Source organism: Prunus persica, chromosome G4 (genome assembly GCF_000346465.2).
Source record: "Prunus persica cultivar Lovell chromosome G4, Prunus_persica_NCBIv2, whole genome shotgun sequence".
NCBI lineage: Eukaryota > Viridiplantae > Streptophyta > Magnoliopsida > Rosales > Rosaceae > Prunus > Prunus persica.
The window spans coordinates 2,376,664-2,514,140 of NC_034012.1; the positions used below are offsets into that span (position 1 = coordinate 2,376,664).

Here is a 137,477-nt window from a genome sequence, read left to right on the forward strand (position 1 = left end):
CCTTTTTTATTTGTATATTATATATCATATATTATATTAGTTTTAGGATAATTACCTTAAAATAAATTAATATATTGGGTTCGTTTTGTCTACAAATAAACCATAAAATTTATTGATCTCCCTTCTACTCATCTCCCTTAAATCTTCTAGGTTAGTTTATGATGTTTGCAATATAAACTCCTAAAATTTTAACTTTTTTTTCTCTTCCTCTTTTATTTAAAGCTTTGTGAATTTTTTATTTTTCTAATTTTTATTTATTTATGAGTTGAGTACCTTAATATTGCGCTTTATGAACTCTTTTTTGTTTTTCATTTCTTTTCTCTGTTAGAATATAAATGATTAATTTTTAAGTCTTTAATAGTGTAGATGATGAAATTAGTATTTAACCAATTTAAAATATATGAAATTTATGATAATTAATTTATGAAGAAAATACAAATTTTATGAAGGGTCTCCTCTAATGTGAAATCTCGACTCTACCACTGATAATAAATTAGGATTACGATAGGTACATGTTTCAATTCCTACCCATGTAAGAAACTGAATAAAATCAAATTAGAGAAATAACCATTTATAAAGAATGATTTATCTTATACTAGCCTCTCTGCACGCGCTTCCGCGCTTGCGAGAGGTTTTTTTAAAAAAATAAGTAAATTTATTTTAGAATTAAAAAAGATAATGGGTAGTTGTGTTCCATAAAAATAGGATCCATTATCTGCTTTTCCTTTTTCTTTTAATTTTTTTAAATATGAAAAAGTGTGAATTTACCATATTATCCTCATTTAATTAATAATTTGAATTCTTAATGTTTACATTAACCAATGGCATTTTCTAGTATTTTGAATGTTTCATCATTCTCTGCCTTTTGCTTTATATATATAGATAAAAACCCCATGAAGAGTAAAGTGGAAAACACAAATCTTGAGTGGGGATCTATTTTTCCCAATTAAATCATATAGGGATTAGAATATGATGAAATTGTAAATTGACATATATTTAACGCAACCCAATATAATCATATCGTTAATCTACGAAGTTATCCAATTTAATCCAATACTAGATACTAAAAATGACCTAAAAGAATTTTCCAAAGCAAATCTTTTAGTCTTTCTTTATTTCATCAGTGGTGGTGTTTATCAAAATATTTTTGAAGAAACAAATAAATGGGCTTCAAAAATAACTTGAGCTAGCGTTACAAACATAGCCCATAACACAAAGGACCTTACCATTTCGGGCTGTCCAAGATTTGATCTGGCCCATATTAAGATTTTATCATCGGACTACTTAAGAAAGAAGATGTTACATGTGTAACTACCTCAGCTCCCCACTAATTGACTATCACACGTGTCGAACAGCACGGCTGCCACCTTTGTCTGGCCAAACTCGTTATAACATGCAACTCCAGAGAGCGGTGAGATATGATCAGCAACCAACGTTGACACAGAAGAAGAGAAAAGGGAAAGTGAAACAGAGCAACCAAACATGGCAGTGATTTCCCTAGCAAGAAATGTCGTCTTCAACCTCTCGAGGTCTTTTCCTCAAGCCTCTTCCTCAATCTCTCTCAGATATTCTTCTCGGAAAGTCTCCCGGGTCTGCTTCACCTCTGCCTCCAAATTCTCCGAGGTAATTAATTAATTAACTAACGCTAACACTGTGTTCCTTCATCTCATGTGTATAGGCATGTTTAATTTCAATGGAACTTATATTTTGAATTTCAGGGTCGAAATGCGGCGGAAGAGAACAGGGGAGATTCAAGGGTTGACAGCAGGGGCTCTGCCGACAAGAAATGGAAGAACAAGGAACGAGAGTACGGGTCTGTTGACGTGAGTAGGAAGGCAAAAGAACCCATGGAAGAAGGCCTGGAAAAAAGCAAACAAAAAGCAGAGGAAGTGAAAGACACAACCAAGGAGTATGCACAGGAAGCGAAAGAGAAGACAAAGGGCGCAGTGGAGATGGTGGCAGAGAAGGCAAAACAGGGAACAAACAGAGCAGCCGAGACAGCAGAGAGCGCCAAGGAGAAAGCCAAAGACTACTCGTACAAGTCAGAAAAGAAGACCAAAGATATGGCGGGGACTCTAGCGGATAAGGCAAAAGAAGGGACTTACAAGGCCGCAGAGACGGCGGAGACTGCAAAGAAGAAGGCGAAAGAGGGCGCGTGGGGGGTGAAGGAGAAAACAGAGGATGTAGCCGCGACGGCGGAGGAGAAGGTGAAGGAGGGGACGAGCAAGGCGGCGAAGACGGCGAAGGATAAAGTGAAGGGGGCGTGGGGTGCGGTGAAGGAGACAGGGGAGAAGATTAAGGAGACGGTGGTTGGGGCGCCAGGTGAGGAGGTGGGGGTTGGGTTTTTGGATGAGGACACTAGAGACAGTGAAGATGAAATTCATGTTGATGTTGATGGTGATGGTGTGGCGGAAGGGAAGGTGGTGGGTGCGGATGTTGTGGAACGCAGGCGGCGTGCTGCCAATCCTGATGGGAAGAAACATTGATGTTCTGATCTGTGAATCTGGTTATTGATGGTGGATTTAGGTTCAAACAATCCAGTTTTGACTTCTCCATATCATCAGCGAGTTTATCTTTTTGTAAAATCAGAAAGAACTGATAATACTCCATTGAATCAGTTTCTTGATCACAGTGACATGTGTTAGACTTTATATGCATTTACAATATAAAAACAGCAAATTGGGTCTTTTCCTTCAACCTCTGCTACCACCTTTGAAGCACTCGAGAGATATTCTTAGACTAGTTGGCTGGTAAAGAGACATTGTAATTGATTAAAGATGGGATTTGAAGTGCCAATGGTGTTTCTCCGTAAACATGGAATATCTGCCAACGCAGCCCATTGAAAATTCATTATAAACTCATTTTCTAATTACTATAGTGTCCACTAAACATAATTAGTCACTAAAATATTTCAACTCCATGCATTTATTTAATTAGTCTCTTGCCATGTCATCACCTAGTTAGGTGAATCAAATGACTTCCAGCAGCAGAACGAACCATAAAACCCTGTCGTTTTGTTCTGTCCCTTAATCCAGACGACATGTTAAAATGGCCAAATAGTGTCGCTGGATTTCTATAAGTAAGTGATGTGTTTTAATCTTCACCGTTGGTTGGAACCTGAAACCAACGATCAAGATGTGCAACAGAATCCCGCCTGTTTATAAACCACCTCGGGCTCTGACTTCAGGCGCCAAACCAAGAACCATTTAACGAACTAAACAGTCGATTTTTCCCATTACACCGTAGAGTTGTAAATTCTTTCTCCACCACCTTCAGAGAATCTAAAATCAAGTATCGATTTCTTTTCAAGGGTTGATAGTTTTCTTGGTAAGAATTATCATGGAAAACGACAACAATTCTGATATGACAGAAGAAAGTGGAGTCACGAATCAAGATTCTATCAGTCTTTCGCTTGAAGCTCTTCAAGCGATATCAGACTTGAACGAATTAACCATGGAAGATGAGGGAAGCATATTGATCATGTCTGAAGAAATTGTGGGTCGTGACCACCGTACTGGATTGGCGGGTGAAGCAGAGCAAGAAGAAAGTCCAAATGTAAGCTGGGTTTTGCTGGGTAGGGCTGAAGAAGAAGTTGATGTGAACTCAAAGTCCCTCAATCCTTCTGAAATTGCTGAAAAAGAACACGCTGATTCACAGTTTTGGTTTATAGGCAGAAAGAAGGCAACTTCGGTTTTGAGTGTTCTGAAATTGGTAAATTCAATGTTCCTCAATCCTCATCTTGATTCTGATATTTCTGATTCTGAAGGAGTTAAAAAAGATTTGGATTTTGAGTTTATAATCAGAAAAGATGAAAAGCAGATGGTGGGTTTGGATCATCATAATGTGAAATCAGTGTTCTTTAATGTCAAAATGGTGGGTTCGGATGAGATTTTGGGTTCTTTGTCGGTGTGTGGAAAAGAAAAGACTGATCAACAAGACCTCAATAATCTTGTTCCTGAATTTGCAGAGAAAGAAAACATTGGTTTTGGTTCAGGGTCGAGTTCATGTTGTAGTGAAGGGGTTGAAGCTTTTGAGTTTATAATCAAAAGAAAAGATGTCATGAGAGCACATCATCTTGAACTGGAGGGTATTGGCCTGAAGAAAGAGGTTGCAACCCGTGGCATTCCATTCTGGTATGTTATACTTAAAGAGCATTTGTAAATTGCAACATATGTAGCTTGCTAATGGCTCTTTCACAGTCATTATACGTACATTGTAATGATGGATGAGTTAATTTGTTTGCAGTCATTATTATTTTCCATTGGTTTCGTGGATAACCTGCTACTTAAGTTATAGTTAATTATTAATTTAATTTAATGTAGGCATGTGAATCATGTAATTAGGAGGAGTTGGAGCGGGAAGATATGGAGGGCATCATTGAACGGCATCATTGAAGGTGAAGATATGGATGTAGATGACCCTGACGCTACTGAAAGTGACAGTGACGATGACAGGGATTTTGGTGACTACATTGGAAATGAAAGAGAAGATGATGGGGATGAAGGAGGAGTTGATGGTCAGAACAAAAAGGTGCCAGTTATTAGGCTATATCAGGAAGAAGAATACATCTGTGGGAAACTAACGATCAATGATTACCATAACGCACATCAGTTGGAAGAGGCAGTTTACAATCTCGTTCTGGAAACAAGGGCAATATTTCGCCAGCGATGGCTCACGCCATTGACCACCGAGTATATCCTGAGGTATCGAAGAAAGAATAGTCCACAAAATTGGACAGACCTTGCTATATTTGAAATGGACTGGGAGGAAGTTGCTGCGCGCCTATTTGTAGTTAATGCCATAGATAACACTGAAGATCATTTAAACCATTACTATCTACCGGTGTTTAGGAGGTCAGTTGACGGAGCATCCCAAAAAATTGGGGATTTGTACCCTTGGGACTACAGGGATGCAGAGGAGTTGGAGCGTGCTAGTAAACATGTCCTCAGCAAACATGGTGTTTTAGATACAACGGAGTACAGTTTCCAGTATTATGGAGAAGGGAATGAAGAACTCCACATGTTTGAATTGGATTGGCAGCAGGTTCTTCAACTTGACCTCCTATCAAGTGTGTACGCCACACATAACGTTCCAAGGGAAGGAGATGGAGATGATGGTGTGTAATGCTTATGGTAGGCTAGTGCCATCTCTAATCATCCTGTGGTGTGAAGGTAGGACTTGTGTTTCATTGAAATGCCTCATGTGGAGGAATTTAAATACATGTAAAGTCATGTACTGGTGCTTAATGTGCTCACTATTGGTGCAAAGATGATGTGTTTTTCAGCGTAGTGGTGGCCTCTTGTTTATTTCCAATATGCAGTTCATTCCACATTATCTCTAAACCAGTCAATTAACAAGTAATCCCAAAGTTCATTTTAGACACATTTTCTTTATATATATAATCATGAAAGCCTTTTGTACGATTTCCATACTCGTTTTGCAAAGAAATAATGTGACCTCCATTGAACCATGGGGCAGAACGGGTACATAATCCGATTTCGTATTTGGGTCAGGGTCAGTGTAATATTCAGCCCTCAATTCAAGGAGAGATTATTCAAAGTTGCCATTCTATTAGAGAATGAGTCGTTGTCCTTCATGGCTTATTTGCAACATAAGCAAAAGCTTTGTGGCTTATTATGTGATATTAACCCCTGCTCTCTGCTTTGAGGCTTTGAGCTGACGCATTCACATGCACATTGCAATGCAAGTGTGGTCTCCAACACCAACAACAGGGTAAGCAATTTACAGCTTAAATTTGGAAGGGTTGCCAGTGTGCAGCATGTCAATTCATACTTGCTTACCAAAAAAATAATAAACATAGCTTAAATTTATAATGCTGTTCACAAGATCCAGCACACATGAAAAAGGGATCCAGGACTTATTATATCTACTATTATGTAACTTGGAGGGAGCACAAATTATCTGAGTCCAATCGAAAGATTTCCGTCACTTCACTTAGCCCTTGGTAATGCCACATATATTGCTTGTAAGTTTAGGAAAATTCCCCTGAAAAGGCCAGCCAGTTTGTTAATGAATCGGGATAAGATATCATGAACCAAAAAACAACATGTATATTATAGAGAAAAGGAGAGTAATCTTATAGCTTGTACCAGCCAAAAGCGACCAAGCTGTGGAAGACAACACGGAGATGGAGTGGCACATACTGGTGATTTATCCAACCCAGAACAGGCCAGAACTGCATTTTCATTCATCAAGGTTTAAAATGTGTTATGTTTCCTGGTAATGTCTTGGTATAAAAAAAATACAATGGAGACAGAATTATACCGTCCACAATATGTATTGCACTGACGGGCAGTACTTCTTAATTTTATTCTTCACATGCATCTAGGGTCTTCCTGTGTTTCACACAATAAGCAGCAAAGTCCACATGCTAACATGCCTCTTTCAGGCTGACTTTGAAACTTTCAGAGTTGTTTGACTAATAACATTATAATCTGATATACAAATCATGCAACGCTTAGATCTTAATCAAATTTAAGGGCTGATAGGAACCACTGCATTTCTCACATGCCAACATGTCAAACATAAACAATTGATCACAAGTTTTGACATATTATATACTTACCTTCCACAACCAAGACATAGTAATTTGATTAGGAATTTTAGAACGACCAATGAATTCTTCTTTATGAGCACAACCTTTTTGGTTTAAGAAGAGGAAGAGATCAGAAGTTATGGCACTTAAATAACGATGGCTATAATTAATATGAAGTGTAGGACGGATTTCTCAACAAAAACCAGAGCGTGAAGGAAAGTAGAGTAGCCTTACCTTCTTGGCTACTGTTTTTGAATCCTTCTTCCCCTTGAAAATCTTATCAAGTAATAAATGCAGGAAGTGCCCAAATGGTCCATGATAAACAGCTCCAAAAAGCTGCATGCAGAAATGCAAGGTTATAATGGAAAACACATGTAATATTACTTGTACACATCAAAATTGACACATTATATTAGCAATAGACAATAGTGCTTATAGCAAAAATTATAAGGTCTTTTTTCTTTCAGCACATTAATACTTTTAGGGCCAAGCTAATAGAGTCCTGAAGATCCACCCAAACTTCTTACAGAATATTCTCACAAAAACGAAAACGTACAAATCACCCAATAATGATTGTAATTATGATGCATAATGAGTTTTAGTCATCATCCCTGACAACAATGCTGTATATTTTGCATTTTATCATGTTACTGGAATATTTTATGTTTGCTACACTAGTTTGTAAAAGGGGTTCGTGATATTATCTTCTTTAACTGCATGCCTTAATCCAAAAACCCAGGTCAAGGGTGCGATATGCAGGGTGAGGTTATAGGCATCCACCTAATTGAAATGCACTGCAGTGTAATCATGTGCATATGTGTTATGTTGGTCTTTCAGACCAAATCTAGCTGAGAACGTATTCTAATTAAGGTCGAACAATGGCTATGAGTTTAGGCAAATGAAATGTGTGTGTGTGTGTGACTGTGTGACAATGATCTAACAGAAAGAGCATCAGTAAGCTACAGTTGGGAATTGGGAGTTTTCCATTCATTTAGCTTAACTGCTTAGTACCCAATTATACAGAATAGAAGAAACGAAAACACAGTTGCGAGCGCACACATACACAAATCAAATATACAAAATCTTCTGTGTAGTTGGAAAACCAAGAAACCAAAATAAAATGGGGACCTTACCACTTCGAGAAGCAGACGTCTTAACTGACGTTTCTGAATCCCGGTGAGCTTCCGAGACACTATGTCCCTGATCGCTGACAAAACCCCACTGTAATTGCCAGTTGGAATAAGAAAAGAAGGTATCACCAAAAATTCCCAATTAACAGCATTTGATGGCTAGGACCTCAGAGTAACTAAATTATCACAAGCACAGGTCATAATTGAGTTTAAAAGATAATATCTTTGAAAACCCAGATGAGAAACACCTAAACTTTCAGAAATTCTATTCTTTTTTGGCTTCCTCTTCTGGAACTAAGCAGGGGTTTAAACGGAAAACAGAGGAAATCAAGGTAAACCCTTTACAAAATTGGACTGAACCAAACAACCCAAGTGAGATTAACAGAGACATGGGATTTGACCTTAGTTCTGAGACGATGATGCTGATGCTGAAGCAAGTACTGCTGCAACCCCTTCTTTGCAATCGAACCCATGCTTTCCTTGTTACAACAAAGTCTTCCAATGGCAACTCTTGAGAGGAACTAAAACTGTTTGCGCTTTTCAGTTTATAGTTTGGAGTGAAATATCTGAGGCATTTGACTGTTAAACTCAAGACTGCGAGTCCGAGACGTTTGTATTGTAATTTCTAATTTGTATGGTCTTGCATTGAAGCCTTCCCCCAAGCTTAATGTAGACTGATGTTTTGTTTTGAATTTCACATGCAGAGTAGAGAGACTATGGGTCGTGTCATGTTAGTATCATATGGTTTAGGATTTACATGTCATGAATGCTCAAATTTGACTCGTTTAACAAACGTGTCGTGTTAGGTTGACTCGTTAATTTTTTGTGTGGGTTTTGAGTCGTATATTAGATTGACCTGTTAAATAGTAGTAACTACTAACTAGTGAGGTAAAAATGTAAACAAAAAAAAGTACATAAAAAGATGACTATTCAAAGAATTTTGATAATTTAATTAAGTAATTATTATTATTATTATTATTTTTTAATACAGGTTTCGAGTCATGTCACCCCTAATAGAGAGACCTATACAACTTACAACAAGACATCACATACATATATATGTACTAGCCCCTTGACACATGCTCACGCATGTGCCAATTGGTTTTCTTTTTCTTTTTTATTTTTATTTTTAGAATTAAGAAAAAATAACAGAGTAGTTATGTTCCATAAAAATAGGACTTATTATCTTATTTGTTTTTAATTTTAATTTTTTTAATATTAAAAAATGTGAATTTACGATATTATCCTCATTTAATTAATAATTTCAATTCTTAATGTTTGAATTAACAAAGGGCATTTTATGGTATTTTAAATGTTTCACCATTCTCTGGCTTTTGCTTTATATATATAGATAATATCACCTCTTTTACTTCCCACTCACTCTACAGTCACCTAATATTAGAACGAAGATACTCATTCCTTTTATGTTGCTTAAATTCTGAACATTTAAATTAATTATAGATACAATTTAATGTGATATTAATGTAGACGTGGCAAATTACCATTGGTACTGGTCGGGATGTCAATCTATCAGCAATTGGATGGGTGAGGATAGCTTTACAAAAAATTTGAAGCACTGCTAAAAAAAACAAATTTTGAAGCAATTAAGAGGAGTTGAATTGAAGATGAGTTGGATTGAGGAGAGTCAGATTTTTATTGAAGTTATTTACTAAATCATATGGAATTGGGGGTAGGAGTGTACTAATTCCTTATAAGTTGTTTACTAAAAGGTTAAATACTTTTTCGGTTACTGAGTTTTACATAAAAATTCAATTTTTTTCACTGAGTGAAAATTTTAGCCAAATTATTCACCATGTTTTTCAATATTTACAATTAATAGACTTTTTGTTATCTTCAGTTAAGTGCAGTTTTTTTTGTTTTTATTTTTTATTTTTAGGAAGCACATTCAGTCTTCTTCCTCTAACCCAACAAGTTAGAGTCTATTGCTATTAAGGTTTAACAAATTTTGGGAAACACAATGACTAATTTGACTAAAAAAATTTCTCAATGACCAAATTGAATTATCGTGAAAAACCCAGTGACCAAAATGGTATTTAACCATTAACTAAATTCATATGAATTGGAATTGAAACCAATTTGATTACTAAAATGCCCCTGTTGTTGGGTTAAAATAGATGATAATTTTAAAATTGTGTGAATATATAATGGGTAAAAAAAAGATGGATTCATAATGGGTTAATTCTCTAGGAATTAGAATATCACTTCTCACTCAAGAGTCCAATTCCTTCAAAATAGAGAATTGAATTCCTGCTTTTGTGTGGATCTCACTCGTATTTTGACTCATGCATGTGAAATAAACACATGAGTATCCGAGTTTTGTGCTGATAACCCTAGAGAGAAAAGAGGGAAGGGCATGGAGAGAAAAGGGTATCGTACGCGTGAGTCGTGACCATGTAAAACTCAATATTCAATCATCGTATACCATCCTAAAGGACGGTATGTAGGAAGCAAAAACATACACTCATTTACTAATGAGTGTCCATTAAACGTAAAAGATAACTAGAAAGTCACTAAAATATTTCAACTCCATGCATTTCTTTCAGTAGTCCCATCCAGCAGATTACCATGCATTATGAGGTCACCTATGAAGATAACTTGAGCTCTTCAAACAATCCACTCAAATGATCATTCCCACTGTAAATCACGTGAAGATATCCATCGCTATCCTTATTTTCCTCATCGATTGCAGACATCAAGACACCTGTAAGTGAACATTGGAAGAATTATCATAACTGCAACTTTGGGAGTAACACACACACACACACACACATATATATATATAGCGCAAACCAAAAAAAATTGATTTGCAGCTCACCAGTGGGAGGTTGAGTAGTGTTCTTGAAAAAGACAAACATGGGCTTTTTGCTATAACCCCGTAAAAACCGAACAAATTTTCTAAGAAGCATATCAGAAGGGATAAGGAATCTGCATCCAGAAAAAATGGGCAGTCACTAATAGTTTTTGGTACAACTGCCAACTCCAAATGAACAAGACATATGACACTTAAAAATACAATACTTAAACAATAAAAGCATCATAACTATTTGGTTTTTCCCTGACAGATTCGAAAAGCATAAAAGAAAAGTGAACAATCACAACAATACAAATCAAGATAATAAAAAACGAGGGAGTCGGCAACTTACTTCTTCATGTTAATGTCCGGAATGTCACTCCCTGCATCCTTCTCTACACTCACCTGCATTGCATGCATGGAGGCTCAAATTAGAATTTAGAACAAAGCATATGAATGCCAAGGAGGAAGTAAACATATTGGTGAAATTCGTACAGGTATACAAAGTGGATACTTCTCCCTCAAATCGGCACCTTCCAAACTTTTTTTTCCGTTCCTCCTCCAGCCTCTCTTATTCCAATTGTCTAAGCAAGCAATGGCCCATATGCAATACTTTCGTTTTCTGCTTTTTTTTGCTAACGGAACATTTCTGAACATATATCAAACGCATAAATTAAAATGAATAATTTAATTGTACAAAGCAAGATAATCAAAGCACAAAGGGAACTACCAACATACTTCTTCTCGTCGCTGTCAGTGCCATCAAATTCACTCCCTGTCCCTGCAGCATTCTCCACTTTGACCTGCTTAAAGCTCCACTGATCAATGCCTGCCTAGGAAGAAAGTACACACACACACACATATATATATAGTCCAAGAAATTCTTACCGGCTTCTTCTCTTCAGCTTGCCTACTTTCTAAAGTATTATAGTCCATAACCATCAGTCACAAGAAAGAAAACATAAAAGTTAGACAAAAACTAATCATCCATTTAAAAGATAAACCATATTCATATTCAGTATCAACCCTGCATCCATGATTCCATGAAAATTTTAAATTACCTTAAACTACAGAGACCATCTTATCACAAAGAAGAAGAAAAACTACACACACTGTAAACAAAAAAGAGAAACAAACCCTGAGAACAATCATTCCTGGAAGAGCATTCTTCTGCCATGGCGAAATTACAACAACTGACTGTTCTCTGTGATAGGATAGGACCCAGCTCTATCTCAACCTTAACTCTATCCTTGAACAGAAAACCAATCTTGATATTATTCTAACAAATCCAAAATACAAGCCGTCTTCCTTTGCACAACTAATTAATCAGTATTTATACTGACTTGCAAATTAGACTTAGTTAAGGACTTTAAACCAACTCACCTAATAATTCTCCACTAATATCTGCCAACGGGGCCCATTGAAAAGGGCCTTGAAAAAAACCAATACATCTGGCGCAATGAAACACAACATCTATAATAATGCTAAAAGGACTCTACCACTCTGGAAGATGTGATTTTCTTTTAATTATCCAAACCGTTATAAAGCAATGCACCATCAGCTCACTCTATAACTATAGAGTATTTCTTCAAGTGAAGAGTATATGTACGTACTTCTGAATTCTGATGTTATAAAAGAAAAGAAGAAGAAAAAATTGGATGAGTGAGAGGGTCGATGGATCTGTTGAGAAATAAATATTGAAAGAAAAGGGCTTTATCAATGGGATGAAAAATAATCTGCAGACTTCAGAAAAGTTTCCAGCTTCGTCAGGGAGGGCAACTAAGAAAGAACACGTGTAACTATGGAAACCCCCACCAATTGACTAGTACGCGTGTCGAGCAACAAGGCTGCCACCTTGCTCTCCCCACCTACAGCAGACAACCCAAGAAAGCGGTGATATAATCAGAAACCAAAGTAGCAGAGCAAACAGAGCAATCAACAACAACATGGCAGTCAACTCCATGGCTAAGAATCTCATCTTCAACCCTTCAAAATCTTTTCCTCAAAGCCCTTCAGCACTGTCTCCCAGATATTCCTCTCGCAAAGTCTCAAGGGTCTGCTTCAATACCTCTGCCACCAAATACTCGGAGGTAATAAATTAACTAAGCCATTAACACTAGTTTTCTTCTTGCATAATTTGATCCCTTCAGGGTTCAGTGGGCTTCGTATTGACTATGTTATTGAATTTCAGGGTCAAAATGCTGCGGAAGATCATAGGGATTCAAGGGCAGACTGGGCCTACGATGACAAGAAGTGGAGGAACGAGGGGTCCGTTGACGCAAATAACAGAGGAAAAAATCCAGCAGAGGAAATGATAGACAGGACCAAGGACTTTACCCATGAAACGAAGGAGAGGACAAAGAGCGCAGCGGAGAAGGCGAAAGAGGGAACAAACAGAGCAGCCAAGACAGCAGTGAGCGCCAAGGAGAAAGCAAAACAATACGCCTACGAGACAAAGGAGAAGACGAAAGAGGTGGCGGGATCTGTAGCTGAGAAGGCCAAAGAGGGGACGTATAAGGTGGCGGAGATGGCGGCGAGCGCGAAGGAGAAGGCAAAAGAGAAGGCGAAGGAGATGAAGGAGAAAACAGAGGATGTGGCCGAAACGGTGGCGGATAAGGTGAAGGAGGGGACGAGCAAGGTGGCAGAGACGGCGAAGGACAAGGTGAAGGGGGAGTGGGGGGCGGCGAAGGAGACGGGGAAGAAGATTAAGGAGACTCTGGTGGGGAGTACTTCATCTGATTCTGATGATGAGGTGGAGGTGGTGCATGAGAAGGTTGTGGAAGTTTTGGATGAGAAGGGGAATGTTGTGGATGTTAGGAGGCGGATTCGCAAGCCTGAAGATGATGATGTGAAGAAATGTTGATGTGTTTGTGAGTCTGCTCAAACATGATAGAAGAAGTTCATGTGTTTGATAGTTTCATTTTGAAGTGGTAATGGGGATGTTTAGGCAGCTTGCTGCTACCTGTTTGTAGTCTTTATTGGGGTCTCCTCGCCATTTCAATGAAGGCAACCTTTCGATAAAATAAAAATATAGTAAGGCTTACATCCTTCAAATTCAATTTACCATACTTACAATTTTTCACTTTTTGTTCTTATAAATAATATCTAATTTGTATAAGTAACAACTCATAATTAGGATCCAACTCAACAAATTACCTAATTAAGTATAAATTTTAATTTATTGTACTTTTTAGATTCTAAAAATATTTTTTAATTGGATTGTATATAATGACCGGTATTGAATTTGGAAAGATCTCCAAATGGTTGTAATGGATATAGGAATTAATTTAGAAACTTTTTTAAAAATTTAACAATGAATTCGGTTTGTTTAATAAAAATGTTTATGTTATTTTCTTTTTATGAATTATACATGACTAATAATCTACTTTATAATAATTTATGAATAATAATGTAGATACCAATATACCTACATTATACGACATCCAATATACCTACATTAATTTTAAAGTACTTACGATTAGGATTTAGGTGTTATATACCTACTACGAAATATGTATAGGTAAATTAATATATGTAATTATGGTTTATATGTATTGCTATATATAGTCCTGATCTCTTGGACCACAGGAGTCCAAGAGCTTGTGGTCACCCACCGTTGGATATTAATCCAATTGTTCAAAAAAAAAAAATTTAAATGAGTGCAAGAGTGAGTGAACCGTTGAATTTACATCCAACGGTGAGTGATCATAAATCTCTTGGACCCCTGTAGTCCAAAAGATCAGGACTGTTGCTATATATACGTATTATTTATGAACGAACATATATTATATGTATTATGAGAATGTTTTGATTTGTTGAGTCCAAGCAACACCATAACAATGGAAATGCTAGACATTAGGGATTGTTTAGGAAAAATCGTTGGATAACAAAAATGGCAGGGTTTTGTAAATAAGCAATAAGAAATGGGCAACTTTTATCCTTCATGGCATCCGTTTTCGAAATTGGGGGGATGTTTTCTATTTTGAAATGTGCTCCCTTTTTTTTTTTTTTTTGGGGGAATGTTGCAACTCTCCTTGAGTTAATATAAAATGAAAGAAAAAATATAGTCATGTAGTATAACTTGTGCACGAATAATATGGTATGGTTATGATTATAATATGAATATTTACAATGAACTATAAACGATATAGTTGATATCTAATTTTTAAGGTATAATATCGGATCAGAGACAAAGATCTTAACACATAATTTAACAAGGATCTTACCACATGTCAAGAATTCGATTTGGATTATGTTGTAGGATTGCCAAATAAACAACACGGTGGAGATATTCGATGTGGACAATATTGTAGGATTGACGAGTAAACGACATAGTTGATATCTCCGAGTTTTAAAGGAAATGAGATTAGGATCCTACTACATAGTCAAAAATGGATTCGAACCTTGCCCTACTCAAGAACTGACCCGGACCATGGGGTAGGATTGCTCCCGGAAATGCTATGATTGTGGGAGGGTTCAGTCTCACTACTCAACAAGAGAGAGAAAATAATGATTGAATAGTTTGATTGATTGCTCCACTCAAGGAACTTTGTGTTTGAGTTCGACTGTCTGAGAGGAGATGGAAACTCAAATCAATGAACTTGGGCCGAATTGATTCAATATCAATATTGTTGTTCATAATTGAGGGCCAACGAGGGGACCTTGTAGAAATTAGATTTAGACATGCAGGCCCAAAAGAATATTATATATATATATATATATATATAAAAGACCCCCGAACCTTGAAAGAGTGGGCCCACTTTGACACCCATAAAGTGGATGTGGAAGTGGAAGTGCAGGGAGCAGTTGTAACCCCCAACGGACGCCACGCCAGCATCATCACCATCTACAACTGGTCCATCTCTGTTTCTGCCAACTCCGCTTCTTCGGTTAAGTTGGTTTGGGGCACGTGCCACTCGTCTCGTTCACTCACTCTCATCCTAATTCCTAATCCAATTTACACTCTCACACTTCAATTCTAGTCTCAGCAAATGGGAATCTCACCAGTCAGCATCCACTTTCACATATAGCTTCATTTGAATTGCCGGAATTGCCCCTCCTTAAACATGAACAAATACTCCAATTGATAGATAATTAGCCGAATCTCTCACACATTAATAGGTAATTCATTTTCAAATAAATCATGTTGCGTTCAATATACCTATTGCTTATATACGTTGACACACACATTCTTTAGTCAATGGCAAAAGGGAGATTCGAATATCAATGAACACATATTATTTGATTACTGACAAAAATGTTTACTAATAAAAGAGAAATTCCAACATTTTTTTAGCAACAACATAACATAAGAAAAATTCAAATGTGAACGAGCACATGTTATTTAATCAACTACCAAAAAAGAGATTTGAATGTTAATATGTAAAGGAAAATTCGAATTTCAGATTCTTGAATATAAATTATTAAACTAATTAGAATTAGACGTATTATAATTACCGTGTTTTTTCTTTAGGTGCACACGGATTATTTTAGTGTCATCGTACACACCTTCAAATATTGTATGGGAGTCCTTTTATAATTTTTTTCTCGGATCGAATGTCATCATAAATTTGACACGCGCTGGACAAAATTGGTTTGCCGAAGAATGAGAAGGAACTTTGACTAATCCAATCCAATCTAACACGTGAGTAAGTAGACAGAAAACAAGAGTTATAGAAAAGTCGGCATGGAAATGCTTGGAAGAACGGGGACACAATTGTCTTTCTGAGTAAATGATGTCACAGAGAAGAGAACGAAACCCACCAAACAGAAAATCAAAAAAGGAAAGAAAAAAAATTGTGAATAGAAGACTCAAGGAGCGAGTTATGAGTATGATTGTAGTAGGCAGACAGAGATGAAAGTGGAATGAAAGAGAAAAAAAATAGAGTAGTTGCTGCTGCTGAGGCCTGACAGGCACACACACAGCCAAAAAAAACACAGGGACGACCGCCAAGCCACCCTCCTGAGCCTGCTCTGACCCGCCGCCTCTGCTCTCTCTTATTCACCTGTCCAGTTTTGAGTGTGGTCCATCCCCTCCCCTCCCCTCCCCTCCCAATATATCTAAATTCAATAGCTAAAGCTCTCATCTTTCTTCAGTTCTAGAGACTTTTCTTTGTTTTATTTTGTTGGGTTTGGTTTTGCTTCTTGGGGGGCTCTGAATTGCAGCATATCTGAATGAAAAGGTAAAGGTTGAAGCTTGGTGTTCTGGGTTGTTGATATTATGATCAAACAAAAGCAATGGATTGGGAGGTTTTTTATTTGTAGGTTTTCTGAGCTGCGTTTTTGAGTTAATGAATTAACACCAATTCTGGTGGTATCTCTCTAGCTCCCACAGATTATTGAGACCTCTCCTATCTGGGTTTTGTGCTCATCCGACACCCCGTTTTCGGTCCTCTGTTCAAATTACAGTAAAACAAAGAACAAACAAGAAAGCAGGTCAACAATCTAATCTCTTCACACCTTCTGACACCTTGTGTGTAGAAGGAGCAAAAAAATCTTGTCGGATATTGTTCAATTCAGGGAGATATTGGGCCATCGGATTTTCATAATTTCATTTCCCATTTGGTTTCATGCTTATTACATTCATTGTGATTGATGAAATGAGTGAATGGCCTCTGGTTTTTTGTGGTGGGTAGGTAAGTTAGTGGGAACGAGAAAGAGGCATGCCTATGCACAAGGATAACGATCGCCCTTTGTTTTGCAGTGAGAGTCTTTAGATTCTCAAGGCTCAGCGAAACACGTTGAGCCTCTCATCTCACAACAACGCTCTAATTTAGCCTTCCCCTTATAACCTGCGTGTTCCATAAAGCCGCACATCCCATCAAGCAAGAGCACAGCAGCAAAAGAAAGAAAAGTATATAGGGAGATCATCATCAAACACCAGCTGGGGCTTGTTCAGAAGATGGATCAGCAAAATCCAGATCAGAGGTTGAAGCCAACTTTACAGACTGAGAACCAGCAGCAGCAGCAGCAAAACCAGCAGCCTCAGAAGTGTCCTCGCTGTGAGTCTCTGAACACCAAGTTTTGCTATTACAACAATTACAGCCTCTCTCAGCCGCGCTACTTCTGCAAGACTTGTAGAAGGTATTGGACCCAAGGCGGGACCCTCAGGAACGTCCCTGTCGGCGGAGGCTGCCGGAAGGGGAAGCGTCCGAAGACTAATTCTTCATCATCATCATCTCCCTCTCTGCAGCCACAGTCGCAGGCACAGGCACCACAACAAGACCAGCAAACAGTGAAAAACTTGTCCACAACAAGCCCAAGTTCTAATCTTGGGGCTATAGAGAGCACTGGTAATTTGGCTTCTCACCATCAGTACTATCCTGGTGGTACTGGGTATTTGTCATCTTATGCAGCAATTCAATCTCTGAATCAGTCACAGCCCTTCAACGTTGGGGGCCATGATCAACTGGGAGGAGGTGCATCCTCAAATATGAGCCTGCTGCAGGGGTTCAATGTTTCAGCTCCTTTTGGCCAATTTTATCAAGCTGGCAACACTAAGAGCAGCATGGTGGATCAAACGGCTCTGTATCCATCTGATCAAGAGGGCTTATTGATTCAACCAACCAGGCCTTCTGCTTCTAGTGACCATGGCTGGCCTCATCAGAGCTTCAACATCAACAGATCATCTGCTAATGCTTCTTCTGCAGCTTCTGAAAGCGCTTTGTGGGCCACCACCACCTCTGGTAACATGAACACCACCACCACCACCAGCGCTGGGCCTTCTCTGAACCCAAACCAGTGGCCTGATCTACCTGGATCATATGGCCCTCCTAATTGAGACTTTTCAAGCATGCATTTCTTGCAGCAGCTCCCTCAACCTCCAGAGACCGTTCAGAACATGGCAATTAATTATCCATCTGCATATGGATGGATCTCATCTCAGCCCATGTTCAGTTCTCATTTCCCTGTACTGTGCTAAATTGGTTCATTTAACTTGGTGGTTTAAGTAGGTTATGTATAATCTTTGTTTTTCATGGAGCATAGATATATATATTTAGAGAGAATTTGGTGATGTGAGTTTTCATTGTAAATGAAAGGAGGAGCGTATAGCGGTCGTAATCATATATAGCCTTTTGTTTCCATGCGTTGGGTTGATCTATGATTAGGTTGTTTGTTTTGAACTTAAATTTCATCAAAAGTTAAATGAGTTAAATATGCTTTAATTGTAACTTTAATTGTTATTTCATTGCTTTAATCGTTTGCTTATTCATCTATACAATTTAGATAGTTCAAAGTGGTGGCTTTCTGAGCAATCTAAAAGTATGATGCATGGATAAGGGAAGCTTAGTTGAATGTGTAGAAAAGTTGATGAACCAAGATATATGGTTTGGTTAGGTTTGTTGCATGAGGTGGGTGACTGCACTGACTGTGCTACAAATGCTTTAAAATGAATCACTACTTGAGACCCAGAGTTCCAAATTGCTTTATGATTTATTGTCATCAGGGCGCTTTGGCAGGCTTTAGCCTGCCTGCCTGCTACAGGCTCTTTTTCTTGCTAGTGTGGAACAGAAATAGCAAAACAAGATTATTTCTGGCCTGCCAATCACGGTACCTCAAGTGAAAAGGTTTCACATAAGTGTTTCTCTATATAATATTAATCTTTCTTATCAATAAACATATAATCCAAGAAACTGTTGGCTGCGAATGCAGGCATAGCTGTTGTAGATGTACAACAATATCGAATGGATGGTAGAAATTAATAGAAGAGGTAAAAAAAGAAAAAAGAAAAAAAAAGCCTGCATGGCTGATCCCATTTGAAACAACACTTACACGTTCTATACGCACAGTCCAGCAGTAGTGAATCTTACTATGCAAGGACCACTGGCTCCGGCTGGCACAGTTAATTAGCACTACGTTTAATTATTTAAAGATTAATTAATGAATAGATTGCAATGGGATTCTTGTACAATATACATACAGAGAATGGTGGGAGGGCGTGAAGGTGGGTATATTGTGGTTTCCCAGTAAAGCAAATCTTTGGTCTGCCATAGAGAGATCTCTGTCGCACTACAAAAAGCAGTGTGAGACCTCTTGGGATGCAATATAAGCCGTACATATTATTACATTTGGATTTTCAGTTTTCATATGGTTGGCAAGTGATGATTTTCAATTTCTTGTGTTTAATGTTGATGCATCTTATTATGTGAAAAGTAATATCTGCAATGGTTATTTTAGTTAACTGAACAATTAATTGGTCTTAATTAACCAATAGAACCATCCGTAGGTGCATATATGCATGCATTATTAAGCTTATAATTGCTACCTTATTAGTTAGTGTTAGAGTGGTACCAGCAGCTAATCATGAATAATGGTGTGGTACCACTTAGTAATGAATGAATTATGTCAAAACAAAGCAGCACCTACATACAAAATAAATGGATGTAATAATATGCTCTTGTAATTGATCCATGGAATATAAATAATGAAATAAAAAGATAAATAATTTGGATAAATGTTTCATTGAAATTTATCACTATCATCCTACCATAACTTGTTTGTAACGAAGATAGCATTGTTTTGTTATTCTCGGTTAAAAACATAATGACACGTAAAAAAGTTATTCAACGTGTTATTATATTCTTGATCAAGAATAGCAAAAAGTATTATTTCCGTTACATGATAGTTTCTCTCCAACTGCACATATCGGGGAAGGAAACAAAGTTGGAGAATCCAATCCCCATCTTTGGTTGCTTGTGCCTCAAGAGAGGTCTATAAATAATGGGAAATATTGGAGTGAAATTTCATCTCAAAATGTTTCACTTCAACTTGAACGGGGGTTGTTGGAGGTAAATATTGGAGCTTTGAGGATAAAGTATAATGAGACTCTACATTAGTGGGGAACCTTCCCCATCTCTTTACATGCCTTTCTCTTGTTGAAGTCCTTTCAAAGCTTGAAAGCTCCCTTTGGTGGTGGTGACAAATGCATGGAGGAACAATCCAGTGTCTGGCTTTAGCACCACGTCTACATTTTCATGATTTTGATGTGTGGGGCCCTTCTCGTATTTCTTATATCTCTATGATATTGAAGCAAAATGCAGAAGTGGTGGGCCCACTTGGCCGAAGAGACAAAGACTCCTATATGGAAGAAGTGGACTTTCCATCAAATTCACATCCCATCGATGTGGGGCTCAAGCCTTCTCAATGCACCATCATCTGGTCAGCTTGCAGGAGACTTTGTAAAAGTTCAAAGAAGAGAGAAATTTTTTAAAAGAAATCAAAATAAAAAAAATTATTTTTATTTATTTTTTATTTTTTAATTTTTTTTAATATTTGTATGTCTTTTATTTAAAAATTAAGAGGTTTTTCTATTTTTTTTGAAAAAACTTTTGCTTTTTTTAAAAGTAAAATTTTTTTATGGCTAAAACCTAAATTTACTGCAGGTCTTTCGGTTTTTTGGACAGTTTTGTGGACTTAGCCACTTGACCATATGATGTGTTTGAGACATTAAAGGGTGTCAATATACCCCAAATAGTATGTGAAACTAAATCATAAAAAGTTCATTTGTAATTAGGTCCTCAATCAAAACGGTTAGAGCAATAACTTTGTAGCTTAAGTAATTAAAAATAGTTATTTATGTATTTGAGATTATGCGTTTAAATTAATGTCGTATCCTTATTTTGAAAAATAAGAGAAATAATAGTTTTTTATTGTTGTTGTTGTTGTCGTTGTCGTTGTCGTCTTATATGAGTGAAAGATCGAAAGACATCCGGGATTGTGTATAAGATGGGGTTGACTAGCAAGAAAGGAAGTTGTAAATTTCTTTTGTCTTGGCAACAACGGCACTATAGGGGTTGCTTTTGGAGCAAAGGCTTGACGCCATAATCAAAATTGTAAAGAGCGTCCACACCACACATGTTTCTTTTTTTCTTGTTGTCTTGTAGTTTGGATTGAAGATAGCGTGGAGAAGGGGTACTTGAACCACTGCTCTACTGTGCTAGATATATGTATTCTGCACATTTGGACGTTATTATTGTACAGACGCCATGTATTTTGTACTATATTTATGTGTTTTTTTTTCATATTTACAATTACATTCGAAAGATAATAACGTACGAAAATTCAGATAAGGGAATATATATAGGTTGTGCTTGCGAAGGAGTTTGCCAAAATCAGTCATCACCAATCTAATTATTAATATCTCCACATGCAACTGCTCATGTCTGCACCTATGTTTCCTCGCATTGGTCGACTTGTTGTCTTCTTGTTGGCTCCTTCAGTTGGCTGTCGTAAGAGGCTTGTGACAGAATGTTTAAAGAAAACATAATGTATTTGGTAGGGGAATTAGGAATGTACTTAAATTAGATTTATAAGATTACTTCAACTTCTTGTGTGTTTCTCTCTCTATATATATATAATAATATTATTTAAAAACTAATGTACATATGATCTCCTAATCGATCATTAACAAATGCTGGTCTTGTTAATGTTAATGAAGTGGGAAGAGTACTTGTTTCAATCTTGTATGATTATGATGTTTGATCGTGAAGGTTGAAAAACAATGATGTTGAAGCTGAACTATTCAAAGGTCAACACACACAGAGACACGAGATATATATAAATGAAAACAATTAAACTAGAATGAGGCAGCAGCAGGAGAGGGCCCCTGCATTCCAAAACAATTGGATTTGTTGGGCATAGGCACCACCACTGGACATCTGGACATGAACACTCACCCACTGGGCTAGTTGGTCATTGGGGGCCCTTACCTGAGTGAACACTAGAAAACACAACATATACAGACAACTCTGTCTGGCACTGCATCATTAATATCTGAATATATTTCTGTTTGGACCAGAAATGGAAATAGGGCCGTTAAGGACTGTTGAAAGCTTTAATAAAGCGTTGGGTCAAATGCGATTTGAGTTTTGGAAACCTACTGAACTAAAGGGACCATGCTGAAACCTATTCTCAATGTCAACGCAAGATCAAAGCACTCGAGTTTACCAGCTTACTCACAAAAGAAGGACAAACAACATACTCATCTTCATCAAGCAAGTTGGAAAAACACATGACACAACTTTTCTTACAGAAAAAAGTTCAAACTCAATCAACAATTGATCTCATTGAACTCAAATAGATTTCTCTTGTATAAAGATTCCCAATTGACAACTTCTGAGATATCTTTTAATTTATTTGCTCTGCCAATACTTGGTATGAATAGAGAAATCTTTAGTTTCAAGTTGCATTTTCACTTATTTTAAGTTTATACATCCTTTGTTTATCATCATATATTTTACAAAATCCAAAATGGGCAGAATAACAGTATTTTTCTTATTAGAAAAGCTTGCCCGATTTGGGGTAAGCTAGCTTGATTTGGGATTTCTTGCCCGATTTACACCTTATTAATCAATCTTTCTATATCAGTGCACAAAATAGAATATTGAAATCCTTAAGTATACAAGGCATTAAAAAGAACCAATTTGAACCAACTTGGAGCACAATGTGGCTTGATTAGCAGTTAAAAGATTGAGCTTGAATCCGAAGCATTTCAAACTGCAAAACAGTTAAACATCTTTCTATTGGGCTTAACTAAGCTCTAATAGTGGCACGCCTATTCATCAAGATACTAAAAGATCACTCTAAGATCCCTTGCCTGGGCCTAAGAGCAGTTCCACCGCATATCCCAACCAGGACAAAGGGGGGGCCTAGGCCCAAGATGCAATTTCGAACGGTACAAAACAACCCAGGCAAGGCGTGGGCTCCACAAGTCCTAGCAAGCCTGAAGGCAAGAACATCATGAGATGTTGCCTTAGGGTTGTGACGTCATTGATGACCTCAACAACGAAAAAATTCTATAAAAAAAAATTTCTTCTTTATATTTTATTTTATTATTTTTATAAATAACTTGCCATATTCTTCGCTTCTCACACCAAAACTCTATACAAATTTCTCTCATCATATCTCATGTGAATAGTGGCTGCCTTTAGGTTGCCATGGGAATGGATGGAAAATGGATAGAAATGCTCTACGTAAGTTTTTACCTCAGCTCCAACCAACACAAGGGCTACACTGCAAAGATACAATGCACCTGCCCATATAGGGTCAACAATTTCAATCAAAACTATTGATGGGATGAAGTCATATATATCTGAATATGTATGGCTTTTGTGTGGACACACACACATATTTGGATTTGATTACCAATATATAATATGGTCGTCTTTGATTTTGATTCTTGATATATTGGTTACATCATCAATATCAATGCATGCCCTCATCAAGGAATTTCAATCCAGAAAACATATCACCACGCCATGTTGCCATCAGTTGGCTGCTTTTTCAAATACATGGAGGCTCATAATTAATGAGGCTTCTTCATATTACCATTCTTGGAGCCAAGCCTTGATCGGGACCAGTAAAGTACTTATTTGCCTCAGCCAATATTGGGACCAGGACCAGAAGCACTTCCCACCACAGAAACCCACACTTTTTACCTCTTCCCATACAATCCTATCTTATACAAGTTCAAAATCACAACTACATCATGCCTCATTTTAACTACTTCTATCAACTTGCCTACACTAAACCCGCGTACAAAGCTTGCAATAAGGACCCAAAAACACGCGTATGATTCAGGCAGAAATTTCATCCTAATTATAAGCACATTATTTATCTATCTACTCAAATCTCTAACATATCTCTTTATAGGGTTTTTGTGTAACGAGAAAGAACAATTGGCAACATAAAGTTTAGAGTTCTTTGTCTACACAAAATCTAATTAATAAGGCCCTCCTCCCTCTTTTTTCATGATTTTGGTCTCATAAGATTTTTGAAGTCTAAAATAGCATAAAAATTTACATGAAACAGGTATAACACTGTTTTGCCATTTCTAATCAATCACGCTATGTCAAATAAAAAAATTATCATCCATGTCATAGTAACACAAGTGTTTCTCCTAAAAAGGGAAAAGAGAGCAATTAATGCCGAGAGAGGAGATCATGAATTGGCAGCTTTTTGAAGGAGTGCACTACCAGTTGTCTACCACTCACGAAGGGTACGTAATATATCATATCATAGTGAATAATCATATTACCGTGATAGACATAAAACTGCATCTAATTATTAGCTTATCAAAATTTTCAACCTAAGTTTTTTCGTACCAATATTCAACCTCAGCCAATCCTTTTAAATCTGCATACACGAAGTCAAGAACTCTCTCTCTCTCTCACATATAGATATACTCTCTTTTTTTATTACTACTCTAATGTACTGGGATCGAACTCGAGCATAAAAAGATGAGTACACTGTCTTATTTTGACCAACTGCTCTAACTCATATGAGGTAATTTCATAGACATACTAGTTAGGTAAATAGAATGAGCCAGCGTCGAATTCAATATACATTTATTCACCTTATCTTAGTTATTGCCATGTGAAATGTTCATGATGTACGTGCATAAAGAATCTCCACCACTCCATGATCCATATGCGTCTACTAGCTATAGTAGTATATATACGGGGAGAATAAAGAGTTCCACTAGAGCCAGCATACTATAGTCCAAGGAACGTACCTTCAAAATCAATATATATATTTGTCTCCATAGAATAATTCCCATGAATGAAATCCAATATACTTTTCTTGAGGTTCACATTAATCTCATGCTAGCCTATAAAAATGTGAGCTACAATTTATATACATACATATCATGCAATAGTACAGTACTATTGACAGATCTATAATTGTTTTGGTTTGAAAATATCAGCATTTATTCTTTCTCATAATCAAAAATTCAAAACCAGTAACATCAACTACAATGAAAATAGCAGAAACTAATCAAGTCGAAGAAAAGACATATATATATATATATATAGATATATATAAATTAATTACGTACCCACATTGCAATAACAATTGTCTCCCATCTCTTCTCTTGTATACCATTATACCCAATTAACCCCATTTCCCCCCTCCCTCTAAACACACCCATCCCATTCCCAAGAACAAAGTAAGGAATTAAAAATAAATTATTAGTTCCTTCCTCTCCTTCCTGATCATATAGATCATCACCATTGACATTAACACAAGTAAACCCACCACCCCAACCTAGCTAATAACAAATACATACGAGAATTAGGAAACAGTGTCATGCATATTATATATACATATACAAAACAAACACACCAACTTACTGCACTAGAAGAAGCTCTCTAGTCATGATCTTGATTATATATAGTTGATATTCGAGGCAGTGAGACGAAGAAGATCCGAGGTTCCTCTCAGCGCAATTTTGGTGGGGGGGGCTCTCAACCTTGATTAATAAAACTGATCAAGAGGCTGATTAATTCTCTAATTGCTGCTGACATGAACACTCCGATCCCAGCTCCTGCCGTCCTCGCTTCAATAATATTATGAAGCTATACCCTTGACTTCTTTTTTTGTTTCTTTTTCTTCAACTTTTTTGAAACCCACACCCAGTAACAAAAACCAATTACCAACCAACTAAGAAAACCTAAAGCTAAGAAAGAACCAAAATCACTTGAGATAATGATGAAATTGAAAAATGATGATGTTGATGAATTTGGCTTCTGCTAGATCAGAGAAGAGACTGAGGACCCAAGATTTGATGGATCATGCCAATTAGCACCAAGAGTCGTTGAGCTCCAGTAGAGACTGGGATCCGAGAGCCCCATTTGCTCTGTCATCTGATTCTGGCAATTCATATTACCATTCACATTATTGTTGTTGCTATTATTATTCCACTCCAACCTGTTCTGACCAGCCTGATCTTCAACTTTCACATCTTTCGCGGCACCACCAGCCTCACCGGTATTGCCGGCTGCTATATGAAGGTCTTCAAAGGGTAGTAAGGACTGGAAATACTGGTTATGATTAGGCCCTCTAGCTTGAATATCTTTGAAACTACCCCCATTGAGGAACTTAGAAGCAAGCACAGAAGCCATAGTTGGAGTGGTGGTGGTAGTAGATGGAGAAGTACTAAAAATGGAGCTATAATTGGAAGAAGGAAGTGATGAATTCGATGTGGGATTAAACCTGTTTCGATAATTATCACCAGACATGAAAGTACCTGCTGATGAAAACCCTAACCCCAGCTGAGCATGATGATGATTCAACTGATGAAGATCAAACCCAGAAGCGGAACTTGGACTGTCCATAAAAGGGTTACTAGGCAACCCATAAAACATTGGGTTGATCTGATCTATCTGGGATGGTTGTGAAGGAGGGTTTGAATTACTATTATTATTGTTAGCAGTGTTGCTTGGAATTGAAGAAGAAGAAGAAGAAGCTCCATCCATGGCTGACGACGATGATGAGCCAGGCCTCTTCACACGCTTGTTCTTTCTACACCCACCGCCGACCGGAACGTTCCTGAGAGTTCCCCCTCTGGTCCAGTAGCGCTTGCAGGCCTTGCAGAAGTGCCTTGGCTGAGACAAGCTGTAGTTGTTATAGTAGCAGAACTTGGTGTTTGATGAATCGCAGCGTGGACACTTGAGGGCTTGTTGCTGTAGTTGGAGCTGCTCTTGGCCTGGTTTCTCCATTATCCGAGTAGCTGGTGATGATGTTGATGAAGACATGTTATTGTTCAAGCCCTTTTGATGGTGATCATCGATTTGAATATTATCTTGCTGCTGCATCTACAGAATTTTTTTGTGAAAGGAAAAAGGAAAGAAAGAGGGTTTAGGCGGTGGTGTTAGGGTAAAAAGAACAACACAGGAGAAATATTCTCTTCCAAGAGCTAAGCAACAAAAGTTGTGTCATGTTTTGTCTAATAATTGAGAGAGAGAGAGAGAGAGAGAGAGAGAGAGAGAGAGAGAGAGAGGTGAACCTGTGGCCATTCGTTAGTAGTTGAAGAGATGAGTACCATCTTCTCATGATCACAGTTGCTCAACATGTTTCTGTTTGAGAAGGAATCGTTGAAACAAAGAGTAAGCAGACAAAGAGCAGGTGGCGACGTGAGTCTTTCTTGATGGGGTTGAAATATTATGACTATGAGAGAGAGAGAGAGAGAGAGAGAGAGAGAGAGAGAGAGAGAGAGAGAGAATGACCAAGTCGTGTGATTACATGAGAGAAGAAATTAATTAACTAGTTAATTACTTTGAATCTAATTTTCACGTGATGGGGTTGTGGAGGTCTAAAATCGATTTTGAGAAGACCGATTATTTTAATGGGGAAGAATATTGAGGGCATCCGAAATCCGAGAAGCGGACAGGGAGATAATGTAGCATTAGAGATGAATCTTTTGGGAGGTTCAAGAAAGAGAGAGAGAGTAGCTACGACTACACATTCCTATATGATTAACAACATAACATACATTCCTTAATTTTGCATAGAGATAGTAGCAGCAAGTAAATTAGATAAGTATAGAGGGAATCCCTAGAGCCCAATATTCGATGCAGTCTTCACAGCAAATCCCACTTCCTTTTTTTTGTTTTCTTTTACTTTACTTATTTAATTATGGGGTCACCACCACCATGTTGATTGTTGTGTGGCTATGGCACCTAATTAATATATATATATATATATATATATAGTACATATGGCTGGCCCTCAGCTCCCATGTATCAACATGTTACATATCCCCATTTCCACAACAATATCTAATCATCCAAATTGAATCATGTAATTATTAATTTGACGGGACACCATATTGTGGAAAATGATTTCTCAACAACATGAAAACGAGCTTGTAAATATGTTAATGATTTTGTAAGACGCATGTTTTTGCAATTAGGTATTTGCATATATAATCAATACAAAAGTACAAGATATATGTTTGTATGAAGGAGGGAAATATTCATTTGAAATAGGGAAGGGTGAAAATTCCAAAGAGAAAGAGACAAGAGGGCACCATGTGGCTGTCTATATCCCAGACTACTCAAAGCACACAACAAAGAAAGACCACCACGCTTTATTCTCGAGGGCTCTTGCCGTACCTTGCACTTCTTGTTCCTCTCTCTACCACCCTCCTTCCCAGTTTGGCAATATATTACAAAGACCCAAAAAAACGAAAAAAAAAACCGTTAATGGTGTCACAAAGAGAGAGAGAGAGAGAGAGTGTGGAAAACCAAAGCATAGTGGAGGCAGAAGCAGAAGCAGAAGCAGAAGCATGTGGTGGGCAGCTCATGAGCTGGTAAAGAGAAAAAGAGAGAAATGGAAAATAAAAAAAAGTAACACACAAAAGCATAGACGTTCGGGGAACAAACGGATTTTGTAGTGTCCCGAGGGATCTTCTCCTCCTTCCCTACAACCCATCATTATTCTTCCCTCTCTCTCTATCTCTCTCTCTGCCTGTTACACTGTTAAACCTTTAATTTGATCATTAAAAAATATTACTATCTATCATGCATGTTGGTCTTTACTAGATTGAGATCAGATATTATTAATTCTATCAGCAGCAGGTGTAAGACTATTGACTACTGAGCAGCAGAATTAAAGTAATCTGGGAAACCAATATATACATAGGTATAGCATGTTAGGGTGATTTAGATAGATCCTACAACTTGAGTTTTATTTATTTATTAACACCCTATATTATGTAGGTTTCTAAAGGGAATGTGCAACTTAAACTAATTAGCCAAATTTGAACCCACTCAGCCCACCCAATGGTTATCCAAAACTGAACATTATCTTAATTAATTTGGTAGTGTTTGTTAATAGTTTGAATTATGATGATGATGATGAGGGTGGTGGTGGTAGCTGGACCTCATGGACAATTGGAGGGCCACTCATATAGGTCAATTGTATAGATATATATATATATATATATATATATATGACTGGAAGGAAAGAGGAGAGTGGGTTTGATTTGAGTAGTCAAAGTAGGGGGAGAGACGTGGAGGGTGAGGGTGGGGCCTACACAGGCATTGTCACTGAGCAGTGATGAGGCAGTGACCACCACCACCACCACCACCATCGGACAACACAAGAGATTCCAATTTGGAAAAACATGAAAGAAACCCAACGCGCACGTTAAAAAGTCAAGAAAAGGAAAGCCTCCCTCCCTCCCTCCTCTAATTTCAATTTTCATAAATTTCTAATAATGTAGTGAGGAGAGAAAGCATTAGAAGAGAAAGAGATTGGGGATTACGGGGACCATCTCTGATCCAAGCCAACCCAACTGTACCCATCACCATTGCCAATTTGCCATGCACCATGAGTCCATGACCATGTCCAGACAAACATCTCACTCCCCTTCCATTTTCTTTTCCCTTTGGTCAAGCCATTTATATACATGAGCACTTAGTGTACCCCGAACATATAAAAATTTATCCCCATACCATAGATGGAATCTTATGATGTGTGGCACTGGCAGGAGGAAGAATGCGAATGGAGGCTTTCTAGAACGACGTATTCCATTTGGTGACTTATCCATCATGCATGCATGTACCTGCTGTAATGAAAATGTGAGGAAACGAAGAGGCAGGCAAAGTTATAACAAAGTCGGCATATTCTTTGGCTGACCGAATCACAATCGCAATTCCAATATTCCAGTAATTAAATTAGTGATTAAAAAAAAAAAAAAGGATCGGTGCCCAAATTAAATAAATAATGCTCATGCAGCAGCATGTGGTTCTATATTTGTACACATAAAGTTGGTGATTATGGGATATAATTATTCCCATTAAGACGTTAAGCATCTCACTCATTCATTCAGCTTGATTTTACCCATCCTGTTGATTTGGAATTTTGGTATGTCAATAATGTTATGCGGTTCTAAATGGGCCATAACCCCACAAGCAAGCGGCTGCCGTAGCATAAAATTCTGATTAATTGAACCATATCATTAGAGAATCTAATACCAAGCTTATGTTATAATTTAATACAGCTGAGGAAGGACTTAATTGAGTATGGAAGTTTCATGCCGCCCGTCCTGTGGGACCTTGAGAATGTTGGGGATTAATAAGGACAATTGTCTAATTGGGTGTGCCCTTAAAACATTTATTTTTTTATTTTATTTATTTTTAGTACAAGCGATAGTCTAAAGTAAAGGGGATGGAGAATTTCACACAAATACACACAACTATGATGCTATTGTCGTCGGGGTTCGAATATGAGACCTCTAATATGCAAATCAAAGCCCTTTTTTACTGAACAAAATCCCGTTGATACTAATTTATTATATAAAAAGAGATACTAAAATTCCACATGTTGCACGTTGGTAGCCTCAAATCCGTGTAAATGGACATGGGATTAGGGGGAGAAAGCGATGTTGATGGAGGTTGCTTCCACTTTCTGAAAATATAAATTAGTTGAGACAATGATAATTTATAGTATAATTGTCGGAATGAAAAAAAATACTAATTAAGAGCTAGCATATATAATGGTAGTGAGAAGGGTGAATCACTCATTCTATAACAAGCTGTCAACAGGTCATGTTTCTCATCCTATATATTTTTATTCGAGCATGCACATAAATTATCATTCCTTCATAATTATAATATGGTTTGGTAATCTTACACTGATTTGATTACGTTGTTGCTTAAACTCTTATGTCCATTATCAATAGTGCTTGTTAAGGAACTTGAACGACAAAACATTTATTTTTAGCGCCTATGAATATTTTTTATATATATTTTTATTTTGATAAAAGTAGAGCGATAATATTTTATTAATAAGATAAACAAAAACAAGTACAAAGCGACTAAGGTGCTGAATATGATACAACTTCCTCAGTGACCAAACGCAACAACAAGTTGAATTGATCTGAATTTATTGGGTGTTAGGAGTTTCGAACCTCTGTCCACGTGAGTGGAGGTGGAATATCTCAACCAACTAAGCTATACCCCACTAACTTTTAGTGACTACAATTCAACCTACTTTTAGTGCTGGTTTTGAGAATTAATAAACCCATATTGGGTTTGGCCCGATATATGATTACACATGTGTTTGTTCGGCTATTTAGCTTATACTTTAATTTCATTATTATTGTGGATTGACTTTGATCTAAAATGGGGAAATAATTAGTGACATGATTTTGATAAGTACTTCAAAATGTTTCACCCCACCCATCCCTAAATTTTTTTTCCTCAATTGATGGGCATTGATGATATTTAATTAATATGTGGTGTAATGTAATTAGTGGATATGTGCTGTGCTGCATGGCTTTGAAAGTAATTATGATTAGAGAGAGGGGCCAAACCTAGACCTAGATTTAGTCGATCTACTGATTAACCCTCTCTTCAATCTTCAATCTTCAATCTTCAATCTTCATGATATGCAAAGTTTTGGACCTTGATTTAGTCGTATACGGTGAGGTGTAATAATATTATGTTTACTTAAAACTCCAATCACTCTAAGAAAAGCCAAAAATCAAGCCAATTAGTTGTTATGACTCTACCGTTGTAGTCCATATTGGTGGTCCCCCCCCATCCCTAAGTAGAAGCAATCAATAGGTGTGTCCCTACGAGCAGAAAAACTTCATTATAACGGGAATTACATTGTTTTGTTATTTTCAATCAATAATGCAATGACACGTAAAAAAGTCATTCCACACGTCGTTATTGGCTGAAAATAGCCAAAAATACTATTCCCGTTACATGAAAGTCTCTCTCTCCTATAAGACCCTAAAGATAAGGATCCAGTTCTCGTTTATTGCTTCTTCTTTTCTCCTCAAATAAGGCTTATTTTGGTAAGAAGAGTGAGCATGGCCCAACGCATAAAACAAAACAATTAGCCCATCGAGCCATTACAAATGACTATGGGCCTGAAATAAGTGAAGGCCCTGGTCTCCAAAGAACGCCGCAGCCACGGTCCAAGTTAAATAAAACCCAGCCTAGCTAAAAGCTAGATGCACAGACCCAAAACTTGGAACAATGCTTAAAAATCTCTCGCACGTTTATTTATTTAGATTGAGGGAAGTCGTGAGTCGGTAGGGTGAGAATATATAGGAGAGAGAATGAATGGATACTGAAATCAACTAGTCATGATTATCAATCTAATTTTTAGTTTTTCAGATATTAGATTACAGATTATAATGTAAAACTCTTATATTCTTTTGTTCCGTTCATGTGAGAGGAAAGGCATAAGGAGTCCAGAATTGGAAAAATTCAAGGCATATAAATGATCACAGAGATTTCATGGCGCACACACACAAATACATGCAAAATAATATATACGTGAAAATGATTTTTGCTAGTATTGTTGCAAGGCTTTGGTCATGTATCTAGTGGATTAGTTGGTCAATATTAGGGCTTCAAGTTTCTTCTAGTGCAGGAGTGCTAATATATACATGAATGAGACCAAAACCAAAATCAAATTCCAGGATGAGCCGAGCCAGATCGAATGCCAAAGTTCTTAAGTTTGGCTCAAATGATTTTTTCAAGCTCGAACTCAGCTTGGCTTATTTGTATAGAACCAATTTATTACCGTCTTAAATAGGAGTAATTTTGGTATAGAATATTTTCACATGTCCCGTCTCGGAACATATAATTTTTTTTCCCCAGATAGAAAGTTGTGGCCTCCTGATGAGATGCGTGGAACCATGATGCATGCTGTCCTTTCTTCAAAAGGCTCCTCCACTAGATTCTACTAAATTATTTACGTCTACCTTATGGCAACAACTTTTTCCCCACTCGATAACTTCACTGACTTTTATTTCACATCCCACTTCAGAGTTTTCAAATTCCAAACTCTGTTTATATATACATTGAACTTTGATACTAATTAGTAATTAAAACTGGGGATAATAGTTCATTAATTGGTAATTAAACCATGCATGCTTTCCATGTTGCAGAAAAAAACATGCTAGAGGTAGCTCTTGTCTTGGGTTGTACAAATGGGGACCAATATTTATAAATTGCAACGTATGAAAGTGTGGTCCAAGCTGCTTGCTAGCAACAATTGACATAAATTGGTAAACGAAATTGGCCACTTTGTTTGCTGCAAACCAGTTGGCTAACACCATAATGTTAGTGTAAAAACAAAGGAAAGGAAAGAAGGGCCAACAAATATGAGATTCAAGGACATGAAATAATAGATAATAGTACCATATGTGTCAAAGCATGATAGGGCTCTCTCCTTACATCATTGGACCATATAGGTAGGGTTTTCTTTTCACCTTTCACTTTCCAATAATACATTGTGGATGAAGGAATAGTCGCGCTCTCAAGAAAAGGACTGTCAACTATTATAAGGACAAAGCCTCAATTGCATTTCTTTCTTGCCTTGAAAATATACATATATATATATATACATATAATCTATATACTTAAACCTAACCCCATATATTTATATGATTCACTGACTGACTAGCTTATTCGGTTTCAGGTTTCTAGCAAAATGACAGATATGTAAATCAAGGAAAATTCTCCAATAAGTATTTTAGGTTAAGGATATTAGTTACATATTTCTAATCTCGATTGTTGGATTGCATGTATGTATGTTAAATATTATATCTATCAACACATTTAATGAATGTAATCCGACAACTGAGATTAGAAATATGTAAAAAAATCCTTAACTTAAATACTTATTGAATCTCCCTGTAAATCAAATCCCATTTGTACAACAATATTGGGTTGTTCAACCAATATTGGACAAGTGTTAATTCCCTTTGCTCCATGATTGGATTAGACAGAAAACCTATCCTAAAAACGAATTAGATAGTGCAATAGCCACCATGTGAATATGTCTATGTGAATTAAAGTTATAGTAAAAGAGTTGGTGCCTGTTGTTGTGTTGTTGTAGCTGTACACATCATGTACATGATGATGTGGTTTTGTTGGAGGAAATGAGCTTAGCTTTGGCTTTTGTAGGCTTCTAGCTACCATTCACTGTTATCCTTGTGGTGACAAGAGAACATTTGGAACTTGTGGTCCTCACACATAAATCTCTTTCTTTTCCAAAACCCTTTCCTATATCAATGTTTTAGTCTTAGTCTTCTTCTTCTTTGACTCTTCCATCTCTCTTTCTCTCTCATTATTTCTTGCCTTCTCTCCTAATTTTCTCCAAAATGGAATCAAACAGAGCTCATGGGAAGAGGAGCTTGAACTACAAGATGGAGGAAGAGGAGGAGGAGGAGGAGGATGAAGAAGAAGAGCAGGAGGAAGAGGAGGATGATGAAGATACTAACAGATCATCACTAGTGTACGGTGAGGATGACAGGAGGAAAAGAGTGTTGACGGTGAATAGTGCAACTTCAACTCCTAACAAGAGAGGATCTGGTGCAGGAGGGTCTATGGCAAGGCCATCTTGTCAAGCAGATGATTGCAATGCTGACTTGAGTGATGCAAAGCAATACTATCGCCGCCATAAGGTCTGCGGTGTTCATGCCAAGGCTCCGGCGGTGCGTGTGGGTGGAGTTCAACAGCGCTTCTGCCAGCAATGTAGCAGGTCAGTCAATTAACAAACCCTAAACTTTACACTCATTAATTTCTTACCACATATCTTTTCTTGTGGAGCTAACTTCTTGCTTCATGCTCATAGAACAAAAGATATCTAGTGCTTAAGTGAAATTGCATTTTAATTGAACATTTAGAAACCCCATCAAATCATTTTTGCAAGTTTCATCTTGTTTTTGTTATTGCATTAATTGGTGCATGACTCATCAAGCAAAATAGATTAATCTCTTTTTTGATGGGTAAAATGTTTGGTAATTTTTTCACTCATCTTGATAATTCATTTTTCGTACGTCCTTCTATAACTTACCCTAAAGTCTTTTCAAAACAAAAGGTGTGATAGTTGGGTTTTTCCAAAAGGATATATAGTTGATGTGAGCTATAATAAATCACGCAATTAGTATGAAAACTTGTTGAATGGCGTTGGGAAGGGGGCACACCATGAACCCCATCCTTACAATTTCATGTCATGTCTCACTAGCTCTAAGCCTTTTTTCTTTTCTCTCTCCCTTTCTGCCTTACTTTCTTTTGTTTTTTGTGTTTTGATTTCTTGCCTTAGTTTCTATCAATGTAGGTTATCTTTTTTGTACCATTCTTATACTTCATCATTATATAGATCATATCATATAAAGGGCCCATCTAACTGCATAATTACTTATATACAGAATCATGTAGTTTAGTATATATGCAGTGCAGAGAAAATAGCTAAAGAAAAAGAGAAAAACAAGATGAAGGGGAGAAAACCATTTACCCCAAAAAAGAAAAAGAGAGAAAGAAGAAGAAGAAGAAGAAAAAGAAGTGGCTTAATTACCATATATTGTGACTCATAAATCCACTGCATTAATGGTGCGTTTACAGGTTCCATAGCCTATCAGAGTTTGATGATAATAAAAGGAGTTGTCGGAGGCGTTTAGCTGGACACAATGAGCGGCGTCGGAAAACCTCCTCTGAATATCATGGAGAGTGAACAAAACCCCAGAGCAAATAAGATTATTAAACTGCAGGCATGGTTATTAAAAAGCGAGGATTGCTATATATCTTTCTCATATAAAATGCCTCTTTTCTACGTACCTCTAGCCTAGCGTGCTCTCTCTCTTCTGTCAATCCTCAACCTTGATTATCCACCATTGAATTCTCTTTCTTAATTTTATGTACTTCAAAATTTGCATCTGAAATCCAACAATTATGCATATATAGCTAAGCTAGCTAGTACAACTTCCATCCTCTTGTGTTTCATATGTGTGGGTATGGCTGTGATTCTTGTTCATGCATTAGTTTACTTTTCATGAAATGCTCTCTCTCTCTCTCTCTCTCTCTCTCTCTCTCTCTCTCTCTCTCCATGTACGTACTCAAATATGTTTATCATGAATCAGTTCATCACTCCAGCCAAAAAAAAATTTGTGTGGATTGCGCTGGGTTTGGATATAAGTTCGTAAAGTGAAATGACTATAAATGATAAACCACCGCTCATGTTCATCCATCCATTTTATAACATGTGAATTTAGCAACACCACCTGTTTTCCTGAATGTTAAGAGTGAAATAGAATGTTCTTGTCATTTTAGGGGCTCCTTACCCTTAATACAATGTTTGGTCGGAGGCTAAGTAGACATGGACTTGGAACAAACATTTTTACCTCGCTGTGTGGAGAAATTTTTTAAAGCTGATCAAATTTACCATATCGAGTGAGCCAAGTTCAGACCCACTGTCTTTCTTCTTTCATTTAAATGAAAAATTAATACAAAAAACCATACCTAGCGAGCCAAGTTCAGACCCTCTTCTATTTCATTTATTGTTAGTTGAAAGAAAGTACAAATAATTTGAAATCCGGCAGTAATTTTCCACCATCAGTAAAATTGGGCACTCTTCATATGGCGCTTATAACCAAGCGCAACTAAACTAAACTAAACATAAGAGCAAAACAAAAAAAGGCTCTAACAAAACACTCTCTAATCTCTAATATTTTCTTGTGGAAAAATATCGTATCATCCCTAGAGTTCGCCCAAGTGAACAATTTTATTTGGCTGGATTTAAGAGGAGTTGACAAATAGGTTAGAAGCATTTGGTATCCTTAGTCACGTTTGATGCCTAATAGCTTTACGGCTACCTCCCAGGCGACAATTGCCGTTGCATTAGCAGGAAAAGCCCGAACAATAGTAGGACCCAAGCCAACATAGCATCCTTTCAATCCAGCCCTTCTGTAAATCTACAGAGAGAGAGAGAGAGAGAGAGAATAAAAACGGCCCATTCAGTCTCTTTTAAATACTGGATTTGGGGAGGGCAGAAGAGAGAGAGGGAAAGGCGTTCTTACCGAGCTCAAGACTTGAAATGGGTTTCTTGAAGAACTATTATCTGGAGCAGTCTGAATTATGGTTTTTGCCACATCCAAGGGTAGAACAGCAGACCAAAACTGGAAGAACGTTAAGAAGAAAATCACAATTTAGAAGTCTAGTGTCTAGTGTAAGAGTAATGTGAACATGCATATTAGAGAAGGCCAAATAGTGGAGATGCATACCGCTATACCACCAAGGCCACCACTAGCAATCCCAACTCCCACGTCAATCAAGTTTCTGTGGTCAGGTGAAGCAGATTTCAGATGTAAATGCATGTGATAGCGGACATGCTCGTAAATGCTAAAGAAGACTGCATTTCCAATAGATTCTCTTAACAATGTTGTAAAACCTCCTCGAAAAATTCCTCTAACCTGAAAATCTTTCCATCAGCTAAAAAGATCATCACAAATTATATGTTTGCCAGAAGGCACGGTATTTTCTTCCTTTTTTCAGTCATGAAAGAACAGTATTTTCTCACCCCATCATTTTTTACAGTTTTAAGTGCACAATCAAGAGAACTGTCGTATCTTCTGGACATTGGGACCAAAGAGTCTGTGCCTTGAACTTGCATCCTACACTGGAAAAGCTCAGTGTAATAAGCATACCATGAGAAAAAACTGCACAATCTAAAACCCCTTGAGCTCCTCTTACCTTCACCAGCTCTGACGGGCATAATATAAAACTGATGATTGCTCCACTATAAGCTGCAGATGGAATTATGACTTGGAGCTGTGGCCCTGCACCTTGTGCGCTTCCCTAGAAGTGTCATTATGGTTAAGAAGAATGTTACATTACAACCATATAACAGATAAACAATTTCTCTACAGAAATATGCATCAAACAGAAGCGATTATATAGATCATTGCCAAATAAAAGCAGCAAAGTTTACATTTCATTTTCATTCAAACCTGCAGTGACTGTTTCATTTGCGAATACATGCCAAAAAGAAGTGAACTCTCGAAAGCCATCCCCACAAAAGATGATGTTGCACCTCTGTAAAGTCCTTTAATCTGCCAAGGACCCAATATCAGTCAGGTTTCCTGGAAAAGATGATGAGAAAATTCAATTTCTATAACATCGTTCCTTTTTCAAAAGAAAAAAGGTGCTAGATTGTAATGCAAGAGATATCTAGCTAGAGAAAGTGCAGGATCATACCCCTTCAGTCTTTAGTATCCTCGCAGTACAATGAAAACTATTCCTGTACGTAATCCCATGTGCTACAGTGTTGTGTTTTTGCATCTTCACCTAATTAAACAAGTATTACATACATAAGAAATTCACATTCGGAGAAAAGCACAATTTACACACAAGAAAAATGGTCCGCCCATTCTCAGTTCATAGAAATATCTCCAAGGCAAACAGCATCCTGAAATCATCAACTATAATGTGACAACGATACAGGAAGTGATTGAAAGATTACAGCCTGGTAGTGGGAAAAGTGACAAAACGTTAAGCTAATGCATATCTAAGTAAGGAAAATTAAGCTTGCTTTCTGTAACATTACTAACTTTGTAAAATCAAACTAATCCAATGTTGTTCAGCCAAAATTTAAACTACCCAGATGCCAAAAACTAAACTTCGGCGTTAGTTCATACATTCTACTTCCAAGTCCTATCAATTACACTTAAAAAAAGAGGTTTTTAAAACATACCCATGAAAATAAACTTCACAATCTTTAAACCACTGAAAGTTCAACAAATTGAAATTAATATGAATTTACCTTGATGGTGTCAAAGGGATGGCCAATGGCGACAGTGGCAACGCCGGCGAGCAAGCCTGCCACGTACTCCTTGTAACCGGAACTATCCGCCATCTGCCTCTCCCTCTCTCTCTTTTCTCTCTCTCGTTTTGTTATTTCTGGGCTTTTATCATGGTGTCTTTATACGTACTTCGTCTCCCTCATTCTCTCTGAGATTTTAGTGAAACATCTAAGACGGTTAGACCAGAGCAGAGAGGCGGCGAAAAGCGAGTCTTCAGGTCAGGACCGCCCCATACAAATTCTTATTGGGTTCTTGCGGCCTGCATTTGTATTTAGGTAGGGTCTCCAATCCGATTTACCATCCCCCTCCTTATGTCTTTTAGCTTGGTAAGTGCGATGTGAGTCACCGAGGCCCACTCTCAAAATATTGCCTTGTCCAGTCCAGGAATTGCCCCGGTTTTTTTTTTTTTAAATAATTATTTTTTAAAACGAACAAAATAAGAAAACTTTAAGCCGCGCTCCCACGCATGTGGATAGACTAGTATATATCAATGTTATATTCAGATTGTATGAGTAACTGGCAAAAAGTAAAAACAATCAGGTCTTTTCCGTTTTTTGTTCTAAAAATCGAAAGGTTTTCATTTCTTTGAAAACCTGCAACAAATTAATGTCACATATGCGATATACAACAGTAGAAGACAATGTTGTCCGGAACGAAGGAACATTATTGGGCATTGCACACGGCTTTCCTATGAAGTTACAAACTTCTTCTGCCCACGGAATTTTGGCCCAGTCTGTGAAGTCAGTGAAGAAGCAGAGTAACACAATGAAACCTGATCCCGGTTTTTCTTTACTGATGCCTTTCAGTTTGGTACTAGTAAATTGCTGGATGCTCATAAGTCATAACTTGCTAGGAACAGCATCGTTAGAAAGTCTTCCTGCCTTGCCAAGTTGAGTTGGCTTTGTAAACGCATCTTGTCTTTCAGCTATAAATTTTGCAAAACGGGAACCTTTCCCTTCATTGTTGTTCTCTTGTCGTAGTGACTCTGGCATATGAGGCAAAGGAGGGGGCTTCGGAGACACAGGTGGCATCAATGCCCATACGGAAGAAATATATTTGTTTGGTTGGTCAAGAACTTGGAGAAGTGAAATATCCTGCATGTCTGTCGGAAGAAAAACCACAGTTGTCAGATCTCCCCATTGCTTACCCTTTTGTTACTCCCCTTTTTCGATAATCAGGAAAAACATATTCACATTAAAAAAACATGTCAAACTAAACCACACATCTTGATACCGTATACCAACACCAAAAACAAAACAAGTTCAAGCACCTACAATGACTTTGAACCATCAAAACATGTGAAATAAAAAGTTAACAGAATGTATGAATAAATAACCTTTTGCGAACTTGAAGATGGGGAGGAGGGCCGCACATGGAATGCTGAAGTTCAGATGCGGTATAACGGTTCCTCCACCATGCCTTGCATTGCTGTTTCAAAAAATATATCTCATTAAACATGGAAGTTCTATCAGCAAAGAGTGAGGGACATATAAATAAAATGAACGCATCTAAGATTTGAAGTGATGATGCTGATGACACAGAAAGCAGCCTTAACAACAATGTAACAGAGAATGATATGATTTCCACCAAATTATCCTTATTTTAGTGCTTTATTTGATTTCAATAGCATCACAGCCAACATAGTGGTAGAAATCACAAAATTTAGAGTCTTCATATCATGGCCATATGTAATGCAAGAATACAATCAACCCACAAAAATTTAGTTTCTTCATACCTCGTAACAAGTCCAATCATATGACCATCTGAATTAATGACAGCGCCACCACTACCACCAGGATGGACAGCAGCTGTTGTTTCAAGCATCACAGGAAAATGTCCTTGAGTATTTCCTGGTTGGTTGGGTTGATATGAGAGTGGAAACTTTGCTTTCACAACTTTTGCGACCACACCAGAACAAATTGATGGGGAGAAGCCTAATGGAATTAATCTCAATCAGGACATGAAACATAAGTGGACTGTCTAAATCAAAAAAACAAACAAGAAGCCAATTATTAGAAACACATTCCATAACAAAGATAAGCGCATGTGTACAATTAGTCCTTCTTAGTCATGTCATGGCACTAAGATTCAACATCTATTCTTTAGAACTATTGCATCAGTACTAGTGCCAAGTAATGCAGCACAGGCGAAGAAGAAAAGTTCAAGGATCTGCATAACTGGGCATACATCTAATCAAATTGCAATGCACATAGATGCTAAGAATAGTAAAGTGTAAAAAAAAATTACATCCAATAAATTGGACCACGTATGTCACTTACTTCTGTACAGTACATCTTTATTAAGATTGTACAAAATCTAAAGAAATATTTCTAACAGTACCATATCAGAACTCTTTAGCACTTGATAATGTGAAAATTCAAGTCTGAAACAGAAACTTGCACTAGGCAGAAACTCTAGATAATTGTCCACCAAAAGAGTTTAAAACTATATTAGGAGACAAATACAAATCAATCCAACCCTCATAGATATGTTAAATCACTTGGTAAATTATTTGATTAAATAACTACGCCAACTGGACTAACAATGACATGCATCATCAACAACAAAGATAGGTGTGACTTGTGATATCTTCTATCAAGGTGGCAAGTAGACAAAAGCAAATGATACATTTCCAGGGGGAATCCAAATTCAAACAATCAAAAACAAGAGGATGAAAAGAAGCTATAAGCAAGGTTATACCGCATCTTGGTCCAAATAGTCCATGTCCAACAACATATGCCTTTGATCCTACAGATGGCGATGAAAAATCCTTGGCAATTGGGGAAAGATGATCTGCAATGTGCTTGAGCTGCAACAGGGAAACATCCAAAGGTCCTTTACAAATATACACTACTTTAGCATCACACCAAGTCCAAGGGTCTGTATGATCCAGGCGGACACGTATGTTTCTATGACCTCTGTAAGATGAACTCAATTTATGTCCTCCATATTCATCACCCACAAAGAGATCTGCATTATTGCGAATCCTTGGCAGAAAACCTTCACCCTTTTGTTTGCCATATAGTTCACTATGTCTTGGTGATACAGGTCCATCAGACAGTGCCTCAGAATTGGATCCATGCTTTCCATCACTAGCGGTTCTTTTACCAAATCTCCATGGTTCCAACAAGTGAGCATTTGTGAGTATGAGACCTTGCTTGTTAAGAAAGACACCAGATGCCCATACTCCATCATCCATGGTTATAAGACAAACAGAACCAATTGCCTTCTCAATGTGCGATGGGGATGAGCAATTAGAATAAAGATGCTCCTGAATATGCGTTATGGGTCCATTTGAGTCGTGGCTGTCGGCTAAAAATGTCTTCCCTACAGCATTTAAGTTTCTCTTGTCATAATAAATCCCTTTTTCTGCATAACGGGGCTCCTTCTGCAGCAAGTCACTGCAAGCAGTTGCAATGGCTTCCCATGAAATCACCAGCTGTTACCCAAGACTAGAATTTTGGATGACATGTTAAGAAAAATAAATTTCAGACTGTCACACAGGCAAATGCTCTCAAGTTACCTGAATCTCAGCCCCACTAGTCTTCTGCCTCAATGGTCTAATCAAAATACCAATAAGTTGTGCATGCTCATTCAAAACTGGACCACCTTCCCCTCCTGGTAGATTTATAATTCATATGGAATCAGAGACCAATGGCATGAAAAGAACAATAGATACTATTTCAGGTTATGCTCGTACCGGGAAGACACCGTATGTCAGCCATCAGCAATGAACTATAAGTTGAATTAGGAGGATAGCAGTTGGAAATGGATCCCATTGATATACTGACGTAGGAAGCCAAAGAATTAAATCAGGCATCAATAGGATGAAACAATTAGACTTTAGATAAAACCAGAGCGAGAGTGAGAGACAGAGCATAGATAATATCAGACAGGACCAGAAACATAACATATTTTTATACAGAGAAGATAAACTACCTGTTAAAGAAGTGCACAGGTGAGAGGACACCAAAAGGAGAACCCACAGCCACAAGAAAGTCCCCCTTTTTAGTGGAGGATGATATGGTTATGTTTGGCACGTCCTGAACAGAAACAATTAATTATCACTCTCACAAATGGACTCATATTCAGTATCTTGAGTTATGAATCTTCGCCAAAACTGTATGCTAAACTGAATTTAAGAGCATAAATTCACCTTGGAAATTAAGGATACTCCAAGAATGGCAATTCTTGTAGTTGACTTGCCTGTAAGACTTGAATTCCCCAATTGTCCGACTGCCGAGTCCACCTGGTTATCCATGACAGATGATGTACTGTCACAGTCCAGATTAACAAAAAATCTCTTTCACATTACATGAAAAACATTAAAACGGATCTCTTTATCATGTTAGCTTCTGCAGTATTCTCCCAACCAACCAGATAAGGAAGAACTGCTCAATTCATCAGTGAGGGTTGTTATGGATTTCTCAATTAGTTGCTTTCCACGTCACATGACACAATTATCTCTACAAGAGATCTGCACAGGATGATAACTTTTGCATTAATTCCCAAAACAGAAACACTTCATACCTGGGTCTGAGGAGCATTACCATGTGAGGCTAAAGACCAACCGACCTCCCATCCGTGATCTGGGGAGCTTAAAGAAGCTTCAATAACTGATTGGAGAGCAACAGCAGAAGCAGGAACGTCAATCTATAAGGTACATTAGTTGGATCAATATCAGAAGCCATGTATGGTTTAGAATGAGTATCAAGCATAGAGTAAATACAAGCAAATATGAGAAATGAAAGATATATCATTCACTTTATTTATTAAATCAGTGACCAGCCATTAAAATTGACTTTGAGATTGCAGTCTCATCTTATTTCATATAATAATCAAGCTATTGAAACGTTTTTAAGAACATAATTCAGGTCAATTTTATTTTTCCACTACCAGTTAATACTTCATTTCCCTTTGATAGGTGACTGCATGACGGTCATGAATATGTTTACAAAATTAGATAAAATAAAATAAAATACTTTCATTTTTTTTACACCAATCAACCAAAAGTGCTAATGATCACATGAACGGTTGTCAACTAGGCACAAAAGAAATAAATGGTTGAAATCCTCCGACAGAGAGCTGCTATTGTTGCAAGCTCCTTCTACATTAATTCTACACTCAAATGTTTAGTGTTAGTCAATTAAACAACTGGATAAGCAAAATCCTACTAGCATTAACAGCTGTGCTGCAAACCAGCACGGAGGCCCTTTATCCAAATCTTCAGAATCTTTGTGGAACCTCATTTCATCCTGTCAAAGAAAACACCTCAAATAGTCAGACGCTTATATCTAACCCCATAAAGTAACGTGTACAAAAATCTTCAGTTAAAATTTGTCAATATGCATGAAATAAAAATGAAAAAATTGGGTTTGTGCTATATTGCTATACCTCTACCATTATATCAATCTGAACCCCAGGAATCAACTGAGGCCTGCCCTGCAAGGTACCAAAATAATAAATAAATAAATAAAAGCAAATCAAATGCATTACATATCAACCCCAGTACAAAATTTAGCAAAAAAGGTAAATCATCGCATACTAATTTCAACCTGGGTAAGGCCCTCTCTGTGTTGCAGAGAGAGAAAAGGCTCAACAATGGAGGCAACAGTCACAACCAGAGCAGGAGACCGTTCACTGTCGCCGCCAAAGAGTTGCTGAGCAACATCAGAGTCGTAAAGGGTGTTCGGCAATAGCATTCCAGACGCTGATATAGTCGTCGTCCCAGAGCTACACATAACCAAATCAATACAAACAAATCAGAAAAGAAAACAAAATGAAATTAGGAAATTATATAAATATATATAGGTTAATTATGAACAGAAACTTGGCTTACTGGTAGTGATGGAAAGCGTGGTTTCGCATTTTGAGGCCTTTTGGGTCCTATGTGGAGAAGGTTTGCATAATCAGATAGCAGAAGCTCAGAGAAAAATTAGAAGAGGGATAAAGACTAAAGAGAAACTTACAGGGCCTTTGACTCGGACCATGACGGCTAAATTACGAGCGAAATCGACGATCTCCGGTAAACCCATAATAAGGAAGAGACGATGGTGTTCTTGTTCTGAGTGCCCGATTCTGATAACAGAGTGGGGTTCGCATAAGTACATATACCTTTTATGAAAACCAACAACAACAAAATAGAAAAAAAGGAAGACGAAAAAGTGACTCTTCCCTATTTTACCGCTCTACAAGTTTACTTACCCGCCTTGTCAATAATATTATATTTCAGTTTCGTAACTTATTCATTTAGTTAGTGGAGACTATTATTATTGGTTATAAGAAAGTTCTGTGGGGCTATTGAATTATATTATTGATGATCTTATTGTAACCAATACTTTGAAATTTACTTATTTTTAATAGGGTTATGTCATGCACTCATGTTATTATTATTTTTATTTGGTTTTTTAGTTGTCATAGTCCCTAAATTTAGACCTGATTTATATTTTATTTTTTGAATTCGCAAAATGATTGTTGTAATCCCTCAACTTCACTTTCATTAGTAGTGTTGGTCCTTTGGTCATATTTGTTAAATTTTCTCTTAAAATTAAGGGATTTTCAACCATTTTATCCCCCAAACTATGACCATTGTAATTTAATCCCATTAACTAAAAAATTAGCCAATTTACCCCCTCAAATAATTTTTATCGCCAATTTCACACCCGTCGTTAGATGTTATGAGATTTCATCCAATATTCCGTCAAATCCAACCACTTGAGACGCACGTGTGGCCTATTTGGAGGGTATTTTCATCCTTGTATTCATCATTCCTCATCCCCTCCTCAACCCTAATTCTCTTGCTCTTCTCCTCAATTTCCTTCACTTCCAAAACCCCAATCTTACTATCCAATTCCCTAACCGACTTCTCACTCTTATCTTTGGCCTTCTGCAGGCTCTTAAGGTCTTTTTCCAAGCTATCAATTTTTGCTCCTTTCCCAAAACACGCTTCAGCTTTGCAACTTCGTTATTCACCTCCTCCCCTTCGACCATTGTTGAGATAATGTCTTGTTGGAGCCTCGTTTTGTTTGATCTCCAACTTCATCTCCCAGAGTTTCTTCTTCGTCTCCTTCTCGCCACTCTTCAACAAATGAGATGACCCACTTCACTTTGAAAGTGTGAAATATGGTGGATGAGGTTTGGGAGGGAAGGGCTTAAAAGAACGAAATAACCCTCAAAATATCTCACACGTAGTCAGATTTTACGGGAGATTGGATGAAATCTCATAAAATCTAACAGCATGTGCTAAATTGGCGATATAAATTTATCTATGGGTAAATTGGTCGATTTTTTTAGTTTAGGAAATTAAGTTCGATTGGGGTATAAATTCAAGGGGTATTTCAACGATTTTCTCTAAATTTAAGGATGCTATTGTCACTTCAAATACAACCCCCATCACCCACACCCGCCACCACTCCCACCACCACTGTGTACCCAAATTCACAATTTCCACCACCACATGAATAAAGAATAAAGAACAAAACTCAGTCACCTTCTTTGAATTTGTTTTATTTACACTCATCAATCATCCAAGTTCACCCCACTATTTGTTCTTCTTTTCAGAACCTTAAAATCCAACAATATTCTTTTCATAAACAATTATTTCAACACAAACCTACCCTCGTATTCGACGAGCCACCTCTCATGTCATGGCTTCTCTCTCTCCCTTCTTGCTCCTTCCCCACCCACACATCTAATCTCCTCAATCTTAACCATATCAAATGGAAAATAAACTAAAAGCAAGAGGATAAACGTAAAGATACGATTTTGCCACATAAAAAGTAACACATGACCAACATTCTAGGGACTACAACAATCATATTTTGCAAATTCGAGGATCAAAATGCAAATCGAGTATAGGATCATGGACTATATGGCAATTAAAAAACTTTTTCATTTTTACAACTCTATTTATTATGTTTTCTGATGGAGTTAACAGGTTTATGTTATGTTATAAGTGAGAGAACACATGTCACAAATATTAGATAAAGGCATGAGGAGACATACAATTTGGAGACAACAAATCTCAATATATCTTACATTAGCATTTCTTGTAAAAACTACTTAGCACTCCAAAATACTTTCTGTTAATCTTCATGCATATTATTTAGGTTTACATTTGTCGATAACACATCGATTCCATAGTGACAACACATGTTTTAGTAAGACAACGTCGTATATATGTATATGTAATATAAAACCTGCGAAACAAAAACAAAAGACTACAATGAAACGGCCCTATCCTTTACCATTTCCTGTGAGATCGATAGTCAGCATTATTCATTTCTTAAGAATCTGTAAAGCTTGTTGCTTAGAAGGGCATGCAATATTTACTATATATGGATGCAGAAAACACACTGCCTGCCTGCCTCTCACAAAAATGATCAAAGGGTAGAAAAGGCACATACTCACCCTTTATCCTTTAAAATAGCTTGACGATAAACTTTACCTTTTTTTTAAAGAAATATGGAACCCTAAACCCGATTATGTGTAATCATTCTAATCAATACACAATATACTCTCTATATGTATCTTTTGATGATTCTTTAAGAGACTGTTAATTGTGGTTAAGCCAATCATTTATATGAAATGTATGTTTTAGATGATTGACTAGTTATATTTTCAACATACATGTATCAGCGCTCATAATTGACAAATAAGCATGTACAAACGTCACACGTGCGAATATAATTCGAAATGTATTTATTTAGATATTTTGACAGTTCATTTTGTAAATAAAAAAGACTATTTTTTACAAACAATGCGTACACGGATTAGTAAATGGATAAATTTTAATATATTTTCGGCGCATTGCGTTAAATTAGTAAATGGACGAGTCTCTCTCTCGTCATATTTTCATTGCGTTCGGCACAATATGCAAAGCTTAAGTAATAATTATTTATCCAAGGTTGAAACTTGGATGGTGAAAACTAAAAACTAAAATGTTTAGGAAGTATTTCAAACCAAATGTAATACAATTGATGGTTACTTATTATTCGTTGGGGATAGTTTGGTAATAACGAATTAAACAAAAACAAGTATTTAAAGGTAAAAAGTAAAAAGAAAAACACAAGGCCGTCCCGCAAGTGAATGGCAACGGAGAAAAAAGTACAGAAAATTCAAGGTTCTTTTCACAGTGTGTTTTTCTTTTTATTATCGTGTTTTTAATTTTAATTTTTCTAAAAAAATCCAGGCATTTCCTGCCAGCGACCCAACGTAAACGCAGAAAGAGGAAAAAGCAAAACCAAAAAGGCAAAGCAAAATAGGACAGAAGATTTACCATAACACCCCTGCATCTTACACGTGTTGACCAAAAACCCAGCTTGAAATGTCCCCTGCACGCAGCAGCTGGGCATATTTTATTTATTGGCAATTTTATTGTTTTATATATATATATATATATAAATTGAAGAAATTTTGGTAAGACCACGAGCCTCTCAGAGCCTCTACCCCTCCGCCTCTCTCTCTCTGGTCAGCCACACTCCACCACCACCTTCATCGTTTTCTCTCTCTCTGTTCCTCAGAGAGCACCGCAATCAAGTAACAATTGCATAATCTTACATACAAGCCTTCCGTTCCGTGCTAAATTTTCGCTAGAAACCAGAGCAATGCCGGCACAGAAGCGCACCCCAGAGTCTGTGGAAGATGATCCTCTGCAGAACCACCATGAAAACAGCCACGACCATCCACAAGACGAAGAGGGTACGTCTTATTTTGCTCAATACCCAAACCCAACTCCAAATTTTTCGACCCACCGCAAACAAAACCATACACGCATGTTCGTTCCTACACATGGTTTTGGATTTTTTTTTTTCTTTTCCCTTCTCTGATTCTGTTTTGTTTCTTCATGTGTTCCTTCTTGGTCCTTTTGCCCCTCAGAGTCCGATCGAAGCCTTTCCCCGAGTAACGAAGAGAAAGACGAGTGAGCTTTTCTGGTTCTTCATAGCTTTCTCATTCTTCTATTTTTCTTTTTGTTTATTGGTATTGGTTCTGTTGATTGTGCAAGTGTTTGATTTTGAATGCTGGACTTGATTCGGGATCTGCATGGTTTGCTTCGTGCTACTCTTTGTTTGTGTTTTGTTAATCGACCGGCTACTGGGATGAGCTATGTTGATTAACGTCTATGCGACTGTGAAAGCAATGACTTCTGGTTGATGGGGGTTTTCTCTTTTATTTTCCTGGTTTTGGTTGCTCTGCTAGTGCGGGGAAGAAGGTTGGTGAAGTTGGGTTTTGGATCTTCTGAGCTGTGGCTTTTGCTCTGCTGATTTCGGGCTTCAATTTCTATGCGTGCATGGGTGGTTCAAGCATGTTGCCCAATCTGGTGGACGGTCATTAGCTACAGCAACGCCTGCCCATGTGCTAAGCTGAATAAAACGTGCATAGAGATGCTGATCCAAATTTTCATATGGCTTGCGTCCATTGTTTTTGTGATTGTTGGGTCAGTTTGAGCGAAAATTCTCACTCAAGTCTTGCTCGATAGTTTATTAGATTGAGGGATCATGGTGCTTCGTTGAAAGGGATAAATTTGGAATTTTCTGACCAATCTGCTTCATACAAACTCCTACTCAGCTTCTGAACTCTATAACTCTACTGGGCTCTCATTATTCTGCTAAACGCTTACCACAAAGAATTGTTTTGCATACAGGATATCTCTGGGATTGAAACAGTCTCGGTTATGGCAGTGACAGTCTTGTTGCACCATCTGCTATATTTTCAACGCCAAGCTTTGTTAGTTTACTGCCATATTTATAGAAGAAAGCGACTAACGTTTTTATTTTCATTTTTGGATATTTTAAATAGTGACAATAAAGTCAATATGCATGATGAATTGGGCATTTTTATGCTCGCAAAATGCAAACCCACAACATGCAGCAGCTTATTGTTCAGTTACAATATGGATGCCCAGGATGGGACACTGATATGGAAAGTTCCATGTAATGAGAAGTTTAGGCTTAAGGGTGAAATCAGTATTTTGAAGACGTTTATAATTAGTTTTATGATATATGATCTTGGTTGGAGGTGGGGTAGGCTCTACTTAAGAAATTCTTACAGATACTCTTTCTGCATAGAATTATACTTTATAGTTTTCTCTTCTTTTGTGCTGGGTTCTGTATTTCCCATCCGAAAAATTATAAGAATTTGTATTTTTTTTTTTCATTCTTTATATATCAGTGTGTGCAAAAAAAAAAAAAACAGAAAAAAAAAAAGGTTGCATATAGAGCAACCTACATATCAAATATTACATCTGCTATATGCTAATTCTTTTTTTCTTTTTTTTTGGTATTATGCACAGATATATCATAGTGAAATTGGCAGAAATTCGGAAAGAAGTCCAATGTCCTATCTGTTTAGGTATGTTTTGGGATGCTAAATTATGGATAATAACTGAATATAGATTGGAAGGAAGCATTTTTATGTATTCTAATTTTATTTGTTTACTATCGGGTACCAGCAAAAAGTAAATCTCATTATCTATTATCAAGGAAGATTGATAGTTTAATTCTAGAACATCATAGTCACTTGCATGCTAATGTTTTGTCGTATTGCAGCGTTGAGCTTAGTATATCTTGAAATGCCACTGTTTTAAGCGTTTTGTTGCATACAAGTCAGAAATAATGTGTTCTATCTGTCAAACACCACTTTTAGTTTTAGCTTAGAGGCCAATATATTGATTTGCAAAATTATGTGGTAACCACGAATTAGTAATTATATATTTTTCCCCAAAATTGCAGTTGTTAGTTCTGCTTGCAATTGGTATGATTAAGTTATGGATTACATTCTTCAACTGAATTACTCTGTTTACATGCAGAGTCAACTTTTCATGATAAGAGCTCATAACCTGTTATTTACTAAATGAAAATACAGTCATCTCAGCTCAAGAAAGCATCAAAATCATCAAACTTTGAATTGATTCTTCTCTTTTACGGGGCCATTCCTCTATTAACGCAATTACATAAGTTTCTACATTAGGGTAAATTCATTGGAAGAAATAGAATTATATTAACAGGTCTTGAATATAAAGCCTTAAGAAATTTTATATCCTTTTTTTTTTTTTTTTTTTTTCAGATACCTGCAATGAACATGAACTGCCTTATTGATGGGCCAATTCGCTTATTTTTTTTCTTGTTTATGTTACTGTTGTGTGCTTGCACAGGTGCTTGTTCTGTATATTTTTGTTACAAAACATTGCTTACCTTAAAACCATTGACAGCTTCATGTAGACACCATGTTCAGATGGTGTTTATTATGCATGCCTAAATTAAAGTTCGAAGGTTGAGAGTTTTCACACCCAAGAGTCCTTCATATTAGAATTTAACATAATATTTTGCTAAATATTGAGATAGTGAATCATACTATATAGATCCAAGTACTCATTGGTCCCTTTTACACTCATACAGTTTATGGGGACTTCATCCTCTGATAGTATACTTGTAGTAAATTGTGGGTGCAGGCTAGTCCTTTTAGGCGTCTTAACTCATTTCTGGAATCCATGCCCGCATATTTTCCTTTCCATTTTCATGCAATAAGTATAAACTCTTGTAACACACCTGTCCTCTCTCCCCAAAAAAAGAAAAAGAAAAGGATAAATTCATTTACTCCCTTGTATCTATAGGGATCATTCGGAAAACAAGAACAGTGATGGAATGCCTGCATCGCTTCTGCAGGGAATGCATCGACAAGTCCATGCGCCTGGGGTATGTCTTCAAACGATTACCTTCTCCTTTTATATTCAAATGGAACATTCAAGTTAAATTTGCTTATATAGATTTTGTTTGGAGATGTCTCAAAATATTAGAAAGCTTGAACTTGTGACCTGATATGTCTATTTCATATTTAAACACACAATCGGCCCAGTTGGAGTTCTGACTACTAGTAACTGGCTCTCACTGCAGGAACAATGAATGCCCTGCATGCCGCACCCATTGTGCTAGTCGTCGCTCTTTGAGAGATGACCCAAACTACGATGCCTTAATTGCAGCCATCTATCCAGATATTGACAAGTATGAGGAAGAGGTATGATGCTGATTTACAACAATCTTAGACTGTAAATTTTATTTTCTCAGTTACATTTTAGATGATTGCGCTGATTGTTGATTATCTCCTTTAGGAACTGGCTTTTCATGAAGAGGAGAAGGCTCGCAATAAGCAGGTGACATATTTCAATTTTCAAGTTTGTGTTAGGCATGCAAGTATTTTAGGGTTAATATCTTTAAATTTTAATTGGAGCTCAACCCCAAATAAAACAAATGCAAATTGTTCAACTTTTTCTTGTGAAACTGACGGGTTCTCTGATTTGTAAAATTCAGGAACAGTAATTGTTTAAAAATTTAGTTAAGACTTGATTATATTTTTGTATGTGGATCTCATCTGTGTGCTATTACTGAAAGAATGCAACTTCCACATAACTTGTGATATGGCTTTTAATAAGCACTTATACTAGAATCTTTGCCCTTTCATCATTCAGGTGTTACACGTCACTATGAATTTAGTGGCAAAACTGTACAGATATTTCTTTTTGTTTCCAATTTGTTGCTCCAGGGCCTTGATCTTTAAACTTATTTTCACAGATCCAAGCTTCCATTGCCCAGACATTTCGACGACAATCTGAGGCACTAGGAAGGAAACGAACAACAGCTAAAGCAACTGCAGCTGCATTTATGAGGAGATCACAGGGTAGCTATCGAAATGCTCATTTGAGGGGGAGAAGAAACTATAGAAATGTTGCTGAACATCAAGGTTCCGATGATAACGAGGATGCAAATGGTAATGATGGAGGTAAAGACTCAACTTCTGGTGACGAGCGCACAGAACCAAGACCAAAGAGATGCAAAAGATGGGGAGGAGGTCGATCAGGATCTGCTAATGCAGATGGTGGTGATGAAAATGATTATGAATTGAACAGAGAAATTATGGGTGCGTCTGCGGGGCTTGTTGGCAGCTCAGAAAGGCTTGCCTGGGGTAAAGGTGGCATGCGGAGCCATACGCGGTATGGCAGTACAAGTGGTGGCAATGGCAAAAATGCCAGGAACATCCGCCTCTCTAAGTTGGTGGAGTATCTTCGGAACTCAGAAAACCACAATGATGAGGTAAGTTAAGAGTTTAGACTGACGATCATCTCATGACTCCTCTGTGATAGGGACTGAGTACCCTTTTGAGATTTCAAATTGGCAGAGATATTTGACTGTCTGAAATCCCATTATCCCATACTAATATTTCAACACACACTGCGGTCCTGGTTTCACATAAGGTTTATGAGATCATTTCATACACACACTATGTAATATGTGTAATTGGAATTTTATTTGGAACTCTGCTTCTGTACTGAGATGGTTGAATCAACGATTTCTCATATTTTCAGTTGGACATCCACCTCCTGCTTGTTTCTTTTGATGAGCAAAGAATACCCAGTTTGCAGCGGCCGTATCTTTGCTGCAGGCCTACCCTGTCAGTTGGACAACTATGTCACGTAATTCTTCCACTCACTGCATTTTTCTTTTGATAGAACCTCATTATATTTCCAAAGCTTCTGTCACCATATACTGAAATTGGTTTTATTTGTGTACAGTATGTAGCTCTCCGAACCGCACTGCAAGCTGATGAAGTTGAATTGTACTTGGTGAAAGAGCTGCATGCCAAATTCAGTCATTCAACTGCCACAAATGTCCTAATTTCCAAGTCAGTTGTTTTAGACTCAACCAAAGATAACCTGCAACTATTAAGAGAACAAGAAACGTTGGCAGACCTTAGAACACACAATCTCATTCCCGGTCATCTGGTGAGCACCTTTTCTAGAGTTTAAACTGGTGAAAAGAGCTAGGGGGAACATTTAAGTTTTGATACTTCGATATATACACATTCCCAGATTGATCTCGTTGCATGTGTTCTGCAGCTTTTGGCATATCAGAAGAAATGGAACTCAAGCTGATGATGATGATGACAAATTGGAACAAGTGGTTCAATTCAACTTCTTTCGTTCTTTTGTTCTTTTCACTAGAATATATAGTGACCACTCTTAATAAAGAGTGTCAGGTAGGTTTCATATTTAGAGCTGCGTTCTCTGGCATATGCTGCATACAGCGAGCAATTTAGAAGCAGATGAAAATTATCATGTCATGTGTACGAGCTTGTTACAACTGTTACATGTATTTATAGAATAGAATATGAATTTCCCTTTCTGTCTGGAAAATAATCTCTTTCATCTTGTGGCCGTCGTGTTTGATTGGTTTTGAATTTCCTGATCACCTCCTTCCTCTCTTCTCCCCCCCACCCCACACTTCCTACATGGAAGACATGCATCCGTGTGCGCTGCCAGCTCCAGTTCGGGGTCCTATTTAACTTGGTGCATATATTCATGTCGCAGGCCGCTCATCTCCTCTCACCCTTCCTCCAAAATAATTAACAGCACAGCACAGCAGCCATATTCAGCTAATCTCATTGACCTAACTGTACATTAATTAAACAAGTTCATATGAAAACTCTCATTTCAAACCTGGCTTGTAGGGATCATGCTACACGTGGCAGTCACGTAACATTCACAGAATGGAATTATGGATATTGTGAGAGATAGACTCTTGTGCAGACGTTTCACAGTGAGTTTAAGCCTTCTTCGGTGGCCGGCTTGAATTGAACATTAGACAGACAGACTCCACCTAATTTTGTTTTTATTTATTATTATAGCTAATTGGTCCTTCTCCTTGGCTTGCACAAAAAAATCAGTTCAAATGGGTGGTGAATCTCCATTCCAATGATTCCACTTGATTTTGATTTATTAGCTTAATACTATGGTGAACACCTCAGTGAGTGAGATGGCCAAATATAATAACACACAAGGACGAGTAGGACCCACTCAACACATCACCATTATTGATTATGTCATTGTTTATGATGAGGAAGATAATGTTTTGTATCTTTCCAAGTGTGACCCCACTCACCAACTGCCACGCAGCCTCTCCCTTTCATCCTTTATTTCTTTCTTATCCATTCACATGTAGGTCCTACCATACCATGGGACATGGTCATGGACCCCTCCTCCCAAATTCCAATGCGATTCTGATCTCGTTTTAGAATGTATTACTGTTAATAATCACAAGATACACCCGCACAAACTTAAATGGATCATTAGTAAATTAGCAGAAATATATTTTTATTTATTTGAAGATAAAATTGGAAAGCAACTCACGGTTTGATCTGACTAAACAAAGAGTCATCCACCGTGCCAGTTTTACTTATACAACGCTACACACACATTAAACATACGTCATTAATAATGCTTAAAGACAGTGAGCTCTCTCTCTCTCTCTCTCTCTCTCTCTCTCTCTCTCTCTCTCTCTCTCTCTCACATAGGCCAAACAAGGCCTTATACATTTACTTACCAAAATTAAAACGACACAACCTAAATCCCAAAAACAATCCAGTCCAGTCCAAACCACCACCAAGGCACGTGGCAAACGCAGAAATGAAAAAACGACACTATTTACATGCAACCCCGGGTAGCTATTAGCTGGTCTCTGCTCTCATCAGTTGCTTGCTTGTCACCTTAGCGATGCTTGCTCCTGGTCTCCCCACTGTAGAGCCTGTGATATGATCACGTATATCAGATAATATATAAGATCTAATTAAGTACATAGATCTATGGTCAACAGATAGATCTATGATGAACGTACGGCTTGGATTGATTTGTGTAGAGGTTAAGAAGTTACGTACCAATCATAGACAGTGGGAGAGTTGGGCTGCGGCTTGTCAAAGACCTGGTTGCCCATGGTTCTGGTGGCGAGGTTGCTGCCTGGGTGGAAAACACTCCTCCAAACGTTGTCCTTAGCACGAGCTGAAGCTGGTGTTACTGGTGTTCCTGGGGTTACTGGAGTTCCTGGGCTCATAGGCATCGCCAACTTGCTGCTGCTGCTTGTCTCTCCCTCCACATCTACAACCAATATATATATATATATATATATATATCAAATTTAATCAAAACCCAAAAAACCATATGATATATGGAAACTAGAATTAAAAAAGAGGCAAACTTTGTCACATATATATGTAGCACCTTTGATGTTCAAGGGTTTTGGGGTGACCTTCCTAAGCTTGCCAAGCCCGCGTTCAGGCTGAGGTCCAGCAACAATGTCATCCCAAAGCTTTTCAAGCAGAACCATTTTTTGCTCACTCTTTCTTTCTTTTCCTTCTCTTTCTCTCTCTAATAGCTCATGGTCTAGAGGCTTCTATTCTATATATAAAGCAACTCGAAACCTAAAATATCTCATCTCTCATTAAAAATTTGCTAATTGGGGCTTTCTTTCTTTTTTCTACCACCAAGTGGCATTAATTTTTTAATCAGGGATTACAGTGGGCAGTGCAAACGATGGGTACTAACGACAATTGTGGGTGAAATTGGCTATAGGAAACCCGAGAGTGGAAAAAAGGAGGGATGAGAAACGGATAAGAATGAAAGACTTGGTAAAACTGGGCCCCGCTAAATAATATCATCCATCCATCAAACACCTAGAATCTACTGAGTTCTGGCTTGGCTTGGCTTGGTGCTTGGCTTCACAAAGTGTACTCGTCTTACCATACGAATACTTGTCCTATTCATCAGAGCAATGTGGGGTCCGCAGTGATTAATGATCATGGGAGACAAGAATTTTGAGATGACACGTGGTCCTGTAATTTGGTCTCACTTTCTGGGTTAAATGTTCATGCACTAATTTTGGCATTCAATGTGAATGTTACGGGGTGTTATTTAGTCACTCATATTACAATGATATTTTTTATCTGTTGATACTGTACCACGATTCATGAAATATCAACTCTCTCATCATTTAACCTAACACTACGACTGTAACACCCAAATCTCAAGGGGACTAGAATGAGGAATTATAGTGAGAGATCCTTATGTTGGATTGAACACCTCATTATATAAGCTTCCGCCAATTCTTCTCTTTTTATTTTTATGTGATGGTAATTGTTTTTTTATTTATTTATTATAAATAAATATATAAAAAAATCTGACCTTATGATATGCAACAGAGCCCACATTTCATGTTGGGCTACTTCAAAAAACTGAGGCGAAAAAAGTAAAAACAATTCGGTCCGCCGATTCACTTATAGAGAGACACATTTTTCAGCTGTGCATGCTGATCCAGCCCTAGTTTTCTGTACAGATTGCCTTGCCCATTTATGACCTTCTCTATGGGCCGACACCTGGGCTAATAATAATAAGCTTGTGCACCAGTATACGCCCACATATTTCTTCAAATAACCAAAAGGGAAAAAGAAAAGAAGAAAGAACAAAAAGCAATCATTTTGTTTTTTTCCCTTAGAAGAGGAACTCAAGAAATTAAAATTAATAAATAAATAAACATAACACTAATTAGCTGATTTAATTAACATGCCAATGCCATCCTCGATAACATCAGCTACCTAAAACAAAGTTTTGTAAGTATGCATTAAAAAGATCAAAAGTTCATTTTTAAGGCTTTTTGGTGAACAAACACACAGCAGATTCAATGGTCGGCATTCGGCTAACACTACAACATTTAACCCAAGCCAAGCCAACCCTATTATTTTACCTTTTTAACAGCAGGCAATTCTTTGGTATTATCCACGCCCCTACAAAAGATCACCTGCAAGCCTACAAGCTGCCTGCCTGCATATCTTCAAGCATTTTAAAATTTGCCGCAAAAAGTATCTCACACTTCCACATTTTAGACATTTTTAATGAATCACAAATACATGTAATGAATATTCTGCATTGTTTCTTCATCATCTCGTTATTTCCAAGCCGCCCATATACCATCCAAAACAACAGAAAATGAGAACAATAAATCATAGCTACTAACATGGCAAAGGAAGCAGAGATGAAAAACAAACAAACAAACAAACAAGACATAACAAATAGTTAAATCCACACTCAGACCCCCTTATCCAGAACTCTATATATATAACTCTGGAAGCTTGGAACCAGAATGCATCCTAGAAACAATGGCAGCCCGCCTGCAAAACAAGATTTCAATGGATGCTGCAGCTGATAGCTGTTCACTTGACTCTTTTTCGTTTGCTGGCCTCCTGTGTGTTCAGGATCAGCAATCCAAGTCCCTCCCTACTAACAGAGCCAATCAAATTCACAAACAAGGCACAGAGTTTGAGTTTGGTCACACTACACCAGAGTCCATTGCGACCGATCCCATCAAGCATTACCCAGCAGACCTGTTAATCTCAAATGGTCAGATCATACCAAAAGCAATTGTACTTCAATCAACACAGCATGTGCCAACTAACCAGCCCTGCATCAAAGATTCAGTACGAGCAGCCCGTACCAGTAGCAAGAGATCAACTGACAACACCGGTGGCACAGAAACTGCTAAACCAAATCCAGAATTTGGAAACCAAGAGAAAAAAGAAAACCCTGCGCCAAGATCATGGTTTGGCCAGAAAATATTCAAGTCATTTCTCTTCCCTTGCAAGGAATGCCGAGTTTCTAAGCCAACGCAGAGAGGACACAGAATCCCAGAAGAAAATGGGAAGTTACATTGACATGAGGCTCCTTTTTCTTTTCAATTCTTTCTATTTCAGCTAAATCAAAAGTCCATTTCAATTAGTTGCGATGAACAATTTAGATTTGAAAGTGAGGCTTCAATATAACCCAGGTTGTTTCAGTTAGCAACATTTAATAAAATCCAAGACATGAACCTTTACTCAAGTATGATCGCTGAACGACCAGATGATTGATCACACAGTTGTTACACAACTGCATCTAGAGTCTCAACAGTCTGAGGTCACTTAAAAGTCACTAATATAAGTCTGCATACAGCAGTTAATGCCATATACTGACAAACCAGCCCCAACTTCTTTACAATCTCATAAACGCTTCCCCATATGACCCAACTCATTTTATAGAGAGTATACTTACGAGCTACCAGAACCACCTGAAATTAATAGAAAATGTTCTAAATTATCTGATATCTTACAGGAACTGTGGGATTTGTATATCGATTTCTAATGTCCTACAGTCATTCATCACATAGAGCTGCTTTCAAGCCTCTATTTCCCCCCTCTCTCTTTCACTCAATTCTGAATCTTGACCATATCAGGGCTATTTATTGAAACTTGTTAGGCCTTTGATGCCATAAAAAATACTTTGATTTGGGTTGAGAAACCATACATCAAGTCAAATCTAACTTGTTCTTGAGATGGGAAAATGGAAAAGAATTACAACATGATTGATTTGCAGTTTTCGCAAATTGCCCTGATTTAGTAGCAACTATCGTACCTCAACAGCAATCCCATGCGTAAGTAGATTTCAGGGTTCAGGACTTTGAGGGGTTTTCAGGTGCAAAGTGTGGACATTCACACTTGAAAGTTTACCAGTGAAATTTTACTTGCGAGCTATCCTCAAAGCCTCATAGGGACTTTAGTTACAGAAATTCTAACTTGTATAATTCATCCGTTTCTGTCATTTCCACATTGATAAACTAGTTTCATGTACATAATATTTGCAGGAGCCTCAATTTCTTACGGAGGTTCTATATTTTTAGATATGGAAAATGAAAGGAGGAAAGTGAAAAACTAGGTGCCCAAGTATCTAAGTACTAGAATTTCCATAGTTTTAACACAGAAATCCTTATGTACTAAATCATAGCTACTTCAGTTTTGACTTGAATAACTGAAATGCCATCAGCTTATAAGCTGGACACCTGTAAAACCTATAATATTGCAATCAAAATCCAATCCTCTGTTGTCAAACAATTAATGAAACTTCAGAACATTTTAGATCAAACACCAAAATAAAATTCACAGCACAAGAATTAATGACATGTCGTAGAAAAATTAGAATGTACCTCAACAATGAAACATATTATCCATAGAAGAATCTGAAAGCCACAATTACAGATCATGATGACCAGAAAAGAGGATGAAGGGACAGTAAAACTTCAAATTCCAATGCTAGCAATATTATAAGTCAACTTTAACTTCAGAAATTCAAAATAAACATCTTTTGATATCTACACTATCAGACCATACAGCTTATTTTTATTTTTCATTATCCTAATGAAAATCTGCCGCACTATGCCAAATTCTTTGTAGCCAGTAAAATAAGATATATGCAAATTATACCCAAGATACTGCAGAAGTGATCAATTACATATCATATCCATCCTAACTCAGGGAAGACTGATATGGAAACTGTAATTTCAACTTCATGGGTCCAATACGGGTAGTTCCCAAACCAAAAGGATTCATTTTACCCCGTCACTCCACAGCACCTAAGAATTCAAGCAGTGAAAGAATTAAAGACTGACCGTAGATAGACTAAAACCCAGCATTTGGGAACTTGCTAAAATTTGGAAAGACCCTCAATCTGGGTTAATTCAAGCCTTAAGGCAATCTTCCTTGCATAAAAATGAAACGAATTATGACTCTTTTTTTTTCTTCTTTTCTTTTTCTATATACAGACTAAGACAAATTCTAGTCATGACACCTATTATCTCCAAATAGATGAACTGAGAGTAACAGAAATAATTTTTGAAGCAATACATCTTATAAGAAAATTAACAACTCTACAAAAACTCTTTTCTAATTATGTAAAAGAAAAGGGTTATCGAACAAACTGTCCATGACCTCCAATTAGTAAACTGTGTAGGAAATTCTGCAAAAGAACAATATCTCGGCCTAACATCTCAAGATTTGCCATATTTCTCAACATATCCCTGCAAATGAAAGAAGTAGCAGTCAGATTCCAGGAACAATTTCACATTCAAAACCCAATACCTGCGTCCTCACATTATCACTAAAATGACAAAACAAAAAGCTAACCTCAACAAGCTTTGAGATTTTTGGACGGCACGAAGACAGGTATTGCAGAACTGTTTCTACGGTAGGTGGGATTTGTTGGGGCTGAAAAGCACTGAGAACCTTCTCTACTGCTTTCTTAACTATCTTGTTATGTGCATCTTTGCTGAGACAACCTTCACGCCATTTTGGTTTTAACAATTCTTTTACTAACTCTACAAGAGCCGCACGGAAATGCCTCAGAGCTTTTGATTCTTGCTGTACATCCCCATCTGTCACATGTTCACCATCCACTTCATTGTTTTCTCTAAATCTATCTACTGTTATGTCTTTTTTGTGTCTAGAACTGTCACTCTGAGGTCTAGAATCACCATATGAACTGGTTTTATGTGGTTTTGTACTACCTTTGAGATGAGAGGGTCCCGAGAGATTTTCTTCTATAGCCATGGTTCCATTTTGGCAGACAACAGAAGCCCCCACTGTCTCTGCTTCAGTTACAGGCGAATTATGTTCACGTGTATAGCAGCTATTATCTAATACCTTTTCATGACATGTATTATGTGAAGACATAGAGTTTGTATCACCATCACAAACTGGACGCATAGTCCCACTAACAGATTCACCAAGTATTTGATGATGCAACTTGTTCCCAATGGCAGCCTCTTCAGAATAGAAAGAAGCCTCAAAGGAGATGTTTGCTAACTTAGGTAAATCAATGCTGTCACGAAGAGGGTCATACTGGCTCCCTGAAGATGATAGAAATGCAGGAGGAAGAATAAAAGATGGCTGGAAGGGTACAGATGGCTCCCAATCATTTGAAGAAATTTTTGTTTTAAGTTTATCAGAGCGCAATGACACACTGGTAGAAGGCAACTTCTTCAATTCAGAACTAGAGAAGGGAGAAGAGCTTTTCAGTAAGGGAGATGATCTAGTAGAATAATGGTAATCTCTATTTCGGTCTAAAAGCTTTTGAGTACCATGAGGACTTGCATCTAAACAGGAATAACTAGAAGGCAATGAAAATCCAGTCCAAGATGAAATACGGCTAGCTGGAAATGAGCCATTAGTTAAAAGATTACTTGAGTTTGAATTCAAGGAAAGGCTCACAAGTGGGGAATTATGATCACTGTGCATACGCTGGCTCCAAATTCCAGCTGGTTCGTCCATACAACTCGACTGAGAAGTGGGATTCCCTCTAGAGTACTTGCCTGATGACGCAGTAGATCCATTAGAAAAAAATCCAGGTTCAGGATGCAAACCACTCATGAATCTAGAATTATCTTTATGAATTGGTGAGTTGTTATAACCATCAACGGGCCAGTTACGTGCATGACCATCCCTTCCTACATCTTTAAACGAGGAGAGAAAGACTTGATCATCTTTGGATGAATGCAATTTATGTGCATCAGTGGACTCACCCATATTTGATTCCTCTCCTGGAACTGCTGGAAACTTATGGTTTTCAAGAGACTGGTGCCGTCTCTGAATTCCTTTGTGTTCCGAAAATCGGATCTTTTCAGAAGAGAGATGTGAAGAAGCCAGAGGGTCAGGAAAACCAGGTGACCTTGATCTCTCAGTTATGTCTCTTAGACCTGTCACAGTAGAAGGTTGTTAATAAGAACATCACAGGAGAGTACTTTCTTGACATTCAAACCCAAGAAGATACATTATACCTTCATCAGGCTGGACTTCTCTAGTACAATTTGCAGCAGCAACATCTCCTTGTGGATGAGTACTATTCAGATTGTCTTTTATATGGACAAACTTACATGAAGTACCTCTAATGCACCAACCTTTAGCAAAGAAGTCACAGATAATAGCTGGGCGTTTGTTTCGATCACTAGTCTCAGCAACAGGAGACATAATTCTGGTCACTTTCTCAGAAGCAGCTGATCTGAAAAACTTGACGGTTAGCGGGATTTGTACAAGTTTGGTTGGAAAAAGTTAATATTTAGCTACCAGAACAGATAGTAGCCAACACTTTGGCTCTGTGACAAGTAAATTTTGAAAGTGCACTTGCTTTGGCTCTATAAAAATAAAATTTTAAAAGTATATAGGTCCAGCATATCACCTCACCTTGAATCCATTTGCTTTCTATCATTCCTCGGATGTATGTCCCCTTGTTTCATCACATCCTCTGGATTCATAACACTCTTAACCTCCTTACCTAAGTGATCCCTCATCAGGATGGCATCAGCCATCTCTTCCCCAGCGACACCAGATGAGTTGGAGGCTTTAGCATCCATAACCACACTATGACGCAAATAAGCTTTTCCATCATCATGTGATTCATTTGAGTGTATACCATCAAGTCCCTCGGGCTTATAATCTTGTCTAACATCTACACAAAACAAAATAAAATCAAGTATTGCCGCCTTGACAGAGAGAAAGAAGGCTGATAGATATTCATAACAATCAAGTAAATCAAGTTGGCCTTGAGCTAAATTTGGGCAATGGTTTCAACGAGATTGGACCAATTCATCATTCCAGATTAGAGAGATAGGGTTTAACCAAATTACCGGTTGAAACTGGAAGGCTCAAAGTGAAATGCGCAAGACAAAACCTTACTTTACCAATTTTCACAAGTATTGGCGGCTCTTTCCAAACTCCTCAGAACAGTGGCCCGCATATCAGAGTTCCAAGTTTATAACAATTCTTCATAATCAAATTACATTACTTTATCTCACCTAAAGAATTTCCAATTGCTCTGAAAGCACTACATTAGCACGAATTGCTCCAATCAAGCCACAATGAACAGTATGAATCTAAATGCAAACCTAAAATTGAAGTGGAAACAGAGCAAACGTATGCATATGAGCAACAGCACCGAAATCCAAACAATTAAAGATGAAACAAAAAGAGTTTGGAAAACAAGTAGGTTAATCAAAGAGGTAAATAACCGTTATGATGATCACGAGCTTGAACCGGTGAATCAGAAATATCCATATCCACTTCAATCCTTTCTTCTTCCATTATCTCTTCCTGTTCTCCCTCCACCTCTTCTTCTTCTTCTTCTTCTTCCTCCTCCTCCTCCTCCTCTTCCCCTTCTTCTTCTTCTTCTTCTTCTTCTACTATTTCGGGGTCTTCTTCGTCGTCGTCATCTTCTTCTTCTTCTTCTTCTATTTCTGGGTCTTCTTCTTCTTCTTCTTCAATATCGGCGGAGTCGGAGACTTCGCCGGGGAGCGGAGATTGGTCATCGCGAGGCATTCTGGGTGCGGCTTCTTAGGTTGGTACGGTACGCCTTCCTTGAGCTTCGTTGTGGGGACGCTAAGACTGAGCTTGCTTCACTGATCTCCGTTGGCCAGGCAAATGTGGGATACGTGTAGTGCTGTGATTATTCCCGGGTACATAATGATCGCTGCAGTGTGATACATATAATTCAAAAATATATATATATATATATATGTTAAATATAGTTTAAAATTTTATATTAAAAACAATCACACATGTACATATTGATCTCCATTGAAATAACGTCCGACTCAAATATTAATCATTAGGAGTTTTGCATGACTCCGAATAATTGTCGAGTCGGACCATGAAAATTAACCTTAACTCAAATTCGTGCTAATGAATCACAACAGTTCTCAAGTAATGCTCAGATGTCACCAATAACTTATTTTCCAAGATTACAATGTCATCACCTCTTATTTTTCCATTGTAAATACACCAGAAATAAGGGTGGGCAAAAAATCATAAAATCAGTTTTTGTTTTTGTTTTTTTTTTTGAGAGGCACATACAATGTATTTTAGTCTTATAATTTGGTCTTTATTGTTCCTGAAAAAAAAAAAAAAAGTCTTTATTGTGGACCAGGCCTTTCAACGTCGGACAATCTTTAACTCCACTTGCCCAAAATGATTTCCTAAACAAGACCCCATACTAATACTAGGAGGAGGGGCAGGACAGTAGTAAGACCCAACTCAGCCTCGGAGCCCAATCAGCTGTATTTCTCTTCGCATAAATGAGATTTATTTTGCAGTCCATAATATGCCCCGTATATCAAGGGCGGAGTTAGGATTTCAAAATTTATTGAGTTGGATTTATACATACGTTATGTGATTCAGTGCGTTCTGTCCGTGCAGCACAATAACTTGCAAGCACACTGTGTTGCACGAACAAACATACAAATTAGGAGAATGAAAATGAGTCTACGTGCATATATAGTATACAAAAGAATTATCATAATTGAAGCAGTATGAATGCTCAAAGGTCCTACCTAACTACAAAATGATATGAAGTCGTCCCCAGAAAATGAAATTTCATTCTGGCATGTTAATGAACTTTGAACTGGTCCATGATCAATGGAGACAACAAGACGTCTCTATCTCAACAGTTTAAGGATGACCTACAAAGTGTCCATGCTTTAATGAAATTTTATAATCTACCAGCACTAATAATGCCGCCATTCATATTTTATTTAGAGCATTATGTAACTTAAAATAAAAAATGAAGTGGCACATAGGCTTGCAAAGTTGGCATTGCATATTAGCTCACATCGATTAACCTCTTGATTTTCTCACTCATATACTTTTTAAAAATCGTAATTTTTAATGTTTTATTTCCATGCCAAGAAAAATAGGAGTGATTAGTACTCTATCACAGGTAGAGAGCTCCATCAAAATTGAATCACTTTGCAAGAAGAGAGTAAGATACTTGACTCGAACGATACTCGAGCCCTTATGTGTAGAGACTCGTCTAGTCCTCTTCACCTTTGTTTGTAAATAAAATGGGAACTTGAGTTGAATTCTGGTGGTGATTAGTTGGCCTACTGCCTTAATCACAAAAGCGTCTCCGAAGATTGCGCACCAAGTCATGCTTAAAGGAGTCAAAGTTCAGAACTAGGGGTCCTCGCGGACCATACCTCAACCTCAACGGTCCGATCCATTCAACCTTACACATCCAGAACCCAATATTCTTTAAGTAGAAATTCGAATAAATTTGTTTACCAAAATATAAATCCCATCCATATAAGCAAAAGTCACCAAAATTGAATAAAACTTGCATATAAAAACCAACTGTCCTCGTCTCGTATTGTTAAGATCAGAGGCCCAACAAGTCCTAAATTGATGGACAAGATTAATTATAATTCCTAATCTGGATTGCCAATTTGATAATTGCACTTTGGCAACAAAAAAATAATAAATAAAAAAGTCCACCCCGTGAACTCTCCCCACCTTTCGCTCACGTTAGCGTTGTCACGTGCTTTGTCGTCTACACGAGAGTGTGGCGTGCGGTGTGGGCTCCAACCCAACCATCGAACCATGAAGAATCTGTGGGGACTAGACCTAACTATCCATCTGCACCGTTCATTAATGAAAGCAAAGGAGATCATTAAAATCTGGGCAGGACATTAATATCTCCTCTTTTCACGAGTCAACAAAATCAAGAAAAAAAAAAAGGAAATTAGATACCAACTCCAACTGTAATTCAGCACTAGTGACTAGTTGCATACACGTCCAATCCAATTTTACTCTCTCTCGCTTTCTCTGTCTTTCTCTCTCCTTCTGTGTGGAAATTGGAAAGCAAATACAGAACATATGAGAATGAGATTTTGTATAGTGGAGAAAGAAAAGGCGAACGGCACATGCGCGTAGCGTGTTTCACAGCTAAAACAATGCTTAGGTTTATTCTTCGTCTTCTTCTTCTGCCATGGCTTCTTCTCCTGCTCAGCTCAGTCTTCTCTTTGGCTTCGGCTAAACCTGGTGAGTGCTCACTAGCATCTTTTACTTATTCGCTTCAGTTCGATTACATTGCCGTTTCTTGATTCCCTGTATATCTTGATTCTTGAGTTCTTAACAATTCGGAGTCAAATTCAGTGGCATTGGAGTGAATTTAGCCACTGAATTTTGAGAGAGAACAATGAGTTTAAAGTGTAGTGGTGCTAATTCATCGTTTTTGGTTTTTGGTGTAAATTTTAGCGTTTGCTTTGGTGGAGATCTTGTTCTTATGCTCGATTATGTTTGGCATTGATGATTCAAAGAATGGAAATGAATCAGAGAGTAAAAATGGAAATAAGTAGTACTTTTTTACTCTTTCTGGAAAAAAAAAAATTGTTTGTTTGATGTTGAAGGAAAGTTAATGAGTTTGAATTCCTTTTGGAAAAGGAAATGAATCTGCGTTTCAGTTGTGCCAATTGCAAACACAGAATGGCATAAAACAAGGCTTAAAGTAGGTTATGTTTCTTATGTATGATGATAACCAATTTTACCAAGTTATAGAGAAAGCAGGGGCATTGGCGTATTCATGGCGGATGGTGCATTATGCTCTGTGGCCTCTCAACATTTTAGATGAATTTTCTATTTTTGTGTTTTTTTGTTTTTTTGTTTTTAATTGACTAAGGTGGTTACAGTACAATTACAGAATCTAGAAAATTATACATAAAAAAGAAAAACACTATAGTAATAGGATTTTCATGAAAGTAGCATTTTTGTATAAGTTGCTGCTTTCACATCAGTGCTTATAAAATGAATACTCAAATTTAAGAGAAAATTAATTCTCTAGTAGTTGTTGTTTAGTGAAGTTGGTATTACTATTCACACACCATCATGCAGACAACACATGCTTATAAGATTAGAGAATATTACTCAGTTCTTTATTTTATCTTCCTTTGCTTATTCCGGTTAAAATTTTGGTTTTAACTTGTGTGTTATGCTTTTGAGAACAGCACCATTTGCTATGCGCATAAGCTGTGGAGCTCGTCAGAATGTGCATACAAAGCCAACCAATACACTGTGGTTTAAGGATTTTGCATATACAGGAGGCATACCTTTTAATGCAACACACCCAAGTTATATCAGTCCTCCACTTCAGTCACTTCGGTATTTTCCCCTGTCTGAAGGCCCTGAAAATTGTTACATCATCAATAGAGTTCCCCGGGGACGCTACTCAGTAAGGATCTTTTTTGGATTGCTTGCACAACAGAACTATGACAGTGAACCTTTATTTGATATTTCTGTCGAAGGCACTCAGGTTACTTCATTAAAATCTGGTTGGAGTAGCCACGACGATGAAACATTTGCTGAAGCACTAGTGTTTCTTAAAGATAGCTCTGTGTCTATCTGCTTCCATAGCACTGGTCATGGGGATCCAGCAATTCTTTCCCTTGAAATTCTCCAAGTTGATGATAAAGCATACCAACTTAGCCAGCAATCAGGTCAAGGAATAATCCTTAGAACAGTAACAAGATTGAGCTGTGGTACTGGGAAGCCAAAGTTTGACGTAGATTATGGCGGGGATCATTGGGGTGGGGACAGATTTTGGAATTACAAAAAGACCTTTGGTCAGAGTACTGATACAGCCCGATCTACTGAAGCCAGCATTAAGCAGGCTTCAAATCCACCAAACTTTTATCCAGCAGCTCTTTATAAAAATGCAATTGTTGGTACTGCTAGTCAGCTCGATTTAGAATATACAATGGATGTGGATCCCAATAGAAACTACTCAATTTGGTTACACTTTGCTGAGATTGATTCTGCAGTCACTGGTGTAGGGCAAAGGGTATTTGATATCCTGATAAATGGTGACACTGCATTTCAAGATGTGGATGTTATCAAAATGAGTGGGGACCGTTATGCTGCTCTTGTACTTAACAAAACTGTCGCTGTAAGCGGGAGGACTTTAACAATAACCTTGCACCCCAAAGGAGGTGATCATGCCATAATCAATGCCATTGAGATATTTGAGGTTATAATGGCCGAGTCAAAAACTGTACCAGAAGAAGGTTCATATGCACCTCCTCTTTGTTTGTTTTTATATATCCAAGTTTTATGCAACCCTCACTAACACCTAGCAATATGTACGTACTGTACACATACGCATTTCATTAAACAATAGTTAGACATGTAGAATTGCAGTCTTACGAATGTACTCTTCGATCTTGTCACATATCACTTAATATCTTCTTCACTTTACAATTGCTTTGAAAACATTCTTAACTTGTGTTACCTATTGGAGATTGTTTTTATTGCGTCTTATTTTCCATCAAAAGCTATTGTATGTCTATAGTGGTAGTCAAACGCTACGGAAACCGTTGTTACTAATTCATCACCCTTTTCTCTTTCCACACCCAAAAAAAAAACAGTTCAGGCGTTACAGACATTAAAGAAAACATTGGGGCTTCCTGTTCGGTTGGGGTGGAATGGTGATCCATGTGTTCCTCAACAACATCCATGGAGTGGAGCAGATTGCCAATTTGATAGAACTAGCAGCAAATGGGTCATTGACGGACTGTAATTTCTTGAGCCTTCACCTCATTTTTTATTATTTCCTTTTCCTTTTCCTTTTCAACCTTATTTCTAATTTGTCTTTCCAATTTATGTGTTCTTTATACTGCTCATGTGCTTCAATTGGCTACCCTCTTCATTTTCTCACTGCAAGAATTTCACTCTTGAATACATAAAGAACTTAGTTTTCTGTTTTTGTTCAGAAAACACTTTGATGAAGGTATTAAAATAATAATGTAAGTTTGAATAGTGTGCCTTGAGACAACTTTAGGACATGGACAGCTGGTATACCAGTTGAGATATTTCGTTAATTTTTTGTGATTCATTTATAAGGAAGTCGTAATGTTTAAAGTTTTCTTTTGAATTGGAAGTACACAACAGAAGGTGTCAAAACAAGCGACTTAACCCACCAAGCATCAAATTTATCTTTCTTTCTTTGGTGTGAATGATCAGCTTTCTTTTGGAAGTGGACGAGAAAAAGTAGGAAAGCTTTAGTTGCAATATCAAATACTTATTTGCTTATTTGACAGGGAAAGTATTCGCCCAACTATGGCATCATGTCCACATTTTCCACCGTATACTGACATTGTCTGGCTCCTTCATTATTTAGCCTTCATCTGTACCCCAAATTTGAGTCCTGAATTTCTGATGGCCTCTTGCCAGCTCAGTTACTCTTTGATTCTATAGAGATGAGCTATTGCTGTAGAGGAGTTCTTTTGAGGCTGTCGAATACAAATAGCAATTTTTTTAGAAGACCTTCTGCTTCTAGTCTTGGAAGTGAATATCAATTGATACCTGACCAAGGGTTAGTCTTCACAAAATGTAGTCCTAATATGCCCGAGCCACTTGAATTGCTTCCATTTTGGCATAATAGTTGGTCTTGTTTCTTTTTCCCTGAGTTTTATTCATCTCACTGAATCTGAATTCTAGCACCTTTTATGTTCCAGCTTTATTTCCTACTACATAAAGTCCAGCTGTTATTCTGTGCATGGTTGAGTGATTTGCATTTCAGATTACCTTCCAGCGTAGTCTTGAGAATTACTCTTATGATGTCTAAAGAAGGCCCCTCGGCATTTGTGTGTTCCATTGTAATATGAACATTTTTGGCAATTAATGTTTACCTCTGCATGCACAGGGGTCTTGACAATCAAGGTCTGAAGGGATTTTTGCCAGATGGCATATCAAAATTACATCATCTTCAGAGCCTGTGAGTTTCTTTCTAAGATGTGGTAGCTTCTATTTGTCATGTTAACTTAATTCAATATATATATATACCTGATGCCAGACTTCAATGAAATAACAGCTCGGCATTGCTTTTGTTTATTTATTTATAAAATGCAACATCTAGCTAGTCAAATGTTTTACAGCCGTTTCAACCCATGTTTGTTTACCTTGTGGATTTACAGAAATTTGAGCGGAAATAACATTCATGGAACAATTCCATCCTCCCTTGGAACAATAACAAGCTTAGAAGTACTGTAAGTGCACAGCTTATATTCTCTTTTCATAAAGTGTTGATGATGTTTTATTATTTTGTTTTTTCTGGACGGCATATCCAATGAACTCGATTATTGTTGTGATTTGCATGTTCAATTCCATTTCGTGAAAGTTTCCTCGAGTTTTATTTTTTGTTTTTGAATCAACGTAATCATTGAAGAATACACATGCTCCTTCCTTGGCAGGGACCTCTCCTTAAATTCCTTCAATGGATCAATTCCTGAATCCCTCGGACAGTTGACATCATTACAAAGACTGTAAGATATATCATCACGCATCTTATAAACCTATGGAATTAAAATGTAATAGAAGGAAGACTCTAACCTAAGTTGTCATTGTGCAGTAATCTCAATAGCAATTCTCTGTCCGGAAGGGTCCCAGCTGCTCTAGGAGGAAGGCTTTTACACAGAGCTAGCTTCAAGTATGATTTAGTCAGTAATAATCTGTACATATTGTTGGCTTTTATGCACGACAACATAAATAGAAATATATCGATACGAATTCTGAACTCCATATCTGGCTTGCATGCAGCTTCACTGACAATCATGGTCTTTGTGGTATACCTGGACTGCCTACATGCGGGCCACACCTTACTGCTGCGGCAAAGATTGGAATTGCATTTGGTGCGTTGTTGTTGTTCCTACTTCTTGTCATCTGTTCAATATGCTGTTGGAAAAGGCGGCAGAATATCCTCCGAACTCAGCAACTTGCCGGTAAGGATATATGAAATGGAATGCAACTGCATACAATGGTGCTGATAATAAAAAAGACTGAAAATCAGCCATATTAGCATAAGTAGACAGTATGAATGCAAACTATGATCTACCTTTATTTGTGCAGCAAGAGAAGCTCCATATGCAAAGGCAAGGACCCATTTATCACAAAACATTCAGATGAGCCGGCAGCATAATCATCATGCCCAATCTCGAACGGCAGCTGAGACTGGGCCCATCTTGCTTTCATGATCAGACAACTTTCAGCCCAAAGCCCAATATAGGTGGAAGTTTGATCCAAAGCACTTGGTCTCTTGGCAATACTGCTTGCATTGGCCCTCTCACTTACACAAGATCACATCCCTCATTGGGTGCCCGTATATGCTACAGAGAAAGAAAGAAGGGGAAAAAAAAACACTGTACATTGCTCCAATTCTTTCCTCTTCTTTTCAAATTTGGCGAAGTTTTGTAACACCTAAAGGAAGTGATGCATGTAGAAATCAAAATGTTCCCATCCCATCCTTCCACAACTTTGAACATATGGAGTGTAGAATACTAATTAAAACTAGTCTGTATGAGAAGTATTTTAAGAAATTATTTGAAATTTGATTTAGAAAACATAGAAGGGGCATGATGAGTTGGAGGGAAAATTTCAGACATGCCCCATTCAGATTCTGACGATCGATGTGTACAAATCATAAAGACCCAAATTATGATTTTGTACTACATAAGCGCTCCCATACTAAAGTGAAAGAGAGCATTTATATGAGAAAAAGTTACACAGTCCAAATCTAAGGGTAAATGCCAAGGGAGCCTAAAAGTGGAATTTACATTAACAGCTTGTTCCTGCTAATGGTAAGGAAAGATACTCCAGTAAAATTGCAAAGCTGGAAAACTGAGAGCTTGGTCAAAAAGCACAATCCCCTAACACTACATACGTGTCACAAGGACACAATTCAGAGATCCAATTTGATAAAATTGAATAAAATAAGATAGTTGTCAGGCTCTCGTGAGTCTGCTTACGGCAGGATGAGGATCACCGTACGATTATTTCCATCATAGTGGTCAGTGGTCAGTGGTCACACCCACACCCAAACCCAAACCCCAGTCAAACACGGCATTGACGCCAAAGGTATTCAGACGCAGCAGCAGCAGCAGCAGCCCATCTTACCCAAACCCGACCCAACCCAATTCAACTTAACTCGCCCCTTGTCTCCTGCAACTCGGACACCGCCTCTCTGTTCGCCACGTGGACTCCCTCCTCACTACCAAACAATCTCCTTTCAATCCAACTCACTACCCGATACGCCACCCCTGCCCCCACTTCCTTAATTTTATTTTCTTAAATTAAGTTTCAAAAATAGAAAAAATAAAATAAAAAACGAATTAAGTGGCAGGCGCCGCTGAGCCTGACCACAGCGCCGTACAAAATGGGTAGGGCTTACATCACCCTTTGCGCAGAGACCACTACACCCCACACACAAACCCACACGTCTACTCAGGCGGCGGCTCTTTTCTTTTTCCCCACTGGGCCCCACCACACCCTCCTCACGTGCACCTTCCTCCCTCTTCGTCCCTACGACCGTCCGATCACACCTGAGGCCAACTCTCTGATCCTCATCTCAATCCAACGGCGCCAAATAATTTACACGTAAATAAAACCCATAATCAGATCAATATATAAGTAAATAGAGAGAGCCGTGCCGTCCAGCCGACGATTACGGGTGTCTGAGTGGGACCCTTTCACTTTCCACACCCAATACATCTCTCCATTTCTTCAGTCTCTCTCTTTCTCCCTTTCTCTCTTTCTCTCTCACTCACTCAAACCTTTTTTTTTGTTCTCTCTCTCTCTCTCTGTCTTTTCATGGCGACTGCTTCTTCATCTCGCGAGGGCCACTACAGAGGCGTAAGGAAGAGGCCGTGGGGCCGATACGCCGCCGAAATCCGAGACCCTTGGAAGAAGACCAGGGTTTGGTTGGGTACATTCGACACACCCGAAGAAGCTGCTCTCGCTTATGACGGCGCAGCCAGATCACTCCGCGGCGCCAAGGCCAAGACCAACTTCCCGGCGCCCGTTCCCGGCGGTCTCTCTCTGGACCTCAACATGCCCTCCGCCGCCCACTGGGCGTCTCACTCCGGCCGCTTGGTCGAGTTCCTCCACACAGGCGTCTTGAACGACATGAGCTGCGGCGATGCAACACCCGATACGACGTCGTTGGTGAGCAAGAGGGAACAACCTCAACCTCCTGTTGGTGTTGTAGGAAATGTTGGCGGCGTCGCAGGTGGTACGGTCACAGAGGGTTCGAGTACGGCGTCGTATTTAGGGCTTGTACGACGTGGCCTGCCTATTGACCTCAATGAGCCCCCACCCTTGTGGCTGTGAAAAAAAAAACGTAGTACTCATCTGACGGCGTCGTTTTGGGTTTTCCTCTCATCTCATGTCATGATCCCTCCATATTTTTCTTTTTGTTTTTAGTATTTCGCCATTATCTAAAGAAAAAATCTTCACTTCCGTTTTCGGACGTTTGAAGGTTTGAGAATTTGAGGGAGGGAAAAAGAAAACAATGTTATTATTGAAAGTAAAAATATTAGAGAGAGGCTTTCTTCCTGTATATAAATTTATGTGCTTTTTTATTAATGAGACTCTTTCCATTTCGATAAAGTTTGAAGCTTTTCATTCATTTCAAAGTGGGGAAAGGAAGCTCTGCAGCAAACCCAGCGTGCGTGCGTGCGTGCGGTGTGTGTTTTGATCATCTGTTTCCGATCATTTCAGCATCCCATAAATTTGAACAACTTGACCCACTCTCAGCCCATGGCGCGTGTCAATTCAGAGTGTCCCTGTCTTCCCCGACATGGAGATATGCAGTGTCCTTCATCTTAATTAAACCAGTTTAATATTCTTTAATTATTCATCTTACCTCGTGAATTAAACCCTTACCCCTCTGTTTTTTTTTTCTAACAATAACCAAGCGTATAATTAGCTGTTAATTTGATTTTAATATAATTGTTTTAGGTGCTAGGTCTATTTCACAAAATTTGGATTTTCGGATAAGCAAAAAGTTGCTTTCTTGGTGGGGGACGTAGCTTTTCCTTGTTATAGAAAAGCAAATTAGGAAGGTAAAAAAAATGGCCGCGTTGTTCATGTGTGTTGATGTTGTTGCTTTGCTTGCTGCCGGCTTTGGGTCCCTGTCTCTTTTTTTTTCTTTTTTTTTTAATTTTAAAATTATCCATCCTGTGGGAATCTGCTGTCCATTTCTCTCTCTTTCAAGCCAACCAATATTTGAAAACTACATGTTTATTTATTTATATACAAAACCTTGATTAGAATATTAAAATTATCATGCAATCAATTTCAAGCCTAGTGAGTGACAACCTTTGCCCGTTTGTTCTTTTCCTCAGATGATTCTTCACCAGCCGGGAAAGACACATTTATAACATGCCACCCCCACCACCTAGTGATTTTGATGGGTGGTGGCTATTTCATTTGAATTTTGTTGTAACACACAATTGTACATGCGGTGATGATCTATTAGTTATTGGATTTTATTACACGGTGTATGTTTCGATGATAATGAACTGTCTACAATTTAATCACGTAAACATTTTGTTTATACGCATAATATATTCAAATTTCAAATAAACGTATTCCAAAACTTATAATAGGTTAGTAATTTCATTCTGGTCTGAGTAATTTGTGCAGCATCAGCATCAGCTGGCATTAATTATGAAGGTAAACAGAAGATTGCAATCTAGTTAAAAGGCAACCCAATCCATTTTCTGTCTGCCTCTATTGGTTGTCGTAAGAATTCTATAATTGCATTCTTAATTTTAGAATTTTATAATGCAATAAATAATATGGGCACAAAGAAAATGAGAAAGATGGTTTGGATTTGATTTGAGTGATGAAAGTAGATGAGAAAAATCTCTTGGTCAATATTTTACTTTGCTTTTTTTTTTTTTTAATCTTTTCTTTTCCAAAGTCCCTTTTAGGCTTTTAGGACGGCGGCTTTGGTCGCTAAATATATACATATATCATATCATGTAGGCTAATAGGTACCAGCCCATAGTGTGTTGTGTTCCTCAGGTCGCATTCAAAATGTAATGTCATTTTCATGTGTAGCACAAGAAAACTCTTTTGCCTTTCATTTGGTATTGAATTTAATTTGAATTTACCACTTCATTCCATACACTACTATTGTCCTAGACTAGTCCTACCCTACAGCATTAATGAGTGGATGTGGATATATATTCTTCATCCACAGTACAAGTTTGAATTTTAGATATGTGATAAGAACGTTATTATCATCTTGTCACGAGTATAGTACAATTTAATCGTTATTATTGAAATTAAAATTCATAACGCATCAAAGACTAAAAATGTACGCGTGATCAACTGACACAACTTGAGTTGATGTGAGGAATGTTATGAGAGAATATGAGATTTTATTTAATAATAAATGCATAGGTTATCAATATTAGTAGTGGATAAAAGGTGTTTATATACATACGGAATATGTGTATAGACGCAAAGAATAAGACAGCGAAAAAAAGAAAGGGAAAAAGAAGAACAATGACACGCAAATTGAGAGAGAGAGAGAGGTGCGTGTAGGTGGTGCAGTGCAGTGAGCAGCAGACGAGACGACCTCTTTAGTCTTTACTTTAGACTTTACATACTCAGAGATTCACCTAATTTCAACGTCACCACCATCAGCATGCATCAGCGCTGCTGCTTCTGCAGGCAGCTGTTGCTTTTGCTTGCTGCTTCTGCTCTGCTAGCAGCTGCAGACTTGTTGTATGTAAACTTAACCTAACCCCGGCCGTCAATTCAAAAACTGATCGATTTGACCCTCCCACTGCCCTTTGGGTCCCCACCTCCCTTTCTGTGCCCCCCCTCCCTTACTCCACTCTGCTTTGGTTTTTTTAATAAAAGAAAAAAATCATAAAACTTTGAGATTTTTGTTTTGAAAAATCTCTCTTTGTTGTGGGACCCGCTTAATTTACGTGTCACCCTCAGGCACGCTGGCCGGTCCCATACCCAAGCGAATCTGTCGGCACCAGAGGAATCACGGCCGTCTCTCTCTCCCCAACGCTGCTGTTTTGGTTTACGTAGCGCACCCCACACCACACCCACAAACTGAAACAAAAGAGTAAACAACAACAATTTTAAAATAAAACCCAAACCCAACAATAATTAATTAATTAAATAATGAAATTGTGTTTTGTCGTTGACGGCGCGGGTGCGCCTGCGCTTTTCTTTGTTGCTTGACCAGACGTGCCACCGGTTAAGATATTCGGGACTCGTTTGGTCAAGCAATAATAATATTATCTTTTATATGCTAATTAAGTAACTAAATTTTTTTTAAATAATAAGCCCTTTATATTTAATGATGGGTTGGCGAAAATACTACCAGCCCTTGTAAATTTTAAAATTACTTTCCTTTGTAATGTATATATAATAATATTCTTCCAGGATTATAATTTATATATACAGAGGCATGGCCTATGTACTACATTCTTGGGGAGTCATGTTTGCTATATGATAAATGGAGGACATGACATGACATGAGCATGGATACAGATGGTCATCATACATACATGATGATAATGATGATGTTGTCAAGGACGTGAAGAAGAAAAAAGAAAAAAAGCAAATGAAATCCCATCATCATGGTCTTCTGCACTGGTGGTGAGATGTCCGTGTCGCCCAAGTTTTTTATTATTAAAATTAAAAAAAAAAAAAAAAAAGATTGTTGATTTGTCTTTGGCCTGTCGTTTTCTACTTTCCTCTTAACATTTGTTTGTGTGTATGTAAAAACAATAAATAGTGGATTGATGAGTGACAACTCAGGAGGAAAATAAAAATTCAAAATATTAGAATAGAGGATGATGAAAATAGAAAAAAAGAAAGAAACGGAGGAGGAGGAGGAGGAGGAGGAGGAGGAGGAGGAGGAGGAGGAAGGCGGTGGGATGGTGGCTGGGCTGGTTTTGACTCAATCTCTCTCGTGCATCACGTGGGGGGTAGAGAAGAGGCGCATGCACGGCCGTGCGGTTCCATTAATAACAACACAAGAGTTAAAAGATGATCTCACATCACATATCATATCATATCATATATACACCACCCTCGTCGTCGTCGTCGTCGTCCTCCTCCTCCTGCTGACATATTTATCTCTCTCTTTCACCCATTTATTCTGTGGGCCCCATCTCTACTTTATCTCTATGTATGGTGTGCCCCTCACTCAACTCAGTCAAACAAACACTCAAAAAGAACCAAAAACCAAATCAAATGCTTTCTGGCTCACATTCTTTTCACATTAATCTAAATCATCAAGAACTTCAAAATAATAAAAAAATAAATAGTTAATTTCATATGCTATGCATGCACTGCAAGTCTGCACCCCACTTAACCCCACTTAATATTTAACTCGGGGCAATTTATTTTTAATTATTTGGGACGGCAGAACACCTCCTAGACCTAAACAGTCACTGAGATGGCTCCAAAGGAGAAACCAAAATGGGCCCCAGAAAAATGATACCCTTGACAAAGGCGCACAACTTCAAATGATGGCTAAAGCCCACCATCACCATGCATAAACATCACTAGCTTTTCAGGTCTGCAATAATCACTCTTAACATATTTATCTGCTCACATCCGAATTCAAAGAAGAAGAAAAATAACAATTTAATCCAACATGCTTTGCTTACAGAAAAATGCATCTTCCTCATACTCATAATAGTTACAAATGGCTGTTCAAATTGTATATATGATAACATGTATAGTATAGCATCCAGATCTTATTAACTGTATGATTAGTGATAACTTCCTAAGGAATTTCTGTGTCACTTGAACCGGGAGGAGCGTCTAAATTGAATTCCTCAGCAACATCCACTTCTATCCTCCATCTGTTTACAGACACAGGCGCTATAGTTCAATCTGAAACAGTAAATACAACCAACAGTAAAGCTAGTGAGTGAGTACCTTTCGAGCACAAACTTTCCTTCCTTGTATATTTGGTTTCTGTCATGTGCAATTACCTAATAAGATTCAACATCAGTATAACTCATTTGTAAATTGACATCAAAGACTACACACATAAATATGCCTTCTCCACACATAAGCTGCATGCCCATCTTTTAAAAGAGGTAGGATACCCTTAAGAAAATTGAATATTTTTCAGGAGACATTCATTCAATTAAGCTCTACCATAAAATAAAAAACTGGCCGTGCAAAGTCTGATAGAACCGCATTTTATCATTGGCCTATGCATTTTTTAGTGATGGTTACATCTGTCCTTGGTGCTGTTTGATTTGACTAAAGATTACCAACTTTACATCTTAAAAGAATAATAATTCAACAAACCATTACACTCGACACAAGTTTAATAATGTATAATGAATTTGTTTAGCATATTAATTCATTAAAGATGACATTATCTCTTCGAGGCCACAATATTTTTACAACAAAAAACTTTCTTCTCTTCGTGAGAAAACGTGTCCATTTATGTTTTGTGTGTCTGTGTTTTTCTCCTTTTGTCTACTAGTTTCACTCTCTAGTCCTGCTCCTACCTACCCATACCAACAACTAAACCAGAGAGATAAAGAATCCATACATATTTCCATCCAAGAATCTGTCCGCAGCAGCAGCAAAAAATATCTTCTACAGTATGCAAACCAGAAAGCATTAGCCTCTCTTCCTCGGGACCAAGCGTTATGTTCACCCTGGATAAAATTTTCATAGGTCAGATGAGAAGAAAAAGGACAAAACAAAAACCAATTCACATTTCTCATGGTCTGTCAAAGAAATATAGCATCCTTATTTCTTTGAACAAGAACAAATGCAATTGCATCAAATTTCATAACATTGTGACCAGCATGTTGAAAATAGCGCGTTTGTGTTCAACAGTGGCATCCTTAAAATGTACCGGCCACAAAGTTTAGGACTTGGTAATTATCAATTCAAACACAGGTTTCATTGAAGAAAAACATCCATTTAGAAAGAGAGGCTGGCAGCTGATGAATTTTAAGGATCAATAAATTTGCAGTTTAGAGAAGGGACTGTTCCATTCATAAAACTGACGCAATATGGCTAATTCACTCTACGATCTTTGTTTATTTGCCCCCAAAAGAACAAATAATAAGTACCGACTACATTATGCCAGACAGAAAATGGCATTAAAAAAGTCAACTAAAAGCAAAGGCAATAATAATAGGAAGAACTTACACAGTGCTGAACAGATATGCCCCTCCTCGACGGCAGCTGAAAGACTAATCAAATTACAACAAACTAGAGTCAAATTGTTGAGCACTGAAGCATATTAGATTAGATCTAGGTGAGAATAAAATAAAATAGCAAGGATAAAAAATATAATATATATATATATATATAAAAGAGTAGTGCACATAAAAATAATTTCTAAAAGATTGAGAATGAGCTACATGGCATAGAAATAAACTATAAAAGTTTGGCCGCAGCGTCAGTAGCCAAAAGTTTTTTTTTTTTTTATCAACCACTTCAGCAGAGGGAACACTCCTCATGGATTTTTATCCAAACTAAGAATGAATCTTTGGGGCATTTGTGCAATTTATGTATGTATGTATATATTTTCCAATCGTATTCAAAGCACTAAGTGATTATCTCCTCCCAATGGAACCATCCCATTGAACCTAGCTAGTGTTTTATAGCCCTTACAATCTTGTTGAATGCTGCCATGTATTTCAAACAAGAACCATTTAAAGTGCACAAGCAATCCAGTCCTTGTACTATTTTCAGCTTCCTAAAGCTTCCTCACCAAGAAATACCCCTGTTCTATGAAATCCCAATTCCCAACTCAGAAAAAAAATGCTACACAGAATCTAGTCAATACACGACCTGAAAAACCTTCCAGCACACCCTTAAACATAACAGCAAACAAAAGGGTTAAATGCTAAAATGCTTCACTCATGCTCATATCAACCTTTACCGACCATTTTGCTCTGAATTTAAAAAAAAAAACCCCAATTTCCAAAACCCTTCAGATCAATATAAACCCATCCCTAGCTTCAATTCTTTACCCATTTCAAAATCCCACTAACAAAAGGGAACAAAATTTCAATCTTTCCTTGATTCAATCACAAATTAAGCATATACTGCTTGTAATTATAATTATGCTTATGACATGGACATAATCTTTAAAAATGTAAAAAATAAAATAAAATAAAATAAAACTTGATAGAGTGAGAGAGACAGTACCCGAGAGATGATATCATCGGCAAGGGCAAGAGGGCTGTCACATAATCTGCATCTATAAGCTCTGCCATCTAATTCAACCAGGAAAATTCTCCCCATTCGAGTTTTGATCTTAACCTAGAACTCTAACAGTGTCTCTCTGGCACTCTGCTCTCTCACCCAAATTCATTTACCGATTTACCATTTCCAAATTTGAAGTCCTCTTTACTCAATAAACCCGAATACGGGAAAAACAAGGTCTGCTGTTGCTCTCCCACCCACCAAATCTCTGCTACCGGAACCGGCAAATCCCGGTGCATCATCCATCTCGGGCTTTCCTCTTCCTGTTTCAATTTTCAAACACGTGGGAGTGTTCGTTAGTCGTTACACATGCAATAAGGCGACGTGTCGTTGTATTATGAATGACATGCCGTTCTTACCCACACCACATTTAAATCACTTAACAAGACGAGACGGCATGTTGGGTCCTACAGAAATTTACTGTATTTTATTGTCTTCGCTCACATCTAGTCCAAAAGGCAAAAGCTGATAAAACTTTGAAAACTTTGAATTTCGATGACAAAACCACTCTTTTTTATTTAGTGGTTTCTAGAGAAGAAGCTACTCTCATACAAAGTCATACATAGGCATCTCATATTCTTCTTCCTAGAGTTCATGACAATAACATTACGTTTTAACCAAGCTGCTGACATCTGTCAAATTCAGTAGACAAAATACCTTTGGCTTTCTCCACTCTCTTGCGATTAATGAATTTTGATACACACATGTTAACTTAATAATCGACATTATTTGTAATCTTATCTACGATATCGCAGTTCAAATTAATAATAACTGCACTATTTTCATTCACCAAATTCATCTTGTTAGGAACAATTAAGATACTCACGATGAACTCATTTCGTTAATACATATAAATGATTAAACGATTCTATTTCGAACGAAAATGTATCAATTCTAACTATGATTTATATGATGAACAGTGAGGTGAATGAGAACAACATACTCCAAGCGCACAATACACGCTGACCTCCTGCTGAGTAACTTTATCACAAAGCTAAACATATACAGACTACAGTCGAGTCGACGATGCCCTCCTCTCACGCAACTTACTACCAATAAACTTTTGCTAGCTACTATTCATTCATTAGTTGAGGTCAAATCTGTCTCTCCACAACACTCCAACGGATTTTATTCTTTTCTTCTTTTCTTCCCTTTTTTTCTTTAAAAAAAAATTTGGGATTTTAACAGCTAAGTGTCACGAGTCCATTCACTGACTGATTGTCTTAGAACCTCATCTTAGAATATATTTATAACCCTACCTATCCCAGATCACCATCACAAACACTTCGATACTTCAAAGAATATTAATGTGGGGATTTCATTCCAATCTCACAACATTATCATACTTTATTTTATTTTATTTTTTCTTTAAACAAACACAATGGTGGAATCATGAGTTTCTACCTGGACGGGATAACTAGTTTTCATACTGCGGTTGACACCTACATATATGTGTGAACGATTGACTTTGATTATTGATTTTTTAAAAAAATAAATAGACATCCGGCACAGTGAAAAAGCAAAACTGGAATGACAATGACGCGGTGTGTGATAGTACTTCCAATAGAAGGCAAGTATTGTTCAAGATGAAACTACTCGAGGTGAAAAATATACATGGACTGCACACATTTTTGTGGGAAATGGGGAAAGCTAACACTTTCACACCTTGGTTGGGTTGGGCCCAACAGAAGCACGTAAGAGTGCGGTCTGGTTGATTCTCCAAAGCGCACCTCACACGTGCACGCTCCCCTTCTTCTCACGTACGGCTTATCCTTATCCTATAAATTCAATTTCATCCATAGTGGAACGACGTCGTACTTTATTCAAATGATCTAGAAATCTCCGGCTGAAACGCGCTGCTAAAATACGCCACGTAGAGAGAGAGAGAGAGAGAGAGAGAGAGGTGAAGAAGGTGTCACCTCAGGAGGCAACAAAGTCCACTATACAGAAAAGGGCAACACCAGCCGCCCACACCTATACCACCTTTATTATATTCATTTCTTCAATGCCATGACGCTTGGTTTTTTTTTTTCGCTTTCTCTTCTCCAGGACGCGATACGTGGCGCATCATGAGGCGTCCCAGTCTCTCTCTCTCTTTCTGTTGGCGGGACAAAACCCGTTGGGTCCCGCGCAGAAACAGCCTTGAACAAAAACACGCCGACCCGCCGGCGTAACTGTCTGTCCCTCCCCGACACGTCACCCTCTCTCACGGCTTCGTACTCTTTCTTATGTTTTTATTTTATTTATAATTATTCTCGCTCCTTCCACGTTGCTACATAAATAATCGTAAATTTAAATTCACGAAAATTTGATGCCATGCCATGAAAATTTATATTCACGCGTGCTCCAACAACTTTGAATCCTTGCGCATACCACCTATACCCTATATAAAAAAAAAAGGCCAACCCAATATCCTAGCTAGCCTTTGCTTTTGCTTTTAATTTTTTTTAAAAAAATCAAATAGCTAATTCGGTAATCTAAAGAGAATTAAAATTAGATGGGGAGGGAGAGAGAGAGAGAGACGGAGCAATATTCTTGAGAAAAAAGGACGGGTGGGCTCCACTAAAAGCGGCAGCCACGCTTTCCCACTTTCACTCCCAGCGCCCGCCTCCACGCGGGACCCGCCTCTGTCTGCTACTTTCCGCCTTTTTCGCATTGCTAAGCAACTCATCTCTTTAATTAAATTACTTTGTAAAAATAAATAAATTTAATAGGTACGCGAGATCGGACGGCCGTATATCACGTGCAATCTGAACTCGAATCTCGAGACCTACCCAGTCAACACAGAATTAACTTTCGGTCTCAAAACTACAACACCGCTCTCTTACCCGATACGCGCGCCGATTCTCATTGACCCATCATACGCGCCTAATAATTTCGTTTTTGTTTTTGTTTTTGTTTTTCCTTTTAATCCCCAAATTCCGCCAGAAATTAATAAAATATTTGTAATTAAATGCAAAAGCACTCGTTTTCCCGAAATAATGAGGCAAAAGCAAAGGAAGCAAAGAAACTCGACTCGCCGTCCTACTCATCTCACTCGTCCCAGTCAATTGAGGGCCGCCGACGCGTGGGACAGACCCAGCCACGCGGCAGCTAGCCAGCACTCCAGGAATGGGGCAAGCTATCGTCAACCACACCAAATCACAAAATTCGTGCACTCTTGTCCGTACTTAAATGGATCGCCGATTTTATCATAGTTAATTCATAGGCTTATAGCAAAAACAAATAAATAAATGAAATAAGCAAAGAAATAATACTGGAGATTCAGAAAATATGAGTATGGTTCTGTTGATGGAAAAAATTATTGCTGAAATGAAAGATTACAACTGAAAATTGATGACAAGAAAGGTCTCTACAATTTAGAACAACAGATTGAAACTTGCAGTTTCGCTGCTGCAAAAAAGGATGATTACGACCATCCGCTACGTATTCACATCGAGCTTCTTACATTGGTTGCTCTCAACGTATTTTTTTTCGTTTTCTATCTTAGAAAATTCGAAAATTTAAAAAAGAAAAAGAAAAAGGAACTGAAATTAAAGATCCCTAATAAAGTATTAACTCAGGCCATCGCGCTTTTTTCTCTAAAAACAAAATCAAGCGAGCTCCGGAGGTGGAGGGAGGTTGAGATCGAGCAATCCTCCGCGAGGCAGATCGTGGTTGTTCAGATCGACCACCGAGGACGAGTCCGAGTCGCTCTGGGCCCCACACGCGAAAACCCCACCGCCTCCGTAGGCGTGGAAGTCATGCTGCTGGAGATTATGATGATCGAATCTCAGCCGTTGATGAAACTGATGACTCTTCACCATCCCGGCTCGGAACACCGAGTCGAAGTAGAGCACGTGATTCGCCGCCGCCGCTGCAGAAGCCGGAACTCCGATGACGGCTCCGACGCTCGGAACCTGGTGGTGCTGGAAGGGGAACCGCATCGGGCCGGAACCGAATCCACCGGTACTAACACCCTGAGCGAGATTTAGATCCAACGGCAAGGAATCGACCATCAGAGCCGGCGGCTCACGGCTGGACGACTCCACGGTGCTGCTCTGGCTCGGGCTCTGATTGTTGCTCCCGCTACTATTTTTATTTATATTATTATTTATATTTATGTTATTATTTTTCGTCATATTGAGGCTAATATTCTCAGAAGGGAGAGGGAAGTTGGTCTTGGCCTTGGAGCCGCGGAACTCTCTGGCAGCGGCGTCGTAGGCTCGAGCGGCTTCCACAGCCGTGTCGAAGGTACCGAGCCAGACCCGGCTCTTCTTGCCGGGGTCTCTGATCTCGGCGGCGTACCGGCCCCATGGCCTCTTCCTCACTCCTCTAAAATGCACCTCCTTCACGTTTCCGTTGCCGTTAGCTCTGACGGCGGTAGCCGTCTTCTCTCTCGGCGCCATATTACACTGGAAACTGGAGAAACAAAAGATAAAAAGGGCAGCGTTTTTGTTTTTTGTGCGTCTGTGTTTGGGTGGGGAAGAGTGTTTGGTTGCAGTGAAAATATGTGAGAGAAAAGAGAAATGAGGAAGGAGGGTGTGATGAGATTGCAATGGGGAGGCTGTGGCTTTTATATAGAGGGGAGAGCGTGTAATTAAATAGAGAGAAGAGAGAGAGAGAGAGAGGGGGGCACACAGTCAACGAGGGATTTGACTGAGATGGGGTTGAGGTTAGGGGCGGCTCTGGGACAGAAGAAAGAAAGAGAGAGAGAGAGAGAGAGAGTGCATGTATCGAGTATGTGTGTGGTGTGAGTGGTATTTTAGTAATTTAGCGCTGTTAGTTCCCGTATTACGTGGCATGTGGGTTGTCGAGAGAGCACACCCATCATTATTATGATTATCTAACGGCTGCAAACGCACTCTTGATTGCGTGCGGTGCTTCTTTCCCGAAACCCCACGCTCCTTCCCGCGTGTTACCCTCCCGCGCCATTCACTGCCTTGGGTCAAGATCTCTCTCGGGGATGGTATAAAATAAAAATTAAGAATGAGGGAGCGTGGGAATATTTCAATATTAGCATTGCGCCGGTTGAACAAGTTGTCGACATAATCTGCTATCTCGCCGCGTGACTTGGATTATTTTTTGTTTTAATTTTTTACTTAACTGCGATTTTTAATTAATTAACCGGAGCCTGCCCTTCCTTTGGTTTTATCCTCCCTTTGAACCGCTCGCGCGCTTGGACCAACGGCTGCTTGCCTCTGGCCCAATGGAACTCCAACAAGTGTCGGTTTCTTACACGTGTTGAATGAAAGCGGAGGATCCTCAAGCCACCGGGCCCATCGATTCTGATGGAACACATGGGTGTGGTTTCTGACAGCGGTATCGTTTTTATCCGACATCTACTCCTCCCCACGCTTCATATTAGAGACGTGGCTTACACGCGCAACGAAATTTACTAGTTGCTTGAGGACAAAGGTAATTTACCTGTTTCTAGCCTCCGAGTTCGTCACCGAGCTGTCTGGTCAATGTGGACAGATTTAGGAAGCTCGTAAATGGGGGGCGTATAGTATTGACTGTGGATTTCGGTTTACATTTATTCCTAACATGGAAACCAAGTAAAGTTATTTAAACCGATGCGTTCTTTAATGTGTTGGTAACGCATCAATATGACGAGGGTAATTTAGTCTTATTTATATGTACAAGAACATTACTCGTTTCAGTCGTTGTCAGACATTAATTTTGAAAGAGCTTACGAATACTGAAATGAGTATGATTCGTTTGCATTTTTTCTTGTGAATGCAATGTGTATTTGATTCATGTGTGCGGATAGTAGGACCGCGAGTGGCAATAGTTGTTTGTTTTCAGGAACAGATTTTAGCCTAGGGAGCGAGCGATGTGATGTCGAATAATCGAAATTAAAAATTAAAATCTTCTTCATTTATTGGTAAATAACATATATAATAAATTAAAACCTAACCTTTTTCCTTATTCCCTGTGTGAGGGGGCATATACGTCATTTTCAGGGCAGTTACTTTGTCCTATTTCCATTGGACGTTGCCATTTCAACTTTGTATGGCTTCGATTCAAAAACATGATGGTGACGAAAAAGATGCCGGCTCTATGAGTTTGGCCAGAGCCACAAGAGAATTTTGTGGACCAGGAAAATACTTTTTTATTTTATTTTAAATTTTAATAATGCATTTAAAAATATTATTTGGGCAATTAAAATGATAACGTACTGAGGATTTTTCTTTTTAATATGAACTCTCATTATGGGACACGCTGTCTAGTTGTTCGTCAAACTCAAATGCTATATTTTTAAACTGAAGTTAAAGACCATTTTCAATTGGGATAGATCTCGTTAGCTATCGGAAGTTACAAATTTAGTTAAGGGTGCAATATTTTCCTTTCTTATTGGGATTCTTTCATTTCCTAATTGTTTCTTATTTGATTTTGAAAATATAAGGGATATAAGTATTATAATAGGAAAATGCTAGGGAGACCAACTTTAGATACCAACTTGTGTACCAACTCTCTAATAGAGTGTGGGACCCATTGTATTGGTGGGCTCCACCTCTATTAGAGAGTTGGTACACAAGTTGGTATCTAAAGTTGGTCTCCCTAGCATGACCCATTATAATAATGGTTGGATTTGGGAAACAAGAAAGAAACAGGCAGGCACCTTATCCTCCACCGCCAACATACACATCTAGAAAAAGACATAATCCCGAAAAAGGTGATTATAAAATTTAGTTTTTATGTTTCCTAGAACAACCACTAGATACACACAATGAATATGCACCACCTAATCCTGGCCGCCAATATTAAAAAAGAAAAAAATCAGCCACAAAATAATTTGCTGGATGAGGACCCACCAAATATCAGCCTCAGATTGATTGGATTTTATCCTGTAAGTTGTATGCATCCATCTTTTGCATTATTATTAAAAAGATAAAGCATATCTTAAAGCAGCATATTTTAAGGCCTCATATGGAAACATCATCCTTCGTGAAACACATTTTCTAATACGTGGCCTATTCTACTTGCTCACAAACCTGCACCTACTTTATTAATTGTGACCCATAATTAATATATTCATATCAGTGTATAGGCATCATAAGCTATTAGCAGCTGAATTAAGCACGTTAATTAATTAATGTCACAGTAAATTATGGATATTTTTTGTTTATGATATAATCGATATAGGTAGGAGGGAATCGTACTTAGGAATGGGTAAATGCTCTTAATCAATTGAATTGTAAATCTCTTATAAATATTGTGTAATATTAAAATATAAAACACAACATTTATTCATATACCACGTAACAGTATTTCAGTACTACCCAGTAACAAGTCGATAGGAAGTGATCAAAGTAGAGAGATTTGATGAATTGAGTGTTGAGTGCATGATGACATGCGGTGGTAGATAGGGTTTTGTTTTGCTTTATAGAGCAATGAGGTGAATATGATACAAAAAAGCAGACAAATAATTTAATGGAGGGTCTGAAGTGTGAACTGCAAGTATGAAAGGGAGAGAGAGAGAGAGAGAGAGAGAGTATGTGGTGATGGTGGTGTCAAGTCTTGCATTTTGCATGTTGGCAAATTAATGAAAGGGGACCAATTTTTATGGCGTGTTGACTTGTAGTGTCATGAAATTGTCAATGTGTTAATCATGCTTTGGAGCCCTTGGACTTGTTCCCTAACTTCCCTTGGTTTTCCTTGTTGGTCAAAATTACAAGATGAGCTCGTCCACAACATTATAAATTATTAACAAAGAAACTGTGTGATTAATGGTGGTTTTAATTATTATAATCAGTGTTATTGTATTGACGACAAGGAGTCAAGTTGGAGCCACAAATAATAAGAATCGTTAAGAACATCTTCAAGGAATATGTCAAATACCAAACATCAAATTTAAATTTAATAGTTGATGTGAAAATTTAATATTTAAATAGTTTTACACTCAACTTGATATGTCAAATCATTAAAAATAAAGAAGAAAAAAAAAGTAAAATTATAAATGAAAGTAATAGCCAATTGTCTTTAAAAATAATAAAATATTCATTCTTTTGGGATGTCAAAAATAACAGCTGAACCTCCAACCTTCATTCCACATCAGCTTTGACAATTCGGTTGGAGTGATGTGAGATGTTATTTCTAGTCATTAAATGTCTATGTGGCACTTTTAACATATCGGTTAGAGATGCTCTTAGAAAGAAAGATGTCACGTATACAGGTGCTGCCAATTACTTTTAATAGCCCAACCCTAAGGATCATCATGCATTGATTCGTCAAGAAAATAAGGAAAAACATTATTGACTTCACCAATTCTTACTTTATATAATTGTAAATGCCAACAACCAAGTACTAATGAAATGAAAATGTCACTCTATTTGAGAGCGATTTTTCTTTTTCTTTTTCATTTTCTTATCCATGGAAAGAAGGTGAGAAAGAGTTGAATTACTATTGTTATTGAATAATTGAAGGATATTAGGTATTATCATGTATGACTTAGAATTTCTAAAGAGATATTTTTTGTTCCTTGTGAATGACTGTACTAAAGAAAACATGTCAATCAACTATATTGAGTGACACAGTGGATTATCTCTTCCCATACCTTATTAAAATTAGTATCCAAATTAATCCAATTGATGAAAGGTTAAAAGGGTTATGCTATAAAAGCTTACAATTTTCCATGTTGATATTCTATACTTTCACCACACACAAAACCTAAAAGGGTTCATTTACCTAATTACTAGATGGGAATAACCAAATGGCATGTATAAATTTATAATATTTTTTAACCAATGAGGTTTGGGGATGCAATTAAGAGGATAAATAACATAAGATCAAAAGCTAGTTATAAAAAAAAATTTATTTTGAGTTATATAACTCATATTATCTGCCTGTAAACATCCACGAAACTCATAAGAACGACTGGTTGGGCCCTTGGCTACTTTCGCCTCCACGAAACTCATATGAAAGATATTACTTAATACACGTAGGAAGGCCCGAAGAAAAAATGGGTCAAAAAGAAATGTACGAAAAAGAAACAAAAATAATAACGCGCTGACACGTGGAGGGAAAAGAAGGGAGGCCGCCAGCCGCCTCCTCCTAGCTTTGGAAGTCTACGTTCCCACTTAGGCTTAGACTTCCGGTGAAGTCGCTCCGCAGGAGGCTTTAAACAAACAAAAACAAAACCCATTGTAGCTGGAAGTCGCTTTCAGCAAATGCGTTAATATTCAAACTGTTTTTTAAAATTAAATTCTTTTAATTAAAAAAGAAAATCAAAGAAAACAACTTTGTCCCGGTCTCAATGCATCGTTGAAAGCTCAAAACCAGAGACCCAAAATCCACTTCAATGGGTCTTCGCCTAAATCAACCAAACCCCATAAGCACTCACAAGCCTCGCGAACTCTCTCTTGCTACTTATTCGCTGTCCGATTGGTTTCGAACTCAATGGCTCTCAATGCGTTTCGCTCCGACCCCCAGTATGCAGCCCAGAAGGCCGTCTCCGTAATCGGGTCCGGGTACGATCTCTGCAACGATATCCGGTTGACCGCATGCAAGTCCATGCTCATCGAGCTCGACCCGACCCGGACCCGGCACCTCGTGGTGCCGGGCGGGGCTGTCGTGCCCGACGTGTCCACCTCCATCAAGTGCGATAAAGGCGAGCGCACCAGGTTTCGCTCCGACGTCGTCTCTTTTAATCAGGTTTTTTTTCTCTTTCTTAAGAAGGAAAGTTCGTTAATTTTTGCTTTTGGCGCGAAGTGGTTTCTGGGTTTTGATTGTGGTTGGTTTTGTGACTGGTTGGTGGGGAATGAATTTGGGGAATATTTTGGTCACATTTGGTGAAGTGGGTTTTGGATATGGTTACTATTTATGGCTGTTTTGATTACGGTGCTGGGAAATTCTGGATGAAACTTGCTGAATTTGTGACATTCTATTAATAGCGGCAGAAATTGAGCTCTTTTCTTGATTGAGTGATGGTGAATGGCTCATGCCTAAATAATTTCATTTGGCACTAACACAGAACACAAATTTGAAACTTCAGTTTCTTTTTAATTGTTAAAAAAATATGACTCTGCTACTACTAAGCTCGAGCTTTGGGCACAAGTATTTCTCCATTGCTCTTTTTTGATCCATCTGAGAATTCTAGTTCTTCTTACTCATTACTGAAGTGGAACAATTGGCCTATATTGGTTATAAGGAGGTTCTCTTTTCTTCATACTTTGTCTACATTGGTTGTATTCCAGATGTCAGAGCAATACAATAAGGAGCTGTCTTTATCAGGCAAAATTCCGTCCGGCTTGTTTAATACTATGTTTAACTTCACCGGCTGCTGGCAGAAGGATGCAGCTCCCACAAAAACTCTTGCTTTTGATGGTTGGTTAATAACGTTGTATAACATTGAGTTAGCAAGATCCCATATAACACTATCCCAGAATGTGAGACGAGAAGTGCCTTCTACATGGGAACCTGCTGCCCTTGCTGCGTAAGATTTCTTTAATCGAAAAACTTTTTTATGCCGTTAATTGTGGTTTCGGCTGAGCTTATTAATGTAAAGGCCCTCAATCTCTATATAGTCTGAAAGGAAAAAAAAAAAGAAAGGTAAAAGAAGAGTGTTTTTTAAGTTTGGAAGACAACTGAATGTTCTTCAATGTTTCCTTTCCATTGTTAAATGCACACGAAAGTTCTGCAGAGTAGATACTTGAAAGTGGATACACGTTCTGCAAACAAGCACAGATAAACCTAATATAAATTACAAAGAAGCTTATGTAATGCGATTCAAGTTTTTTGAAATAAGCCAAGTGTAGATATAGGTACTTACCATATTATGAAGAAGTAAATTCAGAATGTATATCGTTTGCACTAAGGTATATACCACAGGCTTGTGCCAATTTGCACTGATGTTTTAAGTAATTTGATTTTCAGGTTCATTGAAAAATATGGTACTCATATTGTTGTTGGGGTGAGGATGGGTGGAAAGGATATAGTTCACATAAAGCAGTCGCAAAATTCAACTCTTCAACCCACTGAAGTGCAGAATTTGTTAAAGCAGTTAGCTGATGAGAGATTTTATGAAGATGTAACTGGATCGAACTCTGATGATTTATCAGGAAAAATGAAGGTAAGCAGGGTTTTATGATTGCATCGTGATTATCTACTGCTCACATTGGTCGTATTATTGAATATGTGAACTGTAAAAGTACATTGCTGTGGTGTTATGACTTGTGAGAATGAAGGAGAGAACTCAACAAAATGACTGGAAACGGGAAGTTTTCTGATTAAGAAAAGTCCATAAAATAAGAGAAAGTCCTTAATTACAGCCATTTGCAGAACTGCCGATATCGACAATTGGCATTTCCTCTTTTTCTTAGAGTCTTATGGGCTCTGTTTTATCTTGATACACGTAGTATGTAATGGAAGTTGTGGAAGTTGACGATTTAACTTATTCTTACTTTAATGTCTATGTCCATTGTTTCAGGATGACCATTCTATGCCCCGGAGTGTTCAGAGAACAATTGCGGCCCCAATAAGGCCACCTATCATCACTCAAAGGAATGATGTAAGCCTTTTTCTGTCCGTGTGAAACAATCAACCTACATTGAATGGATTGAGATATCTATATTTTCTCATCTAATGCAGGGTACAGTGACCATTTGTGTTCGAAGGGGAGGTGTTGATGTTGGTCAAAGTCATAACAAGTGGCTTTCAACTGTATCAGAGTCTCCTAATGTCATATCGATGTCCTTTGTCCCCATAACTTCACTTTTGGGTGGCGTCCAAGGAAATGGATTTCTAAGCCATGCAGTGAACCTCTACCTTAGATGTCAGTATCAGTTTGCAACTTTTTGTCCAAGTTAGCTACATTACTGTTCCATAAAAAAGTTTGAATAATCTCATATTTCTGTTATAAATATTGCAGACAAACCGCCAATAGAGGAACTCCATCAATTTTTAGAATTTCAATTACCACGTCAATGGGCTCCAGTGTATGGTGATCTGCCTCTTGGTCTCAGGCGCAGAAAACATGTGTCCCCGTCACTCCAGTTCACTTTTATGGGCCCCAAGCTATATGTTAACACTATGAAGGTAATATCTTGTGATGTAAAATATTGACACAGTAATTGCTTATAGAATGCTGGAGATCCCTTTTCCTTAGAGGACTTCCATTATATATATATATATATATGTAGTTTATTATGCCATGAAGTTCTTGAGAAAAAATTTATAACGGGAGAAAGTTGTGTCAACGAGTATTGTGCACCTATTTATTTGCCTTTATAAAATTTATATGTCCTCTTAAAACACTAAATGTCTTTGATCACAGTACTCGAGTATATCATTACATACATTAGTTTCTCTTTACTTTGTGGTTCCTAATTTTACAATTTTCAGGTTGATACTGGAAATCGACCGGTGACAGGAATGCGTTTGTATCTTGAAGGTAAGAAAAGTGACCATCTGGCAATGCATCTCCAGCATCTTTCAACAGTTCCGGATACCCTCCAACTCTCAGATGATCACAGTTATGAGCCCATTGACGAGCCAGAGGAGCGAGGCTACTTTGAACCTGTCAAGTGGAGCATATTTTCACATGTATGCACGGCCCCAGTACAGTACAATGGTGCCTGCATTGATGACTCTGCTTCAATTGTGACGAAAGCCTGGTTTGAAGCCAAGGCTATCGGAATGAGGAAAGTTTTGTTCCTGAGGCTTGGATTTTCAACGGTGGCATCTGCAAGAATCCGTAGATCAGAGTGGGAAGGACCCTCAAGCTCTTCTCGAAAATCAGGATTCATCTCAACCTTGATCAGCACAAGGTTTAGTACTGCATTGAATCCACCTGTGACGCCAAAAAAAGTGGATTTGAATTCAGCAATTTACCCTGGTGGACCACCTTTACCGACGAAGGCACCAAAAATGGCGACGTTTGTAGATACCAAGGAAATGTTGAGAGGTCCTGAGGACTCGCCAGGTTATTGGGTGGTAACTGGAGCCAAGCTTTGTGTAGAGGGTAGCCGAATCTCAGTCAAAGTGAAGTATTCATTGTTGACAATAATGTCAGAGGATTCTATGATGTTGATGTAAGAAATCAAATAGGAAAGAAACACAATGTCATTTTGTTGTAAATGTTACCTTACCATGTACATTATCCATTCTTAAAATCGGTTTAAACTGATTGTATATGGCCCAAAGCCATCCTGATTTGGAAATGTTGATTTTTTCGAGGAATTAAACACCTATTTTCCTCTATATGTGAGTTTTTTGGTGGCAGAGCCTCTTCTTGATGAGCCTTATGGGTGTGTGTGAGGGAGACTTTGAATGTTTTTATATGAAGGAAGCTTATTAGCTTTTAAGCTGTTAAGAACAAACTCCTTGTCTCAAAAGAAAAACAACTCTTCATTTATTAAAAATGACATTATAGTACATAAAAATGGCACACAAAAATTTGGTGGTTTGAGTTAGTAGGGCAGAAAGTATAGCTTCTTTTATAGGCCCGTGCCTACCAACTTTAACACTTTCCCGGTAAAATCACCAGTAATCCCCACAAGAGCATGAACCATCTTTGAAATGATGGAACCTATTGATGTCCCTCACGATAATCTCCCTTGAGACGATTTTGCAGATGAACTTGAATGCTGTGTGACAGTCCACACATACTCGTAGATTCTTCTTCACCCTAATGGGTGCCCCTGGTGGAGTGGCAATTAACCCGAAAGCCACTGCAAGCTTCTCGCTGTGGTAACGTAGGAGCCGCTGCTTTTCACTGTGTTCCACATCATGGAGGTCAATCTCCACCATTGGAGCATAGCCAGCTTTATACATAAGGTCAAACAGCTCATCAAGTTCAGCATATATTTCCCTGCTTCTTGAATGACTTCTATCTCCTACTATAAAGGTATGTACCTTGTCTTTGACCTCAATCCAACTCATCCCCGGTTCCTTCTTTACCTGGCCATCTCTCATAAGTCTTCTCATTTTCGCCACATTATCCCACATGCCAGCTGATGCGTAAATATTTGCAAGAAGTACATGGGTACCAGATTTTTCGGGCTCAAGAGCTAAGAGCATTTCAGCGGCACGCTGGCCAAGCTCAACATTTTTATGGATTCTCGCAGCACCAAGAAGTGCCCCCCAAACAGAGGCGTTCGCCTGAAATGGCATCGTGTTGACAAGCTCCATTGCCTCATTTATCTTCCCTGCTCTGCCAAGGAGATCAATCATGCAAGCATAATGCTCTTGCCTTGGCACGACTCCAAACAATTCTTTCATGGATTCAAAGTACTTTCTGGCTTCAGTTACCAAACCTGCATGATTGCATGCACAGAGAACACTGACTAAAGTAATATGATTGGGGGAAACACCATCTTTGAGCATCTGATTGAATAAGTTGAGGGCCCGTTTTCCATGCCCATGTTGAGCAAGTCCTCCAATCATTGCAGACCATGAAACTAATCCTCTCTGAGGTACCTCAGAGAAAGCACGATCCGCATCATCTATGCTTCCACATTTTGCATACATATTAACAAGAGAATTCCCGGCAAAAGCATCGGACATGAATCCAAACTTCAGAATGTGAACGTGGATCTGTTTCCCTTGCTCATATGCGGATAAATTTGCACAAGCATTCAAAAGAGAGCTGCATACAAATGAATCAGGTTTGTTCCCTCTCTGTTGCATTTGCAGATAGAGTTTTAGAGCTTCTTCGCCTTGTTCATATTGAGAATAGGCTGTGATCATGGATGTGAAAGCCACCACATCCTCAGTTGGGCATCCTTCAAAAATTTTAGCTGCGTCTTCTACTTTGCCACATTTTCCATATGCATCAAGAAGGCTATTTATGACATACATGTCACACTGAAAACCTGATTTGACAGAAAGTGCATGAATTTGTTCACAAAACTTTATGGCCTGCACGCTTGCTGTGGATTTGAGAACTGTGGATAAGGTAGTCTGGTTGAATTCTATTCCCTCCTTGTACATTTCAGAAAATTGGGATACAGCTTCTATATCTTCCCCATTCTGTGAATGTCCAGAGATCACAGCATTCCATGCGATCATCTCCTTCTTTGGCATCATATTAAAAAGCACCCTTGCATGATCTATCATCTCACACTTGCAATACATATCTATCAGTCCCACATTGACAAATGAATCTGATTCTGTATCCATCTTTATCAAGAAAGAGTGCAACTGTCTACCCAATTTCTCAAACCCCAATCCGGCACAAGCTTTAAGTGCACTTGATAATGTAAACATATTTGGACAGATTCCTGATCCGTTCATTTGTCCAAAAAATTGTAGAGCCCAATCATGGTACTCGTGAAGAACACACCCAGCAATAACAGCATTCCAGGAAACAATATCGCGTTGTGCAATTTTCTCAAAAACTGAAATTGCATCTTCAAGACCTTTGACTTTTGCATACATGTCAACAAGTGCATTGGCTGAGAACGAGTCGGACTCATATCCAAGCTTAACCATATATCCATGAATTTTCCTTCCTCGACTACCATCCCCCAACCCGGTACATGCATTTATTATACTAGAAAGACTATACTCATTAGGTCTTACGCCACTCAGAATCATTTCCTGAAATAAATCCATTGCTTCTCCATAGGAATCACTCTGCACATAACAAGAAAACAATGCATTCCACGAAACGACATTCCGTTCTGGAATTGCATCAAACAGTCTCCTAGAATCCCCAAACTCCCCACACTTTGCATACATAACAACCAAAGTATTAGCAACAAACTCATCGGACTCAAACCCCGTAAGCAGCGCAATCCCATGAACCTGCTTTCCCACCACCAAATCTCTAGTAATAGAGCACGCCTTAAGAACACTGGGAAATGTAAACTCGTTACACTTAACCCCCAACGAGTGCATTTCACGAAACGCTGAAAGGGCTTCTTTACCAAGCCCATTTTGGGCATACCCAGATATCAAAGCAGACCAAGAAACCAAATCCGGTTCAGTACTTTCATCAACCAGTTTCCGGGCGTGCCTGAAAAACCGGCACTTGGAGTACAAATTGATCAAATGGTTCCGAATACTTTGGTCTCCGGAACATCCACATCTAATTATGTGGGCATGGACTTCCATGCCTACACCAACAGACTTGGAAGCAGCGCATTGTGACAAAAGCTTAGAGTAGGATATGGAAGTGGGTGAGAAATTGCCCTTTTGGACTGAGCTTGGAACAGGGGTAGTTTGAGCGTCTGTGCTGACTTGAGCTGAGGTTTGGATGTGTTTGGCAGAATCTGGAAAATGGGTTGGGAGGGTTTTGGGTTTAAATGGCAGGTAAAGTCGTTGGGGAAGAGGGTTTTGGAGGGAATGGAAGAAGCAAAGCTTCATGGTCCATTTGATCATTGACTAACCGTTCCACGCCTGGTAACGTTAGGCAGTAAAACGTTTTATGGCGAAATCAATTATGTGTAAAAAAATAGATGTTTCTCGTTCAATACCTTTTGTTTGGGTATGATTTAGAAAGAAAAAGTGCTATTTTATTCGTTTAATAATTTTTATTATTACAAATTTGTAATCACGAAAAAAGAAAGCATGCCTTTTTGGAATATAAGTTGGTGTTTGAGTAACAGAAATTCTTGGAAGGTTCTACAAAAATCTTTTTTTTAAATTTAAATTTTGTAATATTTTTCAACACTTTTCTCAACAAGCCCACATGTGATGGATCTTGCATGGTCTCACTTCATGTAAGAGTCTGGAAAAAAAGAGAGTAAGAATTGCATGCTTGCATGCCAACATGTTTCCCCAATAAATACATTACTTGAATTGCATTAAGCCCTTGAGTTCATTGTAATTTATGGGTTCAAATTTGAGAACGTTGGTCTACGAATCAAGGTTTTTAAAAAAAACTGAATTAGACTTTGTTGGCTCAAGTAACTCTTCTTTTTAGTGAATTTCATGGAGAGGTTTCTTGAAGCCTGATATCTTGTTTAGCTGGCTAACAATTAGTCAAATGCTTTTGGTCCTTGATGAAATTGCTTGCAGTGTTTTTCAAACATGTGGGTTTGGATTAACAAAGTTTTAATTTATTCGGGAGGGTTGGGCGAAAACGACCATTTATGTATATATATATCCTGTTGACACTTGATTAAGGTGCAAATTACAAATTTGACAACACATGTTATATCAAAATTGGAAGCAACCTGTGTTAGCGTGTGTTGCAACTTGCAACTTGCATTAGCTTAGAAGGATATCAAAATTGACAAGATGGTTTAGCTCAAAAGCTAGCCCTCAATGAAAAGGCTTTACCTTTCTTGAGCTTTATTATCATATTTGGCATTAATTACAAGATGATCATATCATCATATGCTAATTAAACTAAACTAAAAGATAATTAACCACTGCTTGGAAATATTGGGGTGTCCTCCTATACTTCATAAACAGAACAACATGCGGGGCGGCGACCAATCTATCATCTCTGCAGCTCTTATACTTTTGTTTGCTTCTCTACCACCCAACAAATCCCAGAAAACTGATGAAACCAAACAAAACAATTCATACGGTTTTAAAGTTAGGAGATTAACAATTATATTCACTGAGGCAGAGAGAGAGAGAGAGAGAGAAATAATTCCGAAAATATGGGAAATGAGAGTCAGATGACTAGCTAGATCAAAGAGAGAGAGAGAGATGATTAGTTATTTGATTACCTGAGAGATCGAAGAGCAAGGTGATGGGTAAGGAGGTGGAAGAAGAAACTGGCGCCGTGAAGGAACACCACAACTCCCGTGCACCCCAACACAAATAGCACCACCATCATCTATATATGGATCTTCTTCTTCTCTATCCTTTACCAGTATTGTCCATTCTCTATTGGACTTAATACACCGACAGAGACAGTATATATATCAACGTCCTTTTTATTAGATGTAGCTGGATTTTTCCACACCAACAGCGTATCCTATTCAAATAGGGGATTCAAAAATTTTGATTTTTTTTAAAAACAAGAAGTTCTTAAGTCTATTTTTAAGATTCAAAAACTTGTTTTGGTATGCAACTTGAAAATTGTTTTTAAATTTTAAAAATTTGAGAACTTGTGGGTTGTTAGAAAAAAATTGAAAAAACATATATTTTTTGTTTTTAATAATTGGGTGTTTTTTTGTTGTTCTTGAATTTGAGTTTTTAAAAATAGGGCTACCAAACATGTTTTCTTTGTTTTGGACTCAAATTTTGTTTTTGAGCTTAAAAAATTGAATACAAGTTGAATACCAAATAGACCCTTAATTTCTTGTTTTTTGTTTTTATTTTCTAATTTAAAAGAACCAACCAAACAATCAATTGCCCAAAAAGAACATAATGGAGTGCCGACGTATGATATATCATTGATTGTTATTTTATTTATCTTATTAACAATATATTCCACGTGCATGAAATATGAACCATGTCATCTATTCATTTCATACTACTTACATTGATAAAATCATATGACGGTATTAAGCATGGCAAGTATGTGGAGAAGAACTCTACTTAAAGCCTTAATTAATTCAATCGGGATATTAATCGTCCATGGGACATTGCCATTGGCCACTCATGCGTACTTTTTTTTTTCAAGCCCTAATCGAACCACTCCACAATATCATCTTACGATCTAAACCGTTCAATTGTTACGTCATACGATCATTGCAACAATGTTATTGCACTCGAGTAAAGGAATGTGAGAGGGTGCAAATGGAAAGCGACTAGTAGCTCTCTCTAGAAAATTTCAGTCCAAAATAGAAAAAAGCATATCGGAATACCAAATGCTTCAATGCTTAATGATTTTGATCGATTTGCACAAACGAAACGATTGTAGTCTAAATCTTTCAATTTGGTCGTTTAGACAAGATAACTTCCATAGGCATAACAATGGTTCTCCAATATTAATAATTTTTTTTTTGGGGGTCCTCTTTAATTTCAATTTAAGTAAATAAATTCAACAACTTAGTCCATGCAGAAACAACATTTTGTTTTCAAATTTAAAAAGTTCACTTTGATCATCAGAATTCAATTAATCTGCTTCAACTGGAACCAATTGCGACTTTTGCTATGCTGGAAACTTACACATTCACCCGTTTGTTTATCATGTACAAGCTAACTATCATAAAATTAAGGTTCTCCATTGACTAAAGAAATCAATGTTTCTTCAGACTGCATTACATTCTGAATCTGAAGGAAAGGTGCTTAATAAAAGACAGGTTATTTTAATCAAGCACTCATACTGCTGCTGCTGAAATACTCGTATGAGGCAGGTATTGTATTGGGTTGTTTTAGAAGGTAAAACCATTAGAATCCCACCCAACAAGAACCGCCATCATAAGATTTTGAATAACTCATTTTTATTTTTATAGAAACAAACTTACTGTCTCCATTAGTCACCTAACAGTGTCGAGAGAAACAGATCTTGCATAAAACCAGCTCTTCCAGTAGCTTGTCGAATCCTTTTCGCCCTCTCTTCATAACTCAATGACGGATCAAAACTGTAAAAGAGAGATAGACGGAAAGAGACGGAGAAAGAGAGAGACAGACAGAGAGCCATATTTCAGATTCAAAGAACAGCTTTACAGGCGCTTGGGCATGTATTAACCTTAAAGATGGGCATCTGCTTCTTCAACATTAACAGTACTTTGTTTTGGTGTCAGATTATTAGTTCTATGGTCTAGGAAATACTGGATGCTTAATAAAAACTAAGTATTGTCTAGGAAAATAAATTGACACCAATTCAAGCATTGACTTGGCACCACCTTGGCTACTAATACTTATACCTTGGAGAGGTCTGACCACACCGATCCAAACAAAAGTTTGCCAGTGTATACTCCATTCTGTATGACCAAGATTGATGATTTTATCTACCACATACTTTTGATGCACCAAGAACATGCACAACAAATTTTAGAAAGTAAAGAGAGATAAGTTGAAACGAGTACTTCCTCTATACACGGGAATGAGGTAACAAGGTAATAACCACCATTCAAAATATTGTGTGATGGTGACAATTATGTGATGCATATAATTGAACAATTAATAGGCTAAATAAAGGGCTGAAAAAATCAATGAAAGCACAGTTTCTAATACGAAACAGTACCTTGATTTCCAAATATGTGCCGGTGCCACATTCTTTGCAGAAATGTCCTCAGCAGTGGTTACCACAGATTTTGAAATTTCATCTGCTCCTGATGCAGGGAAATTCAAAATAAGTGATGACAGGAATGGATCGGTAGCAGCATTAGACACATTAGCATTGTCTGATCGATATCCACCACTCCCTAGAAGCACCTGAAGATGAGCCTCACGAAGATCCCGGCCAAGGAGGGACAGTGCCTGACTGTTAGGAATAGCAACTCTACGTAACCTGCGACGTCTCTGCAAGTGATATTCGGTTAAGGAAACTACAAAAGAGAACAATCAAACTTTGTTCACGGATACAGTATCAGGAATCCAATTTGATAAAATATAATTTAAAGGATATCTTGAACAAATGTCCATGTTGCAGTGTGATATGACTTAACATGTCCCGTGCAACTTTAACAGAGCAAATGGGACAAACCTACAAAAGAGAGTAATTTTTTTGCATGAAATATTAATCAGAAATAAAGGGTAAAAGTACCTAGCACAAAATGAAGGAAAGTTGATTACTTTTTGTTTAGTTACTACAAAGTTTTATCATTGCAAGGATAATGGTGGAAGTACAGAAGAAAAAAACCAAAAGAATAGAAGTACCAACCACACCATTTCATCGCTCAAATAAAAAAGAAGCTTAATGTGGCTTAGAGTTGAACAGAAGGGTGAGAATTGGAGGCGTTCTATATAAGCAGACATAACATGAAAGAGGAAGGGTGAGAATTGGAAGTGTTCTATATAAAGAACAGAAGATACCATGATGAAGAGTCATATTCCAAGTCATCATAGAAATAACTCATTAAATGGGTCAAAGATCAATCATTCTAGAAAATGCCAAGAGACATTTCCCAGCTTGTGTTGAGGTTTTGTGTATGAAAATAATCAACTACTTAAGCCCTCTTACACGTTTTCTATCAAATAAATCATCATTATGTCACACATTAACCATCTAAGTCTATCCTTTGCTTAAACATGCATCATATGGGCAATTCCTGGAAATTCCTTTGTATTAATTCCTCCCTTCCTTATCCAAAAAACCAAAGGGAAAAAACAACAAAATTAGATCATTTCACTAACATATGAACCATTTCAAATATTTCAGGAAAAAAGAAAGATACTTGGGCGCATTCCTACCCGTCTCTTTCCTCTTTCTTTCTATAAGAGGAAAAACTACGATTTTGTTTTTAAACCAATACAGGACTGCATGCTCAAAAGAAGAAAGCAATGACAAGATAGCAGTTATAGTTATACGCCTTTGATAAAATCAAAAAGTCAATCGCAGATTTCCAGATTAGGCAATAACATTTGACCAACACCAAAAACAAAGATCATAGCTTTTTCTTCTTCCAGGAACCAAATCAACAACTTTATTTATGTAACAAATATTATGCATATAAAAAAAGAAAAAGAGATAAATAAGCACATACGGTGACTTTAGATTCGCACGAGTGCTCGTCTTCGAGGTGTGAGCACAAGGACGCGATGTCGAAGTCTTCGTAACAATACGGGCACGGGAAGTCGGGTCGGACCTCGTCTTCAACCTCGAAATCATCGATGCTTAACCGATCTAATAAGTTTTTTTTTTTACAGAATAAGAAAAAGGAGAAATGATATATCAGATTCAATAATTGATGAACAGAGATGAAATGAGAAATGAACAAAAAAAAAAACAGAGCAAGAGGGCGTACGGACCAAAGTGGGAGCTCTGGTGATGGTGCTGCAACGTGTACTGGCGCTTGGCGGCGGCGAGGCGGGAGGTCCAGAACTCAGAGTCCATCGAAGAAGAAGAAAGATACGATTTGATCCGATTCGCTCAGGCGTCAAGCTCTCTCTCTGATTGATTGATTTCTCAACAAATTAATTTTCACAAAAAAAATAGAAAATCAATCTTTATCCTCCAAAGTCGGTGTTTATATTTGTGTGGCTTAATATTATGGAAGTTGATTCTTCAAAAATGAAGAGAGAAAGAGAGACCGAGAGATATTCGAGGAGGAAGCTGGATTATTTGACATGTATAAATAGAAATAGAAATAGAAATGTAAAATATAAAATATTCAGATTGTGGAATGAAGCATAAATAAATAAAATTTCGGAGAAATTTGACTTTTTCTTAAACATGAGTATGACTATGAGGACGTTGAGGAGGAAGCATCATAAATAACGATAAGGATAATTAAGGCGGTAAGAGAAGAATAAAGTGATTGACGACATATTATATAGGATAGGATTCATTTCATTAATTAATTTTTGGTTAAATTCTGTTTTCCAGGTGTAATTGTAGGATTTCAGACCCTTAAAAAGGTTTAATGCTAGGATTTGTGGTCAGCACTAAGTATCGGAGTCGACATAAAGCAAATGTGAAAAGATATGTCGGTTTTCTCGTCGTATTTTATTAGTAGTCTAAATTTGTGTTCTGTTTTTGTTTTGTTTTGTTTTTAACTTTTTAATTTCGTGGACTTAGATGGATCACTGAGGAAATTTTGCCCACACTCGCCTCACCACATTGTCTCGTTTTGCTCTTAATATTAGTGCCTTCATCACTTGGTTTGAGGAACCTCTATATTTTATTTATAATTTTTTTAATTGAGAATTGTAACATATAGTTTTTACGGACATATTTTGAAGGGAATACGGGGCACACTCTATTAGAGGTAAGATTCCTACTCCCACTTAACAGTTGAGAGAATAAAGTTATCCAGTTAGATTGACCTCATTGATATAAAGACACTTGGTTTTTGATTTAGTTACCCATATTTACCTCAATAAAAAGCTACGGCTTTTCTCTCCAAAATTATTATTATTATTTTAATTTTCCATTTCGAGTTTCGAACATATATTTATAACTTCCATGTTTCTTTTCTTCCTTGGGTGGAACGTGAATGGAAGCTGACAATAATAAAAAACCACCAATGAGACGACAAAAAAGAATTATTCGACATAAAACCCTATACATATAACTTTTCAATAAATATATATATATAGTTCCCTTCTATTGAGGAATTCCTCAAATAATTTATTTGAGGGATGCTTTTTAAGGTACCCTACAATTTTTTTCCCAATGATCCAAACCATCTATTTTTTAGGTCTTCATTCATAGATCATCCTTACAAAAAATTAGACAAATTGAAACCCATTTCGACATCCAATTGTGTCTTACAAAATCAATGACCACGGTGCTTCAAGAAAATACTAAAATTTCAATAACTCAATTGAGTGGTCAAATGATATCTGATTCAAGTGATTTTTTGTAAAGATGATCTTTGAATGAGTATCTACAAAATAGACGGTTTGGATTAGTGAAATACAATTCGGAGTGGGGTCTACAAAGGGTATCCCTCAAATAAACTTATTTGAGGGATCCCTCAATGGAAGCTCTCTGTATATTATATATAACTTCGCTTTTGTTTATTTTTCCTTTTCGAGTATCGAGTCTCAGCAATGAATTTATATATATATATATTTTTTTTTTAAGTGTAAGATGCCAATGACATAAACTGCTTAGGGATTTTTCTGTGTCTAAATAGGTTCGATTAGACTAAGAACTAATTGATTAACGAGAAGACAAATGAGATGTAGAATTATATCCTATGGGCTATAGCATTCATCTTGTTTGTTTGTTTTGTGAATGATTATGGATCTTTCCCTCTTTGGATTCAAGAATCAAACAAAGTGCTTCGATTTGTGAGTGTTCAAGTCTTAGCCTTGACTGCATTTAGTTCCAGTCAAACTGCTTTCAACCGGCATTCAGGCCATCTTTAAAGCCTCATGGCTCATGGAAGAAGAGCAATTTGGCTCTTCATAAAGTCAAATTTCTCATCGGCCTGTTTCCAAGTAGATGTATTTACTTCTTTCATATAAAAATTAAATAAATAATTAAGTAAAAGATATAATTACTTATTAGGCTCAGAATCATGAGAATTGAGAGAAGGGCAGATGATCCATAGCTTGGATCAATAAGTTCAACCTCAACCTCATCATGATCAGGATTTAGAAATTGGAAAATTATATAAAAACAATATAAATCATCATGACATCTACTTCCTCAAAATGATTGTAGAACCAAAAACATTTCTGTGAATTATCACAGCCAACTATGATGAAGCATGCCTCAAGCAAAGTCCTACAAAGTCGATTGAAATCCAATGAAAACTACGATCAATGCACCGCATCCCAACAGATAAAAATCATCCATCTACAATAAAAGAACAAGAAGTAAACTTTTTATGAAGACTGAGAAATTTGGAACCATTTTAACCATAATTTGCAGTTCAGATGAAAACGTAATGTATAACGAGACAAAAGCATGAGTCAATTTAGACATTAGTTTCTAAGTACATAACAACAACGTTCACAACTGAAACTTTATAAGCAAGGTAAACAGAATCGAAACATGGTAAGTCTCCAAGCCAAAGTCTGAAGTCTGCTAATGAGGAATCATCACAGCCCTAAACAAAGAAACACCCACAGTCAAAAGAAGAAGAAGAAGCTTACGAGGGATTTGGAAGCGGGTGGCAGAAAGGGAACTATAACATTTTATCTTCTAGGTCCGGAGTCATGGATACGAGTTAGAATGAAATTTGCGGCAAAGTTATTATCATCCTTAAAACTGATATCAGCAAGTATAAGAATCTAGTGCAACTGTGCAACTATTGCCTAAGAAACTTGATACAAAAAGGGACAAGTTATTAGCAACATCAGAATCATATGCCTACACTTGTTAACTTTTCTGCTCATTCAATCAAGTTATAACAGCTTTCTTGGCATTTCCCAAATTATTCTATGAACATGAAGTGCAAGTACTAGACTACCATATCCTCTATCCAAATAAAGAAGGTTCATCACTAAAGACAAATCTTTGCTGAGGAAGAAACTAGATTAGAAACATTGAGTATTTCCTCCAGAGATGAAAATAGAATGAAGTCATTAGTTGAAAGTGAAACAAGATGTGCACGAGTGCAATCCTTAAACTAATTTACGAGGAACCATGATCATCATTGTAATTGTCATTATCATCACACTACAAACAGATTCAAATTGTTTTAAACCAAAAGACCATTAGGAAGCACCCAGACATAATTTTAGTTCCTTTCTGCATCAAGAACTACATTAATTTTTTTCACCACCTTGTCCAGCTATATAAAAAGAATCATCTATTAACCCTACCAAAAAGCTGTATTTAACCACCTTGTCTTAGGGCGCAAGTACATAAAACTTTGCTCGAACCCTCTGATATTCATCATACATCATCATTGCAATCTGAGTGAATACAACAAATCAGGATTATTATTATTATTATTGTAACTATCCTTGTATGACTATGGTGACACAAATAACAAAGAAAAAAGAAAAGCAGTTCCGCCAGAATTTTCATGTTGACTAAATTTTTGCATTTCCATTCAAAGTTTCAATGTTCATATCGGCAGAAACCATCAGATATTCAATTCACCATTGTTGAAAGAATTGCACAAAAGCACATTTATGCAAAGGAATACAACTGTTATATGAATGAAAAACCCAATTTTACACATAAAAGTCAACACTTTGCTAGATAATTGTAGACTGGTGGTCTTCTCATCTATTCTACTGAAGAGAACAGTCCAATGAACACTTTCAAAAGTCGACAACAAAAACAAATCCAAGTCACTCCATATTTGATGCTTGATCCTCATCTAGTCTTGTCTTGCCCTACAAAAGAAAAAGCATATGCATTCTTTCATTGTGCAAGACAGGGGATAGATAGAGAGAAAGATGGGATAACCCAAAGAAAATAAGAGATTTTGGAAGAAAATAGGCAAAAAGATTGGCTCACTGATTCAATGTCATGGCCACACTTCCATCCATCATCATCTAACATCACCCCCCTCCTCAAACAAAGAAAAAAAAAAGAGAATTGAAGAATTTTTAGAAAGAACAATTAGGCCATCTGGAATGTAGGTAAATTACTATACTTCCTTTGCATGTAAAGTTGTCCACTTTTTACTACACCTTGTACAAAAAAAGAAAAGAACTGAAATTGAACAAATTAAAACATAGATTCAAAGTAATGCTAAAGGATCTTTATTCCTAATAATTCTAATTTAGGGAGGTCCCTCATTGGAACCCCAAACTTAGCTTTTAGATCTTTTATAAAGGACCGGCCAAAAAACAGATCTTTTATAGAGGTTTCCTAGATACCATGAAACTGACCATTGTAGCCAATCATATTCCCTCAGCAAAGAAGATCATATATGCAGTTAATTATTCTGACCATGTGAGCCAATCATTTCCTTAACCATTCTCTTCTGGGCATAGATTTATAAATTTAACTTCTTCATATTACTGGGTTCAGAACAAACAAAAAAAGAAGAAGAAGAAAGTCTACATAATAGCAAATGAATCACTAAAGGACCCCCGACTTCACTTCAGGGATGAAAGAGAAAATACTGTGCAATTAAAAGTAACCACAGTGCTCAAACCTGAGACCATAAACTAGCAATCGTCGACCAATTCACAGAAAAACTACAATGCAAAAGTTGGCCTTGCTTATCACAAATTAGCTTGCCTATTGGCTCCAACATCCCAGATATCACAACTTGTAATGTACACACAAAGAACATAAATTGAACACAACCACAAGTAAACGAGCTGATAAGCAATTTCCAGTTGCAATGCCACAAATAACTCAAAACAGCAAATACCCATCACGAATCATGAAGCTACAACTCAAAAGCAAAAGAGGGAATACCTTCAGGGGTCCAACCGTAGGAGCGCTGAGAGACAGAGAGCATCGAAGTGAGCAATGCAGAGGCTGTGGCTGTGTGGTACGGAAGCATCGTCTCCACACAGCAGCTCAACTCCACAGGCGACCTTCACAAGCCCAACACAACATATCACACATGTGAATGAAAATGAAAAAATGAATATGAACAAACAAATATAGCAATAAGATTTAGGGTTTGATGTGCATTTGCTTTACCTGAAAATGCGAGGAGAGGTGGAGCTTTGGTTTAGTTTGGGGATGCGAAATGGCGAGGAGGCTGGTTTGGGTCTGGCGGCGGAAGCGAGCCTCGATCCAACGGTGGCTCGAGCCGCGGTGGAGCGGAGGACAGACCTGGCGGCGAAGGAAGCCATGGCTGAAGGTGTGGTTTTTGGGGTTTTAGGATTTGACGAGGACTTGGTTGAAGGTTTTTGGACTTTAGAGTGGCGGTCTCATGTATGTGTGTGTATGTCTACTCCAATGGATGAGGGACGTGGCATATGATGATTGGGAATTATATAGACGGCTATGATTGGGGGATTTAGATTAGTTTAGTCAAGATCCAACGGTTTGTATTTATTTGTAAGTCAACTACAAGTAATTTTTACTCATAAATTTAAAGTATAATTTACATGTATTTATATTCAAACCCATGTATATATTTCACATGAATATCATTACAAAACATAAGTATTGACAGTGACATACGAAATCCCATGTTTGATTCCCCTCCTTTCCAACACCAACATCATTACTAAAAAACATACAAAACATAAGTAGGAAATCTTATTTCCAAATTTCAATTGATCAGCTCCACCTATCACAATTATTAGAAGAAATGGGGAAACTTTATGTTAATTTTGTTCTTTGTTACTTGTTAAGGCTATATTGTTTTTGATCTATTGATATTAAGATCTCTTGGAATATGGTGCTTGCTTAGTCAATTTGCACACAAGATGCTCTTATTGCTATCAATCCTTTTCCTTTCATTTTCATAATCAATTTGAAGAAGGTAACCAATAAATACCACAGCACTCAGTGGAGAACTGTCTGGGGACCCTGGGGTCCTGAACCAAGCTATCAATGACCTCTTGAATTTGTATCACATCCAAACTTTTATCAAGTCCTTAGAGCTTTAGAGTAAAATTTTTAATGAAACAAACAAATGCAATGCTCTAAATCAACATGTCAACTCAGTTCTCAGTACACAAAATGGCTGAAGAAATTAGACACAATGTTGTGAAAATTTTATTTCCCTTGTGTGGCAGTGTAGATGATGTGGTTTAGCCTTTGCCATCAAACACTGCCTTCTTTGACTTGCTCTTGCTCTTACTCTTACTGCGGCTTATCTTTACGAGAGCACCAAGCATCAATGGTATGCAAATTCGTCGAGACGTGTCTACTTGATGCCTTGTAGAGACATCAGAATGTGAACCCTTAATGGAATTCCTGTCATGTTCTTCGAAGCAAATTGAATTTGGGTAGTACAAGCGTCCTCTATCCCCCGTTCGAAACCCTATTAGCCGGCCTAGTGACATGCTGTGGTCTTGGAAGAAGGATGCTGTGGACTGTTGATTGCAGAATATATAGCAGCAACACCAATACATCAGAACTATATAAAAGTTATAACAAATGCATACCATATTTCATGAGAAGGGAACAATTTTGCAATGTGGGCAACCAAGCACTTGAGATCAAGTCAGTTAAAAGTTTAAATTACCTCAGTGTCAAGGTTGGAGGATGAAAAAGAGGTGAAACTAGCAGAGGGTATGTGCAAAGGACGGTGTCCTACAACAGCAGCCGGTAAGCTCTCCACCACTCTAAGTCTCATGTTCATGATCTCAAGCCCAAGGGGCCATCCATGGGGCATTTCATGATCCTGGGGAGTTACCAATTCAAACATCACCACATAAAATCTTCAATTCATCAATGTTTTTAGCCAATCACATCTTACTAATATTATAACATATATGCGCTCAGCCTCAGTCAATATATAGGAAAAAATACAACAGAAAATGCAGGTCTTGGTTTAAAAAATATTAAAGCTAATTCATAGGGCGTTGACATTTAAGTGTAAAAGTGACTTTGTTTAGGTCTACCTGCTCACTCTGTCTGCAGCTCAACCAATTTGTAATGAAATGATTGTAAAAATGCTCATCTAGTCTTTCTATATAATTCATTTCTCCACAGAGAGAATGACAATGATGCATATTTTATTCTCCTAAAAATGACTTTACATCAACACGCTACTTTGAACTTTGAATCGGTACCCTGCTAAAAACTAACTTTGAATCGGTACCCTGCTAAAAACTATGTTTCTTTGACAATTTCTAATTAATCATCTTGCAGATTCCAACCAGACGAAATCTTAGTATCAATATAACATACAGCCAATAATTTTGTCAAATTACATGTTAGGAAGAAAAACGCAGATGTAATCGCAATTATGTTTCAGAAAGAACATTCTAAGTCATGGAGCCATTGATTTGTGGCAACTTAAAGTCTTAAATCATGACCTAAAAAGCCGAGAGCCAGAGAAGAACACTTTTTCTTCAATAAGATAAAGTTCTTAGATTTTCCACAATAAATTTTCTTCTTCCTCCTTTTCCTGATATTGAAGTGATGGATCAAAGCAGCATTTGTCTGAGACAAAAGGTGATCATGAAGGATTTTGTCATTGATGAAGGATGAATACTCACACATACATGACACCAAAAATATGATACTACAAGCATGCATGTTCCATTTCTGCTCTCTTAAGAACCCCATAAGCCAAAACAAAAGAAATTGTTTTAAACATTGAAAATTAAAAAGAGGCAGTGAAACTGAGGTAACTGTGAGGTAACTATAAGCGTGACCATAACCAGAGCCAGAGGCAAAGCAAGTTTCAATTCTCATCAATCCTATAAAATCCTATTCAAACACTGAAAACCCAGAAACAGAGAAGAAACCAGACCATCATTCAGAAAACAATGGAACAACAAACACACACACACACACACACTAAGAAATCCTAGAGAATTATAAGTACTTCAGTTATAAGAGTTCCAAATGTAAGGCTGAAAATGTTACCTCCGTGGCCATGGCGTGAACAGCCTGAGTAAATGAAGAAAAGAGAAGCACAAGTCCTAGAGAATTATAAGTACTTCAGTTATAAGAGTTCCAAATGTAAGGCTGAAAATGTTACCTCCGTGGCCATGGCGTGAACAGCCTGAGTAAATGAAGAAAAGAGAAGCACAAGATTATCACAGGAAGTCCACACACACAGAAAACGTTATGGGGAAAACAAGGGTTGTTTATATTCTTCCTTAAAAAAGATTACATCAGGAGATTAAATGAGCTTGGGTCCCATCTCGATGTCTAGTTCAAATCAATTGATGATATAACTGCAAATTTACACAACCTCAGCCTGTTGTGTTTTTAATTAACATTTGATAGTTACCATGGCTCAGACAAACGTCAACAGTTTAACCACTAATTCAATTCCTTAATTAAAAATCTTATCTGTGCCACATAACCACCTATTTAAGCAAAGGCTTAACATCATAAATGTCTGGTCTTTTTAGTCTGTTCTTTGGTGCAGCCGTGCAGTAATTGAAGTTGAATGTTGTAAACCATGTGGAAATCAAAAGGGTTAGGTGGGTTCATTTAGAAATGAGAAAATATATATTTATTAGGAAACATTAGGCGGTTGAAGCTGTTGAGCAATCTCTGCTGCCTTTTCAAGAGCTGACTGTGATTGTTGAGGTACACTTGGACCTGATGTGAAATTACACTTGTAAAATGGATTATACAACAGAACAGAAAGGGTTGTTTTTTGCAGTTTCCTTTTTGCTGCTTAATTATCCTTAAGTTTGAAACAACATTAGTGATCATGACATCTTAACCTTAACGTGGAATTGCACTGTAGATGTGACAACAGCGATCGGATAATTAATCATGATCAAGGTAGAATTCAATTTTGTGTTTATGGTGCTGTTGTGAAATTCATGAATTTCTGATGCAGTATCATTGACATTTCCAAGAGCTTTCTAACAGGTTGGCATTTGTAGCCTTGTGGTGTATAATATATATTGGATCAAATCATGAATAGTATGGGATGGGTGGGACAAGGCTCGTACTTGAAATGGGGTTTTCACAATGAAGCTGCAAAGCCTGTAATGTAATTGCTTTACATATTGTCTGTTTAACAGTACATTTTGAGTTTCAGTTCTTTCTTATCCAAAAAGAGCACGCCATTGATTTCATCATGTGCATAATGTTATGTTCATGTATTCAGAAATTGCAGCTTGGGAAGCTCTAAAATCAAATCACTGAAAACGCATTAATAACAGGTGAAAACAGCAAACTAAAGCAGGCAGCTGTAAATTGTAATCCGACAAAGCTAGCTTAGCTGTGTTTCTTGGCCTGCAGTGCAGCTGCTTTTCCCCTCCGCTTTTACTACAAGCACTGTCCACCAATACCAAAAATGGATCTTTGGGGTTGAAACTTTTAGTGGGTCCAGTTTCTGGGTTGCTAAACTCATTCACTTCATACCCTTTTTTGCTATATATATGTCATTCATTTCATGTCCTTGAATTACACTTCAAGTTAATTACTTGAATCAACAATTGGAAGAAGAAGGAAAAAGATTGAAACTTTGAATCTTTGATCAATCAATTTGAACCAAGTTCCAACGATTTAACCTTTTTCACATGTCAACACTGACATGCAACTATGCAAGTCAGAGAGCAATTTCTGTGCCCATATTCATTATTCACCAAGAACTCACGGCACAGAAAGTAGAAAGAGAAAAGTTATGACGTGGGCACATCTGAGAGGCTGAGGGAGGAAAGGAAGGAAAATTTTCAGGTGAGAGATTAAAGACACCATTGATGCTGGCAAGCAGCTAGAGTTGAGATGAGACAATGAAGGTGAAGGTTGAAAGTGAATTGTCGCAAGGAATGATTAGTTGGGTAGGTCAGGTAGGGACCAAAAAGGTCAGGATCAATTTTCCAAAACGTGCCCAACACAGTTGCACGCATAAAATTATTGTTTTGGTCGCTAGCAACCGGCAAACACCAGCCAAAGCTCGAGTGCCAAGACCCCCTCCACCATCCTAGGATTTTGAACGCCGACACCGTCCATTTTCCCATATGTTATCCCAACCCACACGGCACACTTTCAATATACTTATAAGCCCTGCAAATTTGGCATTTTTTCATTAAAGAAAATGCTAATCACAATCGCAAATCGTTAATTAAAATGAACCTCACTCTTAATAGTGAGACATAACATAGTACATTTACTAATGCATGCATTGAAAGGTTGTATAGCAAACCTCTAAATTGATTACGGATTTTGTGTGAGTAATTTCTTGTTATTGAGGAAATGCCAACTCCGCATACATCAATGGTCTGAAATCACTTACAAGATCAGAAGTGACACACCGTAGCACAGCTCGTTGACCTTTTCTTTCTTCTTGTCAAAGTTCAAACTTTTTTATAATGGGTTTGCCAGCCCCTCCAGATTGTTTGGTATTTCTTCGAGCTCATGCTTCAAGAAAGTTGGGCCATATTTTGGTATTTCTGAAAAATGTTGAACCACAACGTGTGGGCAACTACCCATAACCCATTACAAACATGGGCTTATTTTCTTCTGGTGGACCTTTAGAGCAGGTGGACTCTTAAGTTTAATTGTAGGTCAACCTTATTAACTAGGAATTACAACGTTACATCAATCAAACTGAGGTTGGTAGCCATTAATTCCGGCCTATATTTGCAATGCAATGCATAAAGTAAAGCTGCCTCATGCATGCCTAAAAATTGAATTACCTTCTAGACCATTTCTTCGGCCGCCTAGAAGAAGAAGAAGCTTCAGCAGCAGCAGTCTCTTTTCGTCCATTTTCCCTTGGCCTCTTTGATGAAACTAGTGTATGTGTATGTGTACGCTGCTGCGCTTCCGCTTCATGATGATGATTTGAAGGACTGGTAAGTATTGGCGTCGGCCACCATGGGAGCACAAAAGGAAAGACTGGGAATCTTCCTCCCCATCTTAAACTGAAAGGTGTGAATTGAGTGGTCCAAGTGGTCTCCTTTAACGTTCTTGCACCAATGTTGTACATGACAATGCGACCAAACAATTGTAGATACAAGACATTCTCATTATTTGGATCAAAAGCTAGCACCAAAACCCTTTTTATCCTCCCGTGGTGCCTCCTTGACTTGAACATGACCTTTCCAATCCCAATCCCAAACACCATGACCATCGTCTTTCAACTCCCAAACACTCACAGCACCTAGAGTGTGAGCAGGATCATCATGATCTAAATTGGTAGAGGAGAAGACGCACATCCGCAGACACCCTTCTCCTCCTCCTCCACACTCACGTAGGAAGTCAAACCTTCCAGATTCGATTTCAGGCTTATCAATGTAACGAAAGACATATACTATCACCAAGCTGGTCACGAGGAGAGTAGAGATCCAACCCAACAGTCAAGCCCTCAACATCACTCCACCAATACAAGCTTCCATTGTGAGCAACCCCGGGGTAGGCAGCCAATTTGCTAAAACAAAACCTCCGTGCGGGCTATTTACAAGTCCTTGTGTCCATTGACCAGTCTCAGAAGAGAAGATCTCCAGGTAGAATTCGCTGGAAACCTCGGGAAAGTCCAATTTATCGTCATTTATTCGCACAACCTTGTACCTATACTCAACATTAATAAGATTATGATTAAGCTGAATATTGACACTCCTACTAGATCTTTCTAGGTCTGCTGCTTGCTTTCGATAGTAGGGATCGCATATGAATCCAACCATTACGCACTTGTGGCATCCTCCTGATCCACGTCGAGGTCCACGTCGAGGGGGAGAGGGAGAGCATCCCATTGCTTGGTGTATGGATTGCAGATGTAGTAATCACGTTGATAATACGTGGTTGCACAACACAAAATTAAATCATTATCTGCTCCTATCACAACCGGCTCACCTTTATAAGGATCAACAATATCAGCTTGGAAACAAGGGAGGAAACTCGGAGACAACTCATGTTCATGTGGTTGATGATCAGGCTCCGATGACATGGAAAAATTTTTCCTTTCACATGGTTCATCTTCATCAGGCTGCTCCGATGATGACGTGGAAAGAAATTTACTTCTTCTTGTTGTACGCCTTCTATCCGAGATGATTATAGCACGTGCAATGGTGGAGTTTTGGTTATTATCACTTTGGATTTGGAAATAGTGTTGAAAAAAATACGGATCAAAGATGAGACTGAACCAACGTTTGGAGACACATATGCATCGAGCCGCACACTTAGGAGGGAGTCGGGAAAGAATTTCTAGCAATACAAACACAGGGAGATCATCAAGACTAAAATTCATGGTCATGGCTAACTCTTTCGATATTGGTTTTTCCACCTTTTTGATCTTTTTAATGGAGACTGATGATGATCAGAGGCTTCTCCAATAGGTTTGGATTGGGATATTCTACTGCTCCAACTCCTTTTGGTAGCACGAGGTCTCATCATGGCGCCGATCGATCCGTGTGCAGTTTGCAGAGAGGATTTGGGCCTTGAAACATATATAGCTACTTACCCTACTTTTAATCACTATATATATATATATATATAGGGGTCCAAAATGGGAAAAGATATCCAGAAAAAAAAAAAAGGCAAGCAATCACTAATTATTAATTTATAAATAGGAAAGAAATCCTCGTACGAATAGGAATTAATTTATAAAGGAAATATATATATATATATATATAATTTTTTTTTTGGGGTCGAAAATAGGAAAAGATATCCATAAAACAAATAGGCAAGCAATCACTAATTATTAATTTATAAACAGGAAAGAAATCCCCAATTGAAGTTGAATGATATTTTGCTTTTTACCAACTAATTACTCTTGTGGAACATGCCGCCTGGCCTGGCCATATTGAAAACTTGAAAGCAACCTTGATCTCAGTCTCCTTTCCTCTGTCTTTTACAATATGACTACGAGCCTGCTAGGAGCTAGCCTAGGGCTCAAGGCTTAGGTGAGCGTAGGTGATGACCTTGTTATGAACGAGCCTGGATGAACAAATATGAACTATTTTGCAGAAATAAGACCAACCAACTTAGCAAATTAAAGAGTTAAAATAAGACAGATGCTCGTATAAGCAGAAGCTACCATCATATACACTTTATTGACTGTTTGTTTCAACTCAAGTCCACAAACTTCAGCTTTTTCAAAGCATGAACATTAAGCACTTATGAAAAACCAGAGACAACAGATACATAATTAAATAAACATTACAAAAACCCTTCATAAAATATTCTATTTTTCTTGTGTTTTTAACTCCCACTTGAATATATGATCTCAGGATAAATATATCAAACACAGCAAAGTGGTACTAATCAAAACAAGTCTCAGCTTATGGCACGAACTCAGCGCCTTCGCAGCACTGTAGTAGTCCTTTCCTTTCTTCAAAAACCTTGTGTCACTCGTGCCCTGCTTCTCAGCATCGTAGTAGTTGTTGCTTTGGTAATTGGTTGGGGTTGTGTAGCTGCTCTGTGTAAGCCTTGCATCATTCAAGCCCTGCTTCTCAGCATTGTAGTTGTTGTGGTTGTTTTGGTAATTGGTTGGGGTTGTGGTTGTGGTATTGCTGCTCTGTGAGAACCTTGTGTCACTTGGGGGGGCCGGGCCGACATGGTTGTTAAAGTTGTTCTTGCTGGGGATTAATTGGGCGTTGTAGGTCTGAGGGTACTTGTTGGTGTGCTGCTGCTCTTTCTCTGACTCAGCTGTATATGGCAGGTTGTTGTTGTTGGTGGTGAATTGTGCACCATTGGTAGTGGTGTAGGGTGCACCGGTGGTTGTGGTGGTGTAGGGTGCACCGGTGTTTGTGGTGGTGTAGTGTCCAACGGTGTTTGTGGGGGTGGGAGGCAGCTGGCCAGACCCATGGCCATAGAGACCATCGAGACCATATCCACTTTGGGTCTCTGGAATGAAGGCTGGCTCTTGCTCTTGCTTTTTCAAAGGGGTTTCTGCTATGGGGATCTCCTTCTCATAGTTGTTGTGGTTGTTGACATTGGCCACTTTGCTAAAGAATTGGTTTTCTCTAGCTTGAGCTTGTTGAGAGAAGAGGAGAGATGCAAGGAAGAAGAGGAAAGAGAACAATTTTGCAGCAGAAGCCATAGTGGCAAGTGAACTTGTTGGGAGGCAGCTGCTGTAAACTGAGTGTATATTGTGGGGGAGAGCTAGTGGTAGTCCATTCTTTATGTAGAGGACCATTTTTCTTCTCACCCAAAATTTTCAACTGATTAGGTGCAAATGGGCTGGAGGATGGGTGATGGTTTGTGGTCCTCAGTGGGGGCAGAACAACAACAATATTGAGCACTCTTTTTTTTCCTTTTTCCAGTTAATTAGTTTATTTTGTTTTGTTTTTTTTAAAAAAGATATGTATATACACATTTTGGATGCACTTCATGCTTTCCATGGAGGAAAACAACATAATTATCTGCCATTTTCTCTACTAAGAGCATTTTTAGCAGTTAACCCCTTGCCATGGCAAGAGGAGCTCCAAGACAGCTACTATTCATGTGAATAGTAGCTGCCTTAGCCCCCAGCAAAGTGTGTTTCCAACAGTTGCCTTTTGCTATGGCAAATACTATTCATTTTTTTATTTTTTTTTTCACAACTTTGTTTACTTAAACAATTAACTTGGATAATATTTTCGGAATAGATTTGGGTTCCTACGTGTCAATACTATTCATATCGGACAAGATTTTCGGTTTCAAATTTCAGATACATTTCAAAATTCAAATTTCAGATAAATTTCAAATGTCAAATTTCAGATACATTTCTAAATTCAAATTTCAGATAAGATTTTCACCCTCTAAGATTGCGCCACGTGTCGTATCTATTTGCCTAAATTTTTCTATAAAACCAGAGGCTCAGCTCATACCTTCCACACCAGATCTTCTCTACATTTCCATTTCTCAGATTTTAGATTTCATTCTCCATTCTCAATGGCAGACATGCAAGAGGTTTTGGAGAGGCAAGAGCAAGAAACTAGAGAAAGAATACGTAGACGAGAGCAAAAGGGCGCAGAGAGAACTAGATGAGCAACTTGGCATAGCAGTTGCTTTGCTGGAGGAAGAAAACCAGAGCCGCCGTGGTTCATGAGAAGGCCGTGGCTCGAATGTGGACAGACATAGACATTCTCGGGGTAAGAATCTTCTGGAAGATTATTTTATCACTACAAGGAAAATTCCTTTTAGTGACGAAACAGGATGGTCGCAATAACATCAAAGTTCGTCGCCAAATATAAATAGCGACGAATATTTTTGGTTGCCAAGGTCGTCGTTGAAAGCTCGTGGCTAAAGATACCATGCGACGAAACAAAATATCGTCGCTGAAATATTTTAGCAACCAATTTTGTCGTCGCTAAACAGATCTAAGTTGGTCGCCTATCGAGAGTGAGTTGCCGCCAAAATACCAAAAATTCCCGCGAACATGGAACTATTTGGCGACGAAATATTTGGTCGCTTGAACATTTCAGCGACGAATGTTTTGGTCGTGAAAGATGTAGTTTATTTGTAGCATATGTTAGTTGGTTTGGTTATTTTCAGAATGGGCGACGAAACAGATTGGTCGCCAAATCTGTAGATATTGGTATTGTCAGTTGAGCGATGAAAACTAATTCGTCGCCAAAAAAGTATTGAATTTTTTTATAAATAAAATATTTATTTATATTTCAAGCTTTGTAACAGAATATTATTTAGTCCATAAAGTTTTTGAAAAACAGTAAATAGATTAAATGAATAGAAATAGCATAATTACTATTCAAAAGATACCAGTTGTTTAAGCACACATCAATATATGCTAGATACAAAAACCCCCAAGATATCCTAGATACAAAAACCATCAAGTAGCTAGATACAGAAGCCCCTAGAACCCCAAGGTAGGCTAGATACAAAAACCATCAAGTATGTAGATGTACACACAACCTAGTGACTATTTCCAATATCATCAAGATCCGCATAAACATTACGTGAACCACCACTATTACCTTGATCATCATCACAAGGAGAATCACCAACATGCTGGGACAGAACACCTAAACATGAGGGTAGAGGACCATCATGGGTTCGCATCCACTCAATGACATCCAAAAGTTTACCCACTATGCCCTGAAGCTCACTTACTGTGCCTTTCAACTCACCAACTGTGCCTTGAAGTTCCTCAACCTTTTGCTCTGTGGCAAAAGAAGAGGCAACTCCACCACTATGCGCACTCTCCACTCGGAGACTAGAACCCAAGCCTCGAATCCTCTTGCCCTTTACAACCCCAAGCTCTATAATCATGATCTCTAACTGTTGTGGGATAGGGAGTGTGACTTGATCTAGTGGAGTTCCTGAACTCTCTGCCACTTGTTGCTTGGCCTTCTCATACTCTTCATTCATCTTCTTCTACAAAAAGAAGCAAAATAAAGATATGTCAATATATATAAATGCATAAAAAGAATGAGGTAAATGGGATGCCAGTACGATCAATTGTGTTCATAAACTAGCAATGCCAATTATCCTAATCAAACAGTCACAAACAAAAATTTCGTTTCAGCTTGAAGCAAATAATAAAAGTAAATTTAGGTTTTACCCATAAAAAAATTTTCACTTTTGGAAAAAGCCAAAGCTTTTTCAAAAAAGACAGAAAAACCTCTCAACTTTCAAACCAAAGACATGCAAATGTAAAGGATTCCTTAGGAAATCAAAAAATAAATAAGGGCAATTTTGTCCATTTTGGCTTCTTTTAAAATTTTTCTCTCTCCTTTGGGCTTTTCCAAAGTCTCCCAATAATAAAAGGAAAAGGCACATAAAAAAATGGAATAGATCTCTTTGGATATGCAGATTGCAGAAAGTTAGAAAATACTCACAGATCTTATAAGATCTTTTTCTGCATCTCCTGAAAGCAACGACAATACAAACAAGAAACTTCCAAAAACAAGGATTATAAATATTTGCCCAGCAACATGGCCCCCTTATAATTGGGCCTAAATTTTAACTTCTAAGAGCACAACGGGTTATTCGAACTGAATTTGTTTAATAGGAATTTGGAATTGGGCCTCCAAAGAGGAATCGAAGTACAATTGTAGCAGCTCTGTTTCAAAACAATCTTAGCATGCACTTTTTTTGGTCTTCAATATATAAGATAATGGAAAATTTAGAAAACTCAGACACATCTTCATTGTGTTTCTAATTAATTAGTTCTATTTGCAATGGATAAAGCCATTATATGATGCTAAAACCAAAGTACACAATTAGCATCTAAAATAATAGGTCGTCAAAAACTTGCATGACCAGTCAGCTGATTTTTTGGATTGCATAATATGCAAGTCATTAGTAAATTGTCAGCAGGTTTATGTATTCCTTACCCCTTTAATTTCAGCAACCTCATTGATCCACATGCTCTTACTCTTAAGAATATGCATGTTGTTCCAATTGCTAATGTATGTAGGATTTTCACCCTTCTACATTTTCCCAACAAAAAGAAAATGAGAAATACTTGAAAGTATTACAATATAATAAATAAAGAAACATTTAAAGTGACCAAAAGTTATAAACCTCTCTAGCAGCTTCCATATGTTTTAGGAAAGGACGTGACCCGCCTGTATGATCAAACTCTTTCTTTTTTCTGTTCTCAGCATTGGTCTTGCAGCGTTTCTGTTTTGATTAAATACATGAATTGTTATGTCTTTTTTTCTATTTGATACTTAGAATAAGTTCCCAATCAAAAAATGAAAACTGCAGATGTTACATTAGATACGTGATATTGCTCATTTGTGTAGAACGTATCAACCAAATAATGCCACTCTTCTAGAGTCCTTCGAGTACCAAATATCTTTTCAGGGGGAGGTGTTTCTCGTGCAAGATCAGGGTTAGAAGCATATTGCTTATAGTGTCTGTGGAGCTTTGCTTTCCATTCTTTATAAGTTGAGTGCATATAGTCAGTAATAAATTTCCATATATCCGGATCCGTTAAGTCCACATGAAACATGAACTAATATCAATTAACCATAAACAAAACAAGTATTAATTATAATTTTCAATGCAAATAGAAACATTGAAGGACAAATTTTTCAGTTCACACTAAAATACAATGAAGAATTGAAATAAAAAGAGAGCTAAATGAACAAAATTAAATTATAATCAATGAAGAATTAGATAAGATTACCTGCAAACCCAAAGCCATATCTTTCTTCGTCTCCAAGCTCACTTTTTTCATCCCTAAAATATTCAAGGGAGCTTTGTTGCGAGTGATTAACCCAATCTCAGAGACGAACAGTTTTTGAGCCTCAATAGTCGCCACCAATTTCTGGGATGGATCCATCCGTATTGGAATCAAACTCTTCCTCTTTTTCACAACATCACAAGTGCTAGCCCCCACAGTTCGGCCACGAGTGTTCTTCCTTTGTGAAGAAGTTTGAGTATGCGTTCCTTCATCTAGAAGAAAAACAATTCTAAAAATCAATAACTTGATTGCACAAAATAAAAGTATAAAAATTAAGGGCACAAAATATGGTATCAGTTACCTTGTTGGCAGGAACCCCCTCCTGAGGCTGATGAAGCACCTTGTTGTGGCTGAGTTGATTGTTGTTGTGGCAGTTGACATGGTTGCTCAAGTGGCTGTGGTGGTAGTAGAGTTGAAGTTTTCTTCTTCTTATTGTTATTGTTGCTTAAGGTAGCAGCCCTCGTAAGTGTCATTCTACACTTACAAACACATAAACAAAGAGAGAATACAACAATATACTACTAGATCATTCCTTGATAAAATAAAAATAAATGATTGAACATCATACTTCAGCTGTAATAACATCAATTTTCATCACAAACGTGCTTGAGATAAAGGAATTATTCATTAAAAAATGATTGAACATCATACTTTATCAATAGGAAAGAAAAATAACACTCACATGCATTTCATTTACATGGGAAGGACATATACAAACCTTATCCGAAGATATTTCTTTAATATACAGACCTTACAGACCTTACCCCTTAAAACAGATTAAGGAAAACATATAGTAACTTGAAGATAATTAAGAAACATATAGTGCCTAAACAAAAGACAACCTAACACTTCAATCCAATTCCAAATCCTATAATCGTCAATGTGAACACTACCTTCGTCATCACCGAAAGGTATTTGTTCAATATCATCGTCATCAATAAAATCTTCATCCTCCATATAATTTGGGACATGCACGGACATGGAGTCTCATTCTTCTCATCAACATGTTGGCTTGCAACTTCCATAAATGACTCAATACCAACACAATATTGATTACTCAACCTGTTTTTATTGTGTATCCAAACCCTGTTCATCTCTAACGCACCTTGTCTCCGTCTTCTTATACCTCCTATAATGGGCCTTCTCCAATTCAATCGGTGATGACTTGAAGCAGTTCCAAAATTTCATAACATGATTAGATCGAACACTTATATAGATACAAGCCAATAACTCTTTCACATAATGATAAGCTAATAACTGTTTCACATGAAAATTATAAAAAGAGGGATTCCACATTAATTATGCTTTTCAAGGGTAAGTATCAAGGTAACAATATTTTTTTTTTACGATTCTTTCAACATTATTTTGCATAATCTAGTTGAACCCATGAAACCAGTGAAAAAAAATGAAGGCAGGTGCAAGATTTGCAGCTATTCATACCTCTAAAGCAAATATAGCCTCTTAAGCAAGTATTTCAAACAACCTATTGCCCAAAAAAAAAAAATCAGTTAGACACAGTAAACCCAAGACACATAGCCTCTTAAACAAATATAGCCTCTTAAGCAAGTAATTCAAACACCCTACTGCAAAAAAGAAAAAGATAAAAACAAATCTGTTAGACACTATTTTTGGAGGGCTTGAGTCCAAATTAGTCTTCAAACTCAAAATAGTATATGCCTTCGCCTCTAAGTTTCACCACTCATCATTAAACAAAAAAATTATTTTTCTGAGTTAACTCAAAACAGTAACATAATAAGACATCACAGGAAGCACCAAATATCCAAGATAAAATTCTCAACATAAAACCAAATGGTTCAAAGTAATATTGTAATCAACACATCCACTTTATACAGTGATAACATGTACAATGAATAAAGTCAGGCTTAAGGTCACATGTCTCTCATGTAGTATATGAATTATCCGAAATTAATAATTAGGCTCTTCATCTCAATTCCAAAACAAATTATTATTCTTTATAGTTCTTAATTATATATGCCCTAAATGATTATAAAAATCATTTCAAATTAACAAAAATTTACCCTTGAAGCTAATTGAATGACCTTGCGTAAAATTCAAGCTACCAATGATCATCACATAAAGCCAAAATGGTTTGTTAAAAAAGAAAAAAATGTGGCTGGAAGAGCTTGAAAAGGATTTCCAAAACAATCAAACCAACATTGAAGGATGATACTCCATCAGTTAAATTCTATTGTCCAATTAAGTGGTACTACACTTAGACACCAATACTAAGGGAAATAAAAATAATTGCTAAACTGACGAGTTAATCTATGGGATGATGAACCTGCAGCTAGCTTATATATAAAATATAGAGACAACTCTGCAGCTAGCTTAATCTAAACTATAAAGATAACTCAATAAGCTACATTGGCAAAAAAAATCAATAATAATAACCACACCAAAAAAAAAAAAAAAAAAAAAAAAGAAGAAGCTCATAGACAAAGGCAAAGGAACCTTGAAACGAATACACACCCACATGACCAACTTCCAACTTCTAACTTTTTACTTCAATTATATAAATGAATTGTTATATTCTTTCTTCCAACAGATAGTAAAGAAATTCAGATTTAATCCAGAAGTATCAAGCAAACATTCAAGACTTGGAAAATAATCAATCAGACTCAAAGCATTAAAACTAAAAAACTGAATTAACTATTGGGTACGTCTGCAAGTGAAACATCTCAAATTTGACACAGAACCCACATCAAATGCAAAACAAGGCATTCATATCAGACACAAAACCCTACTCAAATTTGACATAGAACCCACAATAACCACTTGAAAAATAAACGTCATTGTATTCAGAAAACTTGAACAGTTGAATGTTCAAGCATTTAAGATATCAAAAAGGAAAAATCAAGCACTGAAATTCAGTTTCGATTTAAATTCCTGGGTATCTATTTCCGATTTTCCTTGATTATTTTCTCAACAACCAAATAGAATCTACAACTGAAAATCAGCGATCAAAAGACAATGAATGTAAGCTAGACAAGGTAGACTCACCAGAAGCTTTCGTTGAAACACACAGTGAGGAGGACTTAGGAGATGGAGTTTTCGTATGGCCGTCGATTCCTGACCGTGGTAGGGAAAGGCATGCGAGATGGAGGATTGCTCTGCCGACGTCGGTGGAGGATTGCTTTGCCAATGTGAGAGCAGGGGAGAGTGGGTCTGCGAGGAACTAACGAGTAAGGAACTTTTTATTTTTATTTTTATATTTATACTCTCTAGATTAGCCCCAAAAACTGTTTGGTCGTCATATGCTAACATACATAAAACAACGTCGGTTTATGGTTCAAGCACAATGATCTGCGACGAAAAACAAATGGTCGCTGACCCCCGAAATTTTTAAGCGCCAATTATAACTTAGCGACAACACATTAAAACTTAGCGACCTAATATTTTCGTCGCCAAAACTTTTAGAGTTTCGCACGCACCCAATTCAGTAAATCGCGATCAAATATATGTTTGGTCGCCAAGTCCTTACCTAACCACCAAAAACTTTCGTTGCCTTTAGTTGATAAATTAGTCGCTATTTTGTTGACTCAAGTCATGATAGGTGTCTAAAAATCACGAACTTTTTGGTGACTAACTAGAAAATTTTCATAGCCGATGCCCTTTTTGGCAACCAAAATATAGTGCGTCGCTAACAATTTCGTCTCAAAAGAGGTTTTTCCTTGTAGTGTATCCCACATTCTCTATACTCTGATGTTCATTTTCGAGCGAGATATAGAATGCAATCCCATTTGTTCAATAAAGTCATGCATAATATTTGCAATTATGATGAATACTTCGTTCAAAAGAAAAATTGTGCTGGAAATTTGGGACTTCTTCCCGAGCAAAAGTTCATAGATGTGATACGAATGTTGGCGTATGAGTCATCTGCTGATCAGGTGGATGAGGTTGCCCGGACAGGGAAGTCCATTATTTTGGAGAGTTTGGTGCGATTTTGTGATGCAGTGGAAACTCTGTACACTAGAGACTACCTGTGCAGACCTACGCCCAGGGACCTGTAATGGCTTCTACAAAAAGCTGAGTCTCGTGGATTTCCTGGAATGATTGGTAGCATTGACTGCATACATTGGCAATGGAAAAATTGTCTAACTGCTTGGCAAGGGGATTACGGAAATAGGAAAGGGCAGAAAAGTATCATCTTGGAAGCAGTTGCTGGTTTCGATACATGGGTTTGGCACGCCTTCTTCGGAGTTGCCGAATCTCAAAACGATTTGAACGTCCTGGGTCAATCCCCGGTGTTCAATGATGTTTTGAGAGGTGAAGCCCCAAATATCACATATGAAATCAACAATACCATCTACCAGAACGGGTATTATCTAGCTAATGGCATCTACCCGAGGTGGATAACATTTGTGAAATCAATTCCACATCCCCGATCCCATAAGTAAATTTTTTTGCTGCCTATCAAGAGGGATACAGAAAAGATGTGAAGAGGTGCTTTGGTATCCTTCAAGCCCGGTCCGCTGTTATTAGGGTCGCGGCGCGTCTATTTGACGAGGAGGTGCTTAGGAGTATAATGATGACTTGTATCATCCTCCACAACATGATTGTGGAATATGAGTATGATTACGATGCTGATGAAGTGTATGACCAGATCCCATGGACACGGCCCTAACACGAATTTATGAAAAACCCATAGGGCCAAATGGAGAGCCAGTGCAGCATGAACCGTTAGTTAGAGACGGTAGTTTCATGCCCCGTATAATTGATCGCTACACGGATATGCAATCGTCGTATATTCATGAACATCGTCAAGTTGACTTGATGGAGCATTTATGGGTAGTGAAAGACAATAAAGGTGAATGAAGTGAAGTGAAGATGTTTTTTTAATTTATTATGTTTATGTTGTATTTTTAGTTATGCTTTATTTTTTTTATCCTTTAGTTGTGATTTGTTTATTTTTTTATGCTTTGGTTGTGGTTTGCTTTTTATGTATGGAATGTTTTGAATAAAAAGTAATTTTGTTGAATATTTTCTTTATTCACTAAAAGAAAATCAATACAACTAATAAAATAAATCATCCTGTTCTAGAGCTAAAACCATAGCTGTCCCAAATTCAAACATAATTATCATTAAACTAAAACCATACAGCTATTAAGTTTTGAATAGAGAACTTGATCTGGAAATGAGAATTGACATAGGAACAAGCTACAAGAAGGAAAAATCTTAAATTTATTGAATTTATAAATATTACAACAGACAAATTAATTGAATCAATTCAATAAGAAATTGGACAGCTGAAAACAAGTCAAAATGGTCCAGCTATGACATGATACTAGTACATAACACTTGTCACTCAAATTGATTCCACAAATTGACTAAAGAAAGATAAATAAACAAAGGAGCTGAAAATCTATTGAGAAAAATGCACGCATATTGCATAATATGAACAACTATTGAAAGCAACGTATCTGAAATTATTGTTTAGATATCTGAAGGTAAGCCATCTAAGTCTCTTTTTTTATTGGGCAAAGAGATTATCCATAAGATGAAAGCAAACAAACAGTATAAACATGAAGCCCAAAGAAAGGCGGGAAACACCTCCTGCAACCAAACAGCCAAGAGAAAAAGACGGCTATCTGAGTCTATCCACTAAATACAGAAGGATCGAGTCTGGTTAAACCAAGCCCTTGTAAAGACATGAGTACCTTGTTTATCTTCATTTGTTCATCTTCCCCAAAAACAAAAAACGTGAGAATCAGGCATAGGAGGGTGGGATTTTTTTATGGGGTTTGGTATTTATATCACCCACTCAAAAGTCTCACACAATACACCATTTAACGAAATACCTCAAAATCGATAAGTTTTTTAATACCAACGTACTTTTTCTAATCTTTTAAAAGTCCTAATTGAATACCACAAGACTTGAATTGATTATTTCAGAGTTTTTCTATTTAAACCTCATACTTTTTTTTGTTCACCTCAATACTTAAATCATTAAGCTTTTAAGTTTTATTATTGTGTAAAAAGACAAAAAAGAACATCCAACTTATTATTGTATTTAAACCCCATACTTTTCTTTGGTTGCTAATTGCTCAAATTAAGAACATAATTTACTGCTATCAACAAAAATAAAAATAAAAACCACTGCGTGCAAAGTCCAGGTAATCAACAAGCTCTCTCGTGACTGCTCTTCATTTGTCATTCATGAAGACATAAAGATACCCACTTGTAATTCTATCGCCATTATCTTCTTGACTACTTGTCTTCTTCTTTTTCAAGGAGACTAATCTTTTTATTTGTCTTCTCTGAATTTATAATTGTTTCCTTGAAGTTGCTGTTATCTGGGTTTTTTTATTTTTCTTTATGGTATATATTTGAAAGGATCCTCTGCAGTTGGTTCAGTATTTCTTTAAGTTTTGGTTACATTTTCCTTTTCTTTGGGGTTCTTATTATCTGGGTTCTTGGTGATTGTTAATTGTATTTGTGCAAATGGGTTTCTAGAGGTTACGTTAAGTATTTTTTATTATTTTTTCTTATTGCATTAGTTTTTATTTTATTTATGTTCTTAAGGATTCTAGTAATTACTAACTTAGGTGCTTAAATTCATAGTGTTAATTATGCAATTTGTTTTCATTTGGTTCTGGACGACTAAGATAAAAATTGGTGGCTTGAGCCAAGTGTGGCTGTGGAAATTGATGGAAGCCTAAGAAAAGAATGAGGAGAGTCGTTTCAGAAGATGGACCAAGAAAAGACTGAGGTGCCTAAAACTCCTCCAGCACTAAACACCCGGAGAAGGGCTCCGGTTGCTTCTGGTCGACATAACACCACACAGAAGGAGAAAGTGGGGTGTCAGGTTGTTGAAATTTTTTTAATTATTTTTTCTCATGGGTGTGTATTTAGGGGTAGTTTGAGAAGACATTGAGGTTTACTTAGAAATTGTGAAAATTTGAATTAAAAATGGGAGATTTTGGAAAAGTCCAAAGGAGAGAGAAAATTTTTAAAAGAAGCAAAAATGGACAAAATTGCCCTTATTTATTTTTTGATTTCCTAAGAAATCCTTTACATTTGCATGTCTTTGGTTTGAAAGTTGAGAGGTTATTCCGTCTTTTTTCAAAAAGCTTTGGCTTTTTCCAAAAGTGAAAGTTTTTTTATGAGTAAAACCTAAATTTACTATTAAAAATTGGGGTGAACTTAGAATATGAGGAAAAGAGAAGTGCGAGGTTTAAATAGAAAAACTCTTATTTAAAATTCTTAATTGAATACCACCAAATTTTTATTGATTACATAAAAATCCTAATTGGATACCACTGAACTTTTAAGCTTCAAAACAATCTATTAAAATCTCAATTGAATACACATAAATTGCATAATGGACAGATAGATAAATACTTGATACCAATCTCATTCGATACAGGCATAGATACTTCACAAAAATCTCATCTGCTAATATGTAGATGCCACCTATGATCCCAACTACTAGGTTGGTCCACTACTAAATTATGAAATTTGTCAGCAGAGGAGAGAAATAATAAAGATGATATTATTGAAATTTCCTGTTGGTTAGATTCTGTTAAATTTCCCAACTTCTGTCACATTTAATTTTTCTAGTGTATGTGTATGTGTACGCTGCTGCTCTTCCGCTTCATGATGATGATTTGCACGACTGGTAAGTATCAGATTGGTAAAAAATAATACTTCATTCTTCTTAATATATAACAAATAGGAAGGTTATATATACAGAGCCTAGGAAACTATTCTAGGAAAGTAATTATGTTCCTATAATCTTGCATAATCAAATAGTTGACTTAGACTAATTAGGAATGTACAGCTCATTGACACTCCCCCTCAAGTTGGAGCATATATGTCATCAATGCCCAACTTGCTAAGTGAGTTGTGAAATACCCTGCCTGTGACTGCTTTGGTAAGGACATCTGCAAGTTGATCTTCGGATTTAACAAATGATACCTTAATGATCTTTGCCTCGAGCTTCTCCTTGATGAAATGTCTGTCAACTTCAACATGCTTGGTTCTATCATGTTGCACTGGATTATGTGCAATGTCTATTGCAGCTTTGTTGTCACAATTCAGTTGCATGGCATGTTTAGGTTTGAACCCCAATTCCTCCAACAAATTCCTTATCCAGAGTAGCTCACATACTCCGTGTGCCATACCTCGATATTCTGCTTCAGCACTTGATCTTGACACTACTTTCTGTTTTTTACTTCGCCAAGATACTAGATTGCCTCCTACAAAGGTAAAGTATCCCGACGTAGATCGCCTGTTAGTAACAGAGCCCGCCCAGTCTGCATCAGTGTGACCCTCAACATCTAGATGACCATGTCGTGCGAACATCAATCCTCTTCCAGGAGATGACTTCAAGTATCTCAAAATTCGGTTTACCGCATCCATGTGGGCTTCACTTGGTGCATGCATGAACTGACTCACCACACTTACAGCATATGCTATATCAGGTCTAGTGTGTCCTAGATAGATTAACTTACCCACAAGGCGTTGATATCTTTCTTTGTTGGTGGGTACTTGATCAGGATATTCACCAAGCTGATGATTCAACTCCATTGGCGTATCTGCTGGTTTGCTGGCTAACATTCCAGTGTCAGTCAAAATGTCAAGGATATATTTCCGTTGTGATAGAAATATTCCTTGTTCTGAACGAGCCACTTCGATGCCTAGGAAATACTTCAGAGCACCAAGATCTTTCATTTCAAACTCACTTGCCAAGTGGTGCTGCAATGCTGCCTTTTCTATTGGGTCATTCCCGGTAACTACCATGTCATCAACATATACAATAAGGGCAGTGACTTTACCTTTCTTATGTTTCAGGAAAAGAGTATGATCTGAGTTACTTTGCTTGTATCCAAAATCCTTCATTGATTTGCTGAACTTTCCAAACCATGCTCTGGGTGACTGCTTCAAGCCATAAAGAGACTTTCTCAGTTTACACACCATGTTGCTAGTATTGGGCCCCATCTTGCATCCTGGAGGGGAATCCATATAGACTTCTTCTTCTAGGTCGCCATGCAGGAAGGCATTTTTGACATCAAACTGGTGTAATGGCCAGTTTAGGTTTGCTGCCAGAGAAAGAAGTACCCGAATTGTGTTTATCTTGGCTACAGGGGCAAATGTCTCCCCATAGTCAATCCCATAAGTCTGAGTATAACCTTTCGCCACCAGTCTTGCTTTGTATCGTTCAATGGTGCCATCTGCCTTGAACTTTACTGTATATATCCATCTACAACCCACTGTTCTCTTCCCTTTGGGAAGGATAGTCATCTTCCAAGTGGAATTCTTCTGGAGGGCCTCCATTTCATCATTCATCGCTTGAGTCCACTTGGGATCTTTCAGAGCTTCCTGCACATTACTTGGAATAGATACAGTGGATAATTGACATACAAATGATGCACATGACGGAGACAACCTATGTAGGGACACATGATTAGCAATAGGGTATTTAACTTTTGTTTTTGGGTCCGGGTCATACTGTTGTCTAGGAATCCCTCTAGTGGTACGAATAGGTAACTGATAACCTGTGTTTCCTGTATGACTCGACTCATGTAAAGTGCTTAAGTTGGAGTTTAAATGCTCAGTTACCTGCGCGGAATCTTCAGGACCTGATTGGATGATTGGTGATGGTACTGTAGTAGGAGGGAAATTATCTGAACCATCATATGGAGTTTCCAGTAACTCTTGATCTTGTTGTACTACTGTAGCTGGTTGCTCGGACACTGACTGCTCTAAAACAGTTTGTTGAATTTGGATGCTCTGAGTATCTTCTGCAAAGATAGAGCTCTCCCCCTGCAGAGGATGCTCAGAAACTCCCCCTGAGTAATAGAACTCACTCTCGTGGAAAGTCACATCGGCGGTAACATGCATGGTCTGAGTAGGAGGATGGAAACACTTATAGCCCTTCTGAGTGTCAGCATAACCCACAAAGACACAACGCAGTGCACACGGATCAAGCTTGCCACGCTGATGTGGATACACCTGAACATAAGCAACACAACCAAAGACACGTGGTTCGAGATTTGGTGTGGATGGCATGGTGAGGAGAGTGGTCAATGTCTGAAATGGAGTTTGATACTGAAGAGTGCTAGATGGTGTTCTATTAATGAGGTAAGCAGCAGAACAAAGAGCCTCCCCCCAAAAATGATGAGGCATACGGGCCTCAAATAAAGAGGCACGAACAACCTCCAAGAGATGACGATTCTTACGCTCTGCGACGCCATTCTGTTGTGGTGTATAGGCACATGTGGTTTGATGAACAATTCCATGTTGACTTAAAAAATTATGTAGGTCATGGTTGACGTACTCTCCTCCATTGTCAGACCGAAGCGTAGTGATTTTCTTGTCAAATTGAGTAGCAACATATTGATAAAATAACTTGAATTTGGCGGTGACATCACTTTTCTGCTTTAAGGGAAAAACCCAGGTCATCCGGGTGCAATCATCAATAAATGTCATAAACCACTTAAAACCGCTAATAGTGGGAACTCGTGATGGTCCCCAAACATCAGAATGGACAATCATGAAAGGCAAAGAACTTTTATTCAATCTTAATGGGTAAGAAATACGATGACTTTTGGCCAAAATGCAAGTTTCACAATGAAAGTCTGATTCAGCAAACTGGGAAAACAAATCTGGAAATAAAAGTTTCAGATAACCAAAAGAAGCATGACCTAATCGTCTATGCCATAGCCAAATTTTCTTCATCCTGATAGACTCATCTCCTCTCACATGATGTGTCTGACTCAATCTTGTACTGCTGTCTTCTGTCAAGTCCAGATAATACAACTTTCCCCTCCTAGTACCACATCCAATCACGGTCCTGGTGAGAAGATCCTGAAATAGACAATACAATGGCCAAAAACACACGGTACAATTAAGGGAATCAATGATTTGAGGAACAGATAACAAGTCATAGTCGAGTGAAGGGACAACTAAGACATGATCAAGACTTAATGAAGATGTAAGAGATAAAGACCCTTCTCCCATAACTTGGGAGGTGGTTCCATTGGCACTGGTAATATGTGTTTGGCTTGATGGTTTGGTAGAGTGCAACCCAGTAAAACTAGATGTCATGTGATCAGTGGCGCCAGTGTCAATAATCCATGATCTATTACAAGTAAGTGAAGATGTGCAAGAGGTACCTGAGGTGGCCAAGGCCTTGGAGCCATATGTACCTGATGGAGGTTCTGATGCAGTCTCCTCGGATGACTGAGCGAATGCAAATGAGGCTCTGGTAGAATCCTTTTTCCGCGCTTTGTGGACCCATCCTTCTGGATAACCAATGATCTCATAACAGCCCTTAATGGTGTGGTTATCTAAACCACATTTGGTACACTTCATTGGAGGCCGGTTACGAGTAGGGTCGACACTATAGTTGTTCGGCCGAGATTGTTTGGACCTTGCAGTAGCCAAGGCTGTGGCTTCGGAGGTTACACCAACTTCAGACATGGTTCCCTGTCGGTTACTCTCTCTTTTAATATGTGCATATGCGGCCTCCAGTTCGGGTTTTGGCTCCATCCGCAAAATCTCTCCTCGGATTTGATCGAAATTATTGTACAAACCTGCAAGAAATATATAAACTCGGAGACGATCAACCTCTTTGCGTCTAGTCTCAATGTCTTTCGGATGCTCCATGGTGCTTGGACTTAATTGATCAAGCTCCTGAAAAATCTCAATGAGCTCACTGTAATATTTGGCAACTGATGCGCCAGCTTGCTTCATTATGAATGACCGTCTGTGAAGGTCATAAATCTTGGCTTCATCAGCACCATCTGAATAGGTTTGCTTGATTGCAGCCCAGACTTGCTTTGCTGTGTCATAACGAATAAATCGTTTAATCTGATTAGGTTGCATGGCGTCGAACAACCAACTCTTGACTTGGCAATCCGATGCACGCCATTTATTAAATGTGGGATCTGTGTCTGCAGGTTGGGCAATATCACCGGTCAAGTGGCCATGTTTTTCTCGCCCAGCTATCTTCATCTCTATGATTTGATGCCATAGAGAATAATTATTCTCATCCAGTTTGATTCCTGCGGAGAAGTTGGAGGTGTCACTCTGCAAAGTGACGATTTGTGTGGTAGTTTTGGAGCCTCCCGACACCAAGGATTGATTGGTGTTTGCTGACCCATCATCGTTGGCCATGATATTGGCTGACACCCAATGAAAAAAGGACAAAAAAGAAATATCAAGTTGAGGAAAAGCAAGTGCACGGTGGACAAAGGCAATAAGACAAACTGTTTTGCAATAAGAAATATTGGGTTGAAAGGGAAAAAAAAAGAACAATATGGGAACGGTTTGAATGGGTCTGTGAGTGGAAAGTGATTTGCAATATTGCAAAACGTGATTTGACTAGAGGAAAGGTTTGAATGGGTTTGTAAGATGGAATATGGGTGGTATTGGTGCTGGGTTTGTGAGATGGAATATTGCTTTTGGTGCTGGTGCTGGTGCTGCGTAATAGATGGAATATTGCAAAACGGTGATTTGAGATGGAATATGGGCTGGTGCTGGGTCTGTATGACGGCTGTTGCTGCGGAAGCGATTAGGGTTAGGGCAAGAGACAGTCAAGATTGACTGCTCTGATACCATATCAGATTGGTAAAAAATAATACTTCATTCTTCTTAATATATAACAAATAGGAAGGTTATATATACAGAGCCTAGGAAACTATTCTAGGAAAGTAATTATGTTCCTATAATCTTGCATAATCAAATAGTTGACTTAGACTAATTAGGAATGTACAGCTCATTGACAGTAAGTATTGGCGTCGGCCACCATGGGAGCACAAAAGGAAAGACTGGGAAGACAGATCTCCCTCCCCATCTTAAACTGAAAGGTGTGAATTGAGTGGTCTAAGTGGTATCCTTTAACGTTCTTGCACCAATGTTGTACATGACAATGCGACCAAACAATTGTAGATACAAGACATCCTCATTATTTGGATCAAAAGCTAGCACCAAAACCCTTTTTGTCCTCCCATGGTGCTCATCGTTCCACTTTTTGGTAAGAGGATTTGCCGAGATTAAGTCGAACATGCGAGCTGTGTCTACCAAACACCATTTTGCAGTCTCCTTGACTTGACCATGACCTTTCCAATCCCAATCCCAAACACCATGACCATCGTCTTTCAACTCCCAAACACTCACAGCACCTAGAGTGTGAGCAGGATCATCATGATCTAAATTGGTAGAGGAGAAGACGCACATCCGCAGACACCCTTCTCCTCCTCCTCCACACTCACTTAGGAAGTCAAACCTTCGAGATTCGATTTCAGGCTTATCAATGTAACGAAAGACATATATACTATCACCAAGCTGGTCACGAGGAGAGTAGAGATCCAACCCAATAGTAAAGCCCTCAACATCCCTCCACCAATACAAGCTTCCATTGTGAGCAACCCCGGGATAGGGAGCCAATTTGCTAAAACAAAACCTCCGTGGGTTATTTACAAGTCCTTTGTCCATTGACCTGTCTCAGAAGAAAAGATCTCCAGCTAGAATTCGCTGGAAACCTCCGGAAAGTCCAATTTATCGTCATTTATTCGCACAACCTTGTTGTATGCTATAGGATCACTATATTATTGCACAATTCTTAAAATATAAACAGTAGCAAAATTATGAAATCTGTATGAATGTGCAAATATATAAATTAAGTACAGAAACTGACTTTTATTGAAGATAGAGGCTTGCGTATTTGCAATGTCCTAAAGACAGAATTTAGCCTCTTCTCAGTGCTTGAAGTTCAACAGGCGTCTATCTCCCAGGATTCAACTATCTATAATTCAAGGGTTGGTGTGCCTCTCTCCAATACAGTTGGTAACTTTAAAATAATATGAGCAGTTAGTATCCGTTATACCTGTTCAAATTCAAACAAAAAGATAAGTCTTTCTGGTTTGAATTTAACTTCTGCCAAAGAAATCCGAAAAATAAAAATAATTATTTTATTTTCGGGCTAGGTATATTTCTTTTATTTTCCAGAGACCCAAGGCCCAAGGCCCAAGTCTTGATTATTTAAATATTAATATTAATCAAGCAAGCCAATCATGATAGTCTTTACTACCAAGCCCATCAGCCCACCAATCCTTATTTAATTGATGTTAAGGTTTCATGCTTATAAAGCATATGGAATTTTTTGTTTTCTCCAATGTGGGACATTTGCTTTCAAACTTCCAACATACTCAACATTAATAAGATTATGATTAAGCTGAATATTGACACTCCTCCTACTAGATCTTTCTAGATCTGCTGCTTGCTTTCGATAGTAGGGATCGCATATGAATCCAACCATTACGCACTTGTGGCATCCTCCTGATCCACGTCGAGGTCCACGTCGGGGGGGAGAGGGAGAGCATCCCATTGCTTGGTGTATGGATTGCAGATGTAGTAATCACGTTGATAATACGTGGTTGCACAACACAAAATTAAATCATTATATGCTCCTATCACAACTGGCTCACCTTTATAAGGATCAACAATATCAGCTTGGAAACAAGGGAGGAAACTCAGAGACAACTCATGTTCATGTGGTTGATGATCAGGCTCCGATGACATGGAAAAAAAATTTCCTCTCACATGGTTCATCTTCATCGGGCTGCTCCGATGATGACGTGGAAAGAAATGTACTTCTTCTTCTTGTTGTACGCCTTCTATCCGAGATGGTTATAGCACGTGCACGTGCACGTGCAATGATGTGGTTTTGGTTGCCACTTTGGATTTGGAAATAGTGTCGAAAAAAATAAGGATCAAAGATGAGACTGAACCAACGTTTGGAGACACACATGCATCGAGCCGCACACTTAGGAGGGAGTCGGGAAAGAATTTCTAGCAAAACAAACTCAGGGAGATCATCAAGACTAATATTCATGGTTATGGCTAACTCTTTCGATATTGGTTTTTCGGGTGCTCACCTTTTTGATCTTTTTAATGGAGACTGATGATGATCAGAGGCTTCTCCAATAGGTTTGGATTGGGATATTCTACTGCTCCAACTCCTTTTGGTAGCACCAGGTCTCATCATGGCGCCGATTGATCCGTGTGCAGTTTGACTGACTATTGCAATTTGCAGAGAGGATTTGGGTCTTGAAACATACATAGCTACTTATCCTACTTTTAATCACTATATATATAGGAACACATATATATATATATATATATATATATATTTTATTTTTTTTTTTTGGGGGGTCGAAAATAGGAAAAGATATCTATAAAAATAAAAAAAAGGCAAGCAATCACTAATTATTAATTTATAAATAGGAAAGAAATCCTCATACGAATAGGAATTAATTTATAAAGGAAATATATATATTTTTTTTTTGGGGTCGAAAATAGGAAAAGATATCCATAAAACAAATAGGCAAGCAATCACTAATTATTAATTTATAAATAGGAAAGAAATCCCCATACGAATAAGAATTAATTTATGAAGGAAATATATATATTTATAAGCCCTGCAAATTTGGCAAGTTTTTCAATAAAGAAAATGCTAATCACAATCGCAAACCGTTGATTAAAATGAACCTCATTATCGCAGTTTTTACTGATGCATGCATTGAAGGCTGTATATCGAATTTTTATAAATTAATTGATTACAGACCACACATAAGTAATTTCTGATCGTTGATGAAATGCTAGCCCCTCATGCATCAATGGTCTAAAATCACTTACTCGGGTGAAAGTGACTGACCGTAGCACACCCCATTGACCTTTTCTTTCTTCTTATCAAAGTTCAAACTCAAAGTGTTTATAGTGGGTTACATAATGGGCTGCACAACCCTTCCAGATTGTTTAGTATTTCTTCGGGCTTGTGCTTTAAGAATGGTATTTCTGAGAAATGTTAAACCACAAGGTATGGGCAACCACCCATTGCCCATTACAAAGAAAAGTCCATTGGGCTTAATTGTGGGGTTCATACTTTACATTGAAGGGAATCAAAATTGAAGTTTAAGATTAAGACCTACACTTGCCCTCCACTTTCTTGACTGCTTGTGCTTGATCAGGCAGGCAGGCTGGTGTGTAAGTAGATTTTTATTTATTTATAGGTCACTTTACAGTAAGATGCTAAATAAGTTGAGGATAGATAGAGACGGTGGGAGGACACTATGATGAAACTGAAAATTTTAATGGGGTGGGGATGATTATTACTCCTACATGCTCTCATGAGTACTAGGACTGCAATTGTATGCCCTTTTGGTGAAATGGGCCTCTATATTCATAAAGACTACCAAATTTTCAAGAACAGCTTTTGCTGCTAGAGAACCTGTTGCCCCTATATCTGGTCTCAATTAATTGGGTTAGTTAGTTCATAATATAAATGCACGTGAATGCATTACTTGGATGGATGAGGAAGATGGCAAGAAAACACACTCAGCTTACTTCTGATGAAACGGAATTGAAAGAAAAGAAAGTTTTGGTGAGGTTTTAAATTGTCTTGATTTGGCAGGGGACGACCCATTAGTGTAGTGGTTTGGAGTAATTGCTCTTGAGGCAAGGTTCTGAGTTCAAATCCTAACATCCGTTTTGTGTGTGAGTTTAGTATATTATCGTCTCTCTCAACAAGAAAGGTCCTTCAAAAAATGTCTTGATTTGTAGCTAGCTGTGCTCTTTATTGAATGAATAGGTAATGAAGCTTTAAAACTGGACCAAACTTAACGCTGAAATTACAAGATAGCTTTTGCTCCTAGAGGCCCTTCTACCCTCTATCTGGTCCCAATTAAGTTGGTTGTTTGTATAATATAAATGCTTATTAATAATATACATGCATTGGGTGGATGGTTAAAAAAAACAGAGTTACTCTGTTACTCAAACTTTGATAGTTCAATTCCACAGCATACTGGGATTAATTGGAGACGACAAAACTACAGTTAATATACCTTCTGGCTTCACAAACGACATAGAAATGGAACATTTTGAGGTTAAAGGTTGATGCGCGTTGGCAGCTCAGATCATGACAATCAAATATCAAATCTGGAAGTTGATTTTGTTCTTTTTGCTCCACTTTCTTTTGTGCAATGTACAGTATAAGATGGGCGCAAAGGAAACCCACATAGCTGTAGTTTTG

At 37.8% G+C, this 137,477-nt stretch overlaps 22 protein-coding genes and 4 long non-coding RNA genes across 46 annotated transcripts; 9 read left to right on the forward strand and 17 right to left on the reverse strand.

Moving 5' to 3' along the window:
• LOC18779401 (late embryogenesis abundant protein, group 3) lies at positions 1,441–2,789 on the forward strand. Its single transcript, XM_020562675.1, has 2 exons — positions 1,441–1,623; positions 1,719–2,789. Exons 1-2 carry the CDS (start codon positions 1,483–1,485, stop codon positions 2,484–2,486), a joined length of 909 nt encoding a protein of 302 aa, XP_020418264.1. The 5' UTR covers positions 1,441–1,482; the 3' UTR covers positions 2,487–2,789.
• LOC18780162 lies at positions 5,732–8,379 on the reverse strand. Of its 3 annotated transcripts, none has more exons than XR_002271059.1 (6): positions 8,088–8,379; positions 7,690–7,777; positions 6,587–6,892; positions 6,286–6,455; positions 6,111–6,196; positions 5,732–6,006 (listed from the first exon to the last, which is right to left on the reverse strand). It is a non-coding gene; the product is annotated as an uncharacterized LOC18780162 (long non-coding RNA). The 3 variants fall into 3 exon arrangements; XR_002271058.1 differs by having other exon boundaries at positions 6,286–6,660; positions 6,791–6,892; positions 8,088–8,377; XR_002271057.1 differs by having other exon boundaries at positions 6,286–6,892; positions 8,088–8,377.
• On the reverse strand, positions 10,095–11,440 carry LOC109948497 (autophagy-related protein 8C-like). The gene is made up of 6 exons (XM_020561616.1): positions 11,387–11,440; positions 11,237–11,331; positions 10,994–11,147; positions 10,851–10,903; positions 10,523–10,632; positions 10,095–10,408 (listed from the first exon to the last, which is right to left on the reverse strand). Exons 1-6 carry the CDS (start codon positions 11,438–11,440, stop codon positions 10,290–10,292), a joined length of 585 nt encoding a protein of 194 aa, XP_020417205.1. The 3' UTR covers positions 10,095–10,289.
• Positions 12,253–13,550, forward strand: LOC18779790 (late embryogenesis abundant protein 1). The gene is made up of 2 exons (XM_020562729.1): positions 12,253–12,588; positions 12,690–13,550. The coding sequence occupies exons 1-2, from the start codon at positions 12,445–12,447 to the stop codon at positions 13,359–13,361; spliced, it is 816 nt and encodes a 271-aa protein (XP_020418318.1). The 5' UTR covers positions 12,253–12,444; the 3' UTR covers positions 13,362–13,550.
• Positions 16,013–18,675, forward strand: LOC18780196 (dof zinc finger protein DOF1.4). Of its 2 annotated transcripts, none has more exons than XM_007212584.2 (2): positions 16,013–16,933; positions 17,134–18,675. In XM_007212584.2, the coding sequence occupies exon 2, from the start codon at positions 17,400–17,402 to the stop codon at positions 18,276–18,278; it is 879 nt and encodes a 292-aa protein (XP_007212646.1). In that variant the 5' UTR covers positions 16,013–16,933; positions 17,134–17,399; the 3' UTR covers positions 18,279–18,675. The 2 variants fall into 2 exon arrangements, with proteins under 2 accessions (XP_007212646.1, XP_020416879.1); XM_020561290.1 differs by having other exon boundaries at positions 16,013–16,680; positions 16,824–18,675.
• On the reverse strand, positions 25,071–28,503 carry LOC18779396 (dof zinc finger protein DOF1.4). Its single transcript, XM_007211384.2, has 2 exons — positions 27,285–28,503; positions 25,071–27,093 (listed from the first exon to the last, which is right to left on the reverse strand). Exons 1-2 carry the CDS (start codon positions 27,348–27,350, stop codon positions 26,029–26,031), a joined length of 1,131 nt encoding a protein of 376 aa, XP_007211446.1. The 5' UTR covers positions 27,351–28,503; the 3' UTR covers positions 25,071–26,028.
• Positions 27,162–29,981, forward strand: LOC109948566. Its single transcript, XR_002271215.1, has 2 exons — positions 27,162–27,278; positions 28,497–29,981. It is a non-coding gene; the product is annotated as an uncharacterized LOC109948566 (long non-coding RNA).
• Positions 34,196–36,080, forward strand: LOC18778248 (squamosa promoter-binding-like protein 3). Its single transcript, XM_007212115.2, has 2 exons — positions 34,196–34,789; positions 35,653–36,080. Exons 1-2 carry the CDS (start codon positions 34,410–34,412, stop codon positions 35,759–35,761), a joined length of 489 nt encoding a protein of 162 aa, XP_007212177.1. The 5' UTR covers positions 34,196–34,409; the 3' UTR covers positions 35,762–36,080.
• Positions 36,548–39,233, reverse strand: LOC18778938 (mitochondrial arginine transporter BAC1). The gene is made up of 8 exons (XM_007211629.2): positions 38,846–39,233; positions 38,281–38,370; positions 38,034–38,135; positions 37,777–37,881; positions 37,604–37,702; positions 37,308–37,496; positions 37,104–37,202; positions 36,548–36,998 (listed from the first exon to the last, which is right to left on the reverse strand). Exons 1-8 carry the CDS (start codon positions 38,936–38,938, stop codon positions 36,864–36,866), a joined length of 912 nt encoding a protein of 303 aa, XP_007211691.1. The 5' UTR covers positions 38,939–39,233; the 3' UTR covers positions 36,548–36,863.
• LOC18778477 (glyoxysomal processing protease, glyoxysomal) lies at positions 39,359–45,007 on the reverse strand. 4 transcript variants are annotated; one of them, XM_020561966.1, is made up of 14 exons: positions 44,855–45,007; positions 44,725–44,771; positions 44,441–44,618; positions 44,280–44,327; positions 44,060–44,140; positions 43,416–43,538; positions 43,042–43,134; positions 42,825–42,928; positions 42,586–42,671; positions 42,409–42,503; positions 41,586–42,324; positions 40,621–40,819; positions 40,222–40,313; positions 39,359–39,987 (listed from the first exon to the last, which is right to left on the reverse strand). In XM_020561966.1, the coding sequence occupies exons 1-14, from the start codon at positions 44,993–44,995 to the stop codon at positions 39,725–39,727; spliced, it is 2,289 nt and encodes a 762-aa protein (XP_020417555.1). In that variant the 5' UTR covers positions 44,996–45,007; the 3' UTR covers positions 39,359–39,724. The 4 variants fall into 4 exon arrangements, 3 of the variants coding, with proteins under 3 accessions (XP_020417555.1, XP_007214540.2, XP_020417556.1); XM_007214478.2 differs by having other exon boundaries at positions 43,042–43,188; XR_002271198.1 differs by lacking the exon at positions 39,359–39,987 and having other exon boundaries at positions 40,621–40,865.
• Positions 48,256–54,081, forward strand: LOC18781108 (putative E3 ubiquitin-protein ligase RING1a). Its single transcript, XM_007211690.2, has 10 exons — positions 48,256–48,584; positions 48,762–48,804; positions 50,176–50,234; positions 51,496–51,577; positions 51,776–51,896; positions 51,991–52,032; positions 52,451–52,969; positions 53,242–53,349; positions 53,449–53,658; positions 53,773–54,081. Exons 1-10 carry the CDS (start codon positions 48,491–48,493, stop codon positions 53,806–53,808), a joined length of 1,314 nt encoding a protein of 437 aa, XP_007211752.2. The 5' UTR covers positions 48,256–48,490; the 3' UTR covers positions 53,809–54,081.
• On the reverse strand, positions 53,868–54,999 carry LOC109948558. Its single transcript, XR_002271199.1, has 2 exons — positions 54,373–54,999; positions 53,868–54,263 (listed from the first exon to the last, which is right to left on the reverse strand). It is a non-coding gene; the product is annotated as an uncharacterized LOC109948558 (long non-coding RNA).
• On the reverse strand, positions 55,006–56,101 carry LOC18778536 (auxin-repressed 12.5 kDa protein). Its single transcript, XM_007212186.2, has 3 exons — positions 55,927–56,101; positions 55,587–55,803; positions 55,006–55,456 (listed from the first exon to the last, which is right to left on the reverse strand). Exons 1-3 carry the CDS (start codon positions 56,030–56,032, stop codon positions 55,420–55,422), a joined length of 360 nt encoding a protein of 119 aa, XP_007212248.1. The 5' UTR covers positions 56,033–56,101; the 3' UTR covers positions 55,006–55,419.
• LOC18781074 (protein FRIGIDA-ESSENTIAL 1) lies at positions 59,711–64,037 on the reverse strand. 4 transcript variants are annotated; one of them, XM_020561978.1, is made up of 6 exons: positions 63,566–64,037; positions 62,742–63,006; positions 62,339–62,559; positions 62,084–62,257; positions 60,690–61,873; positions 59,711–60,583 (listed from the first exon to the last, which is right to left on the reverse strand). In XM_020561978.1, the coding sequence occupies exons 1-6, from the start codon at positions 63,870–63,872 to the stop codon at positions 60,554–60,556; spliced, it is 2,181 nt and encodes a 726-aa protein (XP_020417567.1). In that variant the 5' UTR covers positions 63,873–64,037; the 3' UTR covers positions 59,711–60,553. The 4 variants fall into 4 exon arrangements, with proteins under 4 accessions (XP_020417567.1, XP_020417569.1, XP_007211370.2 ...); XM_020561980.1 differs by adding an exon at positions 63,353–63,442 and having other exon boundaries at positions 60,690–62,257; positions 63,566–63,656; XM_007211308.2 differs by having other exon boundaries at positions 60,690–62,257.
• LOC18778174 (putative leucine-rich repeat receptor-like serine/threonine-protein kinase At2g14440) lies at positions 65,620–71,716 on the forward strand. The gene is made up of 9 exons (XM_007211322.2): positions 65,620–66,368; positions 67,331–68,386; positions 68,747–68,894; positions 70,024–70,095; positions 70,295–70,366; positions 70,571–70,642; positions 70,729–70,806; positions 70,917–71,098; positions 71,226–71,716. Exons 1-9 carry the CDS (start codon positions 66,251–66,253, stop codon positions 71,348–71,350), a joined length of 1,923 nt encoding a protein of 640 aa, XP_007211384.2. The 5' UTR covers positions 65,620–66,250; the 3' UTR covers positions 71,351–71,716.
• LOC18778187 (ethylene-responsive transcription factor 12) lies at positions 72,783–74,107 on the forward strand. Its single transcript, XM_007212097.2, has one exon. The coding sequence runs from the start codon at positions 72,963–72,965 to the stop codon at positions 73,479–73,481; it is 519 nt and encodes a 172-aa protein (XP_007212159.1). The 5' UTR covers positions 72,783–72,962; the 3' UTR covers positions 73,482–74,107.
• On the reverse strand, positions 77,653–80,650 carry LOC18778921 (protein yippee-like At5g53940). Its single transcript, XM_007212167.2, has 5 exons — positions 80,328–80,650; positions 79,320–79,363; positions 78,709–78,817; positions 78,078–78,133; positions 77,653–78,001 (listed from the first exon to the last, which is right to left on the reverse strand). Exons 1-5 carry the CDS (start codon positions 80,421–80,423, stop codon positions 77,923–77,925), a joined length of 384 nt encoding a protein of 127 aa, XP_007212229.1. The 5' UTR covers positions 80,424–80,650; the 3' UTR covers positions 77,653–77,922.
• Positions 83,648–85,049, reverse strand: LOC18778988 (ethylene-responsive transcription factor 4). The gene has a single exon (XM_007211804.2). The coding sequence runs from the start codon at positions 84,770–84,772 to the stop codon at positions 83,978–83,980; it is 795 nt and encodes a 264-aa protein (XP_007211866.1). The 5' UTR covers positions 84,773–85,049; the 3' UTR covers positions 83,648–83,977.
• LOC18778649 (MACPF domain-containing protein NSL1) lies at positions 89,529–93,566 on the forward strand. The gene is made up of 7 exons (XM_020561898.1): positions 89,529–90,020; positions 90,563–90,801; positions 91,242–91,437; positions 91,795–91,875; positions 91,956–92,139; positions 92,236–92,402; positions 92,709–93,566. Exons 1-7 carry the CDS (start codon positions 89,766–89,768, stop codon positions 93,399–93,401), a joined length of 1,815 nt encoding a protein of 604 aa, XP_020417487.1. The 5' UTR covers positions 89,529–89,765; the 3' UTR covers positions 93,402–93,566.
• LOC18778638 (pentatricopeptide repeat-containing protein At5g04780) lies at positions 93,690–96,818 on the reverse strand. Its single transcript, XM_007214116.2, has one exon. The coding sequence runs from the start codon at positions 96,687–96,689 to the stop codon at positions 93,846–93,848; it is 2,844 nt and encodes a 947-aa protein (XP_007214178.2). The 5' UTR covers positions 96,690–96,818; the 3' UTR covers positions 93,690–93,845.
• On the reverse strand, positions 97,498–98,077 carry LOC109948553. Its single transcript, XR_002271188.1, has 2 exons — positions 97,991–98,077; positions 97,498–97,815 (listed from the first exon to the last, which is right to left on the reverse strand). It is a non-coding gene; the product is annotated as an uncharacterized LOC109948553 (long non-coding RNA).
• Positions 99,269–102,589, reverse strand: LOC18780909 (protein DEHYDRATION-INDUCED 19). 3 transcript variants are annotated; one of them, XM_020562687.1, is made up of 5 exons: positions 102,129–102,575; positions 101,864–102,003; positions 100,786–100,863; positions 100,402–100,685; positions 99,269–99,796 (listed from the first exon to the last, which is right to left on the reverse strand). In XM_020562687.1, the coding sequence occupies exons 1-5, from the start codon at positions 102,211–102,213 to the stop codon at positions 99,688–99,690; spliced, it is 696 nt and encodes a 231-aa protein (XP_020418276.1). In that variant the 5' UTR covers positions 102,214–102,575; the 3' UTR covers positions 99,269–99,687. The 3 variants fall into 3 exon arrangements, with proteins under 3 accessions (XP_020418276.1, XP_020418278.1, XP_020418277.1); XM_020562688.1 differs by lacking the exon at positions 99,269–99,796 and adding an exon at positions 99,843–100,138 and having other exon boundaries at positions 102,129–102,589; XM_020562689.1 differs by lacking the exon at positions 100,786–100,863 and having other exon boundaries at positions 100,402–100,679; positions 102,129–102,577.
• Positions 104,425–107,647, reverse strand: LOC18778752 (protein NUCLEAR FUSION DEFECTIVE 6, chloroplastic/mitochondrial). Of its 7 annotated transcripts, none has more exons than XR_002271496.1 (4): positions 107,392–107,632; positions 107,161–107,282; positions 105,621–105,692; positions 104,425–104,628 (listed from the first exon to the last, which is right to left on the reverse strand). XR_002271496.1 is itself a non-coding variant. In XM_020563173.1 (4 exons), exons 1-3 carry the CDS (start codon positions 107,544–107,546, stop codon positions 106,290–106,292), a joined length of 288 nt encoding a protein of 95 aa, XP_020418762.1. In that variant the 5' UTR covers positions 107,547–107,632; the 3' UTR covers positions 105,781–106,121; positions 106,246–106,289. The 7 variants fall into 7 exon arrangements, 5 of the variants coding, with proteins under 5 accessions (XP_007212288.1, XP_007212290.1, XP_020418762.1 ...); XR_002271495.1 differs by lacking the exon at positions 104,425–104,628 and adding an exon at positions 104,655–104,881 and having other exon boundaries at positions 107,392–107,647; XM_020563173.1 differs by lacking the exons at positions 104,425–104,628; positions 105,621–105,692 and adding exons at positions 105,781–106,121; positions 106,246–106,300.
• Positions 108,135–110,484, reverse strand: LOC18779045. 2 transcript variants are annotated; one of them, XM_020561401.1, is made up of 3 exons: positions 110,360–110,484; positions 108,893–109,051; positions 108,135–108,740 (listed from the first exon to the last, which is right to left on the reverse strand). In XM_020561401.1, exons 1-3 carry the CDS (start codon positions 110,369–110,371, stop codon positions 108,456–108,458), a joined length of 456 nt encoding a protein of 151 aa, XP_020416990.1. In that variant the 5' UTR covers positions 110,372–110,484; the 3' UTR covers positions 108,135–108,455. The 2 variants fall into 2 exon arrangements, with proteins under 2 accessions (XP_020416990.1, XP_007212199.1); XM_007212137.2 differs by lacking the exon at positions 110,360–110,484 and adding an exon at positions 110,245–110,342.
• Positions 115,360–116,403, reverse strand: LOC18778959 (protein E6). Its single transcript, XM_020563171.1, has 2 exons — positions 115,812–116,403; positions 115,360–115,712 (listed from the first exon to the last, which is right to left on the reverse strand). Exons 1-2 carry the CDS (start codon positions 116,324–116,326, stop codon positions 115,511–115,513), a joined length of 717 nt encoding a protein of 238 aa, XP_020418760.1. The 5' UTR covers positions 116,327–116,403; the 3' UTR covers positions 115,360–115,510.
• On the reverse strand, positions 117,925–123,553 carry LOC18779425. 3 transcript variants are annotated; one of them, XM_020563168.1, is made up of 7 exons: positions 123,443–123,550; positions 121,862–121,904; positions 120,723–121,585; positions 120,365–120,633; positions 119,755–119,853; positions 119,565–119,660; positions 117,925–118,602 (listed from the first exon to the last, which is right to left on the reverse strand). In XM_020563168.1, the coding sequence occupies exons 3-7, from the start codon at positions 120,892–120,894 to the stop codon at positions 118,141–118,143; spliced, it is 1,098 nt and encodes a 365-aa protein (XP_020418757.1). In that variant the 5' UTR covers positions 120,895–121,585; positions 121,862–121,904; positions 123,443–123,550; the 3' UTR covers positions 117,925–118,140. The 3 variants fall into 3 exon arrangements, with proteins under 3 accessions (XP_020418757.1, XP_020418758.1, XP_020418759.1); XM_020563169.1 differs by lacking the exon at positions 121,862–121,904 and having other exon boundaries at positions 123,443–123,553; XM_020563170.1 differs by lacking the exons at positions 119,565–119,660; positions 119,755–119,853; positions 123,443–123,550 and having other exon boundaries at positions 121,862–123,125.

Coding starts and splice junctions, on each gene's coding strand:
- LOC18778174 (XM_007211322.2), top strand. CDS start 66,251: ATGCGCGTAGCGTGTTTCACAGCTAAAACAATGCTTAGGTTTATTCTT. Junction 70,643..70,728: donor TTGACATCATTACAAAGACT/GTAAGATATATC, acceptor GTCATTGTGCAG/TAATCTCAATAGCAATTCTC. Junction 70,807..70,916: donor TTACACAGAGCTAGCTTCAA/GTATGATTTAGT, acceptor GCTTGCATGCAG/CTTCACTGACAATCATGGTC.
- LOC18781108 (XM_007211690.2), top strand. CDS start 48,491: ATGCCGGCACAGAAGCGCACCCCAGAGTCTGTGGAAGATGATCCTCTG. Junction 50,235..51,495: donor CCAATGTCCTATCTGTTTAG/GTATGTTTTGGG, acceptor TTGTATCTATAG/GGATCATTCGGAAAACAAGA. Junction 53,659..53,772: donor ATCTCATTCCCGGTCATCTG/GTGAGCACCTTT, acceptor TGTGTTCTGCAG/CTTTTGGCATATCAGAAGAA.
- LOC18778248 (XM_007212115.2), top strand. CDS start 34,410: ATGGAATCAAACAGAGCTCATGGGAAGAGGAGCTTGAACTACAAGATG. Junction 34,790..35,652: donor TTCTGCCAGCAATGTAGCAG/GTCAGTCAATTA, acceptor GTGCGTTTACAG/GTTCCATAGCCTATCAGAGT.
- LOC18778536 (XM_007212186.2), bottom strand. CDS start 56,032: ATGGTTCTGCTTGAAAAGCTTTGGGATGACATTGTTGCTGGACCTCAG. Junction 55,804..55,926: donor AAAACCCTTGAACATCAAAG/GTGCTACATATA, acceptor TATTGGTTGTAG/ATGTGGAGGGAGAGACAAGC. Junction 55,457..55,586: donor TCTCCCACTGTCTATGATTG/GTACGTAACTTC, acceptor ATCATATCACAG/GCTCTACAGTGGGGAGACCA.
- LOC18781074 (XM_007211308.2), bottom strand. CDS start 63,872: ATGCCTCGCGATGACCAATCTCCGCTCCCCGGCGAAGTCTCCGACTCC. Junction 62,258..62,338: donor AGAAGTCCAGCCTGATGAAG/GTATAATGTATC, acceptor CTACTGTGACAG/GTCTAAGAGACATAACTGAG. Junction 60,584..60,689: donor AAATCTCAAAGCTTGTTGAG/GTTAGCTTTTTG, acceptor TTTCATTTGCAG/GGATATGTTGAGAAATATGG.
- LOC18778638 (XM_007214116.2), bottom strand. CDS start 96,689: ATGATCAAATGGACCATGAAGCTTTGCTTCTTCCATTCCCTCCAAAAC.
- LOC18780909 (XM_020562687.1), bottom strand. CDS start 102,213: ATGGACTCTGAGTTCTGGACCTCCCGCCTCGCCGCCGCCAAGCGCCAG. Junction 102,004..102,128: donor TCACCAGAGCTCCCACTTTG/GTCCGTACGCCC, acceptor AAAACTTATTAG/ATCGGTTAAGCATCGATGAT. Junction 100,864..101,863: donor CGTGCGAATCTAAAGTCACC/GTATGTGCTTAT, acceptor TCTCTTTTGTAG/GTTTGTCCCATTTGCTCTGT.
- LOC18779790 (XM_020562729.1), top strand. CDS start 12,445: ATGGCAGTCAACTCCATGGCTAAGAATCTCATCTTCAACCCTTCAAAA. Junction 12,589..12,689: donor CTGCCACCAAATACTCGGAG/GTAATAAATTAA, acceptor ATTGAATTTCAG/GGTCAAAATGCTGCGGAAGA.
- LOC18778187 (XM_007212097.2), top strand. CDS start 72,963: ATGGCGACTGCTTCTTCATCTCGCGAGGGCCACTACAGAGGCGTAAGG.
- LOC18778959 (XM_020563171.1), bottom strand. CDS start 116,326: ATGGCTTCTGCTGCAAAATTGTTCTCTTTCCTCTTCTTCCTTGCATCT. Junction 115,713..115,811: donor GCCCCCCCAAGTGACACAAG/GTTCTCACAGAG, acceptor GAATGATGCAAG/GCTTACACAGAGCAGCTACA.
- LOC18779396 (XM_007211384.2), bottom strand. CDS start 27,350: ATGTTGAGCAACTGTGATCATGAGAAGATGGTACTCATCTCTTCAACT. Junction 27,094..27,284: donor CTACTAACGAATGGCCACAG/GTTCACCTCTCT, acceptor AAAATTCTGTAG/ATGCAGCAGCAAGATAATAT.
- LOC18778938 (XM_007211629.2), bottom strand. CDS start 38,938: ATGGCGGATAGTTCCGGTTACAAGGAGTACGTGGCAGGCTTGCTCGCC. Junction 38,371..38,845: donor ATCCCTTTGACACCATCAAG/GTAAATTCATAT, acceptor TTGTTTAATTAG/GTGAAGATGCAAAAACACAA. Junction 37,203..37,307: donor GTGGCCTTGGTGGTATAGCG/GTATGCATCTCC, acceptor ACGTTCTTCCAG/TTTTGGTCTGCTGTTCTACC.
- LOC18779425 (XM_020563169.1), bottom strand. CDS start 120,894: ATGACACTTACGAGGGCTGCTACCTTAAGCAACAATAACAATAAGAAG. Junction 120,634..120,722: donor AGGGGGTTCCTGCCAACAAG/GTAACTGATACC, acceptor TTTTTCTTCTAG/ATGAAGGAACGCATACTCAA. Junction 119,661..119,754: donor ATATGGAAGCTGCTAGAGAG/GTTTATAACTTT, acceptor GGGAAAATGTAG/AAGGGTGAAAATCCTACATA.
- LOC109948497 (XM_020561616.1), bottom strand. CDS start 11,440: ATGGTTATGGACTATAATACTTTAGAAAGTAGGCAAGCTGAAGAGAAG. Junction 11,332..11,386: donor AAGCTGAAGAGAAGAAGCCG/GTAAGAATTTCT, acceptor CTTTCTTCCTAG/GCAGGCATTGATCAGTGGAG. Junction 10,633..10,850: donor CCGGACATTAACATGAAGAA/GTAAGTTGCCGA, acceptor TTCTGGATGCAG/ATTCCTTATCCCTTCTGATA.
- LOC18780196 (XM_007212584.2), top strand. CDS start 17,400: ATGGATCAGCAAAATCCAGATCAGAGGTTGAAGCCAACTTTACAGACT.
- LOC18778988 (XM_007211804.2), bottom strand. CDS start 84,772: ATGGCGCCGAGAGAGAAGACGGCTACCGCCGTCAGAGCTAACGGCAAC.
- LOC18779401 (XM_020562675.1), top strand. CDS start 1,483: ATGGCAGTGATTTCCCTAGCAAGAAATGTCGTCTTCAACCTCTCGAGG. Junction 1,624..1,718: donor CTGCCTCCAAATTCTCCGAG/GTAATTAATTAA, acceptor TTTGAATTTCAG/GGTCGAAATGCGGCGGAAGA.
- LOC18779045 (XM_020561401.1), bottom strand. Junction 108,741..108,892: donor CCTCCAACCTTGACACTGAG/GTAATTTAAACT, acceptor TGCAATCAACAG/TCCACAGCATCCTTCTTCCA.
- LOC18778752 (XM_020563172.1), bottom strand. CDS start 107,546: ATGGCTTCCTTCGCCGCCAGGTCTGTCCTCCGCTCCACCGCGGCTCGA. Junction 107,283..107,391: donor ACCTCTCCTCGCATTTTCAG/GTAAAGCAAATG, acceptor GGGCTTGTGAAG/GTCGCCTGTGGAGTTGAGCT. Junction 106,122..107,160: donor CTACGGTTGGACCCCTGAAG/GTATTCCCTCTT, acceptor TTTCTTTTGTAG/GGCAAGACAAGACTAGATGA.
- LOC18778649 (XM_020561898.1), top strand. CDS start 89,766: ATGGCTCTCAATGCGTTTCGCTCCGACCCCCAGTATGCAGCCCAGAAG. Junction 90,021..90,562: donor ACGTCGTCTCTTTTAATCAG/GTTTTTTTTCTC, acceptor GTTGTATTCCAG/ATGTCAGAGCAATACAATAA. Junction 92,403..92,708: donor TATATGTTAACACTATGAAG/GTAATATCTTGT, acceptor TACAATTTTCAG/GTTGATACTGGAAATCGACC.
- LOC18778921 (XM_007212167.2), bottom strand. CDS start 80,423: ATGGGGAGAATTTTCCTGGTTGAATTAGATGGCAGAGCTTATAGATGC. Junction 79,364..80,327: donor CCGATGATATCATCTCTCGG/GTACTGTCTCTC, acceptor TAATTTGATTAG/TCTTTCAGCTGCCGTCGAGG. Junction 78,002..78,077: donor GGAAAGTTTGTGCTCGAAAG/GTACTCACTCAC, acceptor GTCTGTAAACAG/ATGGAGGATAGAAGTGGATG.
- LOC18778477 (XM_007214478.2), bottom strand. CDS start 44,995: ATGTACTTATGCGAACCCCACTCTGTTATCAGAATCGGGCACTCAGAA. Junction 42,929..43,041: donor GAGTATCCTTAATTTCCAAG/GTGAATTTATGC, acceptor GTTTCTGTTCAG/GACGTGCCAAACATAACCAT. Junction 42,325..42,408: donor CTAGTGGGGCTGAGATTCAG/GTAACTTGAGAG, acceptor CTTGGGTAACAG/CTGGTGATTTCATGGGAAGC.